Here is a 141,819-nt window from a genome sequence, read left to right on the forward strand (position 1 = left end):
TTTTAAATCATTTCTCCTGTCTCCTTCCACCTCATGTACATAATCCTTCTCTCGGGGTCTGTTTCTTGTGTGAGGAGAAGGGGATCAATTAAGATAATAAAGATAATAAAAGATAATTATTCTTTTAAATCTGTGATTCAGACCTATGGCATTATCTGCTAAGTTTAAACAGTTGACTTTCTAGATTTTGTTGCGATATGCACATCTCTTTTCTAAACAATGGATATTTCAGTGAGAATCCTCTTTAATTTGTATGAGTTTACTGTTTCTGAAATACCAAAATTTTTCAAATAAGATTACAAAATATTGAATCCTAATGACTTATGGCTGTTGATATTTTCCAGTTTAGTAGAAATAAACAGAAAAGATTTTGATGGGTATGAAATTGAAATAGAGTTCAAGCTATTTGTCACCTAACCAGACATCCATCGAGGAGTTTACAGTAAATATAGTGCCTGCCAATGACATGAAACAACTTTAACTACTAATTTTTAACATATCATACATATTTTTGTGATTTAAAAACTATGATGAATCTTTCTCTTTATAAATTTACTTAAGATGTTTTTCCACCTGTGAACTTATGCTCATTAAATGGATGTCAAGTGCCAAAACTATTGAGCAAAATAGGGTTAGGGTGCCAGTGCAATGTTTTCAACTGTAATTGTCAAATAATGAAAAAAACAGCTATGGCTGTTTGGTAATTTATAAACCTTCAAGTTGGTGGGAGTGATAGTAATGAGTTGTAATAAGGATTATGAAAAAAGCATTTGCATGTGTCTTTATTAAGCCCATTTATCAATCCACTAATTTCTTTCTCTTTTGGGGGGGGGGATCAATTTGGAGAAGAAATGCAATTCTTGGGGAAGTTCATCACCAACATAACCTCAACATTCAGGGTAGAGGGATTTTCTATCCACTGTAGCTAAGGAATATGAGATCTTTAAATGTAGTTGTCACTCCCTTCATAATCTCAATACACATACTTTTTAGAGTTAAAATGTAACATTTGGTATAAAAGAAAGTATGAACTGGTTATGCATCTCTGTAACTACTTTGTAGTCTATATCGCTTTTTTATCATTCAATATATGAGAGTTAGACTCTTATTTTCCATATTAGCACACAAAAACTTTCCCTTCCTTGACTTCACACAGTAGCCCAAGCCCTTCAGAATTACTTATAAATAGATTTAACTTACGTAAAATAAATAAAAAGATTCCATATTTCCTGGCCACTGTATAATCAAACTGTCAGTAGGCATAATGGACTTAACACCTATCTGATTAGAATATGTTCTTATGTATTGTCAAAGATGGAAAGAAGGATTTTGTAAAGTTTATTTTTCACATTCTTTAAACATTCTGTCTTTGTAAACAGGATATATTCTTAGTAGTTGATAAATGAGCTACTAAGGTTTTAAAAATTCTACTGTCATACTCTCCTGAATGGCTCCTGCTTAATTTATGGTAACCTGCCATTCCTTATCTAACAGCTTTGCATTCAGTGTTTCACTTACTGGACTCCATTTAGCTCAGGAAATTTATGTTTCACATTATCATGGTCTTTGTTTCCCTGGTAAAATCAGCATCAAAATATCATAAAAGAGAGGGGGAAGAAACAAAATTCAAAGGGAAAATGTACTTGCAGTCCTAAAAGAGATTACTGGTTTTGTTTTCCATCCCATAATAAATAAAATGGCCAATATTTTCTTAACTTTGGAGGTGACCTTAGTATACTTTAAATAATGAAAGGGAAATGATTTACGATGATGCATTTTTTGCTATTACATTTAGACATGTATAAATGATGTGCAGAATTTCTATAATGCATCAATTTACCCATGTTATCTAAAAGTACAGTACCTTTCTCTTTTTGGCAAGCTGTGTACTTCTGCCATATAAAAATTATCTTAAGCCATACTCAGGACAATTCCTTAACTTACATTGAAATATAAGTACAACATGAAAACTAGGTACTTAACTGTATCTAATTAAGTAAAACTTCAGATATATAGCTATGCTTCATATAAATATTTAATAAACATGTAGGAAAAAACCAAGCTTCTATCCATATGAGATGTTTTCCATAAATTGATTGCTATCCACATGCTAATTGCATTTTCATATCATTCATATTACTCATTCTTAGCAGTTCCCTTCAAAAATTTACTTCAAGGATGGCTCGTTAGTGAAGTTTAAGCCAAAGATCTTAAAAGTCCAGATTATTTCTTATATTACTAGAACAATAATATATGCCAGTGTGTATTACTGCAGTGCATGTTACAGTGGGGTCTCATGATTTAAATTAGTCTTCAGTTAACATGACATACAGGCAGCTAGAAATAGTCATACCTACAACAATCAGGCAGCTTTCCTCTGTTAGTGTATAGGATAAAAAGACTATTACATAGGAACATTATAGGGATATTGAGGATCACCAAGCCAGAAGATGGAAAAGGGCTTGGCTTAAGTGTTCTCACCACAAAGAAAGTAATGGTAATTATGTGATGTGATGGAGGTGTTAGCTAACAATATGGTGGAAATTATTTTGCAACATGTAAGTGTAACAACTCAACATGTAATCAAACTTACATGATGTGATATATCAATTATATCTCAATAAAGCTGGGGGAAAAGAATATAAAAAAGAGAAACCAAAGAATGCTAAAAGAATCAAGACTCAATATCATTATTGCTTATAGTCAGTAATGAGGGGCTAACTAAAATCTAATTCCACATCAGCAAAGTTGATTCAGCTGGCAGGATTAGAAATATGATAGTTTTGAATCTGTAGATCTCCTGCACATTGATTTAGGTTTGTTTCTCACTTACTTTAAGAATATGAGTTTGAGTTCTGAAGATGTGTTATTTCACTTTTGGAATGCTAGATCCATTTTTCCTGAAAAATCATTGTTTTATTCAATTCTTTGCTTTCTGTGTGCTGTGTTGCATATGTGACATTTTTGGTTGAAAGAAAATACCCAGAGTGAGAAAATTAGCAAATTTGATATACTTTAAAACATTGTCACCTAGTTTTAAGTTTGAATATAATTAATTTTAGTTTAAATAATTCTTAAGGTCTGTTGGTTAAGGTACCCCAGAGAAATGATTACTTGGTTTTCCAATTAAATGAGTTTTATCATTCTTATCCATAGTATTGGTTAGCTGATTCTTGCTATGTGAGAAAAACAAAGATCTTTGTACATATTATTCGGATTATTCAAATAAGAATGACAAAGTTATTAATTTCTGATTTTAGTTTTCCCCTGAGTAAACAGGTGTGGCATTTTAGATAACCCTGAAACAACTCTAAAAAATCTGAATTAAACTTCTATCCATGTTTCATACTGGAATAATTTATAACATTATTTTTATGAGTTTTATGTATTTTTAATAAAACATTTCAAAATATGTACAGTGAATGTAAATCATAACAATATTGAGTCATATTATAAACTGAAGAGTTGGCTTTAAAAATGGAATCACAAATATATGAATGCCCAACTTTTAATTTCACTTTTTTAGTGTGTATGTTTTGTTTCACCTTTGTGTATTGTTTTTCTTATGAAATGAATTTTGGGAATACTAAAAATATCCTGGGTATACAATTTTGTTCTGTTCTCTAAAGGTTCAGGAGATTATTTTTAGTCAGAATTCCACTCCTATAATGTATAGTCTCCTTAACCCAGCTTTAAAGTTTCCATTATAACCAACTATGTTGAATGAATTTGACAATACTCTGAAGCCACCATCCTGTTTGGGAATATTTTCTCATTAGAGATTATTCAGAGATTAAATATGAGAGAAAATTTACTCAAACTGAAGAACGAAATGGTGGGTAATTTGGTCTATGTGAGAATATCATTGAATCCAGATGCAGTATTATATAGGCTGCACTACTGGGGATTAGAAAATTCAAATGTCTGCTGGATTCATTTATTTCCTTTCTTTGCCTTTCTGTCCTCTGTTCTGTTCTCCTTTCTGAAACAGGATTATAAAGATTTTAAATTTCTCTCTACAGATGTCTACTCACCACTAATTTGACATACACATGACTTTGGTTTCATGTGCTATACTCAGGGTTGGTCTTTTAGATTTAGCTTCTAGAATTAACTGACTAGAGCCTCTGTGCCTTTTTTTATAATTCACATTTGTTCAAAATAATCTATTCAGATTCTGTCATTCTGTAGGTTGATTTCTATTAGGTTGGTTGAATACCTGCAGTCCATTCGGCTGTGTTCTGGTCAGCTCAAGTCATGTGGTTGTAGATAAACCGGGATTTGAGGAATATGTTTTATATTTTAGGTGGACATATGGCTAAAGCTATTGGCATGTTTTCTATTTGTTTCTGTTTTCACTTTTTTTTTTTAACAGAGTAGATTATCAATTGATTCACAGCAAGTCCGTAACATTGTAAAGAAATTGTATCAGTTTGAAGTGAAAGGGTTAGTGAGTATTCAATGAAAAGAAGCCTTTGACAAATAAGAAGCAAGCTTAGAAAGATACCCATCTGTAGACCATGCCACTTTATATAGAAAAGAGAGCTTATATAGAGAGTGGAAGAGCCCAGAGGACAGAGTCAGGAGACGTGGAGAACCCAGAAAACACAGATAAACCCTAATCAAGGAAGTGGGAACATGGTCCTAGCTGGATTTTAGAATTGCGGTTGTCCAGTGACTACTATGTGCTTCCAATTTTCCACATTTTTGAATAGAAATGTGTTGTGAACTGAATAGTATCCCCTCAAAATTCATATGTTTAAGCCCTAACTCCCAATCTGACTGTATTTAGAGATAGAGCTTCCAGGAGGTTAGGTTAAATGAGGTCATAAGGTTGGGGCCCTATTCCAATAGAACTATTGTAATTTTAAGAAGAGATCAGAGATGTGTACTCACAGAGAAAAGGCCATGTGAGGACACAGCGAGGAACCAGGAAGAGAGGTCTCACCAGGAACCAACACTGCTGGCACCTTGATCTTGGACTTTCAAACTAACTGAACTGTGAAAAAGTAATTTTTTTTTTGTTTTTTTTTTTTTTGTTTAAGTAAGTCACCCAGTCTCTGGTATTCTGTGATGGTAGCCCAAGCAGACTAATAAGAGTGTCTATGGTTGTTATTCTATGCCTTTCACACAATTGCATGTTGGCTGTAATAGTGGGAGATATATTGTCTTTTTAGTTTACCAGAGGAACAATACTTGAGGAGTCTTTTCCACATGTAGACCTGATACAGTTCACAAGTATCTGAACTTTGGGCACATAGTTTTTGAACTACTGTTGTAATAAGCTGAGACTGGTGGTCTCAGAGGAAAGAATGAGAATATTTTGCATATAGAAATGATATGAACTGTGGCCAAATAGCAGACTATGGCAGATTTTTTTTTTTTTTGATGGTGAAAAATTCTGTCTAGCCACATGCTTTTCTACAATGTGACCTTCATAGTTCTCCTCTCAAGAGGTGGATCTATGTTATGTCCTCTTGTATCCAGAACAGACTTGTTACTTATTTGTAACCAAGGGAATGTGTAATAAATCCTGCTGTTTTTTGAGGCTAGGTTGTAAAAGGTGATGTAGCTTTCACCTTGTTTGCAGGCATACTTCCTTTTGGAGCCCTGAGCTGCCTTATAAAAAATTTATGCAAAATGAGATACTGCTATTACATAATCTTACCTATTGACATTTTAGATTATGCTTCATAAGGACAAGGACGTTTTCCTTAGTGTGTTAAGAGTATTTATCATCAATGGTTTTAATAAAACATTATCCAGAGTATACTGAAATGATCTTTTAATCTGTTAATATATTTGATAATGTAAACAATTCTCACATTCCTAAGTAAGCCAAGGCAAGTTTTTTTTTCCCCTTTGATACATCAGAGGCATGTTATATTACTTTTAATGGTGACATTTTAGCATTTTAGGAACTTCAAATACTTCTGCTAAAAAGGGATGGGCTATGCTTTATTTACTCTGAGGAAATCTGAATTAAAAATACAGTCATTCCTCAGCAACCACGGGAGGATTGATACCGGGACACACTGCGAATATCAAAATCTGTAGATACTCAAGTCCCTTACAGTCAACCCTCCCTTTCCTCAGGTTCTGCATTCACAGATTCAACCAACCATGGACCATGTAGTATATTCGATCTGCAGTTGGTTGAATCTGTGGATGCAGAATCTGCAGATATGAAGAGTCAACTGTATATTTTTCAAGTTGATTGAAAAATAGTTGGTGCTAATTAAAGAAATGCTTTAATTTGGATCTTTTAAACTCCATGCAACAGCTTAGAGAAATAATTCCTGACTTTGCATATTAATTACTGTAAACAAAACAAACTCACACACACACACACACACACACACACACACACACACACACACACTTGCATTCATGAGGAAAATAACTCGTTTATGTTGTTCAGAAAAAAATTATATGGGCTCCATTTTCAAATAAAATGTTTATTGATCATATTATATGATAATATTAAAAGTTCTTTAAGAGGGCATTCATATTCTAGTGTGAAGTAGAACAGTATAAAATTATCAGCTGGTAAATATTTTGCTATTTAATAAATGTTTCAATAACACATAGTATGACAAAAGTTTTATCATTTTTCATAGTGCAAATCATTGTCAATCCACTAACTATTCTTCTCCTTCAATATTGTGTTGACTGTTCTGGGTCTTTTGCCTCTCTGTATAAACTTAGAATCAGTTTGCTAATCTACACAAAATAATAATAATAATTGAGGTTTTTGACTGAGATTGCATTGAATCTATAGATAAAGTTGGGAAGATCTGACATCTTGACAATATTGAGTCTTCCTATCCATTAACATGGAATATCTCTCCATTTATTTAGTTTGTCTTTGTTTCATAAGGGTTTTGTAATTTTCCTCATTTATACCTAAGTAATTTGGGGGTGTAAATGTAAATGGTATTGTGTTTTAACTTCAAATTTTACTTTTTTATTGCTGGTATATGGGAGGGCAATTCATTGGTATAAGAAACTTATATCCTGCAACCTCGATGTAATTGCTTATTAGTTGCAGGTGTGTGTGTGTGTGTGTGTTTCAGTTCTTAAATGTTTTCTGTGTAGACAGTCATGGTATCTGTGAACAAAGCCACTTTTATATTTTCCTTCTCAATATGTATATCTTGTATTTCCTTTTCTTTTTTTTATTGCATTAACTAGGGCTTCCAGTACAATACTGAAAAAGAGTAATAGGGAGGAACTTCCTTATGTTGTTCCTGATCTTAGTGGACATGCTTCTAGCTTTCTCATCATTAAGTAGAATGTTAATATGTAATCTTCTAAAGATGTAAAAATCAGAATTACATACTCTACAATGTAGAAAGGTGGTGTAGAAGGGGAAAATGATACATAAGAAGAGATGCAGAGAAGTTTGAATGATTATCACATCTATAAAGCTATCATTACTCTGTTTATAAAACCCATGATAGTATAACAGTATAAAGGTAAACACAGGAAGTACATAATTATATATACTTATCTTAGAGAAATAAAGGAATGTAAAGGAGAAAAAGAGGAGCTCACTTTTTTCTCTTCTTTTTTTCTGCTTTTTTCTCACAGGGAATTAATAGTTATGATCCTTAAAGAAATAGAAAGGTAGGAAATACCCTTATATAGTAACAATTATAAAGGTAACTACCAGACTCAGAACAAAGCCTTGCTAAATATCAGAAAATATACACATGCAAACAAGACAGTAAAACACAGTATGAGAACAGAAATATATCATAGAATAATATGGAATAGGTTAGAAACATATCTGTCATAAAGTAAATGTAAAATGGCTTTACCCCATTGAAAGAGAAAAAGGATCACATTAGAAAAATTATAGCACAACTCTACATTGTATACAAGAGACACATGTAAAAACAGAATTCAGAAAATATGTGAAAGAGCAAAGTTAATTATACTTCCATTATTTATGTATAAAATTATTTTCTCATTTACTTTCAAATGTTAAGTATTATCATTTTTACAAATTATATTCCAATTTAAGAAGCTAAAAGGGATGCCCTATTGTTTCAGTTTGCATGTACATATGTATTCATTTGATCAGTTTTAAATTTGCATTTCTTCTGTGAAGCATTCATGTTCTTCATCCATTTTTTATGACTATTTTTTTTAGAGGAGTTTTAGGTTTTGTAACAGTTGAAAGGGAGATAGATTTCCCACGTACCCCTTACTTACTATATGTGCATAGCCTCAACTATCAACATCACTCTCCAGAATGGTACTTTTTTTTTTTTTTTTTTTTTTACCAGTAATGAATGTAAATTGACACATCATAATCAAAGTCCATAGTTTAACTTAGGGTTCACTCATCGTGAGTTTGGACAAATGTATGAATACATATATCTGGGCTTGGACAAACGTATGATTACATATATCTGTTATAATACTGTATAGAGTAATTTTGCTGCTCTAGAAGTCCTCTGTGCTCTGCCTATTCATCTTTGCCCCACCCCTGGCAACCACTGATCTTTTTATTGTCTCCATAGTATTTTCTTTGTCCTTTTTTTAAAATTTATTTATTATATTTATGGCTGTGTTGGGTCTTCATTTCTGTGCGAGGGCTTTCTCCAGTTGCGGCAAGTGGGGGCCACTCTTCATCGTGGTGCGCGGGCCTCTCACTGTCGTGGCCTCTCCCATCGCGGAGCACAGGCTCCAGACGCGCAGGCTCAGTAGTTGTGGCTCACGGGCCCAGTTGCTCCGTGGCATGTGGGATCTTCCCAGACCAGGGCTCGAACCCGTGTCCCCTGCATTGGCAGGCAGATTCTCAACCACTGTGCCACCAGGGAAGCCCTCTGTCCATTTTTAACTAGGTATTTTAACTTGTCCTTATTGATCTCTAAGAGCTATTTATGGATACTTCTATAAATCAAGAAATGTGAAGGTCAGTAACTGAGCCAGTTATTTCTGTAAATGTATGATCTGGCTTTCCCATTTTATATAACGATTTAAAATTGGAATTCTTCCCTGATTCTTTTAGTTAGGCCATGAAAAGAAACAAACAAAAAACTACATGATAAGCTGGCATGCTCCACACTAAGTATACAAGAGATTATCTAGAAAAACATTTTCTAGAAATCTATAAAAACTACTTTCTGAAATACACTCTTGGCCATCTTCAGTGGTTCTTTACTCTCCAAGTTATTTTTTTCTGTGTCACAAATTTTTTCTTGAAACTTACACTTTCATTCCAGAGGTAATAGTAGGATTTTGAGAATGAGTGTATTGCATTGTAAAAAAACAAAAGATGTCAAGTTATTGTATTTTGGTTGAATTTTAATATTTGAAAAATAATTTTTAAATCCTAAGTTATATCCTCAATTATGTATGTTAAAATTAGTTTTAATTAATCATTTCATATATTTTGGTGGTTCAGAAATACTATTATTTAGAAAATCCATTGGATCTAAAATACGACATTCTATCTGCTCATAAAATCTTCATAAGAATTTGATTTCTATTTATAATTTCCTTTTTTCTCCTCTCTCTTTCTGATGTATGACTATGTACATTAGACATGAGTATGATTTTTATGTGTTTATTTATATGCTAGTTATGATACATTTCAGATCAAATATAAATTATTGTGATAAAAATTATAGTAAAATCTAATTTTGTCAAATGAACCTTATTTGAAAAAGACTCTCAGTGGGAAATGTTTAATTTTATTAACTAATATTTAGAAGAGTGTAAAGGAAATTTAGAAAAAAAAAAGGAAACAATCTGTTTTTCTGTTTTTAGAAGTTACTTAGGGCTTCCCTGGTGGCGCAGTGGTTGAGAGTCTGCCTGCCAATGCAGGGGACACGGGTTCGAGCCCTGGTCTGGGAGGATCCCACATGCCGTGGAGCAACTAGGCCCGTGAGCCACAACTACTGAGCCTGCGCGTCTGGAGCCCGTGCTCCGCGACAGGAGAGGCCGTGACAGTGAGAGGCCCGCGCACCGCGATGAAGAGTGGCCCCCACTTGCCGCAACTAGAGAAAGCCCTCGCACAGAAACGAGGACCCAACACAGCCAAAAATAAGTGGATAAATAAATAAAATAATAAAAATAAGGAATTCCTTTAAAAAAAAAAAAAAAAAAAAGAAGTTACTTAGATACAATGAATTGGAATTTGCTAGTTTCTTTATCCAAATATATCATAAGCTGAGAGCAAATAATCCAGTTTTAGGATGATGGGTTTAGGGTTTAGATCTTTATTTGTAGAAGATCTTTATATTGCCTGGATGAATTCTTCTTATTAATGTATGCATTATATTTATATTCATATATGTATATGTAGTTAACAATTTCTTCTCTTCCCTGTTTTAATCAAGTATTTTCATTATGCTGTTTGTCCATTAGTAGATTGTTATTTAGTCTTTTTGAAATTACATTAGAGATTATACTATGCACCCGTAACTTATTAGTTACTTTAAATTATTACTTTTGTTACTACCTCACGTTATGAATTTTATTGCACTTTAATTCCTTTGCCACTATCTCACCATTTTCTTCACTTGTCATCTATTTTAATTTCACATATACTTGCACATTACAACATAGTATTGTTTTAAATAATATTAATTTCAGTTTACCTGGATATTCACCCTTTCCTGTGTTCTTTCTTTCTTATTTTAATGTGCTTCTATTTGGAATCATTTTCTTCCTTCTGCCTAAAAACACTTCCTTTAATATTTTCAATGCACTGTTTTTTACTTATCTGAATATATTTTGTTCTTTATTTTGAAAGATATTTTCTCCAGGGAATAGTAGGGGAGAAGATAATGAAAGCTAGAGATCTTGAAATTTATAAGTGGAGAAATAAGCCAACAAATACTATGGGATAATGTGATAGCTTTGCTTAATTTTAAACCCAATGTTGGTGTTGCTAGGAAACACAAGCTGCAATAATAATTAGTATCTCCTTCTCCTCTTGCTAAACTTGCTTTGTGGCAATTTTTCGTATTCATTCTCTCTCCCTCTCCCTCCCTCTCTCTCTCTCTGTCTTCATCTCCCCCTCCTCCCTCCTTTCTTATTTCCTTCCCTCCCTCCCTCTCTTAGTGAGGAGAACATAAATAAAGTTGACTGAGTTTGAATATTTTATTCTCCCACATAAATAGCTAAAATCAGAGGTAAATCAGTCTGCACTAGCTAATAATTGATATTTTCTCTTTGCTATAACAAACTATGTACTCCTGATGTTGCAGAATTTTTAAAGCATTCAAATATAGGAAAAATACTGAACAGTTTTAGCGTACATTTTCTCTTATCTTGAAATAAGGACATTCAGCTTTTGTTTGTAGTCTGTAATGCTATATTGATGGATTACTGTTTGTTGCCAAACACATTTTCACAGAGTAGATTTTATCATAAACAACTTCAGCTATGAAAATAAAATAGTTCAAATTTTACAATGTCAAAGTTTTGTTTAGGGAAACAATTTTACAATCAATATTCTTGACTTTTAACAAGCTTGATATAAATAGCGCTGAAGCCTATCCCAGGTTGCATTCTAAACAAAGTAGAGTTTGTAGTTTTTACTTTGCTTATATCTTGCATTGTTAGTATTAACAGTGTTGTATTATGTTGCTTTGGCTTTTAGCTATATGCTATTATTTCATTATTACTTACAACATTGCTTTTGGATTAACTTGATGCCTACATTTATTCAAATAATTTGATCTTGTACAAATAAAACCATGAATCCAAGGAATTGGATAGCAATAAAAGGGAAGTAAATTATAAGGGGAATTTTGGAGGATAATAAAATATGTTATTTTCCAGGTAACACTAACATACATTGATATCTCAAGAACAAATTTTTCAGTCCAATGTTTATAGTCTCTTCTTTTTCTTTCAGCTTAATTTAAATGGTTTAAGTCTAGTTTCATAGTAAACTATCACCTCTGACTTTAGAGCATGAAATCAGTACCTATGAAAGAGCCAGAAAACTATGAAATATCCTAATAGAAGATGAACTGCTTTCCATATTCTTTTATTTCAGTGGAATATGTATTACCTGATTTTTACAAGCCACAGGCAGTAACAGGGCAGGTGCCATACCACTGAGATTCCCTTCCTACTTCTCAAGATTCTTATTTAGTTCAGAGATTGCTTGGGTGATACCTCAGAGTTATAGCTGTATGTTCTTCACCATTTAAGTTCAAAGAAATGCCTGCTGAAAAGCCAGTCAGCCTAGCCCAGGAGGGTTTTCAAACCAGGATTTATAGATTCTACTTAACATCATATATTTTGACTCAAGAGTTAATATTAAAGTAGACAATGAAGGAGGAATAGCTGGATGAGTTTGGCTCAGAAATAATGAGTTTTATATTTTTGTCATACTTAGTGATTTCCTTCTACTATAACGTTTTGAGTTTCCTTTATTCATTCTGACTGAAACTGTTGGGTTTCTCAGGGACTGGCCCTTGGAATTATTCTTGCCCACTATATACTCTCTCTAAAGGGTGTCATCCTTTCACAAAGATTTAAATACTGTCTTTATGTATATGACTTCTAAATTCATATATCAGCCAAAACCTTTAATCTGAGCCCAAAACTTGAATATCCAATTGACTGCTGTTCCTGATATCTCCAATCAAATGTCTTCCAGAGATCACAATTCAGATGTCACAAGTCTAACATGTATTAAACAGAAATCCTGATTTTTTCACCAACCTGTTTCATACTTCATGTCTCCCTCATCAAGTTAAATATTATCACTATTCATTCAAGCAGGAAACCTAAGAATTGAATTATCTATGAGTCCTCAATCTAACCACATATTCTCCAGAGTAAACTATTTTTTTCTGTATCAAGGAGTTTAAATAAGTGTATCACAGAGTTTTATGACAGATGGTGAGGTGGAGTGAGTTTGTATATCTCCAAGATAAACTCACTAAGTTTGTACATCTCCGAAGAAAAGAATCAATCAGTGGTTGGAAGCTATAGTGAGGCAGGCTTTGGTTCATTAGGATGAAAATCTGTATTAAGTCAGCAATGTCAAAAATAGTATTTTTGTCCTAATCCTATTCTAAAAGCATTTTGACAAGGCAGATATATGAACAATTAATTAATTACACAGAGGTAATGAAGCCTGACAAATTCCTTATTCACTTATGGTAAATGTTTTTTCTTCTTATTGGCTCCTCTGTCCCTCCTTACAACATGGCTTCCTTAAAGAAGTTTTCTCCTGGAAGGTGACCAAAGTTGTGAGTGGTTTGAGAGGTATCACTAGTAGGATGATTGAAACAGTGAGACAGTAAAGAGAAGTTAAACTCTAGCAGAGATATTCTGATGTGTGTGTGTGTACAGATGATAGATGATAGACAGGTAGATAGACATAAATGTACCTCTGCATCTATGTATGTACCTATATGTCTATGTGTGTATATGAATGTGTGTGTAATGTTTTTATTTCACATGCCTATCAAAAAATTAAACCAGTAATTAAACTAGTAATTAAAACACAAGTAAGATAGTAAATGATAAAATGCAAAAATATCTGTGAGAAAAAGGAAGAAAGAGGGGAAAACTACCTCAGGAAACATTGGATGATAAATTATACAACTATGAACACAAAAAACTCCTGTGGAAAGGAAAATAAGTTGAACTTGGCCAAAAATATTCATCAAAATAAAACATATTTTCCCTGTACCATAATGCTTTAAGGGAGAGGTTACACTTATTTTGTGTATCTCCAAAGAACAGGATCAACAGTTGGAAGTTATAGGCAAGCAGGTTTTGGGTCACTTGGATGAAGTCCTGCTAAGTCAGCACTATATAAAAAAAGGATGAGTGGATACACAGAGTAGAGAGTTTACCATTGCTGGAAGAATTTAAGCCTGTAAAGGACACTGTCTTCTTGGCATATAGGAGGAATTTCTCTGTTGGGAGAAATATTAGAATAGATGATGTGTAAGCTGTTTGTTTCTTAGTTCACTATTCAGCTTTTCTTAGTAAACACCTTTCCTTCCCGTCACAATGTATCTATTCTGTATCAACAAATCACAACACTTAGGCTAGTTGTCTTTCTTTAAAACTTGTATACAGAAAAACAAAGTGCAAAGTACTGCATACCATTAACCTAGGAACATTAGAGATATCTTTGGTGAATAATAAAACACACTTGATTACCGATTTCAGCACAGATTGTATGATTTCACAGTTAAGTGATCAAGTAGTGAATTAGAACAAAGCCATAAGCAAAAGAAAACTTCAAGCAAAGATTTAAAGTGTTTATAACAGAAGCTAATTTAGCTATAAGACATAGTCTTCTAACTCAGTTAAAATAGGGAATATCTTATCTTTAAAATGTATCTCTCCTTTATTTTTTTACTTCATTCTTTAAAGTTTATTGAAGTATAGTTGATGTACAATATTATATAAGTTACAGGTGTATAATATAGTGATTCACAATTTTTAATGGTTGTACTCCATTTATAGTTATTGTAAAATATTAGCTACATTCTCTGTGTTGTATAATATGTCCTTGTAGTTTATTTTATACATAACAGTTTGTATCCCTTAATCCCCTACCCCTATATTGCCCCTCCCTCCTTCTCTCTCCTGACTGGTAAACACTGTATCTCTGTATCTGTGAATCTGTTTCTTTTTTGTTATATTCACTAGTTCATAGTATTTTTTAGATTCCACATATATGAGATATCATACAGTATTTGTCTTTATCTGACTTATTTCACTTAGCATAATAACCTCCAAGTCCATCCATGTTGTTGCAAATGGCAAAACTTCATTCTTTTTAATGGCTGAATAGTATTCCATTGTGTGTGTGTGTGTGTGTGTGTGTGTGTGTGTGTATGTATACACACACACACACACACACATATACACCATATCTTCTTTTGATGGACACTTAGATTTCTTCCATATCTTGGAAATTGTAAATAATGCTGCTATGAACACTGTGGTGCATGTATCTTTTCAAATTAGTGTTTTCATCTTCTGTCAGATATACACCTGGAGTGGAATTGCTGGGTCATACAGTAGCTCTCTTTTAGTTTCTTGAGAAACATCCATACTTTTTTACATGGTGGCTGCACCAATTTACATTCCCACCAACAGTGTACAAGGATTCCCTTTTCTCCACATCCTCGCCAATGTTTGTTATTCGTGTTCTTATTGATGATAGCCATTCTGACAGGTGTGAGGTGATACTTCATTTGGTTTTGATTTGCAGTTCCCTGATGATTAGCAATGTTTAGCATCTTTTCATTTGTCTGTTGACCCGTCTGTATTTCCTCTTTGGAAAAATATCTTTTCAGATCTTCTGCCCATTTTTTTAATCGTTTTTTTTTTTTTTAATGTTAAGTTGTATGAGCTGTTTATATATTTTGGATATTAACCTCTTATTGGTCATATCAGTAAGCAAATATTTTCTCCCTTTCAGTAGGTTGTCTGTCGTTTTGTTGATGGTTTCCTTTGCCATGCAAATGCTTTTAAGTTTAATTATGTACAATTTGTTTATTTTTGCTTTTATTTCCTTTGCTTTAGGAGACAGACCCCCCCAAAATGTTTCAATGATTAATGTCAGAGAGTGTTCTGCCTATGTTTTCCTCTGGAGTTTTATAGTTTCTGGTCTTACATTTAGGTCTTCAAGCCATTTTGAGTTTGTTTATGTATATGGAGTTAGAGAATGTTTTAATTTCATTCTTTTACATGTAGCTGTCCAGTTTTCCCAGCACCACTTACTAAAGAGACTATCTTTTCTCCATTGTGTATTCTTGCCTCCTTTGTCACAGATTAATTGACCATAATACATGGGTTTATTTCTGGGCTGTCTTTTCAGTTCCATTGATCTATGTGTCTGTCTTTGTGCCAGTACCAGACTTTTGATGACTGTAGCTTTGTAGTGTAGTCTGAAGTCAGGGACTGTGATCCCAGCTCTGTTGTTCTTTCTCAAAATTGTTTTGGCTATTTTGGGTCTTTTGTGTTTCCATACAAATATTAGTAGTATTTTTTCTAGTTCTGTGAAAAATGCTATTGGTATTTTGATAGGGATTGCACTGAATCTGTAGACTGCCTTGGGTAGTTTGGTCATTTTAACAATATTAATTCTTAAAATCCAATAACACAGTATATCTTTCCACCTGTTTGTGTTGTCTTCAATTTCTTTCATCAGTGTGAAATAGTTTTCTAAGTACATGTCTTTTACCTCCTTCGGTATATTTATTCCTTGGTATTTTATTCTTTTTGATGTGATGGTAAATGGAATTGTTTCCTTAATTTCTTTCTTATAGTTTGTTGTTAGTGTATAGAAAGGCAACCAATTTCTGTATATTAATTTTTTATCTTGCAACTTTATGGAATTAATTGATGAGTTCTAATAGTTTTCTGATGGCGTTTTTAGGATTTTCTATGCATAATATCGTATCATCTGCAAACTGTGACACTTTTACTTCTCTTTCTTCTCTGATTGCTGTGGTTATGACTTCCAATACTATGTTGAATAAAAGTGGGGACAGTGGGCATCCGTGTCTTGTTCCTGATCTTAGAGGAAATTTTTTCAGCTTTTCACCATTTGAGTCTGATGTTGGCTGTGGGTTTGTCATATATGGCCTTCATTGTGTTGAGGTATGTTCCCTCTATGCCCACTATCTGGAGAGTTTTTATCATAAATGGATGTTGACTTTTCTCAAAAGCTTTTTGTTCACCTGTTGAGGTGATCATCTGATTTTTATTCTTCAATTTGTTAATGTGGTATATCAGATTGATTGATTTGTGGATATTGAAAAATTATTGCATCACTAGGATAAATCCCGCTTGATCATGGTGTATGCCCTTTTTAATGTATTGTTGGAGTCGATTTGCTAATGCATTGTTGAGGAGTTTTGCATCTATGTTCATCAGTGTTACTGGCCTGTAATTTTCTGTGATATCTTTGGTTTTGGTATCAGGGTGATTGTGGCCTCATAGAATGAGTTTGGGAGTGTTCCTTCCTCTGATATTTTTTGGAATAGTTTGAGAAGGACAGGTGTTAACTCTTCTCCAAATGTTTGGTAGAATTCACCTGTGAAGCCATCTGGTCCTGGACTTTTGTTTATTGGAAGTTTTTAAATTACTGATTCAATTTCAGTACTGGTAATTGGTCTGTTCATACTTTATATTTCTTCCTGGCTCAATCCTGGGAGATTGTACATTTCTAAGAATTTGTCCAGTTCTTCTAAGTTGTCCACTTCATTGGTGTATAGTTGTTAGTAGTAGTCCCTTATGATCCTTTGTATTTCTGTGATATTGGTTGTAACTTCTCCATATTTATTTCTGATTTCATGGATTTGGGCCTGCTCCCTTTTTTTCTTGATGAGTCTGGCTAAAGGTTTATCAATTTTGTTTATCTTTTCAAAGAACCTGATTTTAGTTTCATTGATCTTTCCTATTGTTTTTTAAATCTCTATTTCATTTATTTCTGTGCTGATCTTTATGATTTTCTTCCACTAACGTTGGGTTAGTTTTTTCTTCTTTCTCTAGTTGCTTTAGGTGTAAGGTTAGGTTGTTTCAGATTTTTCTTGTTTCCTGAGGCAAGTGTATATCACTATAAACTTCCCTTTTTGAACTGCTTTAGCTGTGTCCCTTAGGTTTTTGGATCATTGTGTTTTTGTTTTCATTTGTCTCTAGCCATTTCTTGATTTCCTCTTTGACTTCACCAGTGGTCCATTGCTTATTTAGAAAGCATATTGTTTAGCCTCCCTGTGGGGTTTTCTTTTTTTGCAGTTTTTTTCTTGTAGTTGATGTCTATTCTCATAGCATTGTGGTTGGAAAAGATGCTTGATATAATTTCAATTTTCTTAACTTTACTAAGGCTTATTTTGTGGCCTAGCATGTGATCTATCCTGGAGAATGTTCCATGTACACTTGAAAAGAATGTGTATTCTACTGCTTTCAGATGGAATGCTCTATAAATATAAATTAAGTCCATCTGGTTAATGTGTCATTTAACGCCAGTGTTTCCTTATTGATTTTCTGTCTGGATAATCTGTCTATTGATGTAAGTAGGGTGTTAAAGTCCCCTTCTATTACTGTGTTACTGTAAATTTCTCCCTTTATGTCCATTAATATTTATGTATTAAGGATCTCCTATGTTGGGTATATATATATTTACAGTTGTTGTAACTTCTTGGATTGATTTTTTAATCATTATATATTGTCCTCCTTTGTCTCTTTTATAACAGTCCTTATTTTGAAGTAGATTTTTGTTTGATATAAGCTTTGCTACCCCAACTGTCTTTTGATTTCCACTTGCATGGAATACCTTTTTCCATCCTCTCACTTTTAGTCGCTATGTGTCTAGATCTGCTGTGAGTTGCATGTAGGCAGCTTATATACTGGTCTTGTTTTTATATTCATTCAGCCACTCTGTCTTTTGATTGCAACTTTTAGTTCATTTACATTTAAGGTAACTATTAATTATGTATGTTCTTATTGTCATTTGTTAATTGTTTGTTTAAGGTTTTTTTTTAATGAATTATTTATTTATTTTTGGCTGCATTGGGTCTTCGTTGCTGTGTGTGGGCCTTTCTCTAGTTGCAGTGAGCAGGGGCTACTCTTTGTGGCAATGCATAGGCTTCTCATTGTGGTGGCTTCTCTTGTGGCAGAGCACGGACTCTAGAGTGCAGGCTCAGTAGCTGTGGTGCACAGGCTTAGTTGCTCTGCGTCATGTGGGATCTTCCTGGACCAGGGCTCTAACCCATGTCCCCTGCACTGGCAGGCAGATTCTTAACCACTGCACCACCAGAAGTCCCTGGGGTTTGTTTTTATAGATCTTTTTTTTTCCCTCTCATTTGTGGGTTGCCCACCTGGAGTTATGGGACTTGACTATATTCTTAGTCTAGCCCTCCTACCTGTCTTGATGTGGTTCCTTTTATGTCTTTAGTTGTATAAGATCTTTTTGGGTAGGATCTCCATCAATGGTTGTTCTGCAAAAGTTTGGTGTGCTTGTGGGAGGAGGTGAGCTCAGGGTCTTTCTACTCCACTATTTGGCCCTTCTCCTGTCATTATGTTTATGTTTTTAAATGTGTTGGGTTTTCCCTGTAATACATTTTAGGCTTTCACCCCAATGGTTTTCACCAAGCATTTATTTACCATTAGGAGTAACATTATGTTTTTAGAAAAAAATTAAACCCACACCTAATCATGTATAAGAATCAAAATCCAAAATTGCATTAAAAGTAAAAAATATTGTTTTTATTTAGTTACGAAAACATTAGTCTTATAATTAGATGCAATTAAAGAAAATAGTCTGCAAGGTAGATTGAATTAATGAAAACATTTAGTCTGGCTTTCTGTCCCTAAAAGGAACTAGAGCAATTTTATTAATTATAATTTTCTATCCTGAAACAAATCTAGGGAAAATATTTAAATCATCATATTTGGTTAGCCTGAAGCTTCAGTACCTATAACATTCTTCTAATGTTTGCATGGTCAAGTTAGAGGTGGGTATTTGACTGTAGGGACTGCTAAGGCATTTCTAGTGGAATTCAGGATCCCTACATACATTACTACAAAAGTCTGCTGAGTCAAATTCCATTTATGTAAAGAAGTTTGATATGGCCTTCCTGTCCCTTTTGCCTATGTGCTAGTTATACGTGACATTTTTCAGACTATAGAAATGTCAAGTTATAGATATCTCTGATTTTTAACAAACTTCACACTGTGACCAGAAATATTTACCATCTCCTCCACTCACAGGACAAATAGCTATTTCAGGTCAAAGTTACCTTTTTAATAAAACTTGACTTCTGGCTCAATACGAATTCCCTTCTCTAATTCCCTTCTCTATTAGCTGCAAGCTTTTTAAGAGGTTAAATTTGAGAGACTGATGCAAAAAAACCCCACAAAACAAACAAAAAGCAATAGACACGTGCAATACCAAGGAGCACATGTAACCTTTCTTTAAAGGTTTTTACTCATTTACCCACAGGCACCCACACAAAATGGAAAGTATGATTGCACATCTGATAAGGATGCAAACTTCCACACATACAAATCTTTACAGAGGGGCCAAAGTAGAAACTGTCTCACCTGGAGTAGGATTGGGATGGGGCCTTGACAAATCTCCCTATGCCACACTGATTCATTTTTTGATTCATTGGGAATGTTTGGAAAACTTTGGCTAAATGCCTGCCTTCTTTAGTGGCTGCATGCTGTTCAAACCCTGAATGTTAAGTGAGACTTTTGAATTGCTGGGCTATTTCCCAGGAGTAACATCCCTTTAACAGACTCATGTTTCATTCGCTTCTGAAGTATCCTACTGTATGACTCAAATAGATGCACTCTCTCTCTTATTAAATCTCCATCCCTCAAAGGCAAGATAGGCTTGTTGTTGTTTTGTATCACCAGTACCTATCAAAGTGACTTGCATGTAAATATTACTGATTTTGGTTGCAATAAAACACAAGAAGACTTAATTTATTTCTATTGCATTATTATAGGACTTCTATGTGTTTGAATATATGTAGTAATTTTCCATTATATGTTTCTATCTATCTATCTTGAAACATCCAGTAAAACAAGTAAAAAGTGCCCTTTCCATATTATTTTTGATTCGTTATCACTCATTCTCTCTTTACTCTTATTTTCAAGGAATTTGTAAATTCCCTGGTTTTCTCATTTTCTACAGCTTGCCCTTCTCTTATAGTTCTATGAATATTTCTTCCTCTCCTCTTTTCATGTATTTACTTTTCTCAGGAAAGATTCAAGAAGCCACTCTATGGCTTCTAAAATTACTCTGATATAGATTAATTTTCAGATTCAGATTTCTTTTTCATACTGTCACCCTAAACTTAAGAACTACTAGACATTAACATCTTCATCTCCTTCCATCACCTAATTTTAAAGTAACACTTTCCTATTCCAATTTCTGTTTTGATTAATATTGTCTCAGCCATCCACACTTATAAGCAGTTGTTCTTCTTCATAATGTATAAAATCTTTTTCCTATCACTTATATTTTAAGCTACTAACTTTCACAGTAAATTATGTAGTAGCTTAAGATAATTTGTTATTATTCTCACAGAATCCGTGGTAGGAGAGTTTGGAAAAGAAATGCATTGTCTCTGTGGTCTGGGCCCAAGATAATTGGTCTAATGGGGTTTTGGAGTTTGTAAATCCAAACCCAACAATATTATAAAAATTCAAATGGAAGCCATAAAAAAAAATGTTCAATTTACTTAATATTATAAAATTAAGAAAGGTGATAGTGTCTTTCAGTTTTTCATATTCTAAATTTTTGTGTTCAATTGTAGTTTTTAAAATTTTTTCATTAATAAAACACCAATTGGTATATATTTGAGCAATGCAAGTTTTATTTTATGGATAATCATGAGAAATGAAAACCCTATTTATATTGATATAAAAGCTATTTCAGATTAACCAGGGTGCATTAGAGGGCATGTGATCTTGTAGACTTTGTTGTAAACAATGACATTTGCATTTATCTACAACTGTCATTTATAAAATTGAATAAAAGATAACTAATCACTTAGAGCTGTATAACTATTGTAGGGTCAATATCCTGAGATTTCTTTTCCTTTATAAAATATTTTCCTAGCAAAATTTGAAGAGAAAACAGGGAAACATGAATCCACTAGAGATATCCATGTGTAGTGCTTAGAGCTGACAAATATTTTGTATCTTTTTTGATAATAACTAACTCATCAATAAAAATAATTTAAGTACAATTAAAATTAAGAGGCAAACACCTCTCTCTGTGGGACCAGGAATATTCCCTTTTTATTTCATGGGTCTTGTTCAAATTTTAATTTCTAAAATATTTTCAGAACGCAATTTCCTGAAGAAATTTTTTAAAATATTGTTTAATAATAAAAATATTCAATTTTTATATGTGTTTTATAAGTATGCTAAAATTCCTCAATAGTTGGTAGACTCTTTTAGGACTAGAGATCAGCCTTGATTATTTATGCTTTACTTATCCCCAGTCCTCTGAACCTAGTGAATTGTGTTTTTCCATCTCTTAGGAAGGATAAGAAACACTGGACAAATTATAAATTCAAGAGTTTTCTCGAATCAGAAACAGAAGGGCAGGGCAGCCAACTGGGGCAAAACCTAAAGAGAAATTTATGTCAAAATAGAAGAGAAGCAAACGTAGCCTTACCTGAGATCCCTGGGATAGATGCAATTAGTTGCCAGATAGAGGAAGTCAGAAAGCACTGTTGATGAATTGGTGGAGGTCAGTTGTGCCCTGCAAGAGATTGTAAACCCTGGATGCTGCAGGAATTGGAGGCTGTGCTCCCATCACATTGAACACTGGAGAAACTTTTGAGTGTGTGGTATGGGTTTATGGGTGTGGGAAAGCAGCCACAGTGGGAGGGTCATGAAACTCCACAGGGATACTTCTCCCCTGTCTTACTTGTGGAATAAGTGTTTATCTATAGGGGAATGACAGAAAATACTGTCACTCTTCCTAGTGAAAAACGTATTAGAACATGTGGAAGGAAACAGAAAATAACTATTCCTGAGGTAGAGGCCAGAATATGTGCTAGACCCAGAACTATAGCAGGGAGAAAGGCAGGAACATTGAGGAAGCCACACTTCTTAGACAAGGGATACTACGCCTTCCAAAAATTGAGCCTTAATAAATAATGACAGAGAAGGTCTTCCTAATGCTCAACCCCTCCCTCTCAGGTTAACAAATTTGAGTAACAACAGCAAAATATTATTGAGAGAGATACAGGGGAGGGATATGAGGATGGGAAGAAACCCTCTCTGAGGTGTAGTGCAGAGGAAATACCTAAAGCCACGGGTGGAACAAAGAGACAAAAAACAAATAAAACCCCTTTAAAACACTAGCCCTTATATTGACACAATGTACTGCTTCAGGAATAACAAAACTGTGGTGCACTGAGCATGACCATATTAACAAACCTCAAACCTAGCTGAACTCCTAACTAGATTAATACAAATCCTCATATTAAAGATGTGGCAGAAGGGGACATGTTACTATTCCCAGGTTTAAAAACTGGATACCAAAATAGTGGCATTCTACTCAATTTATCTGGCTTTCATCAAAAAAATTTGACACACAAAAGGCAAGAGACATACTACCAAGAGACAAAGCAATTATCAGAATCAGACTCAGATATGACACATTTGTTGGAACTAGCTGACACAGAACTTAAAATAAATATGTTTAATATATTAAAAACTCTAAAGAAAATGATTAGCAATATGAAAGATCAGATGAATAATTTCAGCAGAGATGGAACCTATAGAGAAGAATGAAGTGAAAATGCCACAAATGAAAAACTGGTGACAGAAAAAGAATTCTTCTGAGGGGCTCACTTATCAATAGATTCACTATAACTGGTGAACAAATTAGCAAACTTGAAGTCAGTAGGAACTATCCAAACTGAAACACAAAGAGAAAAAAAAAACACTAAAAACAAAAAACAGTGCACCCAAGACTATCAATAGTTGACATGTCGAATTAGAATTCATAAAAAGAAACAGGACAGATGAAGTATTTGCAGAACTGATGGCCAAGAATTTTCAAATATGTTAACTCCCAAGCCACAGATCAAATTTATCAGAACACCAATAAATAATGAAATAAAAACCTAAGTAGATCACAGAAATTGCTGAAAACAAAAGGCAACAAAACTCTTGAGGACAGAGAAAGACATTGTACTGAGGAACAAAAATATGAATTACAGCAGACTTATCATAAACTACGTAAGCCAGAAGATGGAGAAACATTTCTAAAGTGCTGACGGGCAAAGATAAACCAAAATTCTCTGTGATAGATTTGCAATTCATCTATTTCAAAATTGTCTCAAAATAAAAAGTTAAAAATTAAATGAGTCATTCAAAATCAAATGGCCTCCCAATGGTCAGTTTTAGAGGAAACTTTATTTCAAATACTAAGTTACTGCCTATTTTAATTCTGTGTTAAATTTGAAGGCATGCTTTGGAGGATATTATTTTTAGTTTGAAGTCATAGTGGATTTTGGTGTGAGATTCCTTTTTTTCTGAATATTATATGTAGTTTCAACAGGGAACTAAACATTTAACAAGGATAAGTTTGTATGGATCACAAGATATACTACCTAACTATAAAAGTTTTAAAATACATACTGATGAAAATAAGTGGAAATAAAAAAAAAATACTATCAGGTACTTGTTTGGGTTTTGGAACAAAGACATTTATATCTGACCAAAGTTAAACATTTGCTTTACTTAGCCTTGAGTCCTTTATCTTAGAATTGAAGTTTCTTTCTTTTACTATATTTTCTGTATCTTTCTCAAAATACATATGCTCTATCAAGTGCCCTTACTTTCTTTTCCTCCCTGTTCTGTAAATCCAATCAGCTGTTTAATTACTATGACACTTGCTGGATTATGTGTATATACATACGTGTGTGTATGTTTCTCCCCTACTTTACTAGGCTTATACTTCATTCTAACACATTTATCCATGTATTCAAGATTACATGATGTCCTCCCCTTATTTTCATCTTCTCCAGTGAAACTTTACTTTTCCCATCTGTATATATATACTTACAGCACATGAAATGCCACTAATCCATCTGTACCAGCAAAGACCTGGATCCTTTGCTAACTTTGTTATTAACATCCTGGTCACCTCTGATTACAAATTCTTAGTTTTTATTTATAACTGAAGCCAAGTCCTCTTAAAACAATTCCTCTGCTGAGTTTATGATTAACCTCTCTATCCCCAATTTTATTCCCTTTCGTGTCCCGAACCTGTTCCTCTCAAGATTGAGGAATATCAAAGAAAAGGGGGGATTGAAACTGTATACAAGAGGAGACCTTCAAGATGGCAGAGGAGTAACACGTGGAGATCACCTTCCTCCCCACAAATACACCAGAAACACATCTACATGTGGAACAACTCCTACAGAACACCTACTGAACGCTGGCAGAAGACCTCAGACTTCCCAAAAGGCAAGAAACTCCCCACGTACCTGGGTAGGACAAAAGAAAAAAGAAAAAAGAAAAAAAGAGACAAAAGAATAGGGACAGGACCTGCACCAGTGGGAGGGAGCTGTAAAGGAGGAAAGGTTTCCACACACGAGGAAGCCCCTTCGCCGGCAGAGACTGCGGGTGGCGGAGGGGGGAGCTCCGGCACCACGGAGAAGAGCGCAGCAACAACGGTGCAGAGGGCAAAGCAGAGAGATTCCCGCACAGAGGATGGGTGCCAACCAGCACTCACCAGCCTGAGAGGCTTGTCTGCTCACTCACCAGGGTGGGTGGGGGCTGGGAGCTGAGGCTCAGGCTTCGGAGGTCGGATCCCAGGGAGAGGACTGGGGTTGGCTGCGTGAACTCAACCTGAAGGGGGCTAGTGCGCCACAGCTAGCCGGGAGGGAGTCCGGGAAAGAGTCTGGACCTGCCTAAGAGACAAGAGACCATTGTTTTGGGGTGCATGAGGCTGGACCTGCCTAAGAGACAAGAGACCATTGTTTCGGGGTGCATGAGGAGAGGGGATTCAGAGCACCACCTAAACGAGCTCCAGAGACGGGTGTGAGACACAGCTATCAGCGCAGACCCCAGAGATGGGCATGAGACAATAAGGCTGCTGCTGCAGCCGCCAAGAAGCCTGTGTGCAAGCACAGGTCACTATCCACATCGCCCCTCCCGGGAGCCTGTGCAGTCCGCCACTGCCAGGGTCCCATGACCCAGGGACAACTTCTCCAGGAGAACACATGGCGTGCCTCAGGCTGGTGCAACGTCACACCAGTCTCTGCTGCCACAGGCTCACCCTGCATTCTGTACACCTCCCTCCCCCTGGCCTGAGGAAGCCAGAGCCCCCTAATCAGCTGCTCCTTTAACCCCATTCTGTCTCAGCAGGAACAGATGCTCTCAGGCGACCTACACGCAGAGGCAGGGCCAAATCCAAAGCTGAACCCCAGGAGCTGTGAGAACAAAGAAGAGAAAGGGAAATATCTCCCAGCAGCCTCAGGAGCAGCAGATTAAATCTCCACAATCAATTTGATGTACGCTGCATCTGTGGAAAACCTGAAGAGACAATGAATAATCCCAAAATTGAGGCAATGGACTTTGGGAGCAACGATATATATATATTTTCCTTTTCCTCCTTGTTGTGAGTGTGTATGTGTATGCTTCCTTGTGTGATTTTGTCTGTATATCGTTACCATTTGTCCTAGGGTTCTGTCTGTCCATTTCTTTTTTTTTTTTGTATAGTTTTTAGCACTTGTTATCATTGGTGGATTTGTTTTTTGGTTTGGTTGCTCTCCTTTTCTTTCTTTTTTATTGCTTTTTAATTTTTAATAATTATTTTTATTTTTTATTTTAATAAATTTATTTCATTTTATTTTTTTCTTTCTTTTTTTTCCCCTTTTCTTCTGAGCCATGTGGCTGACAGGGTCTTGGTGCTCCAACCGGGTGTCAGGCCTGTGCCTCTGAGGTGGGAAGGCTGAGTTCAGGACATTAATCCATGAGAGATCTCCTGGCTCCAAGTAATATCAAATGGTGAAAGCTCTCCCAGAGATCTCCATTTCAACACTAAGACCCAGCTCCACTCAACGACCAGCAAGCTACAGTGCTGGTCACCCTGTGCCAAACAACTAGCAAGACAGGAACACAACCACACCCATTAGCAGAGAGGCTGCCTAAAATCATAATAAGGTCACAGGCACCCCAAAACACACCACTGGACGTGGACCTGCCCACCGGAAAGACAAGATCCAGCCTTATCCACCAGAACACAGGCACTAGTCCCCTCCACCAGGAAGCCTACACAACCCACTGAACCAACATTAGCTACTGGGGGAAGACACCAAAAACAACAGGAACTATGAACCTGCAGCCTGCAAAAAGGAGACCCCAAACACAGTAAGTTAAGCAAAATGAGAAGACAGAGAAACACACAGCAGATGAAGAAGCAAGGTAAAAACCCGCCAGACCAAACAAATAAAGAAGAAAAGGGCAGTCTTCCTGTAAAAGAATTCAGAGTAATGATAGTAAAGATGATCCAAAATCTTGGAAATAGAATACAGAAAATACAAGAAACGTTTAACAAGGACCTAGAAGAACTAAAGAACACACAAACAAAGAACAACACAATAAATGAAATTAAAAATACTCTAGAAGGAATCAATAGCAGAATAACTGAGGCAGAGGAACGGATAAGTGACCGGGAAGATAAAATAGTGGAAATAACTACTGAAGAGCAGAATGAAGAAAAAAGAATGAAAAGAGTTGAGGACAGTCTCAGAGAACTCTGGGACAACATTAAACATACCAACATTTGAATTATAGGGGTCCCAGAAGAAAAAGAGAAAAAGAAAGGGACTGAGAAAATATTTGAAGAGATTATAGTTGAAAATTTCCCTAACATGGGAAAGGAAATAGTTAATCAAGTCCAGGAAGCACAGAGAGTCTTATACAGGATAAATCCAAGGAAAAACACACCAAGACACATATTAATTAAACTATCAAAAATTAAATTCAGGGGCTTCCCTGGTGGTGCAGTGGTTGAGAATCCACCTGCCAATGCAGGGGACATGGGTTCGAGCCCTGGTCTGGGAAGATCCCACATGCCACAGAGCAACTGGGCCCGTGAGCCACAATTACTGAGTCTGCGCGTCTGGAGCCTGTGCTCCGCAACAAGAGAGGCCGCAATAGTGAGAGGTCCGCGCACCGCGATGAAGAGTGGCCCCCGCTCGCTGCAACTAGAGAAAGCCCTGGCACAGAAACGAAGACCCAACACAGCCAAAAATAAATTAATTAATTAATTAAAAAAAAAAAACGTACCGATGACTGAGCCACACCCACAGCAATTAAAATCTGAAAAAAAAAATTAAATTCAAAGAAAAAATATTAAACGCAGCAAGGGAAAAACAACAAATACAACGGAATCCCCATAAGGTTAATAGCTAATCTTTCAGCAGAAACTCTGCAAGCCAGAAGGCAGTGGCAGGACATATTTAAAGTGATGAAAGGGAAAACCCTACAACCAAGATTACTCTACCCAGCAAGGATATCATTCAGATTCAATGGAGAAATTAAAAACTTTACAGACAAGCAAAAGCTAAGAGAATTCAGCACCATCAAAGCAGCTCTACAACAAATGCTAAAGGACCTTTTCTAGGCAGGAAGCACAAGAGAGGGAAAACACCTAAAATAACAATGCCAAAATAATTAAGAAGATGGTAATAGGAACATATGTATCAATAACTACCTTAAATGTAAATGGATTAAATCCTCCAACCAAAAGACATAGACTGGCTGGTGGATACAAAAACAAGACCCATACATGTGTTGTCTACAAGGGACCCACTTCAGACCTAGGGACACATACAGACTGAAAGTGAGGGGGTGGAAAAAGGTATTCCATGCAAATGGAAATCAAAAGAAAGCTGGAGTAGCAATGCTCATATCAGACAAGATAGACTTTAAAATAAAGACTATTACAAGAGACAAAGAAGGACACTACATAATGATCAAGGGATCAATCCAAGAAGATATAACAATTGTAAATATTTATGCACCCAACATAGGAGCACCTCAATACATAAGGCAAATGCTAACAGCCATAAAAGGGGAAATTGACAGTAACACAATAATAGTAGGGGATTTTAACACCCCACATTCACCAATGGACAGATCATCCAAAATGAAAATAAATAAGGAAACACAAGCTTTGAATGACACATTAAACAACACGGACTTAATTGATATTTATAGGACATTCCATCCAAAAACAACAGAATACACTTTCTTCTCAAGTGCTCATGGAACATTCTCCAGAATAGATCATATCTTGGGTCACAAATCAAGCCTTGGTAAATTTAAGAAAATTGAAATCATATCAAGTATCTTTTCTGACCACAACGCTATGAGACTAGATATCAATTACAGGAAAAAATCTGTAAAAAATACAAACACATGGAGGCTAAACAATACACTATTCAATAACCAAGAGATCACTGAAGAAATCAAAGAGGAAATAAAAAAACACCTAGAAACAAATGACAATGAGAATACAACATCCCAAAACCTATGGGATGCAGCAAAAGCAGTTCTAAGAGGGAAGTTTATAGCAATACAATCCTACCTCAGGAAACAAGAAACATCTCAAATAAACAACCTAACCTTACACCTAAAGCAATTAGAGAAAGAAGAACAAAAAAAACCCTAAGTTAGCAGAAGGAAAGAAATCATAAAGATCACATCAGAAATAAAGGAAAAAGAAATGAAGGAAACAAGAGCAAAGATCAATAAAACTAAAAGCTGGTTCTTTGAGGAGATAAACAAAATTGATAAACCATTAGACTCATCAAGAAAATAAGGGAGAAGACTCAAATTAACAGAATTAGAAATGAAAAAAGAGAAGTAACAACTGACACTGAAGAAATACAAAAGATCATGAGAGATTACTACAAGCAACTATATACCAATAAAATGGACAACCTGGAAGAAATGGACAAATTCTTAGAAAAGCACAACCTTCCGCGACTGAACCAAGAAGAAATAGAAAATATAAACAGACCTATCCAAGCACTGAAATTGAGACTGTGATTAAAAATCTTCCAACAAACAAAAGCCCAGGACCAGATGGCTTCACAGGCATATTCTATCAAAAATTTAGAGAAAAGCTAACAGCTGTCCTTCTCAAACTCTTCCAAAATATAGCAAAGGGAGGAACATTCCCAAACTCATTCTACAAGACCACCATCACCCTGATATGAAAACCAGGCGAAACTGTCACAAAGAAAACTACAGGACAATATCACTGATGAACATAGATGCAAAAATCCTCAACAAAATACTAGCAAACAGAATCCCACAGCACATTAAAAGGATCATACACCATGATCAAGTGGGGTTTATTCTAGGAATGCAAGGATTCTTCAATATATGCAAATCAATCAATGTGATACACCATATTAGCAAATTGAAGGAGAAAAACCATATGATCATCTCAATAGATGCAGAGAAAGCTTTCAACAAATTCAACACCAATTTATAATAAAAACCCTCCAGAATGTAGGCACAGAGAGAACTTACTGCAGTATAATAAAGGCCATATATGACAATCTCACAGCCAACACCGTTCTCAATGGTGAAAAACTGAAACCATTTCCACTAAGATCAGGAACAAGACAAGGTTGCCCACTCTCACCACTATTATTCAACATAGTTTTGGAAGTTTAACCACAGCAATCAGAGAAGAAAAAGAAATAAAAGGAATCCAAATCGGAAAAGAAGAAGTAAAGCTGTCACTGTTTGCAGATGGCACGATACTATACATAGAGAATCCCAAAGATGCTACCAGAAAACTACTAGAGCTAATCAATGAATTTGGTAAAGTAGCAGGATACAAAATTAATGCACATAAATTTCTTGCATTCCTATACACTAATGATGAAAAACCTGAAAGAGAAATTAAGGAAACATTCCCATTTACCATTGCGACAAAAAGAATAAAATACCTAGGAATAAACATACCTAAGGAGACAAAAGACCTGTATGCAGAAAACTATGCAACACTGATGAAAGAAATTAAAGATAGTACAAACAGATGGAGAGATATACCATGTTCTTGTATTGGAAGAAACAACGTTGTGGAAATGACTGTACTACCCAAAGCAATCTACAGATTCAATGCAATCCCTATCAAACTATCAATGGCATTTTTCACAGAACTAGAACAAAAAATTTCACAATTTTTATGGAAAAACAAAAGACCCTGAATAGCCAAAGCAACCTTGAGAAAGCAAAATGGAGCGGGAGGAATCAGACTCCCTGACTTCAGACCCTATTCAATAAGTGGTGCTGGGAAAACTGGATAGCTACATGTAAAAGAATGAAATTAGAACACTCCTTAACACCATACACAAAAATAAACTCAAAATGGATTAAAGACCTAAATCTAAGGCCAAACACTATAGAACTCTTAGAAGAAAACTTAGGCAGAATACTGTATGACATAAATCACAGCAAGATCCTTTTTGACCCACCTCCTAGAGAAATGGAAATGAAAACAAAAATAAACAAATTGGACCTAATGAAACTTAAAAGCTTTTGCACAGCAAAGGAAACCATAAACAAGACCAAAAGACAACCCTCAGAATGGGAGAAAATATTTGCAAATGAAGCAACTGACAAAGGATTAATCTCCAAAATTTACAAGCAGCTCATGCAGCTCAATAACAAATAAACAAACAACCCAATCCAAAAATGGGCAGAAGACCTAGGTAGACATTTCTCCAAAGAAGATATACAGATTGCCAACAAACACATGAAAGAACACTCAACATCACTAATCATTAGAGAAATGCAAATCAAAACTACAATGAGGTATCACCTCACACCAGTCAGAATGGCCATCATCAAAATATCTACAAACAATAAATGCTGGAGAGGGTGTGGAGAAAATGGAACCCTCTTGCGCTGTTGGTGGGAATGTAAATTGATACAGCCACTATGGAGAACAGTATGGAGGTTCCTTTAAAATTAAAAATAGAACTACCATAGGACCCAGCAATCCCACTACTGGGCAGATACCCTGAGAAAATCATAATTCAAAGAGTCATGTACCACAATGTTCATTTTAGCTCTATTCACAATAGCCTGGACATGGAAGTAACCTAAGTGTCCACCAACAGATGAATGGATAAAGAAGATGTGGCACATATATACAATGGAATATTACTCAGCCGTAAAAAGAACCGAAATTGAGTTATTTGTAGTGAGGTGGATGGACCTAGAGTCTGTCATACAGAGTGAACTATGTCAGAAAGAGAAATACAAATACCATATGCTAACACATACATATGGAATCTTAAAAAAAAAAAAGTTTCTGAAGAAACTTGGGGCAGCACAGGAATAAAGATGCAGATGTAGAGAATGGACTTGAGGACATGGGGGGTGAAGGGTAAGCTGGGACGAAGTGAGAGAGTGGCATGGGCTTATATATACTACCAAATGTAAAATAGCTAGTGGGAAGCAGCTGCATAGCACAGGGAAATCAGCTCAGTGCGTTGTGACCACCTAGAGGGGTGGGATAGGGAGGGTGGGAGGGAGATGCAAGAGGGAGGAGATATGGGGATATATGTATATGTATAGCTGATTCACTTTGTTATACAGCAGAAACTAACACACCATTGTAAAGCAATTATACTCCAATAAAGATGTTAAAAAAAAAAAGAAGAGACTGTGTACAAGCCCCTTTGTCCCTGTCCTTTGAAAGGAAAGGCTTTTGCTTTAGTCTCCCAGGCATCCCCTAAATCTCAAAAGGCTGGCTCAGGAATTAATGATTAGGGAGTGTGAAGATGTAGAAACAGTACTTGTTGGACCAGGAAACTGGTAACAATTTAGACTACAAACCAGCGACATAGCAGAATCACCCAACTCCCAGTTCCCTGAAAGATATAAAGGTCTGGCACACATTCGTAAGTTGTGTTTTTTGTTTTTTGTTTTTTTACAGGATGCAGACACCCACCAGATGAAAACTACTAACTGCAAGCGCCTAGACCCCAGTCTAGTTGAAACCAGAAGATTGGTGATGCTCAAAACCTCACCTTGATGTCAACCAATCCAAGAATTGTGCATGAGCAGATCATGCACCCTGAAGCCCCCTCCCTCACACTGCCTTTAAAAACTCTCCCCTGAAAGCCATTGGGGGAGTTCAGGTCTTTTTGAGCACAAGCTGCCAATTCTCCTTGCTTGGTGCCTTGCAGTAAATGCCGTGCTTTCCTTCACCACAACCCTGTGTCAATAGATTGGCTTTACTGTTCGTGGGCAAGAGGATCCAAGTTTGGTTCAGTAACATAACTGCAGGTCTTAGTATTACATGATTCTTTGCTATCCACTGTTTTAACATTATTTGATAAAATATTCCACCTACTTCAGATATCCCATGGTAGACTAAGACAACTTAGTCTCTTGGTTGCAGACTATTTCTGGGACAAATAAGAAATTTACAGACACAGCCTAAATTCAATTACTTCTAGTCTGTCCTCAGTTTTTGCTGATTTAAACATTCATTAAAAAGCAAGAATAAAAAATGATACAAAAGTATGTTTGCTGCATGTTACTGACCAAATAAAAGAGATTTTGATATCCAACTCCTTTCTTCCTGACTTCTACATTAGTATTTGTTTTAGGTGCTCTACTGTTTCACATCCTGTCTCTTCAAGTTTGGTAGCCACTCAATCTTTTATTTCTCTGAGTCCTGTTTGTGTAACAGTAAAATGGATACATGCCCTGTTCACCTTAAATGCTGCTATGAAGATTAAAATAGTAATTGTATATGCAAACTGCTTGGGAAATTATCTGTGCTCTACTAATTTAGAGTAATAAACTAGAAAACTTATTTTTAAATTGTTTGAAAGCCCTACCTATCAAGAGTCCTAAGACACTTCTAGATGCAATTCTTTTATAATGTTATATGACTCTAATCATTTAATAAGTGATAGGAAACCAGTGGCTTTGGAGCTGGATATATCTTTCCTTGTATTAACAAGGCTTAAAGATAAGAGACTGAGCTACAATGAACAGATGCAGTGGCATTATTCTTAGTTATTCTGTTTGAATAAATGATTCACTAAATCAGAAGGGTAGTCCATTTGTTTCTTACTAATTTTAGTAGTTTTTAACCTGTTTTTGGAACTTCAAAATTCTGCCACTAAAGACTGTACAAGTTCAGTAAGGTAAAGGTTAATTACTGACTTTCGTATTCACATAAAATTCTGGCATAAAAGTAAATATATCCTTTTTATGAATGATATTGACTCTTCATTGAAATACACATAAATTTCTTTTAAAAATGGGCATTGCTATAAAACTTTTTTCACCAGGAAGAATAATTATGTTAATATTGTTTGTGGTGAGCAAGAATGCCTTAAAGTTCCCCTCAGCTTGACTAAACTTTAGACAGGATACGTCCAGACTAAGGGGTTTATGCCCTAACCTCCATTTTCTTACAGCACTTACTTTAGAATACTTGTAATTACGTATTGTTTCTCTGCCTTTTGATATATAAGGGGGCCGGCCTCTTGCCAGTTTTATAACCCAAGAAAATCTTTCTCAAAAAGCTGGGAGCCATCCCTTTGAAATGTCAAATTTTGAACACATCAAGAATATACTGCCCCTATCTGTCAGTCTCTGTAGGAGCGTAGGAACCTAACTTCATAAAGTGCCAATTAGCAACTGCAGATGGTTTAATCACATTGACCAGCCTTCCCACTACCTCAACCCAACACTTAAAAGTCATCTTGCTTTCTGTTTCAACCGAGTTGAGCTCAATCTCTCTCCCTAGTACAATGGTTCTGAATAAAGTCTTCCTTACCTGTTTAACTGCATCTGGTGCAACTTTTCTTTGATATACCATTCATGTAACTGAATCATTACACTGTTTGTTAGGAAGTTCAAAGCCAGATTTGGAACTTAAAATAATCATGTAAGATACTGTCTTAGGCAGCTCTGGGTTCTATGTGGCTTAACAATAGAAATTTGTTTCTCACAGTTCTGAAGATTGGAAAGTTAAAGAATAAGGTGCCACCCAAATAGACAAAAGTACAAATTTTAAAAATGAAGGGACTTGCCTGGTGGTGCAATGGTTAAAAATCCACCTGCCAATGCAGGGTGCATGCGTTCGATCCTTGGTCTGGGAAGATCCCACATGCCACGGAGCAGCTAAGCCCGTGCATCACAACTACTGAGCCTGCACTTCAGAGCCCACGAGCCACAACTACTGAGCCCACATGCCACAACTACTGAAGCCCATGTGCCTAGAGCCCATGCTCCGCAACGAGAAGCCACCAAAATGAGAAGCCCACACACCACAATGAAGAGTAGCCCCCACTCGCCACAACTAGAGAAAGCCCATGCACAGCAATGAAGACCCAACGCAGCCAAAAGAATTTTTTAATTAAAAAATTAAAAATTAAAAAATGAAATCAGCATATGAGATCTATTGTATAAAGCATGCCAACCTATGCATTATAGGGGTTCCAGAAGGAGAGGAAAGAGAAGGGGATCAAAAGTGTATTTCTAGAAATTATGGCTGCAAATTTTCCAAACCTAAAAAAGGAAATGGATATCCAGGTACAAGCAGCACAGAGGGTCCCAAAGAAGATGAACCCAAACAGACACACACCAAAACATATCATAATTAAAATGGCAAAACTTAAGGCTATAGAGAGGATTCTAAAGGCAGTAAGAAGGGTCAGTTACAAGGGAACCCCCATAAGGCTATCAGCTGATTTCTCTACAGAAACTTTGCAGGCCAGAATGAGTGGCAAAATATGTAAGTCCTGAAAGGGAAAAACCTGCAAACTAGGATACTCTACCCAGCAAGATCATTTAGAACAGAAGGAGACAGAATTTCTCAAACAAGCAAAAACTAAAAGAAAACAGCAATACTAAACCTAACCTAAAAGAAATATTGACAGTTCTTCTCTAAATAGAGAAGAATCAATCTATAAGAAAGGGAAAATCACAATAAGAAAGGCAAATATATAAAAGGAATGAAGATCACTTTAAAACATCAGTACATAGATAAAGAAAACATTCCCCCCAAGTTCTGTAAAAGTGATTATAAATACAACTAACAGCAAAAGGATGAACATGAAGGTGTTTTAAATAGGACATAAAAAAAAATCACAAAATGTGGAGGAGGCAAGTAGAAAATGTAGTTCTCTTAGAATGTGTTTGAACTGATATTACTATCAGTCTAAAACAAGTAGATACAGTTATGGGTTAGCATACTTGAAAACTAGGGTAACCACAAATAAAAAGCATATAACAGATTCACAAAAAAAAAAGAAAGGAACTCAAGCACACTACAAAACTAAACCATCAAACCACAAAAGGAAAAAAAGTAGGAACAAAGAAGAACTACAAAATCAACTGGAAAACAAGGTTTACTATGGCAATAAATACATACTTATCAATTATTATTTTAAATGTTAACAGACTAAGTGCTCCAATCAAAAGATAGTAGCAGATTGGATTTTAAAAAAAATATGCTGCCTACAAGAGACCCACTTTAAAAACCAATAGGTCAGCAATGAAATCAGAAAATACCTAGAGGCAAATGACAATGAAAACACAAGCTTAAAAAATTTATGGGATGCAGCAAAAGCAGTCATAAGAGGGAAATTTCATACAGCTACAGGTCTTGCTCAAGAAATAAGAAAAATTTCAAACAACCTAACATATCACCTAAGCAAATTAGAAAAAGAAGAAACAAAAACCAAAGTCAGCAGAAGGAAGGAAAGATCAGTATAAACAAATAAAAGAGATTTAAAAAAAATCAAAAAGATCAATAAAACCAAGAGGTGGTTTTTTGAAAAGATAAAGAAAATTGACAAACTCTAGCCACACTCACTAAGAAGAAAAGAGAGAAGACCCAAATAAACAAAATAAAAAATGAAAGAAATAACCAATACCACAGAAATATAAAAAATTCATAATATTATGAACAGTTGTATGCCAACAAATTGGACAACAACCAAAAATAAGTTTCTAGAAATTTACAGTCTGCCAAAACTCAGTCAAGAAACAAATAACTTGAACAGACCTATCATTAAAAGTGAAAAAATATTAAATTTAAAAACTCTCTGCAAACAAAAGTCCAGGACCAGACAGCTTCACTGAGGAATCCTACCAAACATACAAAGAAGAACTTATACCAGTCCTTCTCAAACTATTCCAAAACACTGAAAACAAGAGAACACTCCCAAATTTATTCTGAGGCCACCATCATGCTGATACCAAAGCCAGACAAATACACTATAAAAAAAAGAAAATTATAGGCCAGTATCTTTATGAATATAGATGCAAATATCCTCAACAAACTATTAGCAAACTGAATCCAACAATACATAAAAAGGATCATACACCATGATTAAGTTGGATTCATTCCAGGGTTGCAAGGATGCATCAACATATGCAAAATCATTGCGTCAGACCACATTATCAAAAGAAAAGACAAAAATCATATGATCATCTCAACAGATGCAGGAAAAGCATTTGATAAAATTCAACGTCCACTCACAATGAAAAACTCTCACCGAAGTGGGTATAGAGGCAACATATCTCAACATAATAAAAGCCATTTACAACAAACCCACAGACCACATAATACTCAACCGTGAAAAGCTGACAGCCTTCCCACTAAATTCTGGAACAAGACAAGGATGCTCAGTCTCACTTCTATTCAACATGGAATTAGAAGTCCTAGCAACAGCAATGAGACAAGAAATAAGAAGTATCCAAATTGGAAGGGAAGAGGTAAAATTGTCATTATTTGCAGGTTACATGATACTCTATACAGAGAACTCTAAAGACTCCAAGCAAGAACTATTAGAACAAATAAATGATCTCAGAAAGGTAGCAGGACACAAATCTGTTCCATTTCTTTATACTAACAATGAAATATCAGGCAGAGAAAGTAAAAAAATATTTTTTTTTTCATTTAAAATTGCATCCAAACAATAAAATACCTAGGAATAAACTAAGGAGGTAAAAGACCTATATGCTGAAAACTATAAAATATTGATAAAGGAAGTTGAAGATGATTCCAAGAAATGAAAAGATCCCATACTCTTTGACAGGAAAAATTAATATTGTTAAAATGTCCATATTACCCCAAGCTATTTACAGATTTAATGCAATCCCTGTCAAATTACCCATGACATTTTTTGCAGAACTACAACAAATAATCTTCAATTTTATATGGAATCACACACACACACACACACACAAAACTGAATTGCAAAAGGAATCCTGAGGAAAAAGAACAAAGCTAGAGGCATATCTCTTCCAGAGTTCAGATGATACTACAAAACTACAGTAATCCAAACAGCATGGTTTTGGCACAAAAATAGACATATAGATCAGTGGAATAGAATAGAGAGCCCAGAAATAAACCAACACACCTACAGTCAATTAATCTATGTCAGTGGAGGCAAGAATATACAATGGAGAAAAGACAGTCTCTTCAGCAAACTGTGCTGGGAAAGATGGACAGCTACATGTAAATCAGTGAAATTAGACCACTTCCTCACATCACATAAAAAAATGAACTCAAAATGTTTAAAAGCCTTAAATATAAGACGTGACACCATAAAACTCCTAGAAGAGAACGCAGACAAAACATTCTCTGACATAAATCTTAGCAGTGCTTTCTTCGATCAGTCTCCCATGGCAAAAGAAATAAAAACAAAAATAAACAAATGGACTTAGTCAAACTTGAAAGCTTTTGCACAGCAAAGGAAACTGTCAACAAAATGAAAAGACAACCTATGGAAGTGGAAAAATATTTGCAAGCAATGCAAATGACAAGGGGTTAATATCCAAAATATACAAACAGCTTATACAATTCAACATCAAAAAACAACCCAGTCAGAAAATGGGCAGAAGACTTAAATAGATATTTCTCTAAAGAAGATAGAGATGGCCAATAGGCATATGAAAAAATGCTCAAAATCACTAATTATTAGAGGTTTCATAAAGAGGTATCACCTCACACCTGTAAGAATGACCATCATCAAAAAGTCAACAAATAATAAATGCTGAGGAGGGAGTGGAGAAAAGGGAAGCATCCTACACTGTTGGTGGGAATGTAAACTGGTGCAGTCACTGGTACAAAGTATGGAGGTTCCTTAAAAAAAAAAATAGAGCTACCATATGATCCAGCAATCCCATTCCTGGGCATATATCCAGAAAAGACAAAATTCTAGTTCAAAAAGTTATATTCACAGCAATGTTCATAGTAGCACCAGTTACAATAGCTAAGACATGGAAACAAGTAAAGTGCCCATCAACAGACAATTGGTTTAAGAAGACTTGGTGTACATAGGTATATAAACAATGGGATGTTACACAGGCATAAAAAAGAATATTGTCATTTGCAGCAACATGGATAGACCTTAAGAGTATCATACTATGTGAAGTAAGTCAGATAAAGACAAATATTACAAGATACTGCTTAGATGTGGAATCTAAAAACTAATACAAATGAATTTGTATACAAAACAGAAACGAACTCACTGACGTAGAAAACAAACTTATGGTTAACAAAGTGGAAAGGGAAGTGGAGGGAAGGAGAAATTAGGAGTATTGTATTAACAGATACAAACTACTAATACATAAAAAAATACATAAGCAAGAAGGATTTACTGTATAACACAAGGAATTATATTCCGTATGTTGTAATAACTTATAATGGAAAATAAATTGAATAAATATATATATGTATAATTGAATTACTTTGCTCTGTATCTGAAACTAACTGTAAATCAAATATACTTCAATAAAATAATAATAAGGTACCAGCAGATTTGGTGTTGGTCCCAGCCTCTTTCCTATCTTGTAGATGGCCACCTTCATGCTGTGTGCTCATTAGGCCTTTCTTTTCCTTGGAGCATGCTCATGAAGAGGCAAACCAAGTCAGGGGAGAGAAGAGAAAACAGAGAAACTGAGGGAATAAGGGAAGAGAGAGAGCAAGGTGGGGAGTAGAAAGGTAAATAGAGGAAGAGGGGGGATACAAGGAGAGCAGAGTGGGGAGGGGAGGGAGAGACAGGGGTGTGTGTACGTGTAGAGAGAAAAGGGTGTGTGTGGAGGGAGACACGGGGGTGTCATGTGGAGGGAAATAGTGGCGAGGGTGTAGCAGGAGAGATGGATGTGTGTGTGTCTGTGTGTGTGGAGGGAGAGATGGGGGAGTTTGTAGGGAGACACTTTGGTTTGTGTGTGTGTGTGTGTATGAGTGTGTATTTGTGGGTGTGTATGTCTGTGGAGAGGCTGGGGCGTGTGTGTGTTTGTGGAGACTGGGGAGTGTGTGTGGGTTTTTGTAGAGGCTGGTGTGTGGGTGTGGAGGGAGAGATGGGTGTATGTGGTAGAGAAGGGGTGTGTGTGTGTGTGTGTGTGTGTGTGTGTGTGTGGATGGAGTGCGGATAGACTGGGGAGGGTGTGTGTGTGGAGAGAAAGATTGGGTGAGAGTGTGTAGAGAGAGAGGAGTGTCTGTGTGTAGAGACTGGGGTGTGAAGGGAGAGATGAGGAGGTGGAGAGGGAGAGACTGGGAGGGTCGGTGTGTGTGTGGAGAGACAGGGTGTGTGTGTGGAGAGACTGCAGTGTGAGTATGGATGGAGAGATAGGTGTGTGTGTGTGTGTGTGTTTGTGTGGAGAGACTGGGGTGTGGGTATGGAGTTAAAGACGTGTGTGTGTGTGTGTGGAGTTGTGTGTGTGTGGGTTTTGAGGGTAAGACCGGGATTGTGGAGGGAGACAGGCATGTGGGTGTTTGTGTGTGTAGGGAAATGGGTTTGTGTGTGTCTGTTCGTGTGTGTGGAAGGACTGGGGAGTGAGTGTGTATGGAGAGACTGAGGTGTAAATGTGGAGGGAGAAATAGGTGGGTGCTTGTGTGTGGAGAGAGGGGAGATGTGTAGAGGGAGAGATGGCTGCATGTGGGGGTATGTATACGGAGAGAGAGTCACAGTTTGGGGCTTGGTGGGTGTGTATGTGTGTGTTATGTGGAGAGACTAGGTTGTGTGTTTGTGTGTGGAGACTGGGGTTTTTGTGTGTGGTGGGAGAAATGGGTCTGTGTGTGTGTGAAGGGAGAGACGGGAGTGTGTGGAGGGAAAGACATGGTGTGGGTCTTTGTGTGTGGAGAGAATGGGCTCTGTGTGTGTTTGCATTTGTGGAGAGACTGGGCTGTGTGTATGCATGTGTGGAGAGACGGGTGTGCGTGGGGTGGTGTGTGGAGATACTGGGGTGTGTTTGGGGGGAGACGTGTGTTTATGTGAGTGTGGAGGGAGACATGTAGGTGTCGGGGGAGAGACGTGGTTGTGTGGGGTGTGTGTGTATAGAAGGGGTTGTTTTGTGTTTAGGGAGAGACGGGGTCTTGTGTGAGGAGAGAGAGATGGGGGTGTGAAAGTGAGAGATGGTGTCGTGTATGTCAGTATGTGTGTGTGTAGAGTGGGATCTGTGTGCATTTTGGGGTGAAATGGGGGTTTTTGTGTGAAGGGAGAGAATCTGTGTGTGTGTGTGTGTGTGTGAAGAGACTGCGGTATGGGTGTGGAGGGAGAGACAGGTGTGTGTGTGTGTGCACGCACACGCACCTGTGTGTATAGGGAGATATGGGTGTGTATGTGGGGGGGAGAGACACAGTGAGTATGGGGGGGAGACAGGTGTGTGTGGGGAAGAGATGGGTTTATGTGTGTAGAGATGGAAGTGTGTGTGTGTCTTTCCCTCCACACACACACACACACACACCCGAACACCTGAGGGACTGGGGGATGAAGGGAGAGACAGGGGTGTGGGTGTTTGTGACTGTGGGGAGATGGGTATGTATTTGTGTGTGTGTATGGGTGTAGAGACTGGGTTGTGGGTGTGGAGGGAGAGAAGAGGGTGAGGGAGAGATGGGTGTGTTGTGTGTGTGTAGTGAGAATGTGTGTGTATGTGTACAGAGGGAGAGATGAAAGGGTTTGGAGGAGACACGGGGGTGACTGGGGGTATGTGTGTAGAGATGGGGCTGTTGTCTGGAGGGAGTGATGGGAGTGTGGAGGGAGAGACGGGAGGTTTGGAGGAAGATAAGTGTGTGTGTGAGTGTGTGAGTGTATGTGTGTGTGTGTGTGTGGAGCTACACAGTTGTGGAGAGAGAGAGATGGGTGTGTGCTTGTGGAGAAAGAGGTTTGTGTGTATGTGTGTGTAGAGTTGGGGTGTGTGTGGAGAGACTGGGGTGTGTGAGTTTGTGTGTATGTGGAAGGACTGGGGTGGGGTGTGGGGTTACAGACGTGGGTGTGGGTGTCTGTATGGAAGACAGGAGTGTGTGTCTATGTGTTAGTTTGTGCAGGGATACTGGGGTGTGTATGCAGAGGGAGAGATGGATTTGTGTGTGTTTGTGTGGAAAGAGAGATTGGGGTTGTGGAGGGAGAATTGGGGGAGCTGTAGAACGAGAGACATGAAGATTTGCAGGGAGATGCAGGGTGTGTGTGGAGGTAGAGTCACGTGTGTGTGTGTGTGTGTTTGTGTGTGGAGTGATAGGCTAGACGTGTGTGTGTGTGTGTGTGTAAAGGGATGGGGGTGTCTGTCATGGGAGAGAAGTGTCTATGTGTGAGAAGACTGGGGTGTGAGTGTGGAGTGAGAGACCGGGGGGGTGGGTGTATGTATGGAGAGATGGGTTTGTATGTGTGTGTGTGTGTTTCTTTTCACTTGAAGCGACACTGTGGTGTGTGTGTGGGGAGTGTGTGGAGAGAGATTGGGGTGTGTTTGGAGGGAGAGATGTGTATATGTGTGTGTGGAGAGAGAGATGGAGGGTGTGGAGGGAGAGACAATGTCATGTGTCAGTGTGTGTGTGGAGAGTTGGATGTGTGTGGATTTTGAGGGTGAGACATGGTGTTTGTGTGGTGGAGAGAATGATTTGTGTGTATGTAGAGACAAATGGGTGTGTGGGGGGGAGAGAGATGGGTTTGCATGTGTGAGTGTGTGTGTAGAGATGGGAGTGTGTGTGGAGGGAGCAACAGGGGGTGTGTGGAGGGAGAAAAGAAGGAGCATGTAGACGGAGAGACTGGGCAGGATGGGGGGAGAAATGGGGGTTGCGGAAGGAGAGACATGCATGTGCGTATGTGTGTACAGACTGGGCTGTGTGTATTTGTGTGTGGAGACTAGGGTATGTGTGTGTGTTTGTGTGCATGTGGAGACAGAGTGTGTGGAGGGAGAGGTGTGTGTGTGTGTGTTTTGAGACAGCAGGGTGTGCACACGCATGGGGAGATGGGGTTGTGTGTGTTTCTGGAGTGACACTGTGTGTGTGGAGGGAGACCCAGGGGTGTTTCTGGAGGGAGACTTGGGGGCGTTTGTGTGTAGGAAGAGATGGGTGTGTGTGTGTGTGGAGAGACTGGGGTAAGTGTGTGGGTGAGTGTGGCAACAGTGGTGTGTGGGTGCAGGTAGAAACAGGTGTATGTGTGTAGGAACGGGTATGTGCATGAATATGTTTATGGTGGAGAGACAAGGAGGATTGGTGTGGACAGAAGGACTGGGGTATGTGTGTCAATGCACAGACTGGGGTTGTGTGTATGGAGAGACTAGCATGTGTGTGTGGAGAGAGAGGTGGTGTGTGGAGAGATAGAGGGTGTGTGTGTGTGTGTGTGTGTGTGTTGTGAGACAGAGGTGTGAATGTGCATGGGGAGATAGGGCTGTGTGTTTCTGGAGTGACAGTGTGTGTGTGGATGGAGAGCCAGGGGTGTGATTCTGGAGGGAGACTTGGGGGTGTTCGTGTGGAGGCAGAGATGGGTGTGTGTGTGTGTGTGTGGAGAGACTGCAGTGAGCGTGTGGGTGTGTGTGGCCACAGTGGTGTGTGGGTGCAGGTGGAAACAGGTGTATGTGTGTAGGCACGGGTTTGTGCCTGTATGTGTGTATGGTGGAGAGTCTGGGAGGATTGGTGTGGAAAGGAGGACTGAGGTATGCGTGGAGGGAGACTGCGGTTGTGTTTATGGAGAGAATAGCGTGTGTGTGGAGGGAGAGATGATTGTGTGTGTGTGTGTGTAGAGACAGGTGGTGTGTGGAGAGATAGAGGGGTGTGTGTGCGGGGGGGGAGATAGGGGTGTTTGTGTGCAGAGAGATTGCAGTGTGGTTGTGGAGGGAGGATGTGGAGCAAAAAGTGGGTGTGTGTGTGGGGCAGTTGGAAACAGATGAGGGTAGGAGAAAGAGACTGGGGTGTTTAGGTGTGTGTGTGTGGAGGGAGAGACACGTTGTGGGTCTTTGTGTGTGTGTATGTGTGTTGGAGAGACTGGGGATTGTGTTTGTGGAGACTGGGGTGCTTGTGTGGGTGTGCAGGTAGAGACGGGTGTATGTGCACAGAGAAGGGGTGTGACTGGAGGGAGAGACTGTGGAGGGTGTGTGTGTGTGGAAGACCAGAGGGTTGTGGAGGGATAGACAGGGGTGTGTGTGCATGTGGAGACACTGATGTGTATGTGTGTGTGTTGAGAGACTGGGATGTCTGTATGTTTTGGGCAATGGGTGTGTGTGTGTGTATGTGTGTGTGTAGAGATGCATGTATGTGGGAGTTGAGGGAGAGAAAAGGGTTTGGAGGGAGAGTAGGGGACGTGTGTGTGTGGAAGTAGAGAAGGTTTAGTGTGTGTGTGTGGAGAGACTAGGTTGTGCATGTTTGTGGAGAGACAGCAGGTATGTGGCGGGAAAGATATTTGTGTATGTGTCTGTGGAAGGTGAAACAGATGTGTGTGCCTCTAGGGAGAGATTCGAGTTGTGGAGGGAGACACGGGTGTGGGTGTTTGTGGGGAAATGGGTGTGTGTGTGTGTGTGTAGAGACTGGGTTGTGGGTGTGGAGGGAGAGAAGGGGGTAGGGTGAGATGGGTGTGTGTGTGTTTGTGTGTGTGTGTGTATGGAGGGAGAGATGAAACGGTTGGGGGGGCAGATGAGGGTGCAGGGTGGAATCTGTGTAGAGATGGGGTTGATTTGTGGAGGGAGAGATGGGGGTGTGGAGGGGGAGACAGGTGTGTGTGTGTGTGTGTAGGGAGAGATGGGTTTGTGTGTGAGTGTGTATGTAGAGATGGGAGTGTGTGTGGAAGGAGCAACGGGGGAGCATATAGAGAGACTGGGCAGGATGGAGGGAGAAACAGGAATTGTGGAAGGACTGACGTGTGTGTGTGTGTGTGTGTGTAGTGACTGACATATGGGTGGGGAGGGAGAGATTGGTTGAGTGTGTAGAGCGATATATGGGAAGAGTGTGTGTGTGTGTGTTTGTGTGAAGGCACAGATGCAGTGTGGGTCTGAGTGTGTGTGTGTAGAGAATGGGTTCTGTGTTTCTGTGTGGAAACTAGGCTGTGTCTGTGTTTTTGTGTAAGTGTGCAGGTATGGGGTGTATGTGTAGGGAGTGATGTGTGTGTGTTTGTGTGTGTGTATGGATGGGGAGACAGATTTGTGTGTTTCTGGAGTGACAGTGTGTGTGTGTTGGGAGAACCAGGGGTGTGTTTCTGGAGGAAGACCTGGGGATGTTTGTGTGGAGGGAGAGATGTGTGTGTGTATGTGTGTATGTGTGTGTGTGTGTGTGTGGCGGGAGAGACTGGCGTTTGGGTTTGTGGAGACTGGGGTGCTTGTGTGGGTGTGGAGGTAGAGAAGGGTGTATGTTTGTAAAGAAGGGGTGTGAGTGGAAGGAAAGACTGTGGAAGGTATGTGTGTGTATAGAGCCCAGAGGGGTGTGGAGGGATAGACAGGGGTGTGTGTGCGTGTGTGTCCATGTGGAGACATTGATGTGTATGCGTGTATGTTGAGAGACTGGGGGGTCTGTATGTTTCGGGAAATGGGGGTATGGGTATGGACGGAGAGAAATCTGTGTGTGTGTGTGTGTGTGTGTGTGTATAGAGATGGGAGTATGTGAGAGCTGAGGGAGAGAAGGGGGTTTGGAAGGACATTAGGGGATGTGTGTGTGTATGGAGAGACTAGGTTGTGCATGCTTGTGGAGAGATGGGAGATGTGTGGAGGGAGAGACATTTCTCTGTGTGTGTATGGAAGGTGAAACGGATGTGTGTGTGTGTGTGTGAATGTTGAGAAGAGAAGGAGATGTGCATGCTGAGGGTTAGACTGGTGTGTTGTGTGTGTGTGTGCATGGATGGGGTTGTGTGTGGAGGGAGAGAAGAGTGTGTGTGTGAGCAGACTGGGGTTTGAGTGTGGAGTTAGAGATGGAGGTATGGGTGTATGTGTGGAGAGGCAGGTGTGTGTGGTGCATGTGTTTGTGGAGAGACTGGGCTCTGTGTTTGTTTGCACTTGTGGAGAGACTGGGGTGTGTGTGAGGGTGTCTGTATGAAGAGATTGGGGTGTGTTTGGAGGGAGAGATGTGTGTCTGCGTGTGTGGAGGGAGTGACATGGTTGTGTGGGGTGTGTGTGTACAGATGGGGTCATTTTGTGTTTAGGGAGAGACGGGAGTATAGGTGTGGAGGGAGAGATGGTGTTGTGTGTGTTGGTGTGTGTGTGGAGAGTTGGATGTGTGGGGGTTTTAAGGGTGGGACGGGGGTGTTTGTGTGGAGGGAGAGACTGCTTTCTGTGTGTGTGTGTATAGGGAGACACGGGTGTGGGCAGGTGAGCAACAGGTGTGTGTGTGTGTGGAGGGAGATATGGGTTTATGTGTGTGAGTGTGTGTAGAGATGGGAGTGTGTGTGGTAGGAGAAAAGGGGGAGCATGTACAGAGAGTGATGGAGGGACAAATGGTGGTTGTGGAAGGAGAGACTTGTGTGTGTGAGTGTGTGAGTGTGTGTGTGGATGTAGAGACTGGGGGGTGTGGAGGGAGAGACAGGTGTATGTGTGTAGAGAAGGGGGTGTGTGTGGAGGGAGAGATGGGGTTGTGGAAAGAGAGAGAGGGTTGTGGGGGGGTTCTGTGTAGAGGTGGGCTTGTGTGTGAATGGACATACAGGGGGAGTATGAGGGAGACACAGGTGTGTGTGTGCATGGAGAGAGAGATGGGTTTGTGTGTGTGTGTGTGTGTGTGTGTGTGTGTGTGTGGAGAGACTAGTGCCTGGGTGTGGAGCAAGAGATGGGAGGAGTCTGGGGGAGTGTGTTGGAACAAGAGATGCAGTGTGGGTCTGTGCATCCGTGTGTGTGTTGGAGACACTGGGGTGGTTGTGTGCACACATGGAGAGACGGGGGTGTGTGTATAGAGTAACAGTGGGGTGGAAGGAGAGATGGGTGTGAGTTTATGTGTTTGTGTGTCAAGAGACTGGGGGGTGGGTGTGCAGGGGGAGAGGGGAGGAATGTGGAGGGAGAGTAGGAGTAGGGTGTGAGGGAGAAACGGATTTGTGTGTGTGTGTGCAAAGAGTGTTGTGTGGGTGTGGAGGGAGAGACCAGGAAGTATAAAGGGAGAGACGCATGTGTGTATTTGTGTGGAGGGGGAGACGGTTGTGTGTGGGGCTGTGTGTAGAGATGGGGTCGTTGTGTGTGGAGAGCAAGATGGGTGTGTGTTTGTGTGTGTGTGGAGGGAGGGGTGGGGATGCAGAGGGAGAGATGGAATTGTGTGAGGGGTCTGTGTAGAGATGGTGTTGTGTGTTGAGGGAGAGACAGGGTGTGTGTGGATGGAGACATTGTTTTGTGTGTGTAAGAGTGTGGAGTGATGGGGGTGAGGGTATGGAGGGAGAGTCGGAGTGTGTGTGTGTGTGTGTGTGTGTGTAGAAGAGGGTGTGTGTGAAGAGATGTTTGTGGAGAGACAGGGGTGTGTGTGTGTCTGCATGTGCGTGTGTAAGGAGAGATTGGGAGTGTGGAGGGAGAGACAGGGTTGTGTGGGAGTGTGTGTGGAGAAGGGCTTGTGTATGGAGAGACCGGGGTGAGTCAGTGAAGGGAGAGATGGGTGTGTGTGTGTGTGTGAAGAGACTAGGGTGGGGGTGTGAAGGGAGGGATGGGGTGTGGGTGTGCTAGTGTGTGTGCAGAGGTGGGGTTTTGGTGTGTTTTTGGAGGGACAGCTATAAGTTTTTGTGTGGAGAGTTTGGTGTGTGGGTGTTAAAGGTGAGATGGGGGTTGTGGAGGGAGACACAGGGGTGTGTGTGTGTGTGTGTGTGGAGAGAGAGATTGGGGGTTTGTTTAGGGAGAAACTGGGGTATGTATAAGGAGATTCAGGGGGTGTAGAGGGAGAGACAGGTGTGTGAGTGTTTGTGTGTGTGGAATGACGGGTTTGTGTGTGTGTAGATACTGGGGTGTAAGTGTGGAGGGAGAGATGGGTGTGCATGTGTGGAGAGATGACCGGTGTGTAGAAGGGGAGACAGGTGTGGTGGTGGTGTGTGTGTGGAGGGAAAGATGCAGTTTGCCTCTTTGTGGGTGTGTGTATTTTTGTATGTATTGAGCGAAAAAGGGGTGTGTGTGTGTGGAGGGGGAGACAAGGGAGTGTGTGGAAAAAGAGACGGGGTGAGGGTGTGTGGAGGGAGAGATGGGGCTGTGGAGGAAGAGACAGGTGTATGTGTGGGTGTGTATGTGTGTAGAGAAGGGGTTGTTATGTATGGAGAGAGAGACGGGGGTGAGTGAGTGGAGGGAGAGGTGTGCATGTGTGTGGAGAGATTGGGGTGGAGGTGTGGAGGGAGGAACCAGGGGCGGGTGTGGTGGTGTGGGTGGAGAGATGGGGTTTGGGTATGTTTTGGAGAGACGTGTGTGTGTGTATATGAGGGAGAAATGGGTGTGTGTGTGTGTGTGTGTGTGTGTGTGTGGAGTTGGGTGTGTGTGGGTTTTGAGGGTAAGATGGGGGCTGTGGAGGGACAGACAGGCGTGAGGGTGTTTGTGTGTGTAGAGAAATGGGTTTGTGTGTGACTGTTCATGTTTGTGGAGGGAGAAATAGGTGGGTGTGTGTGTGTGGAGAGAAGGGAGATGTGTAGAGGGAGAGATGGCTGCGTGTGGGGGTGTATATGGAGGGAGAGTCGCAGTTTGGGTCTTGGTGGGTGTGTAGGGGTGTGTTATGGGGAGAGACTAGGTTGTGCGTTTGTGTGTGGAGACGGGTTTGTGTGTGTGTGTGTGTTTGTGAAGAGAATGGTGTATGGGTGTGGACTGAGAGGTGTGTGTGTGGTGTGTGCAGATGTGTGTGTATAGGGAGAAATAGGTGTGTATGTGGGTGGGAGAGACAGAGTGAGTATGGGGGGGAGACAGGTGTGTGTTTGGGGGAGAAAGATGGGTTTCAGTGTATGACTGTGTGTATAGAGATGGAAGTGTGTGTGGAGGGAGAAAAGGGGGAGGGTGTAGAGGGACAGACTGGGCAGGATGAAGGGAGAAACGGGGGTTGCGGAAGGACACATGTGAGTGTGTGTGTGTGCATGTATGTGTGTCTGTGTGTGTGGAGAAACTGACATGGATTTGAAGGGAGAGACAGGTTGAGCATGTGGAGGGAAAGACGAGAAGAGTATGTGGAAGGAGAGATGGGAAGAGTGTTTGAGGGAGAGATGGGAAGAGTGTGGGTGTGTGTGAAGGGAGAGATGCAGTGTGGGTGTGTGTGTAGAGACTGGGCTGTGTGTTTGTGGAGACTATGGTGTGTGTGTGTTTTCGTGTGCATGTGGAGAGATGGGGTGTGTGTTTGTGGAGTGATGGTGGTGTGTGTGCAGAGAGAGAGCCAGGGGTGTGGTTCTGGAAGGAGTGCTGGGGGTGTCTGTGTGGACTGACAGAAGGGTTTGTGTGTGTGTGAGTGTGTGCGCCTCTTCGTGTGAAGAATGGGTTGTTAGTGTCTCTTTGTGTGTGCACCCATGGAAAGACTGGGGTGTATATGGGTGCATGTGGAGAAAGGGGTGTGTGGGTGTAGGTAGAAACAGCTGTATTTGTGTAGAGACGGGAGTGTGTGTGTGGATGGAGAGAGAGGTGACTGTGCATGTATGTGTACTGGTGGAGAGACTGGGGGAATTGGTTGTGGAGGGAAGGATGGGGTGTGTGTGTGTTCAGAGACTAGGGTGTGCATGTGGAGGGAGAGATGGGTGTTTGTGTGTATGTTGAGAGACGGGAGATGTGTGGAGCGACGGGGATTTGTATGTGTGTTTGTGGAGGAACAGGAAGTGAATGGAGGGAGAGACAGGGGTGTCCTTGTGTGTATGTGGAGAGACTTGGGTGTGGTTGTGGAGAGCTGAGGGATGTGGAGCAAGCGATGGGTGTGTGTTGGGGAGCAGGGGTGGAGAGATGGGGAGGTGGAGAAAGAGACTGAGGTGTTCAGCTGTGTGTGTGTGTGGAGTGAGAGACACGGTGTGGGTCTTTGTGGGTGTGTCTGTGTGCTGGAGAGACTGGAGATTGTGTGTGTGTATGTCTAGAGAGACTGGGGAGTATGGGGATTCAGAGACAGGTGTTTGTGTGTATATGGAGAGACGGAAGATGTGTGGAGAGAGGAGGGTTTGTAGGTGTGTGTGTTTGTGGAGAAACAGGAAGTGAGTGGAGGGAGAAACAGGGGTGTCTCTGTGTGTATGTGGAGAGAATGGGGTGTGGTTATGGAGAGCTGAGGTATGTGGAGCAAGCGATGGGTGTGGGTTGGGGAGCAAGGGTGGAGAAATGGGGAGGTAGAGAAAGAGACTGAGGTGTTCGGGTGTGTGTGGGTATGTGTGTGTGTAGGCAGAGACATGGTGTGGGTCTTTGTGGGTGTGTATGTGTGTTGGAGAGCCTGGGATTTGTGTGTGTGTGTATGTGTAGAGAGACAGGAGAGTATGGGGATTCAGAGACAGGTGTTTGTGTGTGTGTGTGTGTGTGTGTGTGTAGGGATGGGGTGTCTGTGGAGGAAGAGAAGTGTGTTTGTGTGTGTGTGTGTGTATATGAGCACACAAGGGTGTGAGTGTGAAATTATGGACAGCAAGTGTGTGTGAATGTGGAAGGAGAGACTGGGGGTTGTGGAAGGAGAGACTGCAGGTTGTGAAAGGAGACTTAGCAGGTGTCTATGGAGAGACGGGAGTGTGAGTGTGGATGGATAAAAGGGGTGTTAGTCTGTGGAGAGACTGGAGTTTAAATGTGGAAGAAGAAATGGGTGTGTGTGTTTGTAGGGAGAGATAGGGTGTTTGTAGGGAGAGACGGGTGTGTGTGTGTATGTGTGGAGAGCATAGGGTGTGTATCGAGAGATGGGGAGACTGGAGGGAGACACAGGTGTGTGTGTAGCAAGCGATGGGGGGATGTGTGGTGATGTGTGTGGAGGGAGAGCTACCGTGTGGGTTGCTGTGAGGAGACCCAGAGGGGTGTGTGTGTGTGTGTGTGTGTGTGTGTGTGTGCAAGGAGAGTCATCAGGTGGGCAAGAGAATGATGGGTATGTGTGTAGTTTGTATATGTGTGGAGGGTGAGATGCTGTTTTTGTCTGTGGGGGTATGTGTGCATGTGCATAGAGACTAGTGTGTGCATGTGTGTGGAGAGAAGGGAGGTGTGTGGAGGGAGAGACGTTTCTGTGAGTCTCTGTGTGTGTAGACAATGGGGGTGTGGAGGGAGACACAGTGTCATGTGTCAGTGTGTGTGTGTGGAGAGTTGGATGTGTGTGGGTTTTAAGGGTGAGACAGGATGTTTGTGTGGGTGGAGAGACTGCTTTCTGTGTGTGTATGGAGAAATGGGTGTGTGGGGGGAGAGGGATAGGTTTGCGTGTGTGAGTGTGTGTATAGAGATGGAAGTGTGTGTGGAGGGAGCAACAGGGGATGTGTGGAGGGAGAAACGAGGGAGCATGTTGAATGGGCAGGAATGGGGGGAGAAACGGGTGTTGTGAAAGGAGAGACGAGCATGTGCATGTGTGTGTAGAGACTGGGCTGAGTGTGTGTGTGTGTGTGTGTGCAGACGGGTGTGTGTGTGTTTCTGTGCACATGTGGAGAGATGCAGTGTGTGTGGAGGAAGAAGTGTGTGGAGAAAGTAGTGTGTGTGTGTGTGTGTGTTGAGAGACAGAGGTGTGAATGTGCATGGGGAGATAGTGTTGTGTGTGTTTCTGGAGTGACAGTGTGTGTGTGGAGGGGGAGCCAGGGGTGTGTTTCTGGAGGGAGACTAGGGCGTGTTTGTGTGGAGGCAGAGATGGGTGTGTGTGTGTGTGTGTGTGTGTGTGTGTGTGGAGAGACTGCAGAGAGCGTGTGGGTGTGTGTGGCCACAGTGGTGTGTGTGTGCAGGTGGAAACAGGTGTATGTGTGTAGGCACGGGTGTGTGCCTGTATGTGTGTATGGTGGAGAGTCTGGGAGGGCTGCTGTGGAAAGAAGGACTGAGGTATGCGCGTGGAGGGAGACTGCGGTTGTGTGTATGGAGAGAATAGCGTGTGTGTGTGGAGGGAGAGATGATTGTGCGTGTGTGTGTGTGTGTGTAGAGACAGGAGGTGTGTGGAGAGATAGAGGGGTGTGTGTGTTTGTGTGTGGAGACGGGGGTGTTTGTGTGCGGAGAGATTGGGGTGTGGTGGTGGAGGGAGAGGAGGGAGGAGGGGAGCGAAAAATGTGTGTGTGTTGGGGGCAGTTGGAAACAGATGAGGGTAGGAGAAAGAGACTGGGGTGTTTAGGTGTGTGTGTGTGTGGAGGGAGAGACACGGTGTAGGTCTTAGTGTGTGTGTATGTGTGTTGGAGAGACTGGGGATTGTGTTTGTGGAGACTGGGGTGCTTGTGTGGGTGTGGAGGTAGAGATGGGTGTATGTGTGTAGAGAAGGTGTATGAGTAGAGGGAGAGACTGTGGAAGGTGTGTGTGTGTGGAGAGACCAGAGGGGTGTGGAGGGATAGACAGGGGTGTGTGTGCATGTGTGTGCACATGGAGACACTGATGTGGATGTGTGTGTGTTGACAGACTAGGGTGTCTGTATGTTTCAGGCAATGAGTATGTGTGTGTTTGTGTGTGTGTAGAGATGGGTGTATGTGGGAGTTGAGCGAGAGAAGAGTGTTTGGAGGGAGAGTAGGGGATGTGTGTGTGGAAGTAGAGAACGGTTTGTGAGTGTGTGTGGAGAGACTATGTTGTGCATGTTTGTGGAGAGACAGGAGGTATGTGGAGGGAGAGACGTTTGTGTGTCTATGGAAGGTGAAACAGGTGTATGTGTGTAGGGAGAGATTGGGGTTGTGGAGAGAGACACGGGTGTGGGTGTTTGTGATTGTGGGGAAATGGGTCTGTGTATGGGTGTGTAGAGATTGGGTTGTGGGTGTGGAGGGAGAGAAAGGGTAGGGAAAGGTGTGTATGTGTGTGTGTGTGTGTGTATGGAGGGAGAGATGAGAGGGTTAGGGGGGCAGATGAGGGTGTGTGGAGGAATCTGTAGAGATGGGGTTGATTTGTGGAGGGAGAGATGGGGGTGTGGAGGGAGAGATGTGTGTGTGTGTCTGTGTGTAGGGAGATATGGGTTTGTGTGTGAATGTGTATGTAGAGATGGGAGTGTGTGGGGAAGGAGCAACAGGGGGAGCATATAGAGAGAGAGACTGGACAGGATGGAGGAAGAAACAGGGATTGTGCAAGGACAGACGTGTGTGTGTGTACAGCCTGACATATAGGTGGGGAAGGAGAGATTGGTTGAGTAGGTGGAGCGAGATATGGGTAGTGTGTGTGTGTGTGTGTGTGTTTGTGTGTGTGTGTGAAGGGAGAGATGCAGGGTGGGTCTGAGTGTGTGTGTGTGGATAGAATGGTTTGTGTGCTTGTGTGTGGAAACTAAGATGTGTCTGTGTTTTTGTGTACATGTGCAAATATGGGGTGTGTGTGTAGGGAGAGATTGTGTGTTTGCATGTGTGTATGGATGGGGAGACAAGTTTCTGTGTGTCTGGAGTGACAGTGTGTGTGTGGAGGGAGAGCTGGGGTGTGCTTCTCGAGGGAGACCTGGGGATGTTTGTGCGGATGGAGAGATAGGGGTTTGTGTGTGTGTGTGTAGACAGAGACACAGGAGGTGTATGGAGAGAGGGAGGGGTGTCTGTGTGTGAGTGTGTAGAGACAGGGTGATATTTGTGTTTGGAGAGATTGGGGTGTGGTTGTGAAGGTAGTGGCAGGGAGATTTGGAGGGAGACATGGGTGTGTTTTCGGGGGGTGTGCGAGAGATGGTGGAGAGAAAGAGACTGCAGTGTTTGGGTGTGTGTGTGTGCTGAGGGAGGAACTGGGGTTTATGTTTGTGTAGACAGGTGTGCTTATGTGGGTGTGGAGGTAGAGATGGGAGTATGTGTGTACAGAAGGGGTGTAAGTGGAGGGAGAGACCGTCAAAGGTGTGTGTGTGTGTGTGTAGAGCCCAGAGTGGTGTGGATGGATAGACAGGGGTGTGTGTGCAGGTATGTGCACGTGGAGACATTGATTTGTGTGTGTTGAGAGACTGGGGTGTCTGTATGTTTTGGGCAATGGCAATGTGGGTGTGGACGGAGAGAAATCAGTGTCTGTGTGTATATGTGTGTGTATGTGTGTGTGTGTACAGATGGGAGAATGTGGGAGCTGAGGGAGAGAAGAGGGTTTGGAGGGACAGTAGGATATGTGTGTGTGTGTGTGTGGAGAGACTACGTTGTACCTACTTGTAGAGAGATGGGAGGTGTGTAGAGGAAGAGACATTTCTCTGTGGATGTATAGAAGGTGAAATGGGTGTGTGTGTGTGTGTGTGTGTGGGTGTTGAGGAAGAGAAGGAGATGTGCATGCCGATGGTCAGACTGGTTTGTGTGTGTGTGTGTGTGTGTGTACATGGATGGGGTTGTGTGTGGTGGGAGAGAAGAGTGTGTGTGTGAGCAGACTGAGGTTTGAGTGTGGAGTTAGAGATGGAGCTATGGGTGTATGTGTGGAGAGACAGGTGTGTGTGTGTGTGTGTGTTTGTGGAGAGACTGGGCTCTGTGTTTGCACTTGTGGAGAAACTGGGATGTGTGTGGGGGTGTGTGTATGGAGAGATTGGGGTGTGTTGGGAGGGAGAAATGTGTGTCTGTGTGTGTGGAGGTAGAGACATGGTTGTGTGAGGTGTGTGTGTACATATGGGGTCGTTGTGTGTTCAGGGAGAGATGGAAGTATACGTGTGGAGGGAGAGACGGTGTTGTGTGTGTTGATGTGTGTGTGGAGAGTTGGATGTGTGTGTGTTTTAAGGGTGGGTCGGGGGTGTTTATGTGGAGGGAGAGACTGCTTTCTGTGTGTGTGTATAGGGAGACATGGGTGTGTGTGGGGGGACAGACAGGGTGAGTGGGGGAGGAGAGACAGCTGTGTGTGTGCAGGAAGAGATGAGTTTGTGTGCTTGAGTGTGTGTGTAGAGATGGGAGCGTGTGTGGCAAGAGAAAAGGGAAACATGTACAGAGAGTGATGGAGGGACAAATGGAGGTTGTGGAAGAAGAGATGTGTGTATGTGTGTGTGTGTGTGTGTATGTAGAGATAAGGGGGTGTGGAGGGAGAGACAGGTGTATGTGTGTAGAGACGGGGGTGTGTGTGGAGGGAGAGATAGGCATGTGTGTGTATTTGCATGTGTGTACTAGAGAGATGAGGTTGAGGAAAGTGAGATGGTGTGGTGTGGCAGGTCTGTGTAGAGTTGGAGTTGTGTTTGAACGGACATACAAGGAGAGTATGGGTGAGACACAGCTGTGTGTTTGCATGGAGGGAGAGATCGGTTTGTGTGTGCATGTGTGTGTAAGACTGGCATGTGGCTGTAGAGCGAGAGATGGAAGGAGTCCGGGGGTGTGTGTTGGAAAAAGAGATACGGTGTGGGTCTGTGCGTCTGTATGTGGGCTGGAGACATTGGGGTGTTGGTGTACACACATGGAGAGATAGGGGTGTGTGTAGACAGACTGGGGTATGACTGTGGATGGAGAAACAGTGGTGTGGAGGGCAAGACAGGTGTGAGTTTATGTGTTTGTGTAAGGAGAGACTGGGGGTCAGTGTGCAGGGGTAGAGGGGAGGAAAGTGTAGGGAGAGAATGAGGAGGGTTTGGAGGGAGAAACTGATTTGTGTGTGTGTGCAAAGAGTGTTGTGTCGGGGTGGAGGGAGAGACAGGGAAGAGTAAAGGGAGAGACACGTGTGTGTGTGTTTGTGTGGAAGGGAAGACGGGGTTGTGTGTGTGTGTAGAGACTGGGCTGTGTGTTTGTGGAGACTACAGTGTGTGTGTTTTCGTGTGCATGTGGAGAGATGGGGTGTGTGTGTTTGTGGAGTAATGGTGGTATGTGTGTGGAGGGAGAGCCAGGGGTGTGTTTCTAGAAGAAGTGCTGTGGGTGTCTGTGTGGACTGACATATGGGTGTGTGTGTGTGTGAGTGTGTGCACCTCTTTGTGTGGAGAACGGGTTGTTAGTGTCTCTGTGTATGCACCCATGGAGAGACTGGGGTGCATATGGGTGTGTGTGGAGAAAGGGGTGTGTGGGTGCAGGTAGAAACAGGTGTATTTGTGTAGAGATGGGAGTGTGTGTGTGTGGATGGAGAGACAGATGACTGTGTATGGATGGGTGTTGGCGGAGAGACTGGGGGATTGGTTGTGGAGGGAAGGATGGGGTGTGTGTGTGTGTTCGGAGAGACTACGGTGTGCATGTGGAGGGAGAGATGGGTGTTTGTGTGTATGTGGAGAGACGGGAGATGTGTGGAGAGAGGGGGGTTTGTAGGTGTGTGTGTTTGTGGAGAAACAGGAAATGAGTGGAGGGAGAGACAGGGTGTCTCTGTGTGTATGTGGAGAGAATGGGGTGTGGTTGTGGAGAGCTGAGGTATGTGGAGCAAGCGATGGGTGTGTGTTGGGGAGCAGGGGTGGAGAGATGGGGAGGTAGGGAAAGAGACTGAGGTGTTTGGGTGTGTGTGTGTGTCTTGTTTGTGTGTATGTATGTGTGTGTGTGTGGAGGGAGAGACATGGTGTGGGTCTTTGTGAGTGTGTATCTGTGTTAGAGAGACTGGGGTTTGTGTGTGTGTATGTGTAGACAGACTGGGGAGTATGGGGATTCAGAGACAGGTGTTTGTGTTTATGTGTGTATGTACGGATGGGGTGTCTGTGGAGGAAGAGAAGTGTGTTTGTGTGCATGTGTATATGAGCACACAAGGGTGTGAGTGTGGATTAGAGAGCAGAAGTGTGTGTGAGTGTGGAAGGAGAGCCTGGGGGTTGTGAAAGGAGAGTTAGCAGGTGTATATGGAGAGACGGTGGTGTGAGTGTGGACAGAGACAGGGGTGTTAGTCTGTGGAGAGACTGGAGTTTAAATGTGGAGGAAGAAATGGGTGTGTGTGTTTGTAGGGAGACATAGGGTGTTTGTAGGGAGGGACGGGTGTGTGTGTGTGTGTACGTGCAGAGAGAGTAGGGTGTGTATTGAGAGATGGGGGACTGGAGGGAGACACGGTGTGTGTTTAGCAACAGATGGGGGGATGTGCGGTGATGTGTGTGGAGGGACAGCTACAGTGTGGTTTCCTGTGAGAAGAGACCAGAGGGTTGTGTGTGTGTGTGTGTGTTGAGAGACTGGGGTTTGAGTGAGAATGCAGAATGGGAGGATGAGGAGGGAGATTCGGGGGGGTGTGAAGGGAGAGAGAGTTATGGTGTTTTTATGTGTGGAGTGATGGGTGCGTGAGTGTGTATGTGTGTGTGTAGCGACTGGGGTATGTATGTGGAGGGAGACAGGTGTGTGAGTGTGTGGGGCAAGGCTGGCATGTAACTGTGGAGGCAGAGATGTCTGTGTGTGTGTGTGTGTGTGTGTGTAGAGACATCAGGTGGGTAAAGGGTATGATGGGTGTGTGTGGGTGTGTATATGTGTGGAGGGAGAGATGCTGTTTGTGTCTGTGGGGGTGTGTGTGCATGTATATGGAGAGTTTGGTTGTCTTTCTGTTGAGACTGTGGTGTGTGTGCGTGTGCATACAGACTAGTGTGTGCATGTGTGTGGAGAGAAGGGAGCTGTGTGGAGGGAGAGACGTTTCTGTGTGTTTGTGTGTGTGTAGGAAGACAATGCGGGTGTGGAGGGAGAGACAGGGGTGTGGGTGTCTTTGATTGTGAGGATATGGGTATGTGTCTGTGTGTGTGTATGGGTGTGTAGAGACTGGGTTGTGTGTGTGGAGGGAGAGATGGGTGTGATGTGTGTGTGTAGCGAGACTGTGGGTGTATGTGTACAGAGGGAGAGATGAAAGTGTTCTGAGGAGAGAAGGGGTGAGTGGGGGTATGTGTGTAGAGATGGTGTTGTTGTGTAGAGATGCGGTTGTTGTGTGGAGGGAATTATGGGTGTGTGGAGGGAGAGACAGGGGAGGTGTGGAGGAAGACTGTGTGTGTGTGTGTGTGTGTGGAAATATAGGGTTGTGGAGAGAGAGATGGGTGTGTGGCTGTGGAGAAAGAACAGGTTTGTATGTGTGTGTGTGTACGTAGAGTTGGGGTTGGTGTGTTTGGAGAGACTGGGGTGTGCAAGTTTGTGTGGGTGTGCAACGACTGGGGTTTGGTGTGGACTTACAGACGTGGGTGTGTTTCTCTGTGTGGAGGACAGGTGTGCATGTCTATGTGTTAGTATGTGCAGGGAAACTGGGGTGTGTGTGTGTAGGGATAGATGGATTTGTGTGTGTTTGTGTGGAGAGACTAGGGTGTGTGTGTGGAGAGAGAGCTTGGGGATGTGGACGGAGAATCGGGGGAGTTGTAGAAGGAGAGACAGGAAGATCTGGAGCGAGATTCAGAAGGGGTATGGAGGGAGTCAGGGGTGTGTGTGTTTTTGTGTGTGGAGTGATAAGTTAGACGTGTGTGTGTCTGTGTGTGTGCAGAGGGACTGGGGAGTGTGTGGATGCAGAGACAGGTGATGTGCATGTGTGTGTAGGGATGGGGGTGTCTGTGGTGGGAGAGAAGTGTTTATGTATGTGTGAGAAGACTGGAGTGTGAGTGTGGAGTTAGAGATGGGCGGAGTGAGTGTATGTATGGAGAGACTGGTTTGTATGTGTGTTTGTTTCCACTTGTGGTGACACTGGGGTGTGTGTAGGGGGTGTGTGTGTGGAGAGATGGCGTGTGTTTGGAGGGAGAGATATGTGTATGTGTGTGTGGAGGGAGACATGGAGGTTGTGGAGGGAGAGACAGTGTCATGTGTCACTGCATGTGTGTGTGTGTGTGTGTGTGTGTAGAGTTGCATGTGTGTGTGTGTTACGGGTGAGACAGGGTGTTTGTGTGGGTGGAGAGACTGCTTTCTGTGTGTGTATGGAGAAATGGGAGGGAGAGAAAGGGGTAGGGAGAGATGGGGTGTCTGTGTGTGTGTGTGTGTATGGAGGGAGAGATGAAAGCGTTAGGGGGGCAGATCAGGGTTTGTGGAGGAATCTGTAGAGATGGGGATGATTTGGGGAGAGAGATAGTTTTGCGTGTGTGAGTGTGTGTATAGAGATGGGAGTGTGTGTGGAGGGAGCAACAGGGGATGTGTGCAGGGAGAAACGGGGGAGCATGTTGAACGGGCAGGAATGGGGGGAGACACGGGGGTTGTGAAAGAAGAGACGTGCATGTGCATGTGTGTGTAGAGACTGGGCTGTGTGTGTGTGTGCAGACGAGGGTGTGTGTGTGTTTTTGTGCACATATGGAGAGATGCGGTGTGTGTGGAGGGAGAGGTGTGTGTGTGTGTGTGTTGGAGGCAGAGGTGTGAACGTGCATGGGGAGATAGGGCTGTGTGTGTTTCTGGAGTGACAGTGTGTGTTTGGAGGGAGAGCCAGGGGTGTGTTTCTGGAGGGAGACTTGAGGGTGTTTGTGTGGAGGCAGAGATGGGTGTGTGTGTGTGTGTGGAGAGACTGCAGTGAGTGTGTGGGTGTGTGTGGCCACAGTGGTGTGTGGGTGCAGGTGGAAATAGGTGTATGTGTGTAGGCACGGGTTTGTGCCTGTATATGTGTATGGTGGAGAGTCAGGGAGGATTGGTGTGGGAAGAAGTACTGAGGTATGCGTAGAGAGAGACTGCGGTTGTGTGTATGGAGAGAATAGTGTGTGTGTGTGTGTGTGTAGGGAGAGATGATTGTGTGTGTGTGTGTGTAGAGACAGGAGGTGTGTGGAGAGATAGAGTGGTGTGTGTGTGTGTGGAGACGGGAGTGTTTGTGTGTGAGAGATTGGGGTGTGGTTGTGGAGGGAGAGGAAGGAGGATGTGGAGCGAAAAATGGGTGTGTGTTGGGGGCAGTTGGAAACAGATGAGGGTAAGAGAAACAGACTGGGGTGTTTAGGTGTGTGTGTGTGGAGGGAGCGACATGGTGTGGGTCTTAGTGAGTGTGTATATGTGTTGGAGAGACTGGGGACTGTGTTTGTGGAGACTGTGGTGCTTGTGTGGGTGTTGAGGTAGAGACGGGTGTATGTGTGTAGAGAAGGTGTGTGAGTAGAGAGAGAGACTGTGGAAGGTGTGTGTGTGTGGAGAGACCAGAGGGGTGTGGAGGGATAGACAGGGGTGTGTGTGCATGTGTGTGCACGTAGAGACATGGATGTGTATGTGTGTGTGTTGAGAGACTTGGGTGTCTGTATGATTCAGGCAATAGGTGTGTGTGTGTGTGTGTGTGTATGTAGAGATGGGTGTATGTGGGAGTTGTGTGAGAGAACAGGGTTTGGAGGAAGAGTAGGGGATGTGTGTGTGGAAGTAGAGAAGGGTTTGTGAGTGTGTGTGGAGAGACTAGGTTGTGCATGTGTGTGGAGAGACAAGAGGTATGTGGAGGGAGAGATGTTTGTGTGTCTACGGAAGGTGAAACAGGTGTGTGTGTGTACGGAGAGATTGGTGTTGTGGAGGGAGACACGGGTGTGGGTGTTTGTGATCGTGGGAAATGGGTGTGTGTGTGTTTATGGGTGTGCAGACACTGGGTTGTGGGTATGGAAGGAGAGACGGGTGGATGTGTGTACAGAAGGTGTGTGAGTAGAGGGAGAGACTGTGGAATGTGTGTGTGTGTGGAGAGACCAGAGGGGTGTGGAGGCATAGACAGGGGTGTGTGTGAATGTGTGTGCATGTAGAGACATTGATGTGTATGTGTGTGTGTTGAGAGACTTGGGTGTCTGTATGATTCAGGCAATAGGTGTGTAGGTGTGTGTGTGTGTGTGTATGTAGAGATGGGTGTATGTGGGAGTTGTGTGAGAGAACAGGGTTTGGAGGAAGAATAGGGGATGTGTGTGTGGAAGTAGAGGAAGGTTTGTGAGTGTGTGTGGAGAAACTAGGTTGTGCATGTTTGTGGAGAGACAGGAGGTGTGTGGAAGGAGAGACGTTTGTGTGTCTATGAAAGGTGAAACAGGTGTGTGTGTGTAGGGAGAGATCGGTGTGGAGGGAGACACGAGTGTGGGTGTTTGTGATTGTGGAAAATGGGTGTGTGTGTGTGTGTATGGCTGTGTAGAGACTGGGCTTTGGGTGTGGAGGGAGAGAAAGGGGTAGGGAGAGATGGGGTGTCTGTGTGTGTATGGAGGGAGAGATGAAAGCGTTAGGGGGGCAGATCAGGGATTGTGGAGGAATCTGTAGAGATGGGGATGATTTGTGGAGAGACAGATGGGGGTCTGGAGGGAGATATAGGTGTGTGTGTGTGTGTGTGTATCTGTGTGTAGGGAGATATGGGTTTGTGTGTGAGTGTGTATGTAGAGATGGGAGTGTGTGTGGAAGGAACAACAGGGGGAGCATATAGAGAGAGAGACTGGGCAGGATGGAGGGAAAAAGAGGAATTGTGCAAAGACAGACATGTGTGTGTGTGTACAGACTGACATACAGGTGTGGAGGGAGAGATCGGTTGAGGCTGTGGTGCAAGATATGGGAAGTGTGTGTGTGTGTGTGTGTGTGAAGCGAGAGATGCCGTGTGGGTCTGAGTGTGTGTGTGTGGAGAGAATGGTGTGTGTGCCTGTGTGTGGAAACTAGGCTGTGTCTGTGTTTTTATGTAAGTGTGCAGATATGGGGTGTGTGTGTAGGGAGAGGTGAGTGTGCGTTTGCGTGTGTGTATGGATGGGGAGACAGGTTCGTGTGTGTCTGGAGTGACAGTGTGTGTGTGGAGGGAGAGCTGGGGTGTGTTTCTGGAGGGAGGCCTGGGGATGTTCGTGTGGAGGGAGAGATAACGGTGTGTGTGTGTGTGTGTGTGTGTGTGTATGTGTATAGACAGAAACACAGGACGTGTATGGAGAGAGGGAGGGGTGTCTGTGGGTGCATGTGTAGAGACAGGGAAATATCTGTGTTTGGAGAGATTGGGGTGTGGTAGTGAAGGTAGTGGCAGGGAAATGTGGAGGGAGACATGGGTGTGTTTTTGTGGAGTGTGCGAGAGACGGTAGGGAGAAAGAGATTGCAGTGTTTGGGTGGGTGTGGGTGTGTGCTGAGGGAGGGACTGGGGTTTATGTTTGTGTAGACTGGGGTGCTTATGTGGGTGTGGAGGTAGAGAAGGGAGTATGTGTGTACAGAGGTGAGTGTAAGTGGAGGGAGAGACCGTCGAAAGTGTGTGTGTGTGTGTATGTGTGTGTGTGTGTGTACAGCCCAGAGAGGTGTGGAGGGATAGACAGGGGTGTGTGTGCGGGTGTGTGCACGTGGAGACATTGATCTGTGTGTGTGTTGAGGGACTGGTGTATTGGTATCTTTCAGGCAAAGAGAATGAGGGTGTGGCCGGAAGGAAATCACTGTGTGTATGTGTGTCTGTGTGTATGTGAGGGTGAGGGTGTGTGTGTGTGTGTGTGTGTAGAGATTGGACAATGTGGGAGCTGAGGGAGAGAAGAGGGATTGTAGGGACAGTAGGGGATGTGTGTGTGCGTGTGTGTAGACACTAGGTTGTGCCTGCTTGTGGAGAGATGGGACGTGTGAGGAGGGAAAGACATTTCTCTGTGCGTGTACGGAAGGTGAAACGGAAGTGTGAGTGTGTGGGTGTCTGTGTGTGTGTGTCTGTGTGAGTGTTGAGGAACACAAAGAGATGTGCATGCCGAGGGTTAGACTGGTGGGTGTGTGTGTGTGTCTGTCTGTATATGGATGGGTTTGGGTGTTGTGGGAGACAAGAGTGCGTGTGTGTGAGCACACTGAGATTTGAGTGTGGAGTTAGAGATGGAGGTATGGGTGTATGTGTGGAAAGACAGATGTGTGTGTGCGTGTGTGTGGAGAGACTGGGCTCTGTGCACTTGTGGAGAGACTGTCATGTGTGTGGGGGTGTGTGTGTACAGAGATTGGGGTGTGTTGGGAGGGTCAAATATGTGTCTGTGTGAGTGGAGGTAGAGACATGGTTGTGTGGGGTGTGTGTACAGACGGGATCATTGTGTATTTAGGGAGAGATGGAAGTATAGGTGTGGAGGGAGAGACGGTGTGTGTGATGGTGTGGTTGTGGAGAGTTGGAAGTGTGTGGGTTTTAAGGGTGGGTCGGGGGTGTTTGTATGGAGGGAGAGACTGCGTTGTCTACCTGTGTGTACAGGGAGACATGGGTGTGTGTGGGGGGGAGAGACAGGGTGAGTGGGGTGGGAGAGACAGCTATGTCAGTGTGGAGGGAGAGATGAGTTTGTGTGTGTGAGTGTTTGTGTACAGATGGGAGTGTGTGCAGTAGGAGAAAAGGGGAACAAGTACAGAGAGTGCTGGAGGGACAAATGGGGGTTGTGGAAGGAGAGATGTGTGTATGTGTGTGTTTGTGTGTATGTAGAGATAAGGGGGTGTGGAGGGAGAGACAGGTGTATGTGTGTAGAGACGGGGGTGTATGTGGAGGGAGAGATAGGCATGTGTGTGTATTTGTGTGTGTGTACTGGAGAGATGAGGTTGTGGAAAGTGAGATGGTGTTGTGGGGGGGGTCTGTGTAGAGATGGGCTTATTGTGTTTGAACAGACATACAAGGAGAGTATGGGTGACAGGTGCGTGTTTGAATGGAGGGAGAGATGGGTTTGTGTGTGTGTGTTTGTAAGACTGGTGTGTGGGTATGGAGGGAGAGATGGAAGGATTCCGGAGGTGTGTGTTAGAAGAAAAGATACGGTGTGGGTATGTGCGTCCGTATGTGTGCTGGAGACATGGGGGTGTAGGTGTACACACATGGAGAGAAAGAGGTGTGTGTGGAGAGACTGGGGTATGACTGTGGTTGGAGCAACAATGGTGTGGAATGCGAGACGGGTGTGAGTTTATGTGTTTGTGTGAGGAGAGACTGGGGGGTCAGTGTGCAGGGGGAGAGGGGAGGAATGTGTAGGGAGAGAATGAGGAGGGTGTGGAGGGAGAATCCGACTTGTGTGTGTGTGCAAATTGTTGTGTCGGGGTGGAGGGTGAGACAGGGAAGTGTAAAGGGAGAGACACGTGTTTGTGTGTTTCTGTGGAGGGGAAGTCGGGGTTGTGCATGTGTGCGTGTGTGTGTAGAGATTGGGCTGTGTGTTTGTGGAGACTACGTTGTGTGTGTGTGTTTTCGTGTGCATGTGGAGAGATGGGGTGTGTGTGTTTGTGGAGTGATGGTGGTGTGTGTATGCAGGGAGAGCCAGGCGTGTGTTTCTGTAAGGAGTGCTGAGGGAGTCTGTGTGGACTGACATATGGGTGTGTGTGTGTGTGTGTGTGTGTGCGTGCCTCTTTGTGCAAAGAATTGGCTGTTAGTGTCTCTTTGTGTGTGCACCCATGGAGAGACTGGGGTGCATATGGGTGTTTGTGGAGAAAGGCGTGTGTGGGTGCAGGTAGCAACAGGTGTATTTGTGAAGAGATGGGAGTGTGTGTGTGGATGGAGAGACAGATGACTGTGTATGTATGGGTGTTGGCGGAGAGACTGGGGGATTGGTTGTGGAGGGAAGGATGGGGTGTGTGTGTGTGTGTTCAGAGAGACAACGGTGTGCATGTGGAGGGAGAGATGGGTGTTTGTGTGTATGTGGAAAGACGGGAGATGTGTGGAGAGAGAGGGGGTTGTAGGTGTGTTTGTTTGCGGAGAAACAGGAAGTGAGTGGAGGGAGAGACAGGGGTGTCTCTGAGGGTATGTGGAGAGAATGGGGTGTGGTTGTGGAGAGCGGAGGTATGTGGAGTAAGCGATGGGCGTGTTTTGGGGAGCAGGGGTGGAGAGATGGGGAGGTAGAGAAAGAGACTGAGGTGTTTGGGTGTGTGTGTGTATGTGTGTGTGTGTGTGGAGGGAAAGACATGGTGTGGCTCTTTGTGAGTATGTGTGTTAGAGAGACTGGGGTTTGTGTGTGTGTGTGTGTAGAGAGACTGGGGAGTATGGGGATTCAGATACAGGTGTTTGTATGTATGTGTGTGTGTAGGGATGGTGTGTCTGTGGAGGAAGAGAAGTGTGTTTGTGTGTGTGTGTATATGAGCACACAAGGGTGTGAGTGTGGAATTAGAGAGCACGAGTGTGTGTGAGTGTGGAAGGAGAGAACGGGGGTTGTGAAAGGAGAGTTAGCTGGTGTATATGGAGAGACGAGGGTGTTAGTGTGGATGGAGAAAAGGGTGTAAGTCTGGGGAGAGACTGGAGTTTAAATGTGGAAGAAGTAATGAGTGTGTGTGTTTGTAGGGAGAGATAGGGTGTTTGTAGGGAGGTACGGGAGTGTGTGTGTATGTGTGGAGAGAGTAAGGTGTGTATCGAGAGATGGGGGACTGGAGGAAGACACGGGTGTGTGTGTAGCAAGCAATGGGGGGATGTGTGGTGATGTGTGGAGGGAGAGCTACCATGTGGGTTGCTGTGAGGAGAGACCAGAGGGGTGTGTGTGTGTGTGTGTGTGAACGTGTGTGTGTATGTGTATGTGTTGAGAGACTGGGGTTTGAGTGAAAATGCAGAGTTGGGAGAATAAGGAGGGAGATTTGGGGGGGTGTGAAGGGAGAGAGAGATACGGTGTTTTTATGTGTGGAGTGATGGGTGTGTGAGTGTGTATGTGTGTGTGTGTAGAGACTGGGGTATGTATGTGGAGGGAGACAGCTGTGTGAGTGCATGGGGCAAGACTGGCATGTAACTGTGGAGGCAGAGATGTGTGTGTGTGTGTGTGTGTGTCTAGACGTCAGGTGGGTAAAGAGAATGATGGGTGTGTGTGGGTGTGTATATGTGTGGAGGGAGAGATGCTGTTTGTGTCTGTGGGGGTGTGTATGCATGTATATGGAGAGATTGGTTGTCTGTTGAGACTGTGGTGTGTGTGTGTGTGCATACAGACTAGTGTGTGCAGGTGTGTGGAGAGAAGGGAGCTGTGTGGAGCGAGAGACGTTTCTGTGTGTTTGTGTGTGTGTAGGGAGACAATGGGGGTGTGGAGGGAGAGACGGGTGTGGGTGTCTGTGATTGTGAGGATATGGGTATGTGTCTGTGTGTGTGTGTATGGGTGTGTAGAGACTGGGTTGTGCGTGGGAGGGAGAGATGGGTGTGTGGTGAGTGTGTAATGAGATTGTGTGTGTATGTGTTCGGAGGAGAGAAGGGGTGAGTGGGGGTATGTGTGTAGAGATGGGGTTGTTGTGTAGAGATGGAGTTGTGTGGAGGGAATGATGGGAGTGTGGAGGGAGAGACAGGGGAGGTGTGGAGGAAGACTGTGTGTGTGTGTGTCTGTGTGTGGAGATAAAGGATTGTGGAGAGAGAGATGGGTGTGTGGCTGTGGAGAAAGGACAGGTTTGTATGTGTGTGTGTGCAGAGTTGGGGTTGGTGTGTTTGGAGAGACTGGGGTGTGCGAGTTTGTGTGGGTGTGCAATGACTGGGGTTGGGTGTGGACTTACAGACGTGGGGGTGGTTGTGTGGAAGACAGGTGTGCATGTCTATGTGTTAGTATGTGCAGGGAAACTAAGGTGTGTGTGTGTAGGAAGAGATGGATTTGTGTGTGTTTGTGTGGAGAGACTAGGGTGTGTGTGTGGAGAGAGAGCTTGGGGATTTGGAGGGAGAATCGGGGGAGTTGTAGGAGAGACAGGAAGATCTGGAGCGAGATTCAGAAGGGGTATGGAGGGAGTCAGGGGTGTGTGTGTTTTTGTGTGTGGAGAGATAAGTTAGACGTGTGTGTGTGTCTGTGTGTGTGCAGAGGGACTGGGGACTGTGCAGATGCAGAGACAGGTGATGTGCATGTGTGTGTAGGGATGGGGGTGTCTGTGGTGGGAGAGAATTGTTTATGTCTGTGTGAGAAGACTGGGGTGTGAGTGTGGAGTTAGAGATGGGGAGAGTGAGTGTATGTATGGAGAGACTGGTTTGTATGTGTGTTTGTTTCCACTTGTGGTGACACTGGGGTGTGTGTAGGGGGTGTGTGTGTGGAGAGATGGCATGTGTTTGGATGGAGAGATGTGTGTATGTATGTGTGGAGGGAGAGATGGAGGTTGTGGAGGGAGAGATGGAGGTTGTGGAGGGAGAGTTGGAGGTTGTGGAGGGAGAGACAGTGTCATGAATCAGTGTGTGTGTGTGTGTGTGGAGAGTTGGATGTGTGTGTGTGTTTTAAGGGTGAGACAGGGTGTTTGTGTGGGTGGAGAGACTGGTTTGTGTGTGTGTATGGAGAAATGGGTGTGTGGGGGGAGAGAGATAGGTTTCCGTGTGTGAGTGTGTGTATAGAGATGGGAGTGTGTGTGGAGGGAGCAACAGGGGATGTGTGTAGGGAGAAACGGGGGAGCATGTTGAATGGGCAGGAATGGGGGGAGACACAGGGGTTGTGATAGAAAAGACGTGAATGTGTGTGTAGAGACTGGGCTGTGTGTATGAGTGTGTGTGGAGATGAGGGTGTGTGTGTGTTTTTGTGCACATATGGAGAGATGCGGTGTGTGTGGAGGGAGAGGTGTATGTGTGTGTGTTTGTGTGTGTGTGTGTGTGTTGAGAGACTGAGGTGTGAATGTACATGGGGAGATAGGGCTGTGTGTTTCTGGAGTTAAAGTGTGTGTGTGGAGGGAGAGCCAGGGTTGTGTTTCTGGAGGGAGACTAGGGTGTGTTTGTGTGGAGGCAGAGATGTGGGTGTGTGCGTGTGTGTGTGCAGAGACTGCAGTGAGCATGTGGGTGTGTGTGGCCACAGTGGTGTGTGGGTGCAGGCGGAAACCGGTGTATGTGTATAGGCACGGGTTGGTGCCTGTATGTGTGTATGGTGGAGAGTCTGGGAGGGCTGCTGTGGAAAGAAGGACTTTGGTATGCGTGGAGGGAGACTGCGGTTGTGTGTATGGAGAGAGTAGCGTGTGTTTGTGGAGGAAGAGATGATATTGTGTGTGTGTGTAGAGACAGGAGGTGTGTGGAGAGACAGACGGGGGTGTGTGTGTGTGTGTGTGTGTGTGTGTGGAGACGGGAGTGTTTGTGTGCGGAAAGATTGGGGTGTGGTTGTGGAGGGAGAGGAGGGAGGATGGGGAGCGAAAAATGGGTGTGTGTTGGGGGCAGGTGGAAACAGTTGAGGGTACGAGAAAGAGACTGGGGTGTTTAGGTGTGTGTGTGTGGAGGGAGAGACATGGTGTGGGTAAGTGTGTTGGAGAGACTGGGGACTGTGTTTGTGGAGACTGTGGTGCTTATGTGGGTGTGGAGGAAGTGACGGGTGTATGTGTGTAGAGAAGATGTGTGAGTAGAGAGAGAGACTGTGGAAGGTGTGTGTGTGTAGAGACCAGAGGGGTGTGGAGGGATCCAGGGGTGTGTGTGCACGTGTGTGCACGTAGAGACATTGATGTGTGTGTGTGTGTTGAGAGACTGGGGTGTATGTTTCAGGCAATGTGTGTGTGTGTGTGTGTGTGTGTGTATGTGTGTGTGTAGAGATGGGTGTATGTGGGACATGAGGGAGAGAAGAGGTTTTGGAGGGAGAGTAGGGGATGTGTGTGTGGAAGTAGAGAAGGGTTTGTAAGTGTGTGTGGAGAGACTAGGTTGTGCATGTTTGTGGAGAGACAGGAGGTATGTGGAGGGAGATTCGTTTGTGTGTCTATGGAAGGTGAAACTGGTGTGTGTGTAGAGAGAGATTGGGGTTGTGGAGGGAGACACGTGTGAGGGTGTTTGTGATTGTGGGCAAATGGGTGTGTGTGTGTGAATGGTGTGTAGAGCCTGGATTGTGGGTGTGGAGGGAGAGAAAGGGGTAGGGACAAATGTGTGTGTGTGTGTGTGTGTGTATGGAGGGAGAGATGAGAAGGATAGGGGGCAGACCTGGGTGTGTGGAAGAATCTGTAGAAATGGGGTTGATTTGTGGAGGGAGAGATGGTGGTCTGGAGGGAGAAATAGGTGTGTGTGTGTGTGTGTGTGTGTCTGTGTGTAGGGAGATATGGGTTTGTGTGTGAGTGTGTATGTAGAGATGGGGGTTTGTGTGGAAGGAGCAAGAGGGGGAGCATATAGAGGGAGAGACGGGGCAGGATGGAGGGAGACAGAGGGATTGTGCAAGGACAGACATGTGTGTCTGTGTACAGCCTGACATATAGGTGTGGAGGGAGAGATCGATTGAGTGTGTGGTACAAGATATGGGAAGTGTGTGTGTGTGTGTGTGAAGCGAGAGATGCCATGTGGGTCTGAGTGTGTGTGTGTGGAGAGAATGGTTTGTGTGCTTGTGTGTGGAAACTAGGCTGTGTCTGTGTTTTTATGTAAGTGTACAGATATGGGGTGTGTGTGTAGGGAGAGTTGCGTGTGCGTTTGCGTGTGTCTATGGATGGGGAGACAGGTTTGTGTGTGTCTGGAGTGACAGTGTGTGTGTGGAGGGAGAGCTGGGGTGTGTTTCTGGAGGGAGGCCTGGGGATGTTTGTGTGGAGGGAGAGATAGCGGTGTGTGTGTGTGTGTGTGTGTGTGTGTCTGTGTATGTGTATAGACAGAAACACAGGACGTGTATGGAGAGAGGGAGGGGTGTCTGTGGGTGCATGTGTAGAGACAGGGAAATATCTGTGTTTGGAGAGATTGGGGTGTGGTAGTGAATGTAGTGGCAGGGAAATGTGGAGGGAGACATGGGTGTGTTTTTGTGGAGTGTGCAAGAGACGGTGGGGAGAAAGAGATTGCAGTGTTTGGGTGGGTGTGTGTGTGTGCTGAGAGAGGGACTGGGGTATATGTTTGGGCAGACTGGGGTGCTTATGTGGGTGTGGAGGTAGAGAAGGGAGTATGTGTGTACAGAGGGGGGTGTAAGTGGAGGGAGAGACCGTCGAAAGTGTGTGTGTGTGTGTGTATATGTGTGTGTGTGTGTGTGGGTGTGTAGAGCCCAGACTGGTGTGGACGGATAGACAGGGGTGTGTGTGTGGGTGTGTGCACGTGGAGACATTGATTTGTGTGTGTGTTTAGAGTATGGTGTATCGGTATGTTTCAGGGAAAGAGAATGTGGGTGTGGCTGGAAAGAAATCACTGTGTTTATGTGTGTGTGTGTGTGTGTGTGTGTGTGTGTGTGTAGAGATTGGAGAATGTGAGAGCTGAGGGAGAGAAGAGGATTTGTAGGGACAGTAGGGGATGTGTGTGTGTGTGTGTGTAGACACTAGGATGTGCCTGCTTGTGGAGAGATGGGACTTGTGAGGAGGGAGAGACATTTCTCTGTGAGTGTATGGAAGGTGAAAAGGATGTGTAAGTGTGTGGGTGTCTGTTTTTGTGTGTGTCTGTGTGAGTGTTGAGGAACACAAAGAGATGTGCATGCCGAGGGTTAGACTGGTGTGTGTGTGTGTGTCTGTGTGTACATGGATGGGTTTGTGTGTGGTGGGAGACAAGAGTGTGTGTGTGTGAGCACACTGAGGTTTGAGTGTGGAATTAGAGATGGAGGTATGGGTGTATGTGTGGAGAGACAGATGTGTGTGTGCATGTGTTTGGAGAGACTGGGCTCTGTGCACTTGTGGAGAGACTGTCATGTGTGTGTGTGGAGAGATTGGGGTGTGTTGGGAGGGTCAAATGTGTGTCTGTGTGTGTGGAGGTAGAGACAAGGTTGTGTGGGGTGTGTGTGTACAGATGGGGTCATTGGGTGTTTAGGGAGAGATGGAAGTATAGGTGTGGAGGGAGAGACGGTGTGTGTGATGGTGTGTGTGTGGAGACTTGGATGTGTGTGGGTTCTAAGGGTGGGTCGGGGGTGTTTGTGTGGAGGGAGAGACTGCTTTGTCTATCTGTGTGTACAGGGAGACATGGGTGTTTGTGGGGGGGAGAGACAGGGTAAGTAGTGGTGGAGAGACAGCTATGTGTGTGTGGAGGGAGAGATGAGTTTGTGTGTGTGAGTGTGTGTGTAGAGATGGGAGTGTGTGTGGTAGGAGAAAAGGGGAACATGTACAGAGAGTGCTGGAGGGACAAATGGGGGTTGTGGAAGGAGAGATGTGTGTATGTGTGTGTTTGTGTGTATGTAGAGATAAGGGGGTGTGGAGGGAGAGACAGGTGTATCTGTGTAGAGACGGGGGTGTGTGTGGAGGGAGAGATAGGCATGTGTGTGTATTTGTGTGTGTGTACTGGAGAGATGAGGTTGTGGAAAGTGAGATGGTGTTGTGGGGGGGGGTCTGTGTAGAGATGTGCTTATTGTGTTTGAACGGACATACAAGGAGAGTATGGGTGAGACACAGGTGTGTGTTTGCATGGAGGGAGAGATGGGTTTGTGTGTGTGTGTTTGTGTAAGACTGGTGTGTGGGTATGGAGGGAGAGATGGAAGGAGTCCGGCGGTGTGTGTTGGAAGAAAAGATACGGTGTGGGTCTGTGCGTCCGTATGTGTGCTGGAGACATGGGGGTGTAGGCGTACACACATGGCGAGACAGAGGTGTGTGTAGAGAGACTGGGGTATGACTGTGGTTGGAGCAACAGTGGTGTGGAATGCGAGACGGGTGTGAGTTTATGTGTTTGTGCGAGGAGAGACTGGGGGGTCAGTGTGCAGGGGGAGAGGGGAGGAATGTGTAGGGAGAGAATGAGGAGGGTGTGGAGGGAGAATCCGAGTTGTGTGTGTGTGCAAAGTGTTGTGTCGGGGTGGAGGGTGAGACAGGGAAGTGTAAAGGGAGAGACGCGTGTTTGTGTGTTTCTGTGGAGGGGAAGTCGGGGTTGTGCATGTGTGCGTGTGTGTGTAGAGATTGGGCTGTGTGTTTGTGGAGACTACGTTGTGTGTGTGTTTTCGTGTGCATGTGGAGAGATGGGGTGTGTGTGTTTGTGTAGTGATGGTGGTGTGTGTATGCAGGGAGAGCCAGGGATGAGTTTCTGGAAGGAGTGCTGAGGGTGTCTGTGAGGACTGACATATGGGTGTGTGTGTGTGTGTGTGTGTGTGTGTGGAGGGAGAGACATGGTGTGGCTCTTTGTGAGTATGTGTGTTAGAGAGACTGGGGTTTGTGTGTGTGTATGTGTAGAGAGACTGGGGAGTATGGGGATTCAGAGACAGGTGTTTGTGTGTATGTGTGTGTGTAGGGATGGGGTGTCTGTGGAGGAAGAGAAGTGTGTTTGTGTGTGTGTGTATACGAGCACACAAGGGTGTGAGTGTGGAATTAGAGAGCATGAGTGTGTGTGAGTGTGGAAGGAGAGACCGGGGGTTGTGAAAGGAGAGTTAGCAGGTGTATATGGAGAGACGAGGGTGTTAGAGTGGAAGGAGACAGGGGTGTAAGTGTGGAAGAGACTGGAGTTTAAATGTGGAAGAAGTAATGAGTGTGTGTGTGTGTAGGGAGAGATAGGGTGTTTGTAGGGAGGTACGGGAGTGTGTGTGTATGTGTGGAGAGAGTAGGATGTGTATCGAGAGATGGGGGGAATGGAGGAAGACACGGGTGTGTGTGTAGCAAGCGATGGGGGGATGTGTGGTGCCGTGTGTGGAGGGAGAGCTACCGTGTGGGTTGCTGTGAGGAGAGACCAGAGGGGTGTGTGTGTGTGTGTGTGGACGTGTGTGTGTATGTGTATGTGTTGAGAGACTGGGGTTTGAGTGAAAATGCAGAGTTGGGAGAATGAGGAGGGAGATTTGGGGGGGTGTGAAGGGAGAGAGAGATATGGTGTTTTTATGTGTGGAGTGATGGGTGTGTGAGTGTGTATGTGTGTGTGTGTAGAGACTGGGGTACGTATGTGGAGGGAGACAGCTGTGTGAGTGCATGGGGCAAGACTGGCATGTAACTGTGGAGGTAGAGATGTGTCTGTGTGTGTGTCTAGATGTCAGGTGGGTATAGAGAATGATGGGTGTGTGTGGGTGTGTATATGTGTGGAGGGAGAGATGCTGTTTGTGTCTGTGGGGGTGTGTGTGCATGTATATGGAGAGATTGATTGTCTGTTTTTTGAGACTGTGGTGTGTGTGCGTGTGCATACAGACTAGTGTGTGCATGTGTGTGGAGAGAAGGGAGCTGTGTGGAGGGAGAGACGTTTCTGTGTGTTTGTGTGTGTGTAGGGAGACAATGGGGGTGTGGAGGGAGAGACGGGTGTGGGTGTCTGTGATTGTGAGGATATGGGTATGTGTCTGTGTGTGTGTGTATGGGTGTGTAGAGACTGGGTTGTGCGTGGGAGGGAGAGATGGGTGTGTGGTGAGTGTTTAATGAGACTGTGTGTGTATGTGTTCGGAGGAGAGAAGGGGTGAGTGGGGGTATGTGTGTAGCGATGGGGTTGTTGTGTAGAGACGGGGTTGTGTGGAGGGAATGATGGGAGTGTGGAGGGAGAGACAGGGGAGGTGTGGAGGAAGACTGTGTGTGTGTGTGGAGATACAGGGTTGTGGAGAGAGAGATGGGTGTGTGGCTGTGGAGAAAGGACAGGTTTGTATGTGTGTGTGTGCAGAGTTGGGGTTGGTGTGTTTGGAGAGACTGGGGTGTGCGAGTTTGTGTGGGTGTGCAATGACTGGGGTTGGGTGTGGACTTACAGACGTGGGTGTGGTTGTGTGGAAGACAGGTGTGCATGTCTATGTGTTAGTATGTGCAGGGAAACTGAGGTGTGTGTGTGTAGGAAGAGATGGATTTGTGTGTGTTTGTGTGGAGAGACTAGGGTGTGTGTGGAGAGAGAGCTTGGGGATTTGGAGGGAGAATCGGGGGAGTTGTAGGAGAGACAGGAAGATCTGGAGCGAGATTCAGAAGGGGTATGGAGGGAGTCAGGGGTGTGTGTGTGTTTGTGTGTGGAGTGATAAGTTAGACGTGTGTGTGTCTGTGTGTGTGCAGAGGGACTGGGGAGTGTGCGGATGCAGAGACAGGTGATGTGCATGTGTGTGTAGGGATGGGGGTGTCTGTGGTGGGAGAGAATTGTTTATGCATGTGTGAGAAGACTGGGGTGTCAGTGTGGAGTTAGAGATGGGGAGAGTGAGTGTATGTATGGAGAGACTGGTTTGTATGTGTGTTTGTTTCCACTTGTGGTGACACTGGGGTGTGTGTAGGGGATGTGTGTGTGGAGAGATTGCATGTGTTTGGATGGAGAGATGTGTGTATGTGTGTGTGGAGGGAGAGATGGAGGTTGTGGAGGGAGAGTTGGAGGTTGTGGAGGGAGAGACAGTGTCATGTGTCAGTGTGTGTGTGTGTGTGTGTGTGGAGAGTTGGATGTGTGTGTGAGTTTTAAGGGTGAGACAGGGTATTTGTGTGGGTGGAGAGACTGCTTTGTGTGTGTGTATGGAGAAATGGGTGTGTGGGGGGAGAGAGATAGGTTTGCATGTGTGAGTGTGTGTGTAGAGATGGGAGTGTGTGTGGAGGGAGCAACAGGGGATGTTTGTACGGAGAAACGGGGGAGCATGTTGAATGGGCAGGAATGGGGGGAGACACAGGGGTTGTGATAGAAAAGACGTGAATGTGTGTGTAGAGACTGGGCTGTGTGTATGAGTGTGTGTGGAGATGAGGGTGTGTGTGTGTTTTTGTGCACCTATGGAGAGATGCGGTGTGTGTGGAGGGAGAGGTGTATGTGTGTGTGTTTGTGTGTGTGTGTGTGTGTTGAGAGACTGAGGTGTGAATGTACATGGGGAGATAGGGCTGTGTGTTTCTGGAGTGAAAGTGTGTGTGTGGAGGGAGAGCCAGGGTTGTGTTTCTGGAGGGAGACTAGGGTGTGTTTGTGTGGAGGCAGAGATGTGGGTGTGTGCGTGTGTGTGTGCAGAGACTGCAGTGAGCATGTGGGTGTGTGTGGCCACAGTGGTGTGTAGGTGCAGGTGGAAACAGGTGTATGTGTGTAGGCACGGGTTTGTGCCTGTATGTGTGTATGGTGGAGAGTCTGGGAGGGCTGCTGTGGAAAGAAGGACTTTGGTATGCGTGGAGGGAGACTGCGGTTGTGTGTATGGAGAGGGTAGCATGTGTGTGTGGAGTAAGAGATGATATTGTGTGTGTGTGTAGAGACAAGAGGTGTGTGGAGAGACAGACAGGGGTGTGTGTGTGTGTGTGTGTGCAGTCGGGGGTGTTTGTGTGCGGAAAGATTGGGGAGTGCTTGTGGAGGGAGAGGAGGGAGGATGGGGAGCGAAAAATGGATGTGTGTTGGGGGAAGGTGGAAACAGTTGAGGGTACGAGAAAGAGACTGGGGTGTTTAGGTGTGTGTGTGTGGAGGGAGAGACATGGTGTGGGTAAGTGTGTTGGAGAGACTGGGGACTGTGTTTGTGGAGACTGTGGTGCTTGTGTGGGTGTGGAGGAAGTGACGGGTGTATGTGTGTAGAGAAGATGTGTGAGTAGAGAGAGAGACTGTGGAAGGTGTGTGTGTGTAGAGACCAGAGGGGTGTGGAGGGATCCAGGGGTGTGTGTGCACGTGTGTGCACGTAGAGACATTGATGTGTGTGTGTGTGTTGAGAGACTGGGGTGTATGTTTCAGGCAATGTGTGTGTGTGTGTGTGTGTGTATGTGTGTGTGTAGAGATGGGTGTATGTGGGACTTGAGGGAGAGAAGAGGTTTTGGAGGGAGAGTAGGGGATGTGTGTGTGGAAGTAGAGAAGGGTTTGTAAGTGTGTGTGGAGAGACTAGGTTGTGCATGTTTGTGGAGAGACAGGAGGTATGTGGAGGGAGAGGCGTTTGTGTGTCTATGGAAGGTGAAACAGGTGTGTGTGTAGAGAGAGATTGGGGTTGAGGAGGGAGACACGGGTGAGGGTGTTTGTGATTGTGGGCAAAAGGGTGTGTGTGTGTGAATGGGTGTGTAGAGACTGGATTGTGGGTGTGGAGGGAGAGAAAGGGGTAGGGACAAATGTGTGTGTGTGTGTGTGTGTGTATGGAGGGAGAGATGAGAAGGATAGGGGGGCAGATCTGGGTGTGTGGAAGAATCTGTAGAAATGGGGTTGATTTGTGGAGGGAGAGATGGGGGTCTGGAGGGAGATATAGGTGTCTGTGTGTGTGTGTGTGTTTGTGTGTAGGGGGATATGGGTTTGTGTATGAGTGTGTATGTAGAGATGAGAGTGTGTGTGGAAGGAGCAAGAGAGGGAGCATATAGAGAGAGAGACTGGGCAGGATGGAGGGAGAAACAAGGATTGTGCAAGGACAGACATGTGTGTCTGTGTACAGCCTGACATATAGGTGTGGAGGGAGAGATCGATTGAGTGTGTGGTACAAGATATGCGAAGTGTGTGTGTGTGTGTGTGTCTGTGTGTGAAGCGAGAGATGCCGTGTGGGTCTGAGTGTGTGTGTGTGGCGAGAATGGTTTGTGTGCTTGTGTGTGGAAACTAGGCTGTGTCTGTGTTTTTATGTAAGTGTGCAGATATGGGGTGTGTGTGTAGGGAGAGGTGTGTGTGCGTTTGCGTGTGTGTATGGATGGGGAGACAGGTGCGTGTGTGTCTGGAGTGACAGTGTGTGTGTGGAGGGAGAGCTGGGGTGTGTTTCTGGAGGGAGGCCTGGGGATGTTTGTGTGGAGGGAGAGATAGCGGTGTGTGTGTGTGTGTTTGTGTGTATGTGTATAGACAGACACACAGGACGTGTATGGAGAGAGGGAGGGGTGTCTGTGGGTGCATGTGTAGAGACAGGAAAACATCTGTGTTTGGAGAGATTGGGGTGTGGTAGTGAAGGTAGTGGCAGGGAAATGTGGAGGGAGACATGGGTGTGTTTTTGTGGAGTGTGCGAGAGACGGTGGGGAGAAAGAGATTGCAGTGTTTGGGTGGGCGTGTGTGTGTGCTGAGGGAGGGACTGGGGTTTATGTTTGTGTAGACTGGGGTGCTTATGTGGGTGTGGAGGTAGAGAAGGGAGTATGTGTGTACAGAGGGGGGTGTAAGTGGAGGGAGAGACCGTCAAAAATGTGTGTGTGTGTGTGTGTATGTGTATGTGTGTGTAGAGCCCAGAGTGGTGTGGAGGGATAGACAGAGGTGTGTGTGCGGGTGTGTGCACGTGGAGACATTGATTTGTGGGTGTGTTGAGAGACTGGTGTATCGGTATGTTTCAAGCAAAGAGAATGTGGGTGTGGCCGGAAAGAAATCACTGTGTGTATGTGTGTGTGTGTATGTGAGTTTGTGAGTGTGTGTGTGTGTGTGTGTGTGTATAGAGATTGGACAATGTGAGAGCTGAGGCAGAGAAGAGGGTTTGTAGGGACAGAAGGGGATGTGTGTGTGCGTGTGTGTAGACACTAGGTTGTGCCTGCTTGTGGAGAGATGAGACGTGTGAGGAGGGAGAGACATTTCTCTGTGCGTGTATGGAAGGAGAAAGGGATGTGTGAGTGTGTGGGTGTCTGTTTGTGTGTCTGTGTGAGTGTTGAGGAACACAAAGAGATGTGCATGCCGAGGGTTAGACTGGTGGGTGTGTGTGTGTGTCTGTCTGTATATGGATGGGTTTGTGTGTGGTGGGAGACAAGAGTGTGTGTGTGTGAGCACACTGAGGTTTGAGCGTGGAGTTAGAGATGGAGGTATGGGTGTATGTGTGTGGAGAGACAGATGTGTGTGTGCATGTGTTTGGAGAGACTGGGCTCTGTGCACCTGTGGAGAGACTGTCATGTGTGTGCGGGTGTGTGTGTGGAGAGATTGGGGTGTGTTGGGAGGGTCAAATGTGTGTCTGTGTGTGTGGAGGTAGAGACATGTTTGTGTGGGTTGTGTGTGTACAGATGGGGTGATTGGGTGTTTAGGGAGAGATGGAAGTATAGGTGTGGAGGGAGAGACGGTGTGTGTGATGGTGTGTGTGTGGAGACTTGGATGTGTGTGGGTTTTAAGGGTGGGTCGGGGGTGTTTGTGTGGAAGGAGAGACTGCTTTATGTATCTGTGTGTACAGGGAGACATGGGTGTGTGGGGGTGGAGAGACAGGGTGAGTGGTGGGGGAGAGACAGCTATGTGTGTGTGGAGGGAGAGATGAGTTTGTGTGTGTGAGTGTGTGTGTAGAGATGGGAGTGTGTGTGGTAGGAGAAAAGGGGAACATGTACAGAGAGTGCTGGAGGGACAAATGGGGGTTGTGGAAGGAGAGATGTGTGTATGTGTGTGTTTGTGTGTATGTAGAGATAAGGGGGTGTGGAGGGAGAGACAGGTGTATGTGTGTAGAGACGGAGGTGTGTGTGGAGGGAGAGATAGGCATGTGTGTGTATTTGTGTGTGTATACTGGAGAGATGAGGTTGTGGAAAGTGAGATGGTGTTGTGGGGGGGGGGTCTGTGTAGAGATGTGCTTATTGTGTTTGAACGGACATACAAGGAGAGTATGGGTGAGACACAGGTGTGTGTTTGCATGGAGGGAGAGATGGGTTTGTGTGTGTGTGTTTGTGTAAGACTGGTGTGTGGGTATGGAGGGAGAGATGGAAGGAGTCCGGCGGTGTGTGTTGGAAGAAAAGATACGGTGTGGGTCTGTGCGTCCGTATGTGTGCTGGAGACATGGGGGTGTAGGTGTACACACATGGCGAGACAGAGGTGTGTGTAGAGAGACTGGGGTATGACTGTGGTTGGAGCAACAGTGGTGTGGAATGCGAGACGGGTGTGAGTTTATGTGTTTGTGCGAGGAGAGACTGGGGGGTCAGTGTGCAGGGGGAGAGGGGAGGAATGTGTAGGGAGAGGATGAGGAGGGTGTGGAGGGAGAATCCGAGTTGTGTGTGTGTGCAAAGTGTTGTGTCGGGGTGGAGGGTGAGACAGGGAAGTGTAAAGGGAGAGACGCGTGTTTGTGTGTTTCTGTGGAGGGGAAGTCGGGGTTGTGCATGTGTGCGTGTGTGTGTAGAGATTGGGCTGTGTGTTTGTGGAGACTACGTTGTGTGTGTGTTTTCGTGTGCATGTGGAGAGATGGGGTGTGTGTGTTTGTGTAGTGATGGTGGTGTGTGTATGCAGGGAGAGCCAGGGATGAGTTTCTGGAAGGAGTGCTGAGGGTGTCTGTGAGGACTGACATATGGGTGTGTGTGTGTGTGTGTGTGTGTGTGTGTGTGGAGGGAGAGACATGGTGTGGCTCTTTGTGAGTATGTGTGTTAGAGAGACTGGGGTTTGTGTGTGTGTATGTGTAGAGAGACTGGGGAGTATGGGGATTCAGAGACAGGTGTTTGTGTGTATGTGTGTGTGTAGGGATGGGGTGTCTGTGGAGGAAGAGAAGTTTGTTTGTGTGTGTGTGTATACGAGCACACAAGGGTGTGAGTGTGGAATTAGAGAGCATGAGTGTGTGTGAGTGTGGAAGGAGAGACCGGGGGTTGTGAAAGGAGAGTTAGCAGGTGTATATGGAGAGACGAGGGTGTTAGAGTGGAAGGAGACAGGGGTGTAAGTGTGGAAGAGACTGGAGTTTAAATGTGGAAGAAGTAATGAGTGTGTGTGTGTGTAGGGAGAGATAGGGTGTTTGTAGGGAGGTACGGGAGTGTGTGTGTATGTGTGGAGAGAGTAGGATGTGTATCGAGAGATGGGGGGAATGGAGGAAGACACGGGTGTGTGTGTAGCAAGCGATGGGGGGATGTGTGGTGCCGTGTGTGGAGGGAGAGCTACCGTGTGGGTTGCTGTGAGGAGAGACCAGAGGGGTGTGTGTGTGTGTGTGTGGACGTGTGTGTGTATGTGTATGTGTTGAGAGACTGGGGTTTGAGTGAAAATGCAGAGTTGGGAGAATGAGGAGGGAGATTTGGGGGGGTGTGAAGGGAGAGAGAGATATGGTGTTTTTATGTGTGGAGTGATGGGTGTGTGAGTGTGTATGTGTGTGTGTGTAGAGACTGGGGTACGTATGTGGAGGGAGACAGCTGTGTGAGTGCATGGGGCAAGACTGGCATGTAACTGTGGAGGTAGAGATGTGTCTGTGTGTGTGTCTAGATGTCAGGTGGGTATAGAGAATGATGGGTGTGTGTGGGTGTGTATATGTGTGGAGGGAGAGATGCTGTTTGTGTCTGTGGGGGTGTGTGTGCATGTATATGGAGAGATTGATTGTCTGTTTTTTGAGACTGTGGTGTGTGTGCGTGTGCATACAGACTAGTGTGTGCATGTGTGTGGAGAGAAGGGAGCTGTGTGGAGGGAGAGACGTTTCTGTGTGTTTGTGTGTGTGTAGGGAGACAATGGGGGTGTGGAGGGAGAGACGGGTGTGGGTGTCTGTGATTGTGAGGATATGGGTATGTGTCTGTGTGTGTGTGTATGGGTGTGTAGAGACTGGGTTGTGCGTGGGAGGGAGAGATGGGTGTGTGGTGAGTGTGTAATGAGACTGTGTGTGTATGTGTTCGGAGGAGAGAAGGGGTGAGTGGGGGTATGTGTGTAGCGATGGGGTTGTTGTGTAGAGACGGGGTTGTGTGGAGGGAATGATGGGAGTGTGGAGGGAGAGACAGGGGAGGTGTGGAGGAAGACTGTGTGTGTGTGTGGAGATACAGGGTTGTGGAGAGAGAGATGGGTGTGTGGCTGTGGAGAAAGGACAGGTTTGTATGTGTGTGTGTGCAGAGTTGGGGTTGGTGTGTTTGGAGAGACTGGGGTGTGCGAGTTTGTGTGGGTGTGCAATGACTGGGGTTGGGTGTGGACTTACAGACGTGGGTGTGGTTGTGTGGAAGACAGGTGTGCATGTCTATGTGTTAGTATGTGCAGGGAAACTGAGGTGTGTGTGTGTAGGAAGAGATGGATTTGTGTGTGTTTGTGTGGAGAGACTAGGGTGTGTGTGGAGAGAGAGCTTGGGGATTTGGAGGGAGAATCGGGGGAGTTGTAGGAGAGACAGGAAGATCTGGAGCGAGATTCAGAAGGGGTATGGAGGGAGTCAGGGGTGTGTGTGTGTTTGTGTGTGGAGTGATAAGTTAGACGTGTGTGTGTCTGTGTGTGTGCAGAGGGACTGGGGAGTGTGCGGATGCAGAGACAGGTGATGTGCATGTGTGTGTAGGGATGGGGGTGTCTGTGGTGGGAGAGAATTGTTTATGCATGTGTGAGAAGACTGGGGTGTCAGTGTGGAGTTAGAGATGGGGAGAGTGAGTGTATGTATGGAGAGACTGGTTTGTATGTGTGTTTGTTTCCACTTGTGGTGACACTGGGGTGTGTGTAGGGGATGTGTGTGTGGAGAGATTGCATGTGTTTGGATGGAGAGATGTGTGTATGTGTGTGTGGAGGGAGAGATGGAGGTTGTGGAGGGAGAGTTGGAGGTTGTGGAGGGAGAGACAGTGTCATGTGTCAGTGTGTGTGTGTGTGTGTGTGTGGAGAGTTGGATGTGTGTGTGAGTTTTAAGGGTGAGACAGGGTATTTGTGTGGGTGGAGAGACTGCTTTGTGTGTGTGTATGGAGAAATGGGTGTGTGGGGGGAGAGAGATAGGTTTGCATGTGTGAGTGTGTGTGTAGAGATGGGAGTGTGTGTGGAGGGAGCAACAGGGGATGTTTGTACGGAGAAACGGGGGAGCATGTTGAATGGGCAGGAATGGGGGGAGACACAGGGGTTGTGATAGAAAAGACGTGAATGTGTGTGTAGAGACTGGGCTGTGTGTATGAGTGTGTGTGGAGATGAGGGTGTGTGTGTGTTTTTGTGCACCTATGGAGAGATGCGGTGTGTGTGGAGGGAGAGGTGTATGTGTGTGTGTTTGTGTGTGTGTGTGTGTGTTGAGAGACTGAGGTGTGAATGTACATGGGGAGATAGGGCTGTGTGTTTCTGGAGTGAAAGTGTGTGTGTGGAGGGAGAGCCAGGGTTGTGTTTCTGGAGGGAGACTAGGGTGTGTTTGTGTGGAGGCAGAGATGTGGGTGTGTGCGTGTGTGTGTGCAGAGACTGCAGTGAGCATGTGGGTGTGTGTGGCCACAGTGGTGTGTAGGTGCAGGTGGAAACAGGTGTATGTGTGTAGGCACGGGTTTGTGCCTGTATGTGTGTATGGTGGAGAGTCTGGGAGGGCTGCTGTGGAAAGAAGGACTTTGGTATGCGTGGAGGGAGACTGCGGTTGTGTGTATGGAGAGGGTAGCATGTGTGTGTGGAGTAAGAGATGATATTGTGTGTGTGTGTAGAGACAAGAGGTGTGTGGAGAGACAGACAGGGGTGTGTGTGTGTGTGTGTGTGCAGTCGGGGGTGTTTGTGTGCGGAAAGATTGGGGAGTGCTTGTGGAGGGAGAGGAGGGAGGATGGGGAGCGAAAAATGGATGTGTGTTGGGGGAAGGTGGAAACAGTTGAGGGTACGAGAAAGAGACTGGGGTGTTTAGGTGTGTGTGTGTGGAGGGAGAGACATGGTGTGGGTAAGTGTGTTGGAGAGACTGGGGACTGTGTTTGTGGAGACTGTGGTGCTTGTGTGGGTGTGGAGGAAGTGACGGGTGTATGTGTGTAGAGAAGATGTGTGAGTAGAGAGAGAGACTGTGGAAGGTGTGTGTGTGTAGAGACCAGAGGGGTGTGGAGGGATCCAGGGGTGTGTGTGCACGTGTGTGCACGTAGAGACATTGATGTGTGTGTGTGTGTTGAGAGACTGGGGTGTATGTTTCAGGCAATGTGTGTGTGTGTGTGTGTGTGTATGTGTGTGTGTAGAGATGGGTGTATGTGGGACTTGAGGGAGAGAAGAGGTTTTGGAGGGAGAGTAGGGGATGTGTGTGTGGAAGTAGAGAAGGGTTTGTAAGTGTGTGTGGAGAGACTAGGTTGTGCATGTTTGTGGAGAGACAGGAGGTATGTGGAGGGAGAGGCGTTTGTGTGTCTATGGCAGGTGAAACAGGTGTGTGTGTAGAGAGAGATTGGGGTTGAGGAGGGAGACACGGGTGAGGGTGTTTGTGATTGTGGGCAAAAGGGTGTGTGTGTGTGAATGGGTGTGTAGAGACTGGATTGTGGGTGTGGAGGGAGAGAAAGGGGTAGGGACAAATGTGTGTGTGTGTGTGTGTGTGTATGGAGGGAGAGATGAGAAGGATAGGGGGGCAGATCTGGGTGTGTGGAAGAATCTGTAGAAATGGGGTTGATTTGTGGAGGGAGAGATGGGGGTCTGGAGGGAGATATAGGTGTCTGTGTGTGTGTGTGTGTTTGTGTGTAGGGGGATATGGGTTTGTGTATGAGTGTGTATGTAGAGATGAGAGTGTGTGTGGAAGGAGCAAGAGAGGGAGCATATAGAGAGAGAGACTGGGCAGGATGGAGGGAGAAACAAGGATTGTGCAAGGACAGACATGTGTGTCTGTGTACAGCCTGACATATAGGTGTGGAGGGAGAGATCGATTGAGTGTGTGGTACAAGATATGCGAAGTGTGTGTGTGTGTGTGTGTCTGTGTGTGAAGCGAGAGATGCCGTGTGGGTCTGAGTGTGTGTGTGTGGCGAGAATGGTTTGTGTGCTTGTGTGTGGAAACTAGGCTGTGTCTGTGTTTTTATGTAAGTGTGCAGATATGGGGTGTGTGTGTAGGGAGAGGTGTGTGTGCGTTTGCGTGTGTGTATGGATGGGGAGACAGGTGCGTGTGTGTCTGGAGTGACAGTGTGTGTGTGGAGGGAGAGCTGGGGTGTGTTTCTGGAGGGAGGCCTGGGGATGTTTGTGTGGAGGGAGAGATAGCGGTGTGTGTGTGTGTGTTTGTGTGTATGTGTATAGACAGACACACAGGACGTGTATGGAGAGAGGGAGGGGTGTCTGTGGGTGCATGTGTAGAGACAGGAAAACATCTGTGTTTGGAGAGATTGTGGCGTGGTAGTGAAGGTAGTGGCAGGGAAAGGTGGAGCGACACATGGGTGTGTTTTTGCGGAGTGTGCGAGAGACGGTGGGGAGAAAGAGATTGCAGTGTTTGGGTGGGCGTGTGTGTGTGCTGAGGGAGGGACTGGGGTTTATGTTTGTGTAGACTGGGGTGCTTATGTGGGTGTGGAGGTAGAGAAGGGAGTATGTGTGTACAGAGGGGGGTGTAAGTGGAGGGAGAGACCGTCAAAAATGTGTGTGTGTGTGTGTGTATGTGTATGTGTGTGTAGAGCCCAGAGTGGTGTGGAGGGATAGACAGAGGTGTGTGTGCGGGTGTGTGCACGTGGAGACATTGATTTGTGGGTGTGTTGAGAGACTGGTGTATCGGTATGTTTCAAGCAAAGAGAATGTGGGTGTGGCCGGAAAGAAATCACTGTGTGTATGTGTGTGTGTGTATGTGAGTTTGTGAGTGTGTGTGTGTGTGTGTGTGTATAGAGATTGGACAATGTGAGAGCTGAGGCAGAGAAGAGGGTTTGTAGGGACAGAAGGGGATGTGTGTGTGCGTGTGTGTAGACACTAGGTTGTGCCTGCTTGTGGAGAGATGAGACGTGTGAGGAGGGAGAGACATTTCTCTGTGCGTGTATGGAAGGAGAAACGGATGTGTGAGTGTGTGGGTGTCTGTTTGTGTGTCTGTGTGAGTGTTGAGGAACACAAAGAGATGTGCATGCCGAGGGTTAGACTGGTGGGTGTGTGTGTGTGTCTGTCTGTATATGGATGGGTTTGTGTGTGGTGGGAGACAAGAGTGTGTGTGTGTGAGCACACTGAGGTTTGAGTGTGGAGTTAGAGAAGGAGGTATGGGTGTATGTGTGTGGAGAGACAGATGTGTGTGTGCATGTGTTTGGAGAGACTGGGCTCTGTGCACCTGTGGAGAGACTGTCATGTGTGTGCGGGTGTGTGTGTGGAGAGATTGGGGTGTGTTGGGAGGGTCAAATGTGTGTCTGTGTGTGTGGAGGTAGAGACATGTTTGTGTGGGTTGTGTGTGTACAGATGGGGTCATTGGGTGTTTAGGGAGAGATGGAAGTATAGGTGTGGAGGGAGAGACGGTGTGTGTGATGGTGTGTGTGTGGAGACTTGGATGTGTGTGGGTTTTAAGGGTGGGTCGGGGGTGTTTGTGTGGAAGGAGAGACTGCTTTGTCTATCTGTGTGTACAGGGAGACATGGGTGTGTGTGTTGGGGGGGAGAGACAGGGTGAGTGGTGGGGGAGAGACAGCTATGTGTGTGTGGAGGGAGAGATGAGTTTGTGTGTGTGAGTGTGTGTGTAGAGATGGGAGTGTGTGTGGTAGGAGAAAAGGGGAACATGTACAGAGAGTGCTGGAGGGACAAATGGGGGTTGTGGAAGGAGAGATGTGTGTATGTGTGTGTTTGTGTGTATGTAGCGATAAGGGGGTGTGGAGGGAGAGACAGGTGTATGTGTGTAGAGACGGGGGTGTGTGTGGAGGGAGAGATAGGCATGTGTGTGTATTTGTGTGTGTGTACTGGAGAGATGAGGTTGTGGAAAATGAGATGGTGTTGTGGGGGGGGTCTGTGTAGAGATGGGCTTATTGTGTTTGAACGGACATACAAGGAGAGTATGGGTGAGACACAGGTGTGTGTTTGCATGGAGGGAGAGATGGGTTTGTGTGTGTGTGTTTGTGTAAGACTGGTGTGTGGGTATGGAGGGAGAGATGGAAGGAGTCCGGCGGAGTTTGTTGGAAGAAAAGATACGGTGTGGGTCTGTGCGTCCGTATGTGTGCTGGAGACATGGGGGTGTAGGTGTACACACATGGCGAGACAGAGGTGTGTGTAGAGAGACTGGGGTATGACTGTGGTTGGAGCAACAGTGGTGTGGAATGCGAGATGGGTGTGAGTTTATGTGTTTGTGCGAGGAGAGACTGGGGGGTCAGTGTGCAGGGGGAGAGGGGAGGAATGTGTAGGGAGAGAATGAGGAGGGTGTGGAGGGAGAATCCGACTTGTGTGTGTGTGCAAAGTGTAGTGTCGGGGTGGAGGGTGAGACAGGGAAGTGTAAAGGGAGAGACACGTGTTTGTGTGTTTCTGTGGAGGGGAAGTCGGGGTTGTGCATGTGTGCGTGCGTGTGTAGAGATTGGGCTGTGTGTTTGTGGAGACTACGTTGTGTGTGTGTTTTCGTGTGCATGTGGAGAGATGGGGTGTGTGTGTTTGTGGAGTGATGGTGGTGTGTGTATGCAGGGAGAGCCAGGGGTGTGCTTCTGGAAGGAGTGCTGAGGGTGTCTGTGTGGACTGACATATTGGTGTGTGTGTGTGTGTGTGTGTGTGTGCGCACCTCTTTGTATGGAGAATTGGTTGTTAGTGTCTCTTTGTGTGTGCACCCATGGAGAGACTGGGGTGCATATGGGTGTGTGTGGAGAAAGGGGTGTGTGGGTGCAGGTAGAAACAGGTGTATTTGTGTAGAGATGGGAGTGTGTGTGTGTGGATGGAGAGACAGATGACTGTGTATGGATGGGTGTTGGCGGAGAGACTGGGGGATTGGTTGTGGAGGGAAGGATGGGGTGTGTGTGTGTGTGTTCAGAGAGACAAGGGTGTGCATGTGGAGGGAGAGATGGGTGTTTGTGTGTATGTGGAAAGACGGGAGATGTGTGGAGGGGGGGTTGTAGGTGTGTTTGTTTGCGGAGAAACAGGAAGTGAGTGGAGGGAGAGACTGTGGTGTCTCTGAGTGTATGTGGAGACAATGGGGTGTGGTTGTGGAGAGCTGAGGTATGTGGAGCAAGCGATGGGTGTGTGTTGGGGTGCAGGGGTGGAGAGATGGGGAGGTAGAGAAAGAGACTGATGTGTTTGGGTGTGTGTGTGTGTGTATGTGTGTTTGTGTGTGGAGGGAGAGACATGGTGTGGCTCTTTGTGAGTATGTGTGTTAGAGAGACTGGGGTTTGTGTGTGTGTATGTGTAGAGAGACTGGGGAGTATGGGGATTCAGAGACAGGTGTTTGTGTGTATGTGTGTGTGTAGGGATGGGGTGTCTGTGGAGGAAGAGAAGTGTGTTTGTGTGTGTGTGTATACGAGCACACAAGGGTGTGAGTGTGGAATTAGAGAGCACGAGTGTGTGTGAGTGTGGAAGGAGAGACCGGGGGTTGTGAAAGGAGAGTTAGCAGGTGTATATGGAGAGACGAGGGTGTTAGAGTGGAAGGAGACAGGGGTGTAAGTCTGGAAGAGACTGGAGTTTAAATATGGAAGAAGTAATGAGTGTGTGTGTTTGTAGGGAGAGATAGGGTGTTTGTAGGGAGGTACGGGAGTGTGTGTGTATGTGTGGAGAGAGTAGGATGTGTATCGAGAGATGGGGGGAATGGAGGAAGACACGGGTGTGTGTGTAGCAAGCGATGGGGGGATGTGTGGTGACGTGTGTGGAGGGAGAGCTACCGTGTGGGTTGCTGTGAGGAGAGACCAGAGGGGTGTGTGTGTGTGTGTGTGGACGTGTGTGTGTATGTGTATGTGTTGAGAGACTGGGGTTTGAGTGAAAATGCAGAGTTGGGAGAATGAGGAGGGAGATTTGGGGGGGTGTGAAGGGAGAGAGAGATATGGTGTTTTTATGTGTGGAGTGATGGGTGTGTGAGTGTGTATGTGTGTGTGTGTAGAGACTGGGGTACGTATGTGGAGGGAGACAGCTGTGTGAGTGCATGGGGCAAGACTGGCATGTAACTGTGGAGGTAGAGATGTGTCTGTGTGTGTGTGTCTAGACGTCAGGTGGGTAAAGAGAATGATGGGTGTGTGTGGGTGTGTGTATGTGTGGAGGGAGAGATGCTGTTTGTGTCTGTGGGGGTGTGTGTGCATGTATATGGAGAGATTGGTTGTCTGTTTGTTGAGACTGTGGTGTGTGTGCGTGTGCATACAGACTAGTGTGTGCATGTGTGTGGAGAGAAGGGAGCTGTGTGGAGGGAGAGACGTTTCTGTGTGTTTGTGTGTGTGTAGGGAGACAATGGGGGTGTGGAGGGAGAGACGGGTGTGGGTGTCTGTGATTGTGAGGATATGGGTATGTGTCTGTGTGTGTGTGTATGGGTGTGTAGAGACTGGGTTGTGCGTGGGAGGGAGAGATGGGTGTGTGGTGAGTGTGTAATGAGACTGTGTGTGTATGTGTTCGGAGGAGAGAAGGGGTGAGTGGGGGTATGTGTGTAGCGATGGGGTTGTTGTGTAGAGACGGGGTTGTGTGGAGGGAATGATGGGAGTGTGGAGGGAGAGACAGGGGAGGTGTGGAGGAAGACTGTGTGTGTGTGTGGAGATACAGGGTTGTGGAGAGAGAGATGGGTGTGTGGCTGTGGAGAAAGGACAGGTTTGTATGTGTGTGTGTGCAGAGTTGGGGTTGGTGTGTTTGGAGAGACTGGGGTGTGCGAGTTTGTGTGGGTGTGCAATGACTGGGGTTGGGTGTGGACTTACAGACGTGGGTGTGGTTGTGTGGAAGACAGGTGTGCATGTCTATGTGTTAGTATGTGCAGGGAAACTGAGGTGTGTGTGTGTAGGAAGAGATGGATTTGTGTGTGTTTGTGTGGAGAGACTAGGGTGTGTGTGGAGAGAGAGCTTGGGGATTTGGAGGGAGAATCGGGGGAGTTGTAGGAGAGACAGGAAGATCTGGAGCGAGATTCAGAAGGGGTATGGAGGGAGTCAGGGGTGTGTGTGTGTTTGTGTGTGGAGTGATAAGTTAGACGTGTGTGTGTCTGTGTGTGTGCAGAGGGACTGGGGAGTGTGCGGATGCAGAGACAGGTGATGTGCATGTGTGTGTAGGGATGGGGGTGTCTGTGGTGGGAGAGAATTGTTTATGCATGTGTGAGAAGACTGGGGTGTCAGTGTGGAGTTAGAGATGGGGAGAGTGAGTGTATGTATGGAGAGACTGGTTTGTATGTGTGTTTGTTTCCACTTGTGGTGACACTGGGGTGTGTGTAGGGCGTGTGTGTGTGGAGAGATTGCATGTGTTTGGATGGAGAGATGTGTGTATGTGTGTGTGGAGGGAGAGATGGAGGTTGTGGAGGGAGAGTTGGAGGTTGTGGAGGGAGAGACAGTGTCATGTGTCAGTGTGTGTGTGTGTGTGTGTGTGGAGAGTTGGATGTGTGTGTGAGTTTTAAGGGTGAGACAGGGTATTTGTGTGGGTGGAGAGACTGCTTTGTGTGTGTGTATGGAGAAATGGGTGTGTGGGGGGAGAGAGATAGGTTTGCATGTGTGAGTGTGTGTGTAGAGATGGGAGTGTGTGTGGAGGGAGCAACAGGGGATGTTTGTACGGAGAAACGGGGGAGCATGTTGAATGGGCAGGAATGGGGGGAGACACAGGGGTTGTGATAGAAAAGACGTGAATGTGTGTGTAGAGACTGGGCTGTGTGTATGAGTGTGTGTGGAGATGAGGGTGTGTGTGTGTTTTTGTGCACCTATGGAGAGATGCGGTGTGTGTGGAGGGAGAGGTGTATGTGTGTGTGTTTGTGTGTGTGTGTGTGTGTTGAGAGACTGAGGTGTGAATGTACATGGGGAGATAGGGCTGTGTGTTTCTGGAGTGAAAGTGTGTGTGTGGAGGGAGAGCCAGGGTTGTGTTTCTGGAGGGAGACTAGGGTGTGTTTGTGTGGAGGCAGAGATGTGGGTGTGTGCGTGTGTGTGTGCAGAGACTGCAGTGAGCATGTGGGTGTGTGTGGCCACAGTGGTGTGTAGGTGCAGGTGGAAACAGGTGTATGTGTGTAGGCACGGGTTTGTGCCTGTATGTGTGTATGGTGGAGAGTCTGGGAGGGCTGCTGTGGAAAGAAGGACTTTGGTATGCGTGGAGGGAGACTGCGGTTGTGTGTATGGAGAGGGTAGCATGTGTGTGTGGAGTAAGAGATGATATTGTGTGTGTGTGTAGAGACAAGAGGTGTGTGGAGAAACAGACAGGGGTGTGTGTGTGTGTGTGTGTGCAATCGGGGGTGTTTGTGTGCGGAAAGATTGGGGAGTGCTTGTGGAGGGAGAGGAGGGAGGATGGGGAGCGAAAAATGGATGTGTGTTGGGGGAAGGTGGAAACAGTTGAGGGTACGAGAAAGAGACTGGGGTGTTTAGGTGTGTGTGTGTGGAGGGAGAGACATGGTGTGGGTAAGTGTGTTGGAGAGACTGGGGACTGTGTTTGTGGAGACTGTGGTGCTTGTGTGGGTGTGGAGGAAGTGACGGGTGTATGTGTGTAGAGAAGATGTGTGAGTAGAGAGAGAGACTGTGGAAGGTGTGTGTGTGTAGAGACCAGAGGGGTGTGGAGGGATCCAGGGGTGTGTGTGCACGTGTGTGCACGTAGAGACATTGATGTGTGTGTGTGTGTTGAGAGACTGGGGTGTATGTTTCAGGCAATGTGTGTGTGTGTGTGTGTGTGTATGTGTGTGTGTAGAGATGGGTGTATGTGGGACTTGAGGGAGAGAAGAGGTTTTGGAGGGAGAGTAGGGGATGTGTGTGTGGAAGTAGAGAAGGGTTTGTAAGTGTGTGTGGAGAGACTAGGTTGTGCATGTTTGTGGAGAGACAGGAGGTATGTGGAGGGAGAGGCGTTTGTGTGTCTATGGCAGGTGAAACAGGTGTGTGTGTAGAGAGAGATTGGGGTTGAGGAGGGAGACACGGGTGAGGGTGTTTGTGATTGTGGGCAAAAGGGTGTGTGTGTGTGAATGGGTGTGTAGAGACTGGATTGTGGGTGTGGAGGGAGAGAAAGGGGTAGGGACAAATGTGTGTGTGTGTGTGTGTGTGTATGGAGGGAGAGATGAGAAGGATAGGGGGGCAGATCTCGGTGCGTGGAAGAATCTGTAGAAATGGCGTTGATTTGTGGAGGGAGAGATGGGGGTCTGGAGGGAGATATAGGTGTCTGTGTGTGTGTGTGTGTTTGTGTGTAGGGGGATATGGGTTTGTGTATGAGTGTGTATGTAGAGATGAGAGTGTGTGTGGAAGGAGCAAGAGAGGGAGCATATAGAGAGAGAGACTGGGCAGGATGGAGGGAGAAACAAGGATTGTGCAAGGACAGACATGTGTGTCTGTGTACAGCCTGACATATAGGTGTGGAGGGAGAGATCGATTGAGTGTGTGGTACAAGATATGCGAAGTGTGTGTGTGTGTGTGTGTCTGTGTGTGAAGCGAGAGATGCCGTGTGGGTCTGAGTGTGTGTGTGTGGCGAGAATGGTTTGTGTGCTTGTGTGTGGAAACTAGGCTGTGTCTGTGTTTTTATGTAAGTGTGCAGATATGGGGTGTGTGTGTAGGGAGAGGTGTGTGTGCGTTTGCGTGTGTGTATGGATGGGGAGACAGGTTCGTGTGTGTCTGGAGTGACAGTGTGTGTGTGGAGGGAGAGCTGGGGTGTGTTTCTGGAGGGAGGCCTGGGGATGTTTGTGTGGAGGGAGAGATAGCGGTGTGTGTGTGTGTGTTTGTGTGTATGTGTATAGACAGACACACAGGACGTGTATGGAGAGAGGGAGGGGTGTCTGTGGGTGCATGTGTAGAGACAGGAAAACATCTGTGTTTGGAGAGATTGGGGTGTGGTAGTGAAGGTAGTGGCAGAGAAATGTGGAGGGAGACATGGGTGTGTTTTTGTGGAGTGTGCGAGAGACGGTGGGGAGAAAGAGATTGCAGTGTTTGGGTGGGCGTGTGTGTGTGCTGAGGGAGGGACTGGGGTTTATGTTTGTGTAGACTGGGGTGATTATGTGGGTGTGGAGGTAGAGAAGGGAGTATGTGTGTACAGAGGGGGGTGTAAGTGGAGGGAGAGACCGTCAAAAATGTGTGTGTGTGTGTGTGTATGTGTATGTGTGTGTAGAGCCCAGAGTGGTGTGGAGGGATAGACAGAGGTGTGTGTGCGGGTGTGTGCACGTGGAGACATTGATTTGTGGGTGTGTTGAGAGACTGGTGTATCGGTATGTTTCAAGCAAAGAGAATGTGGGTGTGGCCGGAAAGAAATCACTGTGTGTATGTGTGTGTGTGTGTATGTGAGTTTGTGAGTGTGTGTGTGTGTGTGTGTGTATAGAGATTGGACAATGTGAGAGCTGAGGCAGAGAAGAGGGTTTGTAGGGACAGAAGGGGATGTGTGTGTGCGTGTGTGTAGACACTAGGTTGTGCCTGCTTGTGGAGAGATGAGACGTGTGAGGAGGGAGAGACATTTCTCTGTGCGTGTATGGAAGGAGAAAGGGATGTGTGAGTGTGTGGGTGTCTGTTTGTGTGTCTGTGTGAGTGTTGAGGAACACAAAGAGATGTGCATGCCGAGGGTTAGACTGGTGGGTGTGTGTGTGTGTCTGTCTGTATATGGATGGGTTTGTGTGTGGTGGGAGACAAGAGTGTGTGTGTGTGAGCACACTGAGGTTTGAGCGTGGAGTTAGAGATGGAGGTATGGGTGTATGTGTGTGGAGAGACAGATGTGTGTGTGCATGTGTTTGGAGAGACTGGGCTCTGTGCACCTGTGGAGAGACTGTCATGTGTGTGCGGGTGTGTGTGTGGAGAGATTGGGGTGTGTTGGGAGGGTCAAATGTGTGTCTGTGTGTGTGGAGGTAGAGACATGTTTGTGTGGGTTGTGTGTGTACAGATGGGGTGATTGGGTGTTTAGGGAGAGATGGAAGTATAGGTGTGGAGGGAGAGACGGTGTGTGTGATGGTGTGTGTGTGGAGACTTGGATGTGTGTGGGTTTTAAGGGTGGGTCGGGGGTGTTTGTGTGGAAGGAGAGACTGCTTTATGTATCTGTGTGTACAGGGAGACATGGGTGTGTGGGGGTGGAGAGACAGGGTGAGTGGTGGGGGAGAGACAGCTATGTGTGTGTGGAGGGAGAGATGAGTTTGTGTGTGTGAGTGTGTGTGTAGAGATGGGAGTGTGTGTGGTAGGAGAAAAGGGGAACATGTACAGAGAGTGCTGGAGGGACAAATGGGGGTTGTGGAAGGAGAGATGTGTGTATGTGTGTGTTTGTGTGTATGTAGAGATAAGGGGGTGTGGAGGGAGAGACAGGTGTATGTGTGTAGAGACGGAGGTGTGTGTGGAGGGAGAGATAGGCATGTGTGTGTATTTGTGTGTGTATACTGGAGAGATGAGGTTGTGGAAAGTGAGATGGTGTTGTGGGGGGGGGTCTGTGTAGAGATGTGCTTATTGTGTTTGAACGGACATACAAGGAGAGTATGGGTGAGACACAGGTGTGTGTTTGCATGGAGGGAGAGATGGGTTTGTGTGTGTGTGTTTGTGTAAGACTGGTGTGTGGGTATGGAGGGAGAGATGGAAGGAGTCCGGCGGTGTGTGTTGGAAGAAAAGATACGGTGTGGGTCTGTGCGTCCGTATGTGTGCTGGAGACATGGGGGTGTAGGTGTACACACATGGCGAGACAGAGGTGTGTGTAGAGAGACTGGGGTATGACTGTGGTTGGAGCAACAGTGGTGTGGAATGCGAGACGGGTGTGAGTTTATGTGTTTGTGCGAGGAGAGACTGGGGGGTCAGTGTGCAGGGGGAGAGGGGAGGAATGTGTAGGGAGAGGATGAGGAGGGTGTGGAGGGAGAATCCGCGTTGTGTGTGTGTGCAAAGTGTTGTGTCGGGGTGGAGGGTGAGACAGGGAAGTGTAAAGGGAGAGACGCGTGTTTGTGTGTTTCTGTGGAGGGGAAGTCGGGGTTGTGCATGTGTGCGTGTGTGTGTAGAGATTGGGCTGTGTGTTTGTGGAGACTACGTTGTGTGTGTGTTTTCGTGTGCATGTGGAGAGATGGGGTGTGTGTGTTTGTGTAGTCATGGTGGTGTGTGTATGCAGGGAGAGCCAGGGATGAGTTTCTGGAAGGAGTGCTGAGGGTGTCTGTGAGGACTGACATATGGGTGTGTGTGTGTGTGTGTGTGTGTGTGTGTGTGTGTGGAGGGAGAGACATGGTGTGGCTCTTTGTGAGTATGTGTGTTAGAGAGACTGGGGTTTGTGTGTGTGTATGTGTAGAGAGACTGGGGAGTATGGGGATTCAGAGACAGGTGTTTGTGTGTATGTGTGTGTGTAGGGATGGGGTGTCTGTGGAGGAAGAGAAGTTTGTTTGTGTGTGTGTGTATACGAGCACACAAGGGTGTGAGTGTGGAATTAGAGAGCATGAGTGTGTGTGAGTGTGGAAGGAGAGACCGGGGGTTGTGAAAGGAGAGTTAGCAGGTGTATATGGAGAGACGAGGGTGTTAGAGTGGAAGGAGACAGGGGTGTAAGTGTGGAAGAGACTGGAGTTTAAATGTGGAAGAAGTAATGAGTGTGTGTGTGTGTAGGGAGAGATAGGGTGTTTATAGGGAGGTACGGGAGTGTGTGTGTATGTGTGGAGAGAGTAGGATGTGTATCGAGAGATGGGGGGAATGGAGGAAGACACGGGTGTGTGTGTAGCAAGCGATGGGGGGATGTGTGGTGCCGTGTGTGGAGGGAGAGCTACCGTGTGGGTTGCTGTGAGGAGAGACCAGAGGGGTGTGTGTGTGTGTGTGTGGACGTGTGTGTGTATGTGTATGTGTTGAGAGACTGGGGTTTGAGTGAAAATGCAGAGTTGGGAGAATGAGGAGGGAGATTTGGGGGGGTGTGAAGGGAGAGAGAGATATGGTGTTTTTATGTGTGGAGTGATGGGTGTGTGAGTGTGTATGTGTGTGTGTGTAGAGACTGGGGTACGTATGTGGAGGGAGACAGCTGTGTGAGTGCATGGGGCAAGACTGGCATGTAACTGTGGAGGTAGAGATGTGTCTGTGTGTGTGTCTAGATGTCAGGTGGGTATAGAGAATGATGGGTGTGTGTGGGTGTGTATATGTGTGGAGGGAGAGATGCTGTTTGTGTCTGTGGGGGTGTGTGTGCATGTATATGGAGAGATTGATTGTCTGTTTTTTGAGACTGTGGTGTGTGTGCGTGTGCATACAGACTAGTGTGTGCATGTGTGTGGAGAGAAGGGAGCTGTGTGGAGGGAGAGACGTTTCTGTGTGTTTGTGTGTGTGTAGGGAGACAATGGGGGTGTGGAGGGAGAGACGGGTGTGGGTGTCTGTGATTGTGAGGATATGGGTATGTGTCTGTGTGTGTGTGTATGGGTGTGTAGAGACTGGGTTGTGCATGGGAGGGAGAGATGGGTGTGTGGTGAGTGTGTAATGAGACTGTGTGTGTATGTGTTCGGAGGAGAGAAGGGGTGAGTGGGGGTATGTGTGTAGCGATGGGGTTGTTGTGTAGAGACGGGGTTGTGTGGAGGGAATGATGGGAGTGTGGAGGGAGAGACAGGGGAGGTGTGGAGGAAGACTGTGTGTGTGTGTGGAGATACAGGGTTGTGGAGAGAGAGATGGGTGTGTGGCTGTGGAGAAAGGACAGGTTTGTATGTGTGTGTGTGCAGAGTTGGGGTTGGTGTGTTTGGAGAGACTGGGGTGTGCGAGTTTGTGTGGGTGTGCAATGACTGGGGTTGGGTGTGGACTTACAGACGTGGGTGTGGTTGTGTGGAAGACAGGTGTGCATGTCTATGTGTTAGTATGTGCAGGGAAACTGAGGTGTGTGTGTGTAGGAAGAGATGGATTTGTGTGTGTTTGTGTGGAGAGACTAGGGTGTGTGTGGAGAGAGAGCTTGGGGATTTGGAGGGAGAATCGGGGGAGTTGTAGGAGAGACAGGAAGATCTGGAGCGAGATTCAGAAGGGGTATGGAGGGAGTCAGGGGTGTGTGTGTGTTTGTGTGTGGAGTGATAAGTTAGACGTGTGTGTGTCTGTGTGTGTGCAGAGGGACTGGGGAGTGTGCGGATGCAGAGACAGGTGATGTGCATGTGTGTGTAGGGATGGGGGTGTCTGTGGTGGGAGAGAATTGTTTATGCATGTGTGAGAAGACTGGGGTGTCAGTGTGGAGTTAGAGATGGGGAGAGTGAGTGTATGTATGGAGAGACTGGTTTGTATGTGTGTTTGTTTCCACTTGTGGTGACACTGGGGTGTGTGTAGGGGATGTGTGTGTGGAGAGATTGCATGTGTTTGGATGGAGAGATGTGTGTATGTGTGTGTGGAGGGAGAGATGGAGGTTGTGGAGGGAGAGTTGGAGGTTGTGGAGGGAGAGACAGTGTCATGTGTCAGTGTGTGTGTGTGTGTGTGTGTGGAGAGTTGGATGTGTGTGTGAGTTTTAAGGGTGAGACAGGGTATTTGTGTGGGTGGAGAGACTGCTTTGTGTGTGTGTATGGAGAAATGGGTGTGTGGGGGGAGAGAGATAGGTTTGCATGTGTGAGTGTGTGTGTAGAGATGGGAGTGTGTGTGGAGGGAGCAACAGGGGATGTTTGTACGGAGAAACGGGGGAGCATGTTGAATGGGCAGGAATGGGGGGAGACACAGGGGTTGTGATAGAAAAGACGTGAATGTGTGTGTAGAGACTGGGCTGTGTGTATGAGTGTGTGTGGAGATGAGGGTGTGTGTGTGTTTTTGTGCACCTATGGAGAGATGCGGTGTGTGTGGAGGGAGAGGTGTATGTGTGTGTGTTTGTGTGTGTGTGTGTGTGTTGAGAGACTGAGGTGTGAATGTACATGGGGAGATAGGGCTGTGTGTTTCTGGAGTGAAAGTGTGTGTGTGGAGGGAGAGCCAGGGTTGTGTTTCTGGAGGGAGACTAGGGTGTGTTTGTGTGGAGGCAGAGATGTGGGTGTGTGCGTGTGTGTGTGCAGAGACTGCAGTGAGCATGTGGGTGTGTGTGGCCACAGTGGTGTGTAGGTGCAGGTGGAAACAGGTGTATGTGTGTAGGCACGGGTTTGTGCCTGTATGTGTGTATGGTGGAGAGTCTGGGAGGGCTGCTGTGGAAAGAAGGACTTTGGTATGCGTGGAGGGAGACTGCGGTTGTGTGTATGGAGAGGGTAGCATGTGTGTGTGGAGTAAGAGATGATATTGTGTGTGTGTGTAGAGACAAGAGGTGTGTGGAGAGACAGACAGGGGTGTGTGTGTGTGTGTGTGTGTGCAGTCGGGGGTGTTTGTGTGCGGAAAGATTGGGGAGTGCTTGTGGAGGGAGAGGAGGGAGGATGGGGAGCGAAAAATGGATGTGTGTTGGGGGAAGGTGGAAACAGTTGAGGGTACGAGAAAGAGACTGGGGTGTTTAGGTGTGTGTGTGTGGAGGGAGAGACATGGTGTGGGTAAGTGTGTTGGAGAGACTGGGGACTGTGTTTGTGGAGACTGTGGTGCTTGTGTGGGTGTGGAGGAAGTGACGGGTGTATGTGTGTAGAGAAGATGTGTGAGTAGAGAGAGAGACTGTGGAAGGTGTGTGTGTGTAGAGACCAGAGGGGTGTGGAGGGATCCAGGGGTGTGTGTGCACGTGTGTGCACGTAGAGACATTGATGTGTGTGTGTGTGTTGAGAGACTGGGGTGTATGTTTCAGGCAATGTGTCTGTGTGTGTGTGTATGTGTGTGTGTAGAGATGGGTGTATGTGGGACTTGAGGGAGAGAAGAGGTTTTGGAGGGAGAGTAGGGGATGTGTGTGTGGAAGTAGAGAAGGGTTTGTAAGTGTGTGTGGAGAGACTAGGTTGTGCATGTTTGTGGAGAGACAGGAGGTATGTGGAGGGAGAGGCGTTTGTGTGTCTATGGAAGGTGAAACAGGTGTGTGTGTAGAGAGAGATTGGGGTTGAGGAGGGAGACACGGGTGAGGGTGTTTGTGATTGTGGGCAAAAGGGTGTGTGTGTGTGAATGGGTGTGTAGAGACTGGATTGTGGGTGTGGAGGGAGAGAAAGGGGTAGGGACAAATGTGTGTGTGTGTGTGTGTGTGTGTATGGAGGGAGAGATGAGAAGGATAGGGGGGCAGATCTGGGTGTGTGGAAGAATCTGTAGAAATGGGGTTGATTTGTGGAGGGAGAGATGGGGGTCTGGAGGGAGATATAGGTGTCTGTGTGTGTGTGTGTGTTTGTGTGTAGGGGGATATGGGTTTGTGTATGAGTGTGTATGTAGAGATGAGAGTGTGTGTGGAAGGAGCAAGAGAGGGAGCATATAGAGAGAGAGACTGGGCAGGATGGAGGGAGAAACAAGGATTGTGCAAGGACAGACATGTGTGTCTGTGTACAGCCTGACATATAGGTGTGGAGGGTGAGATCGATTGAGTGTGTGGTACAAGATATGCGAAGTGTGTGTGTGTGTGTGTGTCTGTGTGTGAAGCGAGAGATGCCGTGTGGGTCTGAGTGTGTGTGTGTGGCGAGAATGGTTTGTGTGCTTGTGTGTGGAAACTAGGCTGTGTCTGTGTTTTTATGTAAGTGTGCAGATATGGGGTGTGTGTGTAGGGAGAGGTGTGTGTGCGTTTGCGTGTGTGTATGGATGGGGAGACAGGTGCGTGTGTGTCTGGAGTGACAGTGTGTGTGTGGAGGGAGAGCTGGGGTGTGTTTCTGGAGGGAGGCCTGGGGATGTTTGTGTGGAGGGAGAGATAGCGGTGTGTGTGTGTGTGTTTGTGTGTATGTGTATAGACAGACACACAGGACGTGTATGGAGAGAGGGAGGGGTGTCTGTGGGTGCATGTGTAGAGACAGGAAAACATCTGTGTTTGGAGAGATTGGGGTGTGGTAGTGAAGGTAGTGGCAGGGAAATGTGGAGGGAGACATGGGTGTGTTTTTGTGGAGTGTGCGAGAGACGGTGGGGAGAAAGAGATTGCAGTGTTTGGGTGGGCGTGTGTGTGTGCTGAGGGAGGGACTGGGGTTTATGTTTGTGTAGACTGGGGTGCTTATGTGGGTGTGGAGGTAGAGAAGGGAGTATGTGTGTACAGAGGGGGGTGTAAGTGGAGGGAGAGACCGTCAAAAATGTGTGTGTGTGTGTGTGTATGTGTATGTGTGTGTAGAGCCCAGAGTGGTGTGGAGGGATAGACAGAGGTGTGTGTGCGGGTGTGTGCACGTGGAGACATTGATTTGTGGGTGTGTTGAGAGACTGGTGTATCGGTATGTTTCAAGCAAAGAGAATGTGGGTGTGGCCGGAAAGAAATCACTGTGTGTATGTGTGTGTGTGTATGTGAGTTTGTGAGTGTGTGTGTGTGTGTGTGTGTGTATAGAGATTGGACAATGTGAGAGCTGAGGCAGAGAAGAGGGTTTGTAGGGACAGAAGGGGATGTGTGTGTGCGTGTGTGTAGACACTAGGTTGTGCCTGCTTGTGGAGAGATGAGACGTGTGAGGAGGGAGAGACATTTCTCTGTGCGTGTATGGAAGGAGAAAGGGATGTGTGAGTGTGTGGGTGTCTGTTTGTGTGTCTGTGTGAGTGTTGAGGAACACAAAGAGATGTGCATGCCGAGGGTTAGACTGGTGGGTGTGTGTGTGTGTCTGTCTGTATATGGATGGGTTTGTGTGTGGTGGGAGACAAGAGTGTGTGTGTGTGAGCACACTGAGGTTTGAGCGTGGAGTTAGAGATGGAGGTATGGGTGTATGTGTGTGGAGAGACAGATGTGTGTGTGCATGTGTTTGGAGAGACTGGGCTCTGTGCACCTGTGGAGAGACTGTCATGTGTGTGCGGGTGTGTGTGTGGAGAGATTGGGGTGTGTTGGGAGGGTCAAATGTGTGTCTGTGTGTGTGGAGGTAGAGACATGTTTGTGTGGGTTGTGTGTGTACAGATGGGGTGATTGGGTGTTTAGGGAGAGATGGAAGTATAGGTGTGGAGGGAGAGACGGTGTGTGTGATGGTGTGTGTGTGGAGACTTGGATGTGTGTGGGTTTTAAGGGTGGGTCGGGGGTGTTTGTGTGGAAGGAGAGACTGCTTTATGTATCTGTGTGTACAGGGAGACATGGGTGTGTGGGGGTGGAGAGACAGGGTGAGTGGTGGGGGAGAGACAGCTATGTGTGTGTGGAGGGAGAGATGAGTTTGTGTGTGTGAGTGTGTGTGTAGAGATGGGAGTGTGTGTGGTAGGAGAAAAGGGGAACATGTACAGAGAGTGCTGGAGGGACAAATGGGGGTTGTGGAAGGAGAGATGTGTGTATGTGTGTGTTTGTGTGTATGTAGAGATAAGGGGGTGTGGAGGGAGAGACAGGTGTATGTGTGTAGAGACGGAGGTGTGTGTGGAGGGAGAGATAGGCATGTGTGTGTATTTGTGTGTGTATACTGGAGAGATGAGGTTGTGGAAAGTGAGATGGTGTTGTGGGGGGGGGTCTGTGTAGAGATGTGCTTATTGTGTTTGAACGGACATACAAGGAGAGTATGGGTGAGACACAGGTGTGTGTTTGCATGGAGGGAGAGATGGGTTTGTGTGTGTGTGTTTGTGTAAGACTGGTGTGTGGGTATGGAGGGAGAGATGGAAGGAGTCCGGCGGTGTGTGTTGGAAGAAAAGATACGGTGTGGGTCTGTGCGTCCGTATGTGTGCTGGAGACATGGGGGTGTAGGTGTACACACATGGCGAGACAGAGGTGTGTGTAGAGAGACTGGGGTATGACTGTGGTTGGAGCAACAGTGGTGTGGAATGCGAGACGGGTGTGAGTTTATGTGTTTGTGCGAGGAGAGACTGGGGGGTCAGTGTGCAGGGGGAGAGGGGAGGAATGTGTAGGGAGAGGATGAGGAGGGTGTGGAGGGAGAATCCGCGTTGTGTGTGTGTGCAAAGTGTTGTGTCGGGGTGGAGGGTGAGACAGGGAAGTGTAAAGGGAGAGACGCGTGTTTGTGTGTTTCTGTGGAGGGGAAGTCGGGGTTGTGCATGTGTGCGTGTGTGTGTAGAGATTGGGCTGTGTGTTTGTGGAGACTACGTTGTGTGTGTGTTTTCGTGTGCATGTGGAGAGATGGGGTGTGTGTGTTTGTGTAGTCATGGTGGTGTGTGTATGCAGGGAGAGCCAGGGATGAGTTTCTGGAAGGAGTGCTGAGGGTGTCTGTGAGGACTGACATATGGGTGTGTGTGTGTGTGTGTGTGTGTGTGTGTGGAGGGAGAGACATGGTGTGGCTCTTTGTGAGTATGTGTGTTAGAGAGACTGGGGTTTGTGTGTGTGTATGTGTAGAGAGACTGGGGAGTATGGGGATTCAGAGACAGGTGTTTGTGTGTATGTGTGTGTGTAGGGATGGGGTGTCTGTGGAGGAAGAGAAGTTTGTTTGTGTGTGTGTGTATACGAGCACACAAGGGTGTGAGTGTGGAATTAGAGAGCATGAGTGTGTGTGAGTGTGGAAGGAGAGACCGGGGGTTGTGAAAGGAGAGTTAGCAGGTGTATATGGAGAGACGAGGGTGTTAGAGTGGAAGGAGACAGGGGTGTAAGTGTGGAAGAGACTGGAGTTTAAATGTGGAAGAAGTAATGAGTGTGTGTGTGTGTAGGGAGAGATAGGGTGTTTATAGGGAGGTACGGGAGTGTGTGTGTATGTGTGGAGAGAGTAGGATGTGTATCGAGAGATGGGGGGAATGGAGGAAGACACGGGTGTGTGTGTAGCAAGCGATGGGGGGATGTGTGGTGCCGTGTGTGGAGGGAGAGCTACCGTGTGGGTTGCTGTGAGGAGAGACCAGAGGGGTGTGTGTGTGTGTGTGTGGACGTGTGTGTGTATGTGTATGTGTTGAGAGACTGGGGTTTGAGTGAAAATGCAGAGTTGGGAGAATGAGGAGGGAGATTTGGGGGGGTGTGAAGGGAGAGAGAGATATGGTGTTTTTATGTGTGGAGTGATGGGTGTGTGAGTGTGTATGTGTGTGTGTGTAGAGACTGGGGTACGTATGTGGAGGGAGACAGCTGTGTGAGTGCATGGGGCAAGACTGGCATGTAACTGTGGAGGTAGAGATGTGTCTGTGTGTGTGTCTAGATGTCAGGTGGGTATAGAGAATGATGGGTGTGTGTGGGTGTGTATATGTGTGGAGGGAGAGATGCTGTTTGTGTCTGTGGGGGTGTGTGTGCATGTATATGGAGAGATTGATTGTCTGTTTTTTGAGACTGTGGTGTGTGTGCGTGTGCATACAGACTAGTGTGTGCATGTGTGTGGAGAGAAGGGAGCTGTGTGGAGGGAGAGACGTTTCTGTGTGTTTGTGTGTGTGTAGGGAGACAATGGGGGTGTGGAGGGAGAGACGGGTGTGGGTGTCTGTGATTGTGAGGATATGGGTATGTGTCTGTGTGTGTGTGTATGGGTGTGTAGAGACTGGGTTGTGCATGGGAGGGAGAGATGGGTGTGTGGTGAGTGTGTAATGAGACTGTGTGTGTATGTGTTCGGAGGAGAGAAGGGGTGAGTGGGGGTATGTGTGTAGCGATGGGGTTGTTGTGTAGAGACGGGGTTGTGTGGAGGGAATGATGGGAGTGTGGAGGGAGAGACAGGGGAGGTGTGGAGGAAGACTGTGTGTGTGTGTGGAGATACAGGGTTGTGGAGAGAGAGATGGGTGTGTGGCTGTGGAGAAAGGACAGGTTTGTATGTGTGTGTGTGCAGAGTTGGGGTTGGTGTGTTTGGAGAGACTGGGGTGTGCGAGTTTGTGTGGGTGTGCAATGACTGGGGTTGGGTGTGGACTTACAGACGTGGGTGTGGTTGTGTGGAAGACAGGTGTGCATGTCTATGTGTTAGTATGTGCAGGGAAACTGAGGTGTGTGTGTGTAGGAAGAGATGGATTTGTGTGTGTTTGTGTGGAGAGACTAGGGTGTGTGTGGAGAGAGAGCTTGGGGATTTGGAGGGAGAATCGGGGGAGTTGTAGGAGAGACAGGAAGATCTGGAGCGAGATTCAGAAGGGGTATGGAGGGAGTCAGGGGTGTGTGTGTGTTTGTGTGTGGAGTGATAAGTTAGACGTGTGTGTGTCTGTGTGTGTGCAGAGGGACTGGGGAGTGTGCGGATGCAGAGACAGGTGATGTGCATGTGTGTGTAGGGATGGGGGTGTCTGTGGTGGGAGAGAATTGTTTATGCATGTGTGAGAAGACTGGGGTGTCAGTGTGGAGTTAGAGATGGGGAGAGTGAGTGTATGTATGGAGAGACTGGTTTGTATGTGTGTTTGTTTCCACTTGTGGTGACACTGGGGTGTGTGTAGGGGATGTGTGTGTGGAGAGATTGCATGTGTTTGGATGGAGAGATGTGTGTATGTGTGTGTGGAGGGAGAGATGGAGGTTGTGGAGGGAGAGTTGGAGGTTGTGGAGGGAGAGACAGTGTCATGTGTCAGTGTGTGTGTGTGTGTGTGTGTGGAGAGTTGGATGTGTGTGTGAGTTTTAAGGGTGAGACAGGGTATTTGTGTGGGTGGAGAGACTGCTTTGTGTGTGTGTATGGAGAAATGGGTGTGTGGGGGGAGAGAGATAGGTTTGCATGTGTGAGTGTGTGTGTAGAGATGGGAGTGTGTGTGGAGGGAGCAACAGGGGATGTTTGTACGGAGAAACGGGGGAGCATGTTGAATGGGCAGGAATGGGGGGAGACACAGGGGTTGTGATAGAAAAGACGTGAATGTGTGTGTAGAGACTGGGCTGTGTGTATGAGTGTGTGTGGAGATGAGGGTGTGTGTGTGTTTTTGTGCACCTATGGAGAGATGCGGTGTGTGTGGAGGGAGAGGTGTATGTGTGTGTGTTTGTGTGTGTGTGTGTGTGTTGAGAGACTGAGGTGTGAATGTACATGGGGAGATAGGGCTGTGTGTTTCTGGAGTGAAAGTGTGTGTGTGGAGGGAGAGCCAGGGTTGTGTTTCTGGAGGGAGACTAGGGTGTGTTTGTGTGGAGGCAGAGATGTGGGTGTGTGCGTGTGTGTGTGCAGAGACTGCAGTGAGCATGTGGGTGTGTGTGGCCACAGTGGTGTGTAGGTGCAGGTGGAAACAGGTGTATGTGTGTAGGCACGGGTTTGTGCCTGTATGTGTGTATGGTGGAGAGTCTGGGAGGGCTGCTGTGGAAAGAAGGACTTTGGTATGCGTGGAGGGAGACTGCGGTTGTGTGTATGGAGAGGGTAGCATGTGTGTGTGGAGTAAGAGATGATATTGTGTGTGTGTGTAGAGACAAGAGGTGTGTGGAGAGACAGACAGGGGTGTGTGTGTGTGTGTGTGTGTGTGCAGTCGGGGGTGTTTGTGTGCGGAAAGATTGGGGAGTGCTTGTGGAGGGAGAGGAGGGAGGATGGGGAGCGAAAAATGGATGTGTGTTGGGGGAAGGTGGAAACAGTTGAGGGTACGAGAAAGAGACTGGGGTGTTTAGGTGTGTGTGTGTGGAGGGAGAGACATGGTGTGGGTAAGTGTGTTGGAGAGACTGGGGACTGTGTTTGTGGAGACTGTGGTGCTTGTGTGGGTGTGGAGGAAGTGACGGGTGTATGTGTGTAGAGAAGATGTGTGAGTAGAGAGAGAGACTGTGGAAGGTGTGTGTGTGTAGAGACCAGAGGGGTGTGGAGGGATCCAGGGGTGTGTGTGCACGTGTGTGCACGTAGAGACATTGATGTGTGTGTGTGTGTTGAGAGACTGGGGTGTATGTTTCAGGCAATGTGTGTGTGTGTGTGTGTATGTGTGTGTGTAGAGATGGGTGTATGTGGGACTTGAGGGAGAGAAGAGGTTTTGGAGGGAGAGTAGGGGATGTGTGTGTGGAAGTAGAGAAGGGTTTGTAAGTGTGTGTGGAGAGACTAGGTTGTGCATGTTTGTGGAGAGACAGGAGGTATGTGGAGGGAGAGGCGTTTGTGTGTCTATGGAAGGTGAAACAGGTGTGTGTGTAGAGAGAGATTGGGGTTGAGGAGGGAGACACGGGTGAGGGTGTTTGTGATTGTGGGCAAAAGGGTGTGTGTGTGTGAATGGGTGTGTAGAGACTGGATTGTGGGTGTGGAGGGAGAGAAAGGGGTAGGGACAAATGTGTGTGTGTGTGTGTGTGTGTGTATGGAGGGAGAGATGAGAAGGATAGGGGGGCAGATCTGGGTGTGTGGAAGAATCTGTAGAAATGGGGTTGATTTGTGGAGGGAGAGATGGGGGTCTGGAGGGAGATATAGGTGTCTGTGTGTGTGTGTGTGTTTGTGTGTAGGGGGATATGGGTTTGTGTATGAGTGTGTATGTAGAGATGAGAGTGTGTGTGGAAGGAGCAAGAGAGGGAGCATATAGAGAGAGAGACTGGGCAGGATGGAGGGAGAAACAAGGATTGTGCAAGGACAGACATGTGTGTCTGTGTACAGCCTGACATATAGGTGTGGAGGGTGAGATCGATTGAGTGTGTGGTACAAGATATGCGAAGTGTGTGTGTGTGTGTGTGTCTGTGTGTGAAGCGAGAGATGCCGTGTGGGTCTGAGTGTGTGTGTGTGGCGAGAATGGTTTGTGTGCTTGTGTGTGGAAACTAGGCTGTGTCTGTGTTTTTATGTAAGTGTGCAGATATGGGGTGTGTGTGTAGGGAGAGGTGTGTGTGCGTTTGCGTGTGTGTATGGATGGGGAGACAGGTGCGTGTGTGTCTGGAGTGACAGTGTGTGTGTGGAGGGAGAGCTGGGGTGTGTTTCTGGAGGGAGGCCTGGGGATGTTTGTGTGGAGGGAGAGATAGCGGTGTGTGTGTGTGTGTTTGTGTGTATGTGTATAGACAGACACACAGGACGTGTATGGAGAGAGGGAGGGGTGTCTGTGGGTGCATGTGTAGAGACAGGAAAACATCTGTGTTTGGAGAGATTGGGGTGTGGTAGTGAAGGTAGTGGCAGGGAAATGTGGAGGGAGACATGGGTGTGTTTTTGTGGAGTGTGCGAGAGACGGTGGGGAGAAAGAGATTGCAGTGTTTGGGTGGGCGTGTGTGTGTGCTGAGGGAGGGACTGGGGTTTATGTTTGTGTAGACTGGGGTGCTTATGTGGGTGTGGAGGTAGAGAAGGGAGTATGTGTGTACAGAGGGGGGTGTAAGTGGAGGGAGAGACCGTCAAAAATGTGTGTGTGTGTATGTGTATGTGTGTGTAGAGCCCAGAGTGGTGTGGAGGGATAGACAGAGGTGTGTGTGCGGGTGTGTGCACGTGGAGACATTGATTTGTGGGTGTGTTGAGAGACTGGTGTATCGGTATGTTTCAAGCAAAGAGAATGTGGGTGTGGCCGGAAAGAAATCACTGTGTGTATGTGTGTGTGTGTATGTGAGTTTGTGAGTGTGTGTGTGTGTGTGTGTGTGTATAGAGATTGGACAATGTGAGAGCTGAGGCAGAGAAGAGGGTTTGTAGGGACAGAAGGGGATGTGTGTGTGCGTGTGTGTAGACACTAGGTTGTGCCTGCTTGTGGAGAGATGAGACGTGTGAGGAGGGAGAGACATTTCTCTGTGCGTGTATGGAAGGAGAAACGGATGTGTGAGTGTGTGGGTGTCTGTTTGTGTGTCTGTGTGAGTGTTGAGGAACACAAAGAGATGTGCATGCCGAGGGTTAGACTGGTGGGTGTGTGTGTGTGTCTGTCTGTATATGGATGGGTTTGTGTGTGGTGGGAGACAAGAGTGTGTGTGTGTGAGCACACTGAGGTTTGAGTGTGGAGTTAGAGATGGAGGTATGGGTGTATGTGTGTGGAGAGACAGATGTGTGTGTGCATGTGTTTGGAGAGACTGGGCTCTGTGCACCTGTGGAGAGACTGTCATGTGTGTGCGGGTGTGTGTGTGGAGAGATTGGGGTGTGTTGGGAGGGTCAAATGTGTGTCTGTGTGTGTGGAGGTAGAGACATGTTTGTGTGGGTTGTGTGTGTACAGATGGGGTCATTGGGTGTTTAGGGAGAGATGGAAGTATAGGTGTGGAGGGAGAGACGGTGTGTGTGATGGTGTGTGTGTGGAGACTTGGATGTGTGTGGGTTTTAAGGGTGGGTCGGGGGTGTTTGTGTGGAAGGAGAGACTGCTTTGTCTATCTGTGTGTACAGGGAGACATGGGTGTGTGTGTGGGGGGGAGAGACAGGGTGAGTGGTGGGGGAGAGACAGCTATGTGTGTGTGGAGGGAGAGATGAGTTTGTGTGTGTGAGTGTGTGTGTAGAGATGGGAGTGTGTGTGGTAGGAGAAAAGGGGAACATGTACAGAGAGTGCTGGAGGGACAAATGGGGGTTGTGGAAGGAGAGATGTGTGTATGTGTGTGTTTGTGTGTATGTAGCGATAAGGGGGTGTGGAGGGAGAGACAGGTGTATGTGTGTAGAGACGGGGGTGTGTGTGGAGGGAGAGATAGGCATGTGTGTGTATTTGTGTGTGTGTACTGGAGAGATGAGGTTGTGGAAAATGAGATGGTGTTGTGGGGGGGGTCTGTGTAGAGATGGGCTTATTGTGTTTGAACGGACATACAAGGAGAGTATGGGTGAGACACAGGTGTGTGTTTGCATGGAGGGAGAGATGGGTTTGTGTGTGTGTGTTTGTGTAAGACTGGTGTGTGGGTATGGAGGGAGAGATGGAAGGAGTCCGGCGGAGTTTGTTGGAAGAAAAGATACGGTGTGGGTCTGTGCGTCCGTATGTGTGCTGGAGACATGGGGGTGTAGGTGTACACACATGGCGAGACAGAGGTGTGTGTAGAGAGACTGGGGTATGACTGTGGTTGGAGCAACAGTGGTGTGGAATGCGAGATGGGTGTGAGTTTATGTGTTTGTGCGAGGAGAGACTGGGGGGTCAGTGTGCAGGGGGAGAGGGGAGGAATGTGTAGGGAGAGAATGAGGAGGGTGTGGAGGGAGAATCCGACTTGTGTGTGTGTGCAAAGTGTAGTGTCGGGGTGGAGGGTGAGACAGGGAAGTGTAAAGGGAGACACACGTGTTTGTGTGTTTCTGTGGAGGGGAAGTCGGGGTTGTGCATTTGTGCGTGTGTGTGTAGAGATTGGGCTGTGTGTTTGTGGAGACTACGTTGTGTGTGTGTTTTCGTGTGCATGTGGAGAGATGGGGTGTGTGTGTTTGTGGAGTGATGGTGGTGTGTGTATGCAGGGAGAGCCAGGGGTGTGCTTCTGGAAGGAGTGCTGAGGGTGTCTGTGTGGACTGACATATTGGTGTGTGTGTGTGTGTGTGTGTGTGTGCGCACCTCTTTGTATGGAGAATTGGTTGTTAGTGTCTCTTTGTGTGTGCACCCATGGAGAGACTGGGGTGCATATGGGTGTGTGTGGAGAAAGGGGTGTGTGGGTGCAGGTAAAAACAGGTGTATTTGTGTAGAGATGGGAGTGTGTGTGTGTGGATGGAGAGACAGATGACTGTGTATGGATGGGTGTTGGCGGAGAGACTGGGGGATTGGTTGTGGAGGGAAGGATGGGGTGTGTGTGTGTGTGTTCAGAGAGACAAGGGTGTGCATGTGGAGGGAGAGATGGGTGTTTGTGTGTATGTGGAAAGACGGGAGATGTGTGGAGGGGGGGTTGTAGGTGTGTTTGTTTGCGCAGAAACAGGAAGTGAGTGGAGGGAGAGACTGTGGTGTCTCTGAGTGTATGTGGAGACAATGGGGTGTGGTTGTGGAGAGCTGAGGTATGTGGAGCAAGCGATGGGTGTGTGTTGGGGTGCAGGGGTGGAGAGATGGGGAGGTAGAGAAAGAGACTGATGTGTTTGGGTGTGTGTGTGTGTGTATGTGTGTGTGTGTGTGGAGGGAGAGACATGGTGTGGCTCTTTGTGAGTATGTGTGTTAGAGAGACTGGGGTTTGTGTGTGTGTATGTGTAGAGAGACTGGGGAGTATGGGGATTCAGAGACAGGTGTTTGTGTGTATGTGTGTGTGTAGGGATGGGGTGTCTGTGGAGGAAGAGAAGTGTGTTTGTGTGTGTGTGTATACGAGCACACAAGGGTGTGAGTGTGGAATTAGAGAGCACGAGTGTGTGTGAGTGTGGAAGGAGAGACCGGGGGTTGTGAAAGGAGAGTTAGCAGGTGTATATGGAGAGACGAGGGTGTTAGAGTGGAAGGAGACAGGGGTGTAAGTCTGGAAGAGACTGGAGTTTAAATATGGAAGAAGTAATGAGTGTGTGTGTTTGTAGGGAGAGATAGGGTGTTTGTAGGGAGGTACGGGAGTGTGTGTGTATGTGTGGAGAGAGTAGGATGTGTATCGAGAGATGGGGGGAATGGAGGAAGACACGGGTGTGTGTGTAGCAAGCGATGGGGGGATGTGTGGTGACGTGTGTGGAGGGAGAGCTACCGTGTGGGTTGCTGTGAGGAGAGACCAGAGGGGTGTGTGTGTGTGTGTGTGGACGTGTGTGTGTATGTGTATGTGTTGAGAGACTGGGGTTTGAGTGAAAATGCAGAGTTGGGAGAATGAGGAGGGAGATTTGGGGGGGTGTGAAGGGAGAGAGAGATATGGTGTTTTTATGTGTGGAGTGATGGGTGTGTGAGTGTGTATGTGTGTGTGTGTAGAGACTGGGGTACGTATGTGGAGGGAGACAGCTGTGTGAGTGCATGGGGCAAGACTGGCATGTAACTGTGGAGGTAGAGATGTGTCTGTGTGTGTGTGTCTAGACGTCAGGTGGGTAAAGAGAATGATGGGTGTGTGTGGGTGTGTATATGTGTGGAGGGAGAGATGCTGTTTGTGTCTGTGGGGGTGTGTGTGCATGTATATGGAGAGATTGGTTGTCTGTTTGTTGAGACTGTGGTGTGTGTGCGTGTGCATACAGACTAGTGTGTGCATGTGTGTGGAGAGAAGGGAGCTGTGTGGAGGGAGAGACGTTTCTGTGTGTTTGTGTGTGTGTAGGGAGACAATGGGGGTGTGGAGGGAGAGACGGGTGTGGGTGTCTGTGATTGTGAGGATATGGGTATGTGTCTGTGTGTGTGTGTATGGGTGTGTAGAGACTGGGTTGTGCGTGGGAGGGAGAGATGGGTGTGTGGTGTGTGTGTAGCGAGACTGTGTGTGTATGTGTTCGGAGGAGAGAAGGGGTGAGTGGGGGTATGTGTGTAGCGATGGGGTTGTTGTGTAGAGACGGGGTTGTGTGGAGGGAATGATGGGAGTGTGGAGGGAGAGACAGGGGAGGTGTGGAGGAAGACTGTGTGTGTGTGTGGAGATACAGGGTTGTGGAGAGAGAGATGGGTGTGTGGCTGTGGAGAAAGGACAGGTTTGTATGTGTGTGTGTGCAGAGTTGGGGTTGGTGTGTTTGGAGAGACTGGGGTGTGTGAGTTTGTGTGGGTGTGCAATGACTGGGGTTGGGTGTGGACTTACAGACGTGGGTGTGGTTGTGTGGAAGACAGGTGTGCATGTCTATGTGTTAGTATGTGCAGGGAAACTGAGGTGTGTGTGTGTAGGAAGAGATGGATTTGTGTGTGTTTGTGTGGAGAGACTAGGGTGTGTGTGGAGAGAGAGCTTGGGGATTTGGAGGGAGAATCGGGGGAGTTGTAGGAGAGACAGGAAGATCTGGAGCGAGATTCAGAAGGGGTATGGAGGGAGTCAGGGGTGTGTGTGTTTTTGTGTGTGGAGTGATAAGTTAGACGTGTGTGTGTCTGTGTGTGTGCAGAGGGACTGGGGAGTGTGCGGATGCAGAGACAGGTGATGTGCATGTGTGTGTAGGGATGGGGGTGTCTGTGGTGGGAGAGAATTGTTTATGCATGTGTGAGAAGACTGGGGTGTGAGTGTGGAGTTAGAGATGGGGAGAGTGAGTGTATGTATGGAGAGACTGGTTTGTATGTGTGTTTGTTTCCACTTGTGGTGACACTGGGGTGTGTGTAGGGGGTGTGTATGTGGAGAGATGGCATGTGTTTGGATGGAGAGATGTGTGTATGTGTGTGTGGAGGGAGAGATGGAGGTTGTGGAGGGAGAGTTGGAGGTTGTGGAGGGAGAGACAGTGTCATGTGTCAGTGTGTGTGTGTGTGTGGAGAGTTGGATGTGTGTGTGTGTTTTAAGGGTGAGACAGGGTGTTTGTGTGGGTGGAGAGACTGCTTTGTGTGTGTGTATGGAGAAATGGGTGTGTGGGGGGAGAGAGATAGGTTTGCCTGTGTGAGTGTGTGTATAGAGATGGGAGTGTGTGTGGAGGGAGCAACAGGGGATGTGTGTAGGGAGAAACGGGGGAGCATGTTGAATGGGCAGGAATGGGGAGAGACACGGGTGTTGTGAAAGAAGAGACGTGCATGTGTGGGTAGAGACTGGGCTGTGTGTGTATGAGTGTGTGTAGAGACGAGGGTGTGTGTGTGTTTTTGTGCACATATGGAGAGAGGCGGTGTGTGCGGAAGGAGAGGTGTATGTGTGTGTGTGTGTGTGTGTGTGTTGAGAGACTGAGGTGTGAATGTACATGGGGAGATAGGGCTGTGTGTTTATGGAGTGACAGTGTGTGTGTGGAGGGAGAGCCAGGGGTGTGTTTCTGGAGGGAGACTAGGGTGTGTTTGTGTGGAGGCACAGATGGGTGTTTGTGTGTGTGTGTGTAGAGACTGCAGTGAGCGTGTGGGTGTGTGTAGCCACAGTGGTGTGTGGGTGCACGTGGAAACAGGTGTATGTGTGTAGGCACGGGTTTGTGCCTGTATGTGTGTATGATGGAGAGTCTGGGAGGGCTGCTGTGGAAAGAAGGACTTTGGTATGCGTGGAGGGAGACTGCGGTTGTGTGTATGGAGAGAGTAGAGTGTGTGTGTGGAGGAAGAGATGATATTGTGTGTGTCTGTAGAGACAGGAGGTGTGTGGTGAGATAGACAGGTGTGTGTGTGTGTGTGTGGAGACGGGGGTGTTTGTGTGCGGAGAGATTGGGGTGTGGTTGTGGAGGGAGAGGCGGGAGGATGGGGAGCGAAAAATGGGTGTGTGTTGGGGGCAGGTGGAAACAGTTGAGGGTACGAGAAAAAGACTGGGGTGTTTAGGTGTGTGTGTGTGGAGAGAGAGACATGGTGTGGGTATGTGTGTTGGAGAGACTGGGGACTGTGTTTGTGGAGACTGTGGTGCTTGTGTGGGTGTGGAGGAAGAGACGGGTGTATGTGTGTAGAGAAGGTGTGTGAGTAGAGAGAGAGATTGTGGAAGGTGTGTGTGTGTGTAGAGACCAGCGGGGTGTGGAGGGATACAGGAGTGTGTGTGCATGTGTGTGCACGTAGAGACATTGATGTGTGTGTGTGTGTTGATAGACTGGGGTGTATGTTTCAGGCAATGTGTGTGTGTGTGTGTGTATGTGTGTGTGTAGAGATGGGTGTATGTGGGACTTGAGGGAGAGAAGAGGTTTTGGAGGGAGAGTAGGGGATGTGTGTGTGGAAGTAGAGAAGGGTTTGTAAGTGTGTGTGGAGAGACTAGGTTGTGCATGTTTGTGGAGAGACAGGAGGTATGTGGAGGGAGAGGCGTTTGTGTGTCTATGGAAGGTGAAACAGGTGTGTGTGTAGAGAGAGATTGGGGTTGAGGAGGGAGACACGGGTGAGGGTGTTTGTGATTGTGGGCAAAAGGGTGTGTGTGTGTGAATGGGTGTGTAGAGACTGGATTGTGGGTGTGGAGGGAGAGAAAGGGGTAGGGACAAATGTGTGTGTGTGTGTGTGTGTGTGTGTGTATGGAGGGAGAGATGAGAGGGATAGGGGGGCAGATCAGGGTGTGTGGAAGAATCTGTAGAAATGGGGTTGATTTGTGGAGGGAGAGATGGGGGTCTGGAGGGAGATATAGGTGTGTGTGTGTGTGTGTGTGTGTGTGTGTAGGGGGATATGGGTTTGTGTGTGAGTGTGTATGTAGAGATGGGAGTGTGTGTGGAAGGAGCAAGAGAGGGAGCATATAGAGAGAGAGACTGGGCAGGATGGAGGGAGAAACAAGGATTGTGCAAGGACAAACATGTGTGTCTGTGTACAGCCTGACATATAGGTGTGGAGGGAGAGATCGATTGAGTGTGTGGTCCAAGATATGGGAAGTGTGTGTGTGTGTGTCTGTGTGTGAAGCGAGAGATGCCGTGTGGGTCTGAGTGTGTGTGTGTGGCGAGAATGGTTTGTGTGCTTGTGTGTGGAAACTAGGCTGTGTCTGTGTTTTTATGTAAGTGTGCAGATATGGGGTGTGTGTGTAGGGAGAGGTGTGTGTGCGTTTGCGTGTGTGTATGGATGGGGAGACAGGTGCGTGTGTGTCTGGAGTGACAGTGTGTGTGTGGAGGGAGAGCTGGGGTGTGTTTCTGGAGGGAGGCCTGGGGATGTTTGTGTGGAGGGAGAGATAGTGGTGTGTGTGTGTGTGTTTGTGTGTATGTGTATAGACAGAAACACAGGACGTGTATGGAGAGAGGGAGGGGTGTCTGTGGGTGCATGTGTAGAGACAGGGAAACATCTGTGTTTGGAGAGATTGGGGTGTGGTAGTGAAGGTAGTGGCAGGGAAAGGTGGAGGGAGACATGGGTGTGTTTTTGCGGAGTGTGCGAGAGACGGTGGGGAGAAAGAGATTGCAGTGTTTGGGTGGGCGTGTGTGTGTGCTGAGGGAGGGACTGGGGTTTATGTTTGTGTAGACTGGGGTGCTTATGTGGGTGTGGAGGTAGAGAAGGGAGTATGTGTGTACAGAGGGGGGTGTAAGTGGAGGGAGAGACCATCGAAAATGTGTGTGTGTGTGTGTGTATGTGTATGTGTGTGTAGAGCCCAGAGTGGTGTGGAGGGATAGACAGGGGTGTGTGTGCGGGTGTGTGCACGTGGAGATATTGATTTGTGGGTGTGTTGAGAGACTGGTGTATCGGTATGTTTCAAGCAAAGAGAATGTGGGTGTGGCCGGAAAGAAATCACTGTGTGTGTGTGTGTGTATGTGAGTTTGTGTGTGTGTGTGTGTGTGTGTGTAGAGATTGGACAATGTGAGAGCTGAGGGAGAGAAGAGGGTTTGTAGGGACAGAAGGGGATGTGTGTGTGCGTGTGTGTAGACACTAGGTTGTGCCTGCTTGTGGAGAGATGGACGTGTGAGGAGGGAGAGACATTTCTCTGTGCGTGTATGGAAGGAGAAACGGATGTGTGAGTGTGTGGGTGTCTGTTTGTGTGTCTGTGTGAGTGTTGAGGAACACAAAGAGATGTGCATGCCGAGGGTTAGACTGGTGGGTGTGTGTGTGTGTCTGTCTGTATATGGATGGGTTTGTGTGTGGTGGGAGACAAGAGTGTGTGTGTGTGAGCACACTGAGGTTTGAGTGTGGAGTTAGAGATGGAGGTATGGGTGTATGTGTGTGGAGAGACAGATGTGTGTGTGCATGTGTTTGGAGAGACTGGGCTCTGTGCACCTGTGGAGAGACTGTCATGTGTGTGCGGGTGTGTGTGTGGAGAGATTGGGGTGTGTTGGGAGGGTCAAATGTGTGTCTGTGTGTGTGGAGGTAGAGACATGTTTGTGTGGGTTGTGTGTGTACGGATAGGGTCATTGGGTGTTTAGGGAGAGATGGAAGAATAGGTGTGGAGGGAGAGACGGTGTGTGTGATGGTGTGTGTGTGGAGACTTGGATGTGTGTGGGTTTTAAGGGTGGGTCGGGGGTGTTTGTGTGGAAGGAGAGACTGCTTTGTCTATCTGTGTGTACAGGGAGACATGGGTGTGTGGGGGGGGAGAGACAGGGTGAGTGGTGGGGGAGAGACAGGGTATGTGTGGAGGGAGAGATGAGTTTGTGTGTGTGAGTGTGTGTGTAGAGATGGGAGTGTGTGTGGTAGGAGAAAAGGGGAACATGTACAGAGAGTGCTGGAGGGACAAATGGGGGTTGTGGAAGGAGAGATGTGTGTATGTGTGTGTTTGTGTGTATGTAGAGATAAGGGGGTGTGGAGGGAGAGACAGGTGTATGTGTGTAGAGACGGGGGTGTGTGTGGAGGGAGAGATACGCATGTGTGTGTATTTGTGTGTGTATACTGGAGAGATGAGGTTGTGGAAAGTGAGATGGTGTTGTGGGGGGGGGTCTGTGTAGAGATGTGCTTATTGTGTTTGAACGGACATACAAGGAGAGTATGGGTGAGACACAGGTGTGTGTTTGCATGGAGGGAGAGATGGGTTTGTGTGTGTGTGTTTGTGTAAGACTGGTGTGTGGGTATGGAGGGAGAGATGGAAGGAGTCCGGCGGTGTGTGTTGGAAGAAAAGATACGGTGTGGGTCAGTGCGTCCGTATGTGTGCTGGAGACATGGGGGTGTAGGTGTACACACATGGCGAGAGAGAGGTGTGTGTAGAGAGACTGGGGTATGACTGTGGTTGGAGCAACAGTGGTGTGGAATGCGAGATGGGTGTGAGTTTATGTGTTTGTGCGAGGAGAGACTGGGGGGTCAGTGTGCAGGGGGAGAGGGGAGGAATGTGTAGGGAGAGAATGAGGAGGGTGTGGAGGGAGAATCCGACTTGTGTGTGTGTGCAAAGTGTAGTGTCGGGGTGGAGGGTGAGACAGGGAAGTGTAAAGGGAGAGACACGTGTTTGTGTGTTTCTGTGGAGGGGAAGTCGGGGTTGTGCATGTGTGCGTGTGTGTGTAGAGATTGGGCTGTGTGTTTGTGGAGACTACGTTGTGTGTGTGTTTTCGTGTGCATGTGGAGAGATGGGGTGTGTGTGTTTGTGGAGTGATGGTGGTGTGTGTATGCAGGGAGAGCCAGGGGTGTGCTTCTGGAAGGAGTGCTGAGGGTGTCTGTGTGGACTGACATATTGGTGTGTGTGTGTGTGTGTGTGTGTGCGCGCACCTCTTTGTATGGAGAATTGGTTGTTAGTGTCTCTTTGTGTGTGCACCCATGGAGAGACTGGGGTGCATATGGGTGTGTGTGGAGAAAGGGGTGTGTGGGTGCAGGTAAAAACAGGTGTATTTGTGTAGAGATGGGAGTGTGTGTGTGTGGATGGAGAGACAGATGACTGTGTATGGATGGGTGTTGGCGGAGAGACTGGGGGATTGGTTGTGGAGGGAAGGATGGGGTGTGTGTGTGTGTGTTCAGAGAGACAAGGGTGTGCATGTGGAGGGAGAGATGGGTGTTTGTGTGTATGTGGAAAGACGGGAGATGTGTGGAGGGGGTGTTGTAGGTGTGTTTGTTTGCGGAGAAACAGGAAGTGAGTGGAGGGAGAGACTGTGGTGTCTCTGAGTGTATGTGGAGACAATGGGGTGTGGTTGTGGAGAGCTGAGGTATGTGGAGCAAGCGATGGGTGTGTGTTGGGGTGCAGGGGTGGAGAGATGGGGAGGTAGAGAAAGAGACTGATGTGTTTGGGTGTGTGTGTGTGTGTATGTGTGTGTGTGTGTGGAGGGAGAGACATGGTGTGGCTCTTTGTGAGTATGTGTGTTAGAGAGACTGGGGTTTGTGTGTGTGTGTGTGTAGAGAGACTGGGGAGTATGGGGATTCAGAGACAGGTGTTTGTGTGTATGTGTGTGTGTAGGGATGGGGTGTCTGTGGAGGAAGAGAAGTGTGTTTGTGTGTGTGTGTATACGAGCACACAAGGGTGTGAGTGTGGAATTAGAGAGCACGAGTGTGTGTGAGTGTGGAAGGAGAGACCGGGGGTTGTGAAAGGAGAGTTAGCAGGTGTATATGGAGAGACGAGGGTGTTAGAGTGGAAGGAGACAGGGGTGTAAGTCTGGAAGAGACTGGAGTTTAAATGTGGAAGAAGTAATGAGTGTGTGTGTTTGTAGGGAGAGATAGGGTGTTTGTAGGGAGGTACGGGAGTGTGTGTGTATGTGTGGAGAGAGTAGGATGTGTATCGAGAGATGGGGGGAATGGAGGAAGACACGGGTGTGTGTGTAGCAAGCGATGGGGGGATGTGTGGTGACGTGTGTGGAGGGAGAGCTACCGTGTGGGTTGCTGTGAGGAGAGACCAGAGGGGTGTGTGTGTGTGTGTGTGGACGTGTGTGTGTATGTGTATGTGTTGAGAGACTGGGGTTTGAGTGAAAATGCAGAGTTGGGAGAATGAGGAGGGAGATTTGGGGGGGTGTGAAGGGAGAGAGAGATATGGTGTTTTTATGTGTGGAGTGATGGGTGTGTGAGTGTGTATGTGTGTGTGTGTAGAGACTGGGGTACGTATGTGGAGGGAGACAGCTGTGTGAGTGCATGGGGCAAGACTGGCATGTAACTGTGGAGGTAGAGATGTGTCTGTGTGTGTGTGTCTAGACGTCAGGTGGGTAAAGAGAATGATGGGTGTGTGTGGGTGTGTATATGTGTGGAGGGAGAGATGCTGTTTGTGTCTGTGGGGGTGTGTGTGCATGTATATGGAGAGATTGGTTGTCTGTTTGTTGAGACTGTGGTGTGTGTGCGTGTGCATACAGACTAGTGTGTGCATGTGTGTGGAGAGAAGGGAGCTGTGTGGAGGGAGAGACGTTTCTGTGTGTTAGTGTGTGTGTAGGGAGACAATGGGGGTGTGGAGGGAGAGACGGGTGTGTGTATGGGTGTGTAGAGACTGGGTTGTGCGTGGGAGGGAGAGATGGGTGTGTGGTGTGTGTGTAGCGAGACTGTGTGTGTATGTGTTCGGAGGAGAGAAGGGGTGAGTGGGGGTATGTGTGTAGCGATGGGGTTGTTGTGTAGAGACGGGGTTGTGTGGAGGGAATGATGGGAGTGTGGAGGGAGAGACAGGGGAGGTGTGGAGGAAGACTGTGTGTGTGTGTGGAGATACAGGGTTGTGGAGAGAGAGATGGGTGTGTGGCTGTGGAGAAAGGACAGGTTTGTATGTGTGTGTGTGCAGAGTTGGGGTTGGTGTGTTTGGAGAGACTGGGGTGTGCGAGTTTGTGTGGGTGTGCAATGACTGGGGTTGGGTGTGGACTTACAGACGTGGGTGTGGTTGTGTGGAAGACAGGTGTGCATGTCTATGTGTTAGTATGTGCAGGGAAACTGAGGTGTGTGTGTGTAGGAAGAGATGGATTTGTGTGTGTTTGTGTGGAGAGACTAGGGTGTGTGTGGAGAGAGAGCTTGGGGATTTGGAGGGAGAATCGGGGGAGTTGTAGGAGAGACAGGAAGATCTGGAGCGAGATTCAGAAGGGGTATGGAGGGAGTCAGGGGTGTGTGTGTTTTTGTGTGTGGAGTGATAAGTTAGACGTGAGTGTGTCTGTGTGTGTGCAGAGGGACTGGGGAGTGTGCGGATGCAGAGACAGGTGATGTGCATGTGTGTGTAGGGATGGGGGTGTCTGTGGTGGGAGAGAATTGTTTATGCATGTGTGAGAAGACTGGGGTGTGAGTGTGGAGTTAGAGATGGGGAGAGTGAGTGTATGTATGGAGAGACTGGTTTGTATGTGTGTTTGTTTCCACTCGTGGTGACACCGGGGTGTGTGTAGGGGGTGTGTATGTGGAGAGATGGCATGTGTTTGGATGGAGAGATGTGTGTATGTGTGTGTGGAGGGAGAGATGGAGGTTGTGGAGGGAGAGACAGTGTCATGTGTCAGTGTGTGTGTGTGTGTGTGGAGAGTTGGATGTGTGTGTGTGTTTTAAGGGTGAGACAGGGTGTTTGTGTGGGTGGAGAGACTGCTTTGTGTGTGTGTATGGAGAAATGGGTGTGTGGGGGGAGAGAGATAGGTTTGCGTGTGTGAGTGTGTGTATAGAGATGGGAGTGTGTGTGGAGGGAGCAACAGGGGATGTGTGTAGGGAGAAACGGGGGAGCATGTTGAATGGGCAGGAATGGGGAGAGACACGGGTGTTGTGAAAGAAGAGACGTGCATGTGTGGGTAGAGACTGGGCTGTGTGTGTATGAGTGTGTGTAGAGACGAGGGTGTGTGTGTGTTTTTGTGCACATATGGAGAGAGGCGGTGTGTGCGGAAGGAGAGGTGTATGTGTGTGTGTGTGTGTGTGTGTGTGTGTTGAGAGACTGAGGTGTGAATGTACATGGGGAGATAGGGCTGTGTGTTTATGGAGTGACAGTGTGTGTGTGGAGGGAGAGCCAGGGGTGTGTTTCTGGAGGGAGACTAGGGTGTGTTTGTGTGGAGGCACAGATGGGTGTTTGTGTGTGTGTGTGTAGAGACTGCAGTGAGCGTGTGGGTGTGTGTAGCCACAGTGGTGTGTGGGTGCACGTGGAAACAGGTGTATGTGTGTAGGCACGGGTTTGTGCCTGTATGTGTGTATGGTGGAGAGTCTGGGAGGGCTGCTGTGGAAAGAAGGACTTTGGTATGCGTGGAGGGAGACTGCGGTTGTGTGTATGGAGAGAGTAGAGTGTGTGTGTGGAGGAAGAGATGATATTGTGTGTGTCTGTAGAGACAGGAGGTGTGTGGTGAGATAGACAGGTGTGTGTGTGTGGAGACGGGGGTGTTTGTGTGCGGAGAGATTGGGGTGTGGTTGTGGAGGGAGAGGCGGGAGGATGGGGAGCGAAAAATGGGTGTGTGTTGGGGGCAGGTGGAAACAGTTGAGGGTACCAGAAAGAGACTGGGGTGTTTAGGTGTGTGTGTGTGGAGAGAGAGACATGGTGTGGGTATGTGTGTTGGAGAGACTGGGGACTGTGTTTGTGGAGACTGTGGTGCTTGTGTGGGTGTGGAGGAAGAGACGGGTGTATGTGTGTAGAGAAGGTGTGTGAGTAGAGAGAGAGACTGTGGAAGGTGTGTGTGTGTGTAGAGACCAGAGGGGTGTGGAGGGATACAGGGGTGTGTGTGCATGTGTGTGCACGTAGAGACATTGATGTGTGTGTGTGTGTTGATAGACTGGGGTGTATGTTTCAGGCAATGTGTGTGTGTGTGTGTGTATGTGTGTGTGTAGAGATGGGTGTATGTGGGACTTGAGGGAGAGAAGAGGTTTTGGAGGGAGAGTAGGGGATGTGTGTGTGGAAGTAGAGAAGGGTTTGTAAGTGTGTGTGGAGAGACTAGGTTGTGCATGTTTGTGGAGAGACAGGAGGTATGTGGAGGGAGAGGCGTTTGTGTGTCTATGGAAGGTGAAACAGGTGTGTGTGTAGAGAGAGATTGGGGTTGAGGAGGGAGACACGGGTGAGGGTGTTTGTGATTGTGGGCAAAAGGGTGTGTGTGTGTGAATGGGTGTGTAGAGACTGGATTGTGGGTGTGGAGGGAGAGAAAGGGGTAGGGACAAATGTGTGTGTGTGTGTGTGTGTGTATGGAGGGAGAGATGAGAAGGATAGGGGGGCAGATCTCGGTGCGTGGAAGAATCTGTAGAAATGGCGTTGATTTGTGGAGGGAGAGATGGGGGTCTGGAGGGAGATATAGGTGTCTGTGTGTGTGTGTGTGTTTGTGTGTAGGGGGATATGGGTTTGTGTATGAGTGTGTATGTAGAGATGAGAGTGTGTGTGGAAGGAGCAAGAGAGGGAGCATATAGAGAGAGAGACTGGGCAGGATGGAGGGAGAAACAAGGATTGTGCAAGGACAGACATGTGTGTCTGTGTACAGCCTGACATATAGGTGTGGAGGGAGAGATCGATTGAGTGTGTGGTACAAGATATGCGAAGTGTGTGTGTGTGTGTGTGTCTGTGTGTGAAGCGAGAGATGCCGTGTGGGTCTGAGTGTGTGTGTGTGGCGAGAATGGTTTGTGTGCTTGTGTGTGGAAACTAGGCTGTGTCTGTGTTTTTATGTAAGTGTGCAGATATGGGGTGTGTGTGTAGGGAGAGGTGTGTGTGCGTTTGCGTGTGTGTATGGATGGGGAGACAGGTTCGTGTGTGTCTGGAGTGACAGTGTGTGTGTGGAGGGAGAGCTGGGGTGTGTTTCTGGAGGGAGGCCTGGGGATGTTTGTGTGGAGGGAGAGATAGCGGTGTGTGTGTGTGTGTTTGTGTGTATGTGTATAGACAGACACACAGGACGTGTATGGAGAGAGGGAGGGGTGTCTGTGGGTGCATGTGTAGAGACAGGAAAACATCTGTGTTTGGAGAGATTGGGGTGTGGTAGTGAAGGTAGTGGCAGAGAAATGTGGAGGGAGACATGGGTGTGTTTTTGTGGAGTGTGCGAGAGACGGTGGGGAGAAAGAGATTGCAGTGTTTGGGTGGGCGTGTGTGTGTGCTGAGGGAGGGACTGGGGTTTATGTTTGTGTAGACTGGGGTGATTATGTGGGTGTGGAGGTAGAGAAGGGAGTATGTGTGTACAGAGGGGGGTGTAAGTGGAGGGAGAGACCGTCAAAAATGTGTGTGTGTGTGTGTGTATGTGTATGTGTGTGTAGAGCCCAGAGTGGTGTGGAGGGATAGACAGAGGTGTGTGTGCGGGTGTGTGCACGTGGAGACATTGATTTGTGGGTGTGTTGAGAGACTGGTGTATCGGTATGTTTCAAGCAAAGAGAATGTGGGTGTGGCCGGAAAGAAATCACTGTGTGTATGTGTGTGTGTGTGTATGTGAGTTTGTGAGTGTGTGTGTGTGTGTGTGTGTATAGAGATTGGACAATGTGAGAGCTGAGGCAGAGAAGAGGGTTTGTAGGGACAGAAGGGGATGTGTGTGTGCGTGTGTGTAGACACTAGGTTGTGCCTGCTTGTGGAGAGATGAGACGTGTGAGGAGGGAGAGACATTTCTCTGTGCGTGTATGGAAGGAGAAAGGGATGTGTGAGTGTGTGGGTGTCTGTTTGTGTGTCTGTGTGAGTGTTGAGGAACACAAAGAGATGTGCATGCCGAGGGTTAGACTGGTGGGTGTGTGTGTGTGTCTGTCTGTATATGGATGGGTTTGTGTGTGGTGGGAGACAAGAGTGTGTGTGTGTGAGCACACTGAGGTTTGAGCGTGGAGTTAGAGATGGAGGTATGGGTGTATGTGTGTGGAGAGACAGATGTGTGTGTGCATGTGTTTGGAGAGACTGGGCTCTGTGCACCTGTGGAGAGACTGTCATGTGTGTGCGGGTGTGTGTGTGGAGAGATTGGGGTGTGTTGGGAGGGTCAAATGTGTGTCTGTGTGTGTGGAGGTAGAGACATGTTTGTGTGGGTTGTGTGTGTACAGATGGGGTGATTGGGTGTTTAGGGAGAGATGGAAGTATAGGTGTGGAGGGAGAGACGGTGTGTGTGATGGTGTGTGTGTGGAGACTTGGATGTGTGTGGGTTTTAAGGGTGGGTCGGGGGTGTTTGTGTGGAAGGAGAGACTGCTTTATGTATCTGTGTGTACAGGGAGACATGGGTGTGTGGGGGTGGAGAGACAGGGTGAGTGGTGGGGGAGAGACAGCTATGTGTGTGTGGAGGGAGAGATGAGTTTGTGTGTGTGAGTGTGTGTGTAGAGATGGGAGTGTGTGTGGTAGGAGAAAAGGGGAACATGTACAGAGAGTGCTGGAGGGACAAATGGGGGTTGTGGAAGGAGAGATGTGTGTATGTGTGTGTTTGTGTGTATGTAGAGATAAGGGGGTGTGGAGGGAGAGACAGGTGTATGTGTGTAGAGACGGAGGTGTGTGTGGAGGGAGAGATAGGCATGTGTGTGTATTTGTGTGTGTATACTGGAGAGATGAGGTTGTGGAAAGTGAGATGGTGTTGTGGGGGGGGGTCTGTGTAGAGATGTGCTTATTGTGTTTGAACGGACATACAAGGAGAGTATGGGTGAGACACAGGTGTGTGTTTGCATGGAGGGAGAGATGGGTTTGTGTGTGTGTGTTTGTGTAAGACTGGTGTGTGGGTATGGAGGGAGAGATGGAAGGAGTCCGGCGGTGTGTGTTGGAAGAAAAGATACGGTGTGGGTCTGTGCGTCCGTATGTGTGCTGGAGACATGGGGGTGTAGGTGTACACACATGGCGAGACAGAGGTGTGTGTAGAGAGACTGGGGTATGACTGTGGTTGGAGCAACAGTGGTGTGGAATGCGAGATGGGTGTGAGTTTATGTGTTTGTGCGAGGAGAGACTGGGGGGTCAGTGTGCAGGGGGAGAGGGGAGGAATGTGTAGGGAGAGGATGAGGAGGGTGTGGAGGGAGAATCCGCGTTGTGTGTGTGTGCAAAGTGTTGTGTCGGGGTGGAGGGTGAGACAGGGAAGTGTAAAGGGAGAGACGCGTGTTTGTGTGTTTCTGTGGAGGGGAAGTCGGGGTTGTGCATGTGTGCGTGTGTGTGTAGAGATTGGGCTGTGTGTTTGTGGAGACTACGTTGTGTGTGTGTTTTCGTGTGCATGTGGAGAGATGGGGTGTGTGTGTTTGTGTAGTCATGGTGGTGTGTGTATGCAGGGAGAGCCAGGGATGAGTTTCTGGAAGGAGTGCTGAGGGTGTCTGTGAGGACTGACATATGGGTGTGTGTGTGTGTGTGTGTGTGTGTGTGTGTGTGTGGAGGGAGAGACATGGTGTGGCTCTTTGTGAGTATGTGTGTTAGAGAGACTGGGGTTTGTGTGTGTGTATGTGTAGAGAGACTGGGGAGTATGGGGATTCAGAGACAGGTGTTTGTGTGTATGTGTGTGTGTAGGGATGGGGTGTCTGTGGAGGAAGAGAAGTTTGTTTGTGTGTGTGTGTATACGAGCACACAAGGGTGTGAGTGTGGAATTAGAGAGCATGAGTGTGTGTGAGTGTGGAAGGAGAGACCGGGGGTTGTGAAAGGAGAGTTAGCAGGTGTATATGGAGAGACGAGGGTGTTAGAGTGGAAGGAGACAGGGGTGTAAGTGTGGAAGAGACTGGAGTTTAAATGTGGAAGAAGTAATGAGTGTGTGTGTGTGTAGGGAGAGATAGGGTGTTTATAGGGAGGTACGGGAGTGTGTGTGTATGTGTGGAGAGAGTAGGATGTGTATCGAGAGATGGGGGGAATGGAGGAAGACACGGGTGTGTGTGTAGCAAGCGATGGGGGGATGTGTGGTGCCGTGTGTGGAGGGAGAGCTACCGTGTGGGTTGCTGTGAGGAGAGACCAGAGGGGTGTGTGTGTGTGTGTGTGGACGTGTGTGTGTATGTGTATGTGTTGAGAGACTGGGGTTTGAGTGAAAATGCAGAGTTGGGAGAATGAGGAGGGAGATTTGGGGGGGTGTGAAGGGAGAGAGAGATATGGTGTTTTTATGTGTGGAGTGATGGGTGTGTGAGTGTGTATGTGTGTGTGTGTAGAGACTGGGGTACGTATGTGGAGGGAGACAGCTGTGTGAGTGCATGGGGCAAGACTGGCATGTAACTGTGGAGGTAGAGATGTGTCTGTGTGTGTGTCTAGATGTCAGGTGGGTATAGAGAATGATGGGTGTGTGTGGGTGTGTATATGTGTGGAGGGAGAGATGCTGTTTGTGTCTGTGGGGGTGTGTGTGCATGTATATGGAGAGATTGATTGTCTGTTTTTTGAGACTGTGGTGTGTGTGCGTGTGCATACAGACTAGTGTGTGCATGTGTGTGGAGAGAAGGGAGCTGTGTGGAGGGAGAGACGTTTCTGTGTGTTTGTGTGTGTGTAGGGAGACAATGGGGGTGTGGAGGGAGAGACGGGTGTGGGTGTCTGTGATTGTGAGGATATGGGTATGTGTCTGTGTGTGTGTGTATGGGTGTGTAGAGACTGGGTTGTGCATGGGAGGGAGAGATGGGTGTGTGGTGAGTGTGTAATGAGACTGTGTGTGTATGTGTTCGGAGGAGAGAAGGGGTGAGTGGGGGTATGTGTGTAGCGATGGGGTTGTTGTGTAGAGACGGGGTTGTGTGGAGGGAATGATGGGAGTGTGGAGGGAGAGACAGGGGAGGTGTGGAGGAAGACTGTGTGTGTGTGTGGAGATACAGGGTTGTGGAGAGAGAGATGGGTGTGTGGCTGTGGAGAAAGGACAGGTTTGTATGTGTGTGTGTGCAGAGTTGGGGTTGGTGTGTTTGGAGAGACTGGGGTGTGCGAGTTTGTGTGGGTGTGCAATGACTGGGGTTGGGTGTGGACTTACAGACGTGGGTGTGGTTGTGTGGAAGACAGGTGTGCATGTCTATGTGTTAGTATGTGCAGGGAAACTGAGGTGTGTGTGTGTAGGAAGAGATGGATTTGTGTGTGTTTGTGTGGAGAGACTAGGGTGTGTGTGGAGAGAGAGCTTGGGGATTTGGAGGGAGAATCGGGGGAGTTGTAGGAGAGACAGGAAGATCTGGAGCGAGATTCAGAAGGGGTATGGAGGGAGTCAGGGGTGTGTGTGTGTTTGTGTGTGGAGTGATAAGTTAGACGTGTGTGTGTCTGTGTGTGTGCAGAGGGACTGGGGAGTGTGCGGATGCAGAGACAGGTGATGTGCATGTGTGTGTAGGGATGGGGGTGTCTGTGGTGGGAGAGAATTGTTTATGCATGTGTGAGAAGACTGGGGTGTCAGTGTGGAGTTAGAGATGGGGAGAGTGAGTGTATGTATGGAGAGACTGGTTTGTATGTGTGTTTGTTTCCACTTGTGGTGACACTGGGGTGTGTGTAGGGGATGTGTGTGTGGAGAGATTGCATGTGTTTGGATGGAGAGATGTGTGTATGTGTGTGTGGAGGGAGAGATGGAGGTTGTGGAGGGAGAGTTGGAGGTTGTGGAGGGAGAGACAGTGTCATGTGTCAGTGTGTGTGTGTGTGTGTGTGTGTGGAGAGTTGGATGTGTGTGTGAGTTTTAAGGGTGAGACAGGGTATTTGTGTGGGTGGAGAGACTGCTTTGTGTGTGTGTATGGAGAAATGGGTGTGTGGGGGGAGAGAGATAGGTTTGCATGTGTGAGTGTGTGTGTAGAGATGGGAGTGTGTGTGGAGGGAGCAACAGGGGATGTTTGTACGGAGAAACGGGGGAGCATGTTGAATGGGCAGGAATGGGGGGAGACACAGGGGTTGTGATAGAAAAGACGTGAATGTGTGTGTAGAGACTGGGCTGTGTGTATGAGTGTGTGTGGAGATGAGGGTGTGTGTGTGTTTTTGTGCACCTATGGAGAGATGCGGTGTGTGTGGAGGGAGAGGTGTATGTGTGTGTGTTTGTGTGTGTGTGTGTGTGTTGAGAGACTGAGGTGTGAATGTACATGGGGAGATAGGGCTGTGTGTTTCTGGAGTGAAAGTGTGTGTGTGGAGGGAGAGCCAGGGTTGTGTTTCTGGAGGGAGACTAGGGTGTGTTTGTGTGGAGGCAGAGATGTGGGTGTGTGCGTGTGTGTGTGCAGAGACTGCAGTGAGCATGTGGGTGTGTGTGGCCACAGTGGTGTGTAGGTGCAGGTGGAAACAGGTGTATGTGTGTAGGCACGGGTTTGTGCCTGTATGTGTGTATGGTGGAGAGTCTGGGAGGGCTGCTGTGGAAAGAAGGACTTTGGTATGCGTGGAGGGAGACTGCGGTTGTGTGTATGGAGAGGGTAGCATGTGTGTGTGGAGTAAGAGATGATATTGTGTGTGTGTGTAGAGACAAGAGGTGTGTGGAGAGACAGACAGGGGTGTGTGTGTGTGTGTGTGTGTGCAGTCGGGGGTGTTTGTGTGCGGAAAGATTGGGGAGTGCTTGTGGAGGGAGAGGAGGGAGGATGGGGAGCGAAAAATGGATGTGTGTTGGGGGAAGGTGGAAACAGTTGAGGGTACGAGAAAGAGACTGGGGTGTTTAGGTGTGTGTGTGTGGAGGGAGAGACATGGTGTGGGTAAGTGTGTTGGAGAGACTGGGGACTGTGTTTGTGGAGACTGTGGTGCTTGTGTGGGTGTGGAGGAAGTGACGGGTGTATGTGTGTAGAGAAGATGTGTGAGTAGAGAGAGAGACTGTGGAAGGTGTGTGTGTGTAGAGACCAGAGGGGTGTGGAGGGATCCAGGGGTGTGTGTGCACGTGTGTGCACGTAGAGACATTGATGTGTGTGTGTGTGTTGAGAGACTGGGGTGTATGTTTCAGGCAATGTGTGTGTGTGTGTGTGTATGTGTGTGTGTAGAGATGGGTGTATGTGGGACTTGAGGGAGAGAAGAGGTTTTGGAGGGAGAGTAGGGGATGTGTGTGTGGAAGTAGAGAAGGGTTTGTAAGTGTGTGTGGAGAGACTAGGTTGTGCATGTTTGTGGAGAGACAGGAGGTATGTGGAGGGAGAGGCGTTTGTGTGTCTATGGAAGGTGAAACAGGTGTGTGTGTAGAGAGAGATTGGGGTTGAGGAGGGAGACACGGGTGAGGGTGTTTGTGATTGTGGGCAAAAGGGTGTGTGTGTGTGAATGGGTGTGTAGAGACTGGATTGTGGGTGTGGAGGGAGAGAAAGGGGTAGGGACAAATGTGTGTGTGTGTGTGTGTGTGTGTATGGAGGGAGAGATGAGAAGGATAGGGGGGCAGATCTGGGTGTGTGGAAGAATCTGTAGAAATGGGGTTGATTTGTGGAGGGAGAGATGGGGGTCTGGAGGGAGATATAGGTGTCTGTGTGTGTGTGTGTGTTTGTGTGTAGGGGGATATGGGTTTGTGTATGAGTGTGTATGTAGAGATGAGAGTGTGTGTGGAAGGAGCAAGAGAGGGAGCATATAGAGAGAGAGACTGGGCAGGATGGAGGGAGAAACAAGGATTGTGCAAGGACAGACATGTGTGTCTGTGTACAGCCTGACATATAGGTGTGGAGGGTGAGATCGATTGAGTGTGTGGTACAAGATATGCGAAGTGTGTGTGTGTGTGTGTGTCTGTGTGTGAAGCGAGAGATGCCGTGTGGGTCTGAGTGTGTGTGTGTGGCGAGAATGGTTTGTGTGCTTGTGTGTGGAAACTAGGCTGTGTCTGTGTTTTTATGTAAGTGTGCAGATATGGGGTGTGTGTGTAGGGAGAGGTGTGTGTGCGTTTGCGTGTGTGTATGGATGGGGAGACAGGTGCGTGTGTGTCTGGAGTGACAGTGTGTGTGCGGAGGGAGAGCTGGGGTGTGTTTCTGGAGGGAGGCCTGGGGATGTTTGTGTGGAGGGAGAGATAGCGGTGTGTGTGTGTGTGTTTGTGTGTATGTGTATAGACAGACACACAGGACGTGTATGGAGAGAGGGAGGGGTGTCTGTGGGTGCATGTGTAGAGACAGGAAAACATCTGTGTTTGGAGAGATTGGGGTGTGGTAGTGAAGGTAGTGGCAGGGAAATGTGGAGGGAGACATGGGTGTGTTTTTGTGGAGTGTGCGAGAGACGGTGGGGAGAAAGAGATTGCAGTGTTTGGGTGGGCGTGTGTGTGTGCTGAGGGAGGGACTGGGGTTTATGTTTGTGTAGACTGGGGTGCTTATGTGGGTGTGGAGGTAGAGAAGGGAGTATGTGTGTACAGAGGGGGGTGTAAGTGGAGGGAGAGACCGTCAAAAATGTGTGTGTGTGTGTGTGTATGTGTATGTGTGTGTAGAGCCCAGAGTGGTGTGGAGGGATAGACAGAGGTGTGTGTGCGGGTGTGTGCACGTGGAGACATTGATTTGTGGGTGTGTTGAGAGACTGGTGTATCGGTATGTTTCAAGCAAAGAGAATGTGGGTGTGGCCGGAAAGAAATCACTGTGTGTATGTGTGTGTGTGTATGTGAGTTTGTGAGTGTGTGTGTGTGTGTGTGTGTATAGAGATTGGACAATGTGAGAGCTGAGGCAGAGAAGAGGGTTTGTAGGGACAGAAGGGGATGTGTGTGTGCGTGTGTGTAGACACTAGGTTGTGCCTGCTTGTGGAGAGATGAGACGTGTGAGGAGGGAGAGACATTTCTCTGTGCGTGTATGGAAGGAGAAACGGATGTGTGAGTGTGTGGGTGTCTGTTTGTGTGTCTGTGTGAGTGTTGAGGAACACAAAGAGATGTGCATGCCGAGGGTTAGACTGGTGGGTGTGTGTGTGTGTCTGTCTGTATATGGATGGGTTTGTGTGTGGTGGGAGACAAGAGTGTGTGTGTGTGAGCACACTGAGGTTTGAGTGTGGAGTTAGAGATGGAGGTATGGGTGTATGTGTGTGGAGAGACAGATGTGTGTGTGCATGTGTTTGGAGAGACTGGGCTCTGTGCACCTGTGGAGAGACTGTCATGTGTGTGCGGGTGTGTGTGTGGAGAGATTGGGGTGTGTTGGGAGGGTCAAATGTGTGTCTGTGTGTGTGGAGGTAGAGACATGTTTGTGTGGGTTGTGTGTGTACAGATGGGGTCATTGGGTGTTTAGGGAGAGATGGAAGTATAGGTGTGGAGGGAGAGACGGTGTGTGTGATGGTGTGTGTGTGGAGACTTGGATGTGTGTGGGTTTTAAGGGTGGGTCGGGGGTGTTTGTGTGGAAGGAGAGACTGCTTTGTCTATCTGTGTGTACAGGGAGACATGGGTGTGTGTGTGGGGGGGAGAGACAGGGTGAGTGGTGGGGGAGAGACAGCTATGTGTGTGTGGAGGGAGAGATGAGTTTGTGTGTGTGAGTGTGTGTGTAGAGATGGGAGTGTGTGTGGTAGGAGAAAAGGGGAACATGTACAGAGAGTGCTGGAGGGACAAATGGGGGTTGTGGAAGGAGAGATGTGTGTATGTGTGTGTTTGTGTGTATGTAGCGATAAGGGGGTGTGGAGGGAGAGACAGGTGTATGTGTGTAGAGACGGGGGTGTGTGTGGAGGGAGAGATAGGCATGTGTGTGTATTTGTGTGTGTGTACTGGAGAGATGAGGTTGTGGAAAATGAGATGGTGTTGTGGGGGGGGTCTGTGTAGAGATGGGCTTATTGTGTTTGAACGGACATACAAGGAGAGTATGGGTGAGACACAGGTGTGTGTTTGCATGGAGGGAGAGATGGGTTTGTGTGTGTGTGTTTGTGTAAGACTGGTGTGTGGGTATGGAGGGAGAGATGGAAGGAGTCCGGCGGAGTTTGTTGGAAGAAAAGATACGGTGTGGGTCTGTGCGTCCGTATGTGTGCTGGAGACATGGGGGTGTAGGTGTACACACATGGCGAGACAGAGGTGTGTGTAGAGAGACTGGGGTATGACTGTGGTTGGAGCAACAGTGGTGTGGAATGCGAGATGGGTGTGAGTTTATGTGTTTGTGCGAGGAGAGACTGGGGGGTCAGTGTGCAGGGGGAGAGGGGAGGAATGTGTAGGGAGAGAATGAGGAGGGTGTGGAGGGAGAATCCGACTTGTGTGTGTGTGCAAAGTGTAGTGTCGGGGTGGAGGGTGAGACAGGGAAGTGTAAAGGGAGACACACGTGTTTGTGTGTTTCTGTGGAGGGGAAGTCGGGGTTGTGCATTTGTGCGTGTGTGTGTAGAGATTGGGCTGTGTGTTTGTGGAGACTACGTTGTGTGTGTGTTTTCGTGTGCATGTGGAGAGATGGGGTGTGTGTGTTTGTGGAGTGATGGTGGTGTGTGTATGCAGGGAGAGCCAGGGGTGTGCTTCTGGAAGGAGTGCTGAGGGTGTCTGTGTGGACTGACATATTGGTGTGTGTGTGTGTGTGTGTGTGTGTGCGCACCTCTTTGTATGGAGAATTGGTTGTTAGTGTCTCTTTGTGTGTGCACCCATGGAGAGACTGGGGTGCATATGGGTGTGTGTGGAGAAAGGGGTGTGTGGGTGCAGGTAAAAACAGGTGTATTTGTGTAGAGATGGGAGTGTGTGTGTGTGGATGGAGAGACAGATGACTGTGTATGGATGGGTGTTGGCGGAGAGACTGGGGGATTGGTTGTGGAGGGAAGGATGGGGTGTGTGTGTGTGTGTTCAGAGAGACAAGGGTGTGCATGTGGAGGGAGAGATGGGTGTTTGTGTGTATGTGGAAAGACGGGAGATGTGTGGAGGGGGTGTTGTAGGTGTGTTTGTTTGCGCAGAAACAGGAAGTGAGTGGAGGGAGAGACTGTGGTGTCTCTGAGTGTATGTGGAGACAATGGGGTGTGGTTGTGGAGAGCTGAGGTATGTGGAGCAAGCGATGGGTGTGTGTTGGGGTGCAGGGGTGGAGAGATGGGGAGGTAGAGAAAGAGACTGATGTGTTTGGGTGTGTGTGTGTGTGTATGTGTGTGTGTGTGTGGAGGGAGAGACATGGTGTGGCTCTTTGTGAGTATGTGTGTTAGAGAGACTGGGGTTTGTGTGTGTGTATGTGTAGAGAGACTGGGGAGTATGGGGATTCAGAGACAGGTGTTTGTGTGTATGTGTGTGTGTAGGGATGGGGTGTCTGTGGAGGAAGAGAAGTGTGTTTGTGTGTGTGTGTATACGAGCACACAAGGGTGTGAGTGTGGAATTAGAGAGCACGAGTGTGTGTGAGTGTGGAAGGAGAGACCGGGGGTTGTGAAAGGAGAGTTAGCAGGTGTATATGGAGAGACGAGGGTGTTAGAGTGGAAGGAGACAGGGGTGTAAGTCTGGAAGAGACTGGAGTTTAAATGTGGAAGAAGTAATGAGTGTGTGTGTTTGTAGGGAGAGATAGGGTGTTTGTAGGGAGGTACGGGAGTGTGTGTGTATGTGTGGAGAGAGTAGGATGTGTATCGAGAGATGGGGGGAATGGAGGAAGACACGGGTGTGTGTGTAGCAAGCGATGGGGGGATGTGTGGTGACGTGTGTGGAGGGAGAGCTACCGTGTGGGTTGCTGTGAGGAGAGACCAGAGGGGTGTGTGTGTGTGTGTGTGGACGTGTGTGTGTATGTGTATGTGTTGAGAGACTGGGGTTTGAGTGAAAATGCAGAGTTGGGAGAATGAGGAGGGAGATTTGGGGGGGTGTGAAGGGAGAGAGAGATATGGTGTTTTTATGTGTGGAGTGATGGGTGTGTGAGTGTGTATGTGTGTGTGTGTAGAGACTGGGGTACGTATGTGGAGGGAGACAGCTGTGTGAGTGCATGGGGCAAGACTGGCATGTAACTGTGGAGGTAGAGATGTGTCTGTGTGTGTGTGTCTAGACGTCAGGTGGGTAAAGAGAATGATGGGTGTGTGTGGGTGTGTATATGTGTGGAGGGAGAGATGCTGTTTGTGTCTGTGGGGGTGTGTGTGCATGTATATGGAGAGATTGGTTGTCTGTTTGTTGAGACTGTGGTGTGTGTGCGTGTGCATACAGACTAGTGTGTGCATGTGTGTGGAGAGAAGGGAGCTGTGTGGAGGGAGAGACGTTTCTGTGTGTTTGTGTGTGTGTAGGGAGACAATGGGGGTGTGGAGGGAGAGACGGGTGTGGGTGTCTGTGATTGTGAGGATATGGGTATGTGTCTGTGTGTGTGTGTATGGGTGTGTAGAGACTGGGTTGTGCGTGGGAGGGAGAGATGGGTGTGTGGTGTGTGTGTAGCGAGACTGTGTGTGTATGTGTTCGGAGGAGAGAAGGGGTGAGTGGGGGTATGTGTGTAGCGATGGGGTTGTTGTGTAGAGATGGGGTTGTGTGGAGGGAATGATGGGAATGTGGAGGGAGAGACAGGGGAGGTGTGGAGGAAGACTGTGTGTGTGTGTGGAGATACAGGGTTGTGGAGAGAGAGATGGGTGTGTGGCTGTGGAGAAAGGACAGGTTTGTATGTGTGTGTGTGCAGAGTTGGGGTTGGTGTGTTTGGAGAGACTGGGGTGTGTGAGTTTGTGTGGGTGTGCAATGACTGGGGTTGGGTGTGGACTTACAGACGTGGGTGTGGTTGTGTGGAAGACAGGTGTGCATGTCTATGTGTTAGTATGTGCAGGGAAACTGAGGTGTGTGTGTGTAGGAAGAGATGGATTTGTGTGTGTTTGTGTGGAGAGACTAGGGTGTGTGTGGAGAGAGAGCTTGGGGATTTGGAGGGAGAATCGGGGGAGTTGTAGGAGAGACAGGAAGATCTGGAGCGAGATTCAGAAGGGGTATGGAGGGAGTCAGGGGTGTGTGTGTTTTTGTGTGTGGAGTGATAAGTTAGACGTGTGTGTGTCTGTGTGGGTGCAGAGGGACTGGGGAGTGTGCGGATGCAGAGACAGGTGATGTGCATGTGTGTGTAGGGATGGGGGTGTCTGTGGTGGGAGAGAATTGTTTATGCATGTGTGAGAAGACTGGGGTGTGAGTGTGGAGTTAGAGATGGGGAGAGTGAGTGTATGTATGGAGAGACTGGTTTGTATGTGTGTTTGTTTCCACTTGTGGTGACACTGGGGTGTGTGTAGGGGGTGTGTATGTGGAGAGATGGCATGTGTTTGGATGGAGAGATGTGTGTATGTGTGTGTGGAGGGAGAGATGGAGGTTGTGGAGGGAGAGTTGGAGGTTGTGGAGGGAGAGACAGTGTCATGTGTCAGTGTGTGTGTGTGTGTGGAGAGTTGGATGTGTGTGTGTGTTTTAAGGGTGAGACAGGGTGTTTGTGTGGGTGGAGAGACTGCTTTGTGTGTGTGTATGGAGAAATGGGTGTGTGGGGGGAGAGAGATAGGTTTGCCTGTGTGAGTGTGTGTATAGAGATGGGAGTGTGTGTGGAGGGAGCAACAGGGGATGTGTGTAGGGAGAAACGGGGGAGCATGTTGAATGGGCAGGAATGGGGAGAGACACGGGTGTTGTGAAAGAAGAGACGTGCATGTGTGGGTAGAGACTGGGCTGTGTGTGTATGAGTGTGTGTAGAGACGAGGGTGTGTGTGTGTTTTTGTGCACATATGGAGAGAGGCGGTGTGTGCGGAAGGAGAGGTGTATGTGTGTGTGTGTGTGTGTGTGTGTTGAGAGACTGAGGTGTGAATGTACATGGGGAGATAGGGCTGTGTGTTTATGGAGTGACAGTGTGTGTGTGGAGGGAGAGCCAGGGGTGTGTTTCTGGAGGGAGACTAGGGTGTGTTTGTGTGGAGGCACAGATGGGTGTTTGTGTGTGTGTGTGTAGAGACTGCAGTGAGCGTGTGGGTGTGTGTAGCCACAGTGGTGTGTGGGTGCACGTGGAAACAGGTGTATGTGTGTAGGCACGGGTTTGTGCCTGTATGTGTGTATGGTGGAGAGTCTGGGAGGGCTGCTGTGGAAAGAAGGACTTTGGTATGCGTGGAGGGAGACTGCGGTTGTGTGTATGGAGAGAGTAGAGTGTGTGTGTGGAGGAAGAGATGATATTGTGTGTGTCTGTAGAGACAGGAGGTGTGTGGTGAGATAGACAGGTGTGTGTGTGGGTGTGTGGAGACGGGGGTGTTTGTGTGCGGAGAGATTGGGGTGTGGTTGTGGAGGGAGAGGCGGGAGGATGGGGAGCGAAAAATGGGTGTGTGTTGGGGGCAGGTGGAAACAGTTGAGGGTACGAGAAAAAGACTGGGGTGTTTAGGTGTGTGTGTGTGGAGAGAGAGACATGGTGTGGGTATGTGTGTTGGAGAGACTGGGGACTGTGTTTGTGGAGACTGTGGTGCTTGTGTGGGTGTGGAGGAAGAGACGGGTGTATGTGTGTAGAGAAGGTGTGTGAGTAGAGAGAGAGATTGTGGAAGGTGTGTGTGTGTGTAGAGACCAGCGGGGTGTGGAGGGATACAGGAGTGTGTGTGCATGTGTGTGCACGTAGAGACATTGATGTGTGTGTGTGTGTTGATAGACTGGGGTGTATGTTTCAGGCAATGTGTGTGTGTGTGTGTGTATGTGTGTGTGTAGAGATGGGTGTATGTGGGACTTGAGGGAGAGAAGAGGTTTTGGAGGGAGAGTAGGGGATGTGTGTGTGGAAGTAGAGAAGGGTTTGTAAGTGTGTGTGGAGAGACTAGGTTGTGCATGTTTGTGGAGAGACAGGAGGTATGTGGAGGGAGAGGCGTTTGTGTGTCTATGGAAGGTGAAACAGGTGTGTGTGTAGAGAGAGATTGGGGTTGAGGAGGGAGACACGGGTGAGGGTGTTTGTGATTGTGGGCAAAAGGGTGTGTGTGTGTGAATGGGTGTGTAGAGACTGGATTGTGGGTGTGGAGGGAGAGAAAGGGGTAGGGACAAATGTGTGTGTGTGTGTGTGTGTGTGTGTGTGTATGGAGGGAGAGATGAGAGGGATAGGGGGGCAGATCAGGGTGTGTGGAAGAATCTGTAGAAATGGGGTTGATTTGTGGAGGGAGAGATGGGGGTCTGGAGGGAGATATAGGTGTGTGTGTGTGTGTGTGTGTGTGTAGGGGGATATGGGTTTGTGTGTGAGTGTGTATGTAGAGATGGGAGTGTGTGTGGAAGGAGCAAGAGAGGGAGCATATAGAGAGAGAGACTGGGCAGGATGGAGGGAGAAACAAGGATTGTGCAAGGACAAACATGTGTGTCTGTGTACAGCCTGACATATAGGTGTGGAGGGAGAGATCGATTGAGTGTGTGGTACAAGATATGGGAAGTGTGTGTGTGTGTGTCTGTGTGTGAAGCGAGAGATGCCGTGTGGGTCTGAGTGTGTGTGTGTGGCGAGAATGGTTTGTGTGCTTGTGTGTGGAAACTAGGCTGTGTCTGTGTTTTTATGTAAGTGTGCAGATATGGGGTGTGTGTGTAGGGAGAGGTGTGTGTGCGTTTGCGTGTGTGTATGGATGGGGAGACAGGTTCGTGTGTGTCTGGAGTGACAGTGTGTGTGTGGAGGGAGAGCTGGGGTGTGTTTCTGGAGGGAGGCCTGGGGATGTTTGTGTGGAGGGAGAGATAGTGGTGTGTGTGTGTGTGTTTGTGTGTATGTGTATAGACAGAAACACAGGACGTGTATGGAGAGAGGGAGGGGTGTCTGTGGGTGCATGTGTAGAGACAGGGAAACATCTGTGTTTGGAGAGATTGGGGTGTGGTAGTGAAGGTAGTGGCAGGGAAAGGTGGAGGGAGACATGGGTGTGTTTTTGCGGAGTGTGCGAGAGACGGTGGGGAGAAAGAGATTGCAGTGTTTGGGTGGGCGTGTGTGTGTGCTGAGGGAGGGACTGGGGTTTATGTTTGTGTAGACTGGGGTGCTTATGTGGGTGTGGAGGTAGAGAAGGGAGTATGTGTGTACAGAGGGGGGTGTAAGTGGAGGGAGAGACCATCGAAAATGTGTGTGTGTGTGTGTGTATGTGTATGTGTGTGTAGAGCCCAGAGTGGTGTGGAGGGATAGACAGGGGTGTGTGTGCGGGTGTGTGCACGTGGAGATATTGATTTGTGGGTGTGTTGAGAGACTGGTGTATCGGTATGTTTCAAGCAAAGAGAATGTGGGTGTGGCCGGAAAGAAATCACTGTGTGTGTGTGTGTGTGTGTGTATGTGAGTTTGTGTGTGTGTGTGTGTGTGTGTGTAGAGATTGGACAATGTGAGAGCTGAGGGAGAGAAGAGGGTTTGTAGGGACAGAAGGGGATGTGTGTGTGCGTGTGTGTAGACACTAGGTTGTGCCTGCTTGTGGAGAGATGGACGTGTGAGGAGGGAGAGACATTTCTCTGTGCGTGTATGGAAGGAGAAACGGATGTGTGAGTGTGTGGGTGTCTGTTTGTGTGTCTGTGTGAGTGTTGAGGAACACAAAGAGATGTGCATGCCGAGGGTTAGACTGGTGGGTGTGTGTGTGTGTCTGTCTGTATATGGATGGGTTTGTGTGTGGTGGGAGACAAGAGTGTGTGTGTGTGAGCACACTGAGGTTTGAGTGTGGAGTTAGAGATGGAGGTATGGGTGTATGTGTGTGGAGAGACAGATGTGTGTGTGCATGTGTTTGGAGAGACTGGGCTCTGTGCACCTGTGGAGAGACTGTCATGTGTGTGCGGGTGTGTGTGTGGAGAGATTGGGGTGTGTTGGGAGGGTCAAATGTGTGTCTGTGTGTGTGGAGGTAGAGACATGTTTGTGTGGGTTGTGTGTGTACGGATAGGGTCATTGGGTGTTTAGGGAGAGATGGAAGAATAGGTGTGGAGGGAGAGACGGTGTGTGTGATGGTGTGTGTGTGGAGACTTGGATGTGTGTGGGTTTTAAGGGTGGGTCGGGGGTGTTTGTGTGGAAGGAGAGACTGCTTTGTCTATCTGTGTGTACAGGGAGACATGGGTGTGTGGGGGGGGAGAGACAGGGTGAGTGGTGGGGGAGAGACAGGGTATGTGTGGAGGGAGAGATGAGTTTGTGTGTGTGAGTGTGTGTGTAGAGATGGGAGTGTGTGTGGTAGGAGAAAAGGGGAACATGTACAGAGAGTGCTGGAGGGACAAATGGGGGTTGTGGAAGGAGAGATGTGTGTATGTGTGTGTTTGTGTGTATGTAGAGATAAGGGGGTGTGGAGGGAGAGACAGGTGTATGTGTGTAGAGACGGGGGTGTGTGTGGAGGGAGAGATACGCATGTGTGTGTATTTGTGTGTGTATACTGGAGAGATGAGGTTGTGGAAAGTGAGATGGTGTTGTGGGGGGGGGTCTGTGTAGAGATGTGCTTATTGTGTTTGAACGGACATACAAGGAGAGTATGGGTGAGACACAGGTGTGTGTTTGCATGGAGGGAGAGATGGGTTTGTGTGTGTGTGTTTGTGTAAGACTGGTGTGTGGGTATGGAGGGAGAGATGGAAGGAGTCCGGCGGTGTGTGTTGGAAGAAAAGATACGGTGTGGGTCAGTGCGTCCGTATGTGTGCTGGAGACATGGGGGTGTAGGTGTACACACATGGCGAGAGAGAGGTGTGTGTAGAGAGACTGGGGTATGACTGTGGTTGGAGCAACAGTGGTGTGGAATGCGAGATGGGTGTGAGTTTATGTGTTTGTGCGAGGAGAGACTGGGGGGTCAGTGTGCAGGGGGAGAGGGGAGGAATGTGTAGGGAGAGAATGAGGAGGGTGTGGAGGGAGAATCCGACTTGTGTGTGTGTGCAAAGTGTAGTGTCGGGGTGGAGGGTGAGACAGGGAAGTGTAAAGGGAGAGACACGTGTTTGTGTGTTTCTGTGGAGGGGAAGTCGGGGTTGTGCATGTGTGCGTGTGTGTGTAGAGATTGGGCTGTGTGTTTGTGGAGACTACGTTGTGTGTGTGTTTTCGTGTGCATGTGGAGAGATGGGGTGTGTGTGTTTGTGGAGTGATGGTGGTGTGTGTATGCAGGGAGAGCCAGGGGTGTGCTTCTGGAAGGAGTGCTGAGGGTGTCTGTGTGGACTGACATATTGGTGTGTGTGTGTGTGTGTGTGTGTGCGCGCACCTCTTTGTATGGAGAATTGGTTGTTAGTGTCTCTTTGTGTGTGCACCCATGGAGAGACTGGGGTGCATATGGGTGTGTGTGGAGAAAGGGGTGTGTGGGTGCAGGTAAAAACAGGTGTATTTGTGTAGAGATGGGAGTGTGTGTGTGTGGATGGAGAGACAGATGACTGTGTATGGATGGGTGTTGGCGGAGAGACTGGGGGATTGGTTGTGGAGGGAAGGATGGGGTGTGTGTGTGTGTGTTCAGAGAGACAAGGGTGTGCATGTGGAGGGAGAGATGGGTGTTTGTGTGTATGTGGAAAGACGGGAGATGTGTGGAGGGGGTGTTGTAGGTGTGTTTGTTTGCGGAGAAACAGGAAGTGAGTGGAGGGAGAGACTGTGGTGTCTCTGAGTGTATGTGGAGACAATGGGGTGTGGTTGTGGAGAGCTGAGGTATGTGGAGCAAGCGATGGGTGTGTGTTGGGGTGCAGGGGTGGAGAGATGGGGAGGTAGAGAAAGAGACTGATGTGTTTGGGTGTGTGTGTGTGTGTATGTGTGTGTGTGTGTGGAGGGAGAGACATGGTGTGGCTCTTTGTGAGTATGTGTGTTAGAGAGACTGGGGTTTGTGTGTGTGTGTGTGTAGAGAGACTGGGGAGTATGGGGATTCAGAGACAGGTGTTTGTGTGTATGTGTGTGTGTAGGGATGGGGTGTCTGTGGAGGAAGAGAAGTGTGTTTGTGTGTGTGTGTATACGAGCACACAAGGGTGTGAGTGTGGAATTAGAGAGCACGAGTGTGTGTGAGTGTGGAAGGAGAGACCGGGGGTTGTGAAAGGAGAGTTAGCAGGTGTATATGGAGAGACGAGGGTGTTAGAGTGGAAGGAGACAGGGGTGTAAGTCTGGAAGAGACTGGAGTTTAAATGTGGAAGAAGTAATGAGTGTGTGTGTTTGTAGGGAGAGATAGGGTGTTTGTAGGGAGGTACGGGAGTGTGTGTGTATGTGTGGAGAGAGTAGGATGTGTATCGAGAGATGGGGGGAATGGAGGAAGACACGGGTGTGTGTGTAGCAAGCGATGGGGGGATGTGTGGTGACGTGTGTGGAGGGAGAGCTACCGTGTGGGTTGCTGTGAGGAGAGACCAGAGGGGTGTGTGTGTGTGTGTGTGGACGTGTGTGTGTATGTGTATGTGTTGAGAGACTGGGGTTTGAGTGAAAATGCAGAGTTGGGAGAATGAGGAGGGAGATTTGGGGGGGTGTGAAGGGAGAGAGAGATATGGTGTTTTTATGTGTGGAGTGATGGGTGTGTGAGTGTGTATGTGTGTGTGTGTAGAGACTGGGGTACGTATGTGGAGGGAGACAGCTGTGTGAGTGCATGGGGCAAGACTGGCATGTAACTGTGGAGGTAGAGATGTGTCTGTGTGTGTGTGTCTAGACGTCAGGTGGGTAAAGAGAATGATGGGTGTGTGTGGGTGTGTATATGTGTGGAGGGAGAGATGCTGTTTGTGTCTGTGGGGGTGTGTGTGCATGTATATGGAGAGATTGGTTGTCTGTTTGTTGAGACTGTGGTGTGTGTGCGTGTGCATACAGACTAGTGTGTGCATGTGTGTGGAGAGAAGGGAGCTGTGTGGAGGGAGAGACGTTTCTGTGTGTTTGTGTGTGTGTAGGGAGACAATGGGGGTGTGGAGGGAGAGACGGGTGTGTGTATGGGTGTGTAGAGACTGGGTTGTGCGTGGGAGGGAGAGATGGGTGTGTGGTGTGTGTGTAGCGAGACTGTGTGTGTATGTGTTCGGAGGAGAGAAGGGGTGAGTGGGGGTATGTGTGTAGCGATGGGGTTGTTGTGTAGAGACGGGGTTGTGTGGAGGGAATGATGGGAGTGTGGAGGGAGAGACAGGGGAGGTGTGGAGGAAGACTGTGTGTGTGTGTGGAGATACAGGGTTGTGGAGAGAGAGATGGGTGTGTGGCTGTGGAGAAAGGACAGGTTTGTATGTGTGTGTGTGCAGAGTTGGGGTTGGTGTGTTTGGAGAGACTGGGGTGTGCGAGTTTGTGTGGGTGTGCAATGACTGGGGTTGGGTGTGGACTTACAGACGTGGGTGTGGTTGTGTGGAAGACAGGTGTGCATGTCTATGTGTTAGTATGTGCAGGGAAACTGAGGTGTGTGTGTGTAGGAAGAGATGGATTTGTGTGTGTTTGTGTGGAGAGACTAGGGTGTGTGTGGAGAGAGAGCTTGGGGATTTGGAGGGAGAATCGGGGGAGTTGTAGGAGAGACAGGAAGATCTGGAGCGAGATTCAGAAGGGGTATGGAGGGAGTCAGGGGTGTGTGTGTTTTTGTGTGTGGAGTGATAAGTTAGACGTGAGTGTGTCTGTGTGTGTGCAGAGGGACTGGGGAGTGTGCGGATGCAGAGACAGGTGATGTGCATGTGTGTGTAGGGATGGGGGTGTCTGTGGTGGGAGAGAATTGTTTATGCATGTGTGAGAAGACTGGGGTGTGAGTGTGGAGTTAGAGATGGGGAGAGTGAGTGTATGTATGGAGAGACTGGTTTGTATGTGTGTTTGTTTCCACTCGTGGTGACACTGGGGTGTGTGTAGGGGGTGTGTATGTGGAGAGATGGCATGTGTTTGGATGGAGAGATGTGTGTATGTGTGTGTGGAGGGAGAGATGGAGGTTGTGGAGGGAGAGACAGTGTCATGTGTCAGTGTGTGTGTGTGTGTGTGGAGAGTTGGATGTGTGTGTGTGTTTTAAGGGTGAGACAGGGTGTTTGTGTGGGTGGAGAGACTGCTTTGTGTGTGTGTATGGAGAAATGGGTGTGTGGGGGGAGAGAGATAGGTTTGCGTGTGTGAGTGTGTGTATAGAGATGGGAGTGTGTGTGGAGGGAGCAACAGGGGATGTGTGTAGGGAGAAACGGGGGAGCATGTTGAATGGGCAGGAATGGGGAGAGACACGGGTGTTGTGAAAGAAGAGACGTGCATGTGTGGGTAGAGACTGGGCTGTGTGTGTATGAGTGTGTGTAGAGACGAGGGTGTGTGTGTGTTTTTGTGCACATATGGAGAGAGGCGGTGTGTGCGGAAGGAGAGGTGTATGTGTGTGTGTGTGTGTGTGTGTGTGTGTTGAGAGACTGAGGTGTGAATGTACATGGGGAGATAGGGCTGTGTGTTTATGGAGTGACAGTGTGTGTGTGGAGGGAGAGCCAGGGGTGTGTTTCTGGAGGGAGACTAGGGTGTGTTTGTGTGGAGGCACAGATGGGTGTTTGTGTGTGTGTGTGTAGAGACTGCAGTGAGCGTGTGGGTGTGTGTAGCCACAGTGGTGTGTGGGTGCACGTGGAAACAGGTGTATGTGTGTAGGCACGGGTTTGTGCCTGTATGTGTGTATGGTGGAGAGTCTGGGAGGGCTGCTGTGGAAAGAAGGACTTTGGTATGCGTGGAGGGAGACTGCGGTTGTGTGTATGGAGAGAGTAGAGTGTGTGTGTGGAGGAAGAGATGATATTGTGTGTGTCTGTAGAGACAGGAGGTGTGTGGTGAGATAGACAGGTGTGTGTGTGTGGAGACGGGGGTGTTTGTGTGCGGAGAGATTGGGGTGTGGTTGTGGAGGGAGAGGCGGGAGGATGGGGAGCGAAAAATGGGTGTGTGTTGGGGGCAGGTGGAAACAGTTGAGGGTACCAGAAAGAGACTGGGGTGTTTAGGTGTGTGTGTGTGGAGAGAGAGACATGGTGTGGGTATGTGTGTTGGAGAGACTGGGGACTGTGTTTGTGGAGACTGTGGTGCTTGTGTGGGTGTGGAGGAAGAGACGGGTGTATGTGTGTAGAGAAGGTGTGTGAGTAGAGAGAGAGACTGTGGAAGGTGTGTGTGTGTGTAGAGACCAGAGGGGTGTGGAGGGATACAGGGGTGTGTGTGCATGTGTGTGCACGTAGAGACATTGATGTGTGTGTGTGTGTTGATAGACTGGGGTGTATGTTTCAGGCAATGTGTGTGTGTGTGTGTGTATGTGTGTGTGTAGAGATGGGTGTATGTGGGACTTGAGGGAGAGAAGAGGTTTTGGAGGGAGAGTAGGGGATGTGTGTGTGGAAGTAGAGAAGGGTTTGTAAGTGTGTGTGGAGAGACTAGGTTGTGCATGTTTGTGGAGAGACAGGAGGTATGTGGAGGGAGAGGCGTTTGTGTGTCTATGGAAGGTGAAACAGGTGTGTGTGTAGAGAGAGATTGGGGTTGAGGAGGGAGACACGGGTGAGGGTGTTTGTGATTGTGGGCAAAAGGGTGTGTGTGTGTGAATGGGTGTGTAGAGACTGGATTGTGGGTGTGGAGGGAGAGAAAGGGGTAGGGACAAATGTGTGTGTGTGTGTGTGTGTGTATGGAGGGAGAGATGAGAAGGATAGGGGGCAGATCTGGGTGTGTGGAAGAATCTGTAGAAATGGGGTTGATTTGTGGAGGGAGAGATGGTGGTCTGGAGGGAGAAATAGGTGTGTGTGTGTGTGTGTGTGTAGGGGGATATGGGTTTGTGTGTGAGTGTGTATGTAGAGATGGGAGTGTGTGTGGAAGGAGCAAGAGAGGGAGCATATAGAGAGAGAGACTGGGCAGGATGGAGGGAGAAACAAGGATTGTGCAAGGACAGACATGTGTGTCTGTGTACAGCCTGACATATAGGTGTGGAGGGAGAGATCGATTGAGTGTGTGGTACAAGATATGGGATGTGTGTGTGTGTGTGTGTGTGTCTGTGTGTGAAGCGAGAGATGCCGTGTGGGTCTGAGTGTGTGTGTGTGGCGAGAATGGTTTGTGTGCTTGTGTGTGGAAACTAGGCTGTGTCTGTGTTTTTATGTAAGTGTGCAGATATGGGGTGTGTGTGTAGGGAGAGGTGTGTGTGCCTTTGCGTGTGTGTATGGATGGGGAGACAGGTTCGTGTGTGTCTGGAGTGACAGTGTGTGTGTGGAGGGAGAGCTTGGGTGTGTTTCTGGAGGGAGGCCTGGGGATGTTTGTGTGGAGGGAGAGATAGCGGTGTGTGTGTGTGTGTGTTTGTGTGTATGTGTATAGACAGAAACACAGGACGTGTATGGAGAGAGGGAGGGGTGTCTGTGGGTGCATGTGTAGAGACAGGGAAACATCTGTGTTTGGAGAGATTCTGGCGTGGTAGTGAAGGTAGTGGCAGGGAAAGGTGGAGCGACACATGGGTGTGTTTTTGCGGAGTGTGCGAGAGACGGTGGGGAGAAAGAGATTGCAGTGTTTGGGTGGGCGTGTGTGTGTGCTGAGGGAGGGACTGGGGTTTATGTTTGTGTAGACTGGGGTGCTTATGTGGGTGTGGAGGTAGAGAAGGGAGTATGTGTGTACAGAGGGGGGTGTAAGTGGAGGGAGAGACCATCGAAAATGTGTGTGTGTGTGTGTGTATGTGTATGTGTGTGTAGAGCCCAGAGTGGTGTGGAGGGATAGACAGGGGTGTGTGTGCGGGTGTGTGCACGTGGAGACATTGATTTGTGGGTGTGTTGAGAGACTGGTGTATCGGTATGTTTCAAGCAAAGAGAATGTGGGTGTGGCCGGAAAGAAATCACTGTGTGTGTGTGTGTGTGTGGGTATGTGAGTTTGTGTGTGTGTGTGTGTGTAGAGATTGGACAATGTGAGAGCTGAGGGAGAGAAGAGGGTTTGTAGGGACAGAAGGGGATGTGTGTGTGCGTGTGTGTAGACACTAGGTTGTGCCTGCTTGTGGAGAGATGGACGTGTGAGGAGGGAGAGACATTTCTCTGTGCGTGTATGGAAGGAGAAACGGATGTGTGAGTGTGTGGGTGTCTGTTTGTGTGTCTGTGTGAGTGTTGAGGAACACAAAGAGATGTGCATGCCGAGGGTTAGACTGGTGGGTGTGTGTGTGTGTCTGTCTGTATATGGATGGGTTTGTGTGTGGTGGGAGACAAGAGTGTGTGTGTGTGAGCACACTGAGGTTTGAGTGTGGAGTTAGAGATGGAGGTATGGGTGTATGTGTGTGGAGAGACAGATGTGTGTGTGCATGTGTTTGGAGAGACTGGGCTCTGTGCACCTGTGGAGAGACTGTCATGTGTGT

This window comes from Eschrichtius robustus, chromosome 9, assembly GCF_028021215.1.
Source record: "Eschrichtius robustus isolate mEscRob2 chromosome 9, mEscRob2.pri, whole genome shotgun sequence".
Classification (NCBI taxonomy): domain Eukaryota; kingdom Metazoa; phylum Chordata; class Mammalia; order Artiodactyla; family Eschrichtiidae; genus Eschrichtius; species Eschrichtius robustus.